A 136,990-nucleotide genomic window follows, 5' to 3' on the forward strand; every position below is an offset into this window, starting at 1 on the left:
GCGGAGACATAAGCCAGGTTGGAATCCGTCAGATTAGCCCGGGGAGCAAAAGACGGGAAGCCAAACCGGGAGCGGAGATGTAAGCTATAGGTTGCATTTCGCCAGGTTAGCCCGGGGAACTTAGACTGAAAGCCGGCCGGCGGTGTGCCGCTCCCCCGCGGAAGTGGGGAAAGTGGCAGGGGGAACCGCCCTTCCACGGAGGTGGAAGGGTCGGTAGCCAACCCGGGGAGAACCAGCAGCAAACCTGGGGAGGGCCGAGCAGACAAAAGAACAGCGCAGGGTCCTGTGTCGTTCCTCCATGAAGAGGGGGAGCGACACTATAGTAATTGTTTTCCTGCTAAAACATTTTGTGGACAAAATACATGAAACAACTAAGTTCAGGTATGTGATTCTTGAGAGAAGGTAAACAGAATACATTCACTTTGTTTGTGGAGAACTTTGCAGAATATTGATCTGTACATGTTTAAGGTAAAATCCCATAAAAGCAGTGAAAGAATCATAGGAAAGCATTGGTCTGAATAAGTAACAGGGCTCATTCCAGTCTGGGAAAAATTTATGTTACCATCTGTCAGAAGGTTCATGCCTCAGTAGTAGGAGTAAATTAAAACCAGAGTCGAGGCTGCCCTGAATACCCAAGATAATTCAGTGGGGGAAAAATAGTCTTCAAAAATCATCTTGAAGCAATTGGATATCCATATGCAAGGTGACAAAAGAATTGATTCTTGCATTGTGTTCAATTCAAAATAGATTAGACACATAAATGTAAGAGCTAGAACTGTATCACTTTTTTTTTCTTTTTAGATTTTTCTTTTCAATTTTTATTTGAGAGACAGAGATAGAATTGTCTACTGGGTCATTCCCCAAGTACCTACAATAGCCAAGGCTGGGCTGGAGCTGAAGCAGAGAATTGGGAACTGAATCTAGGTGTACCACAGGGTGGCCAGAGCCCAGCTGCTGGCATCAGGAGCCAGAGCCAGGTATCAAACCCAGGTACTCTGAGGTGGGAGGCTGGAGTCTTAACTGTTAAATTAAATGCCTGCTCTGTAGCACATTTTAAAGAAAACACTGAAGAAATTAATTCCATTATTAGTTTAGGTTAGCCCGAGTTTTTTAAAAATTTAAAAAGCACAAACTATAAAACCAAAAAGACCTAATGAGTTAATATAATTAGTTGCTTTTGCTTTTCCAAAGATGCTGTCAAGAAAATGAGATGAAACCACAGATTGGGAAAAAATATTTCCAAAATATATATTTGATAGAAGACTTTAATTCTATATATGTAAACTGCTATAACTTAATAAGGATACCAACACCACTATTTAAAAAGGGAAAAGTTAGACACTTTGCCAAAGAAGATACATGAATTGTGAGTAAGCATATGAAAAAAACTCAAGATCTTTAATCATTAGGAAAATGCAAATTGAAACCACAGTGAGGTGTCATTGTGTACCCATTAGAGTGTCTAAAATTTGAAAAGTGACAAAACCAATACCAAGGGTTGCTAAGAACATGGAACACCTAGAACTCAAAAATTACTGGCAGGAAAGTTTGGAACTTTCTTTTTTTTTTTTTTTTTTTTTTTTTCAACTTTTATTTAATAGATATAAATTTCCAAAGTACAACTTTTGAATTCTAGCGGCTTTTCCCCCATAACCTCCCTCCCACCTGCAGCCATCCCATCTCCCACTCCCTCTCCCATCCCATTCTTCATCAAAATTCATTTTCAATTATCTTTATAATACAGAAGATCAACTTAGCATATACTAAGTAAAGATTTCAACAGTTTGCACCCACACAGACACACAAAGTATAGAGTACCGTTTGAGTAGTAGTTTTACTGTTAATTTGCATAGTACAACGCATTAAGGACAGAGGTCCTACACGGGGAGTAAGTACACAGTGACTCCTGTTGTTTATTTAACAATTGACATTCTTATTTATGACGTCAGTAATCACCCAAGGCTCTTGTCATGAGCTGCCAAGGCTTTGGAAGCCTCTTGAGTTCACCAACTCCAATCTTATTTAGACAAGGCCATATTCAAAGTGGAAGTTCTCTCCTCCCTTCAGAGAAAGGTTTGGTACATTCTTATGAAGTTCGACACATATCTACCATAAAACTCAGCTGCTGGAGAGTTACACAGGAAAACATAAACATGAGTGTGCACAAATACTTGTGACTTACATGTTCATAGTAGCTTCATTTATCTTAGCCAGAAATCTAGAAACAACCCAGTCTCTGCTAGCTACTGAGTGAATTAGCATATTGTGAAATAGTCACATAATGCAGGACTGCTCATCTCCGAAAAAAGGAACGAGCTACTGATCCATACAGCAACATAGATGAATCTCATAAGCATTATGTCAGGTGAATGAAGGCAGACACGAAGGAACTCCTACTTTATGGCTTTATTTCTATGATACTCTATAAAAGATAAAGCCATAGGGACAGGAAACATATCTGGCGCCAGGGGGTAAGATCATGATAAGAAGAACCCTTGAGGGTGATAGAAATGTTCTGTCTTGACTGTGGGAATACTTACAGAATTGTATACATTGATCAAAACTTACAGAAGTATACACTTAAAATGATGATTTCTCATATATGTAAATTATCCAATAAGACTAATTATTTTAAGACATAAAATGGCATACCAAATTATGTTTAAAAGGTTTGATCTATAGAATTGTGCATTATACTTGCTGAAGGCATCCATTACACTATACTATGTGTTGCTCTTAATAAGAGCAATTTAATGGCAGCATTGGTGGATACATTGAGCCTTTGGGAAAGAGTATAAAAAAATCATAAGGGGATTTATGTAGACAGGAAAACAGGTTTTCAGTCCACTGAGATAAGTAACCCTTAAATGCTGTCATAAGCAATTAGAATATCATGAAATAGCAATGCTTATATCTTCAGATACTATGTTTTCATTTTAAAGATATATTTATTTATTTGAAAGGCAGAGTTACAGAGAGAGGGGGAGAGACAGAGATCTTCCATCCACTGGTTCATTCCCCAAATGGCCGCAATGGCTGGAGCCGGGCAGATCTGAAGCCAGGAGCCAGGAGCTTCTTTCAGGTCTCCCACATGGGTGCAGGGGCCCAACATTTGGGCCATCTTCCAGTGTTTCCCCAGGCCATAAGCATGGGGATGGATCAAAAGTGGAGAGCTGGGACTCAAACCAGCACCCATATGGGATGCCGACACTGCAGGCAGTGGCTTTACCCCTACACCACAGCACCAGCCCCAGTGTTTTCACTTTAAATGGTTAATTTAAAAAAATATATTTGAAAGGCAGGGTTACAGAGAGGGAAAGGCAGAGATCTTCCATTCACTGGTTCACTCCTCAAAAGGCCACAACATCGAGAGTTGGGCCAGTCCAAAGCCAGGACCAGAAGCTTCATCTGGGCCTCCCATGTAGGTAGCAGGGGCCCAAGCACTTGGGTCATCCTAAACTGCTTTCCCAGGCACATTAGCAGGGAGCTGGACCAGAAGTGGAACAGCCAGACTCCATCTGGTACCCAAATGGGATGCTGGCGTTGCAGGTGGCAACTTCACCTGCTGTGCCACAATACCAGCCCCATTGATAATGGCTTTGAGAAATTACTGGAAAATTCCAAGATCAGGTTGAAAAAGGCACTTTCTGGTACTGGCTCTAAGCCTTTTACTGTAGATGAGAAAATAAATACTAGTATCATTTATTTAAGTAAAGGGTGTTGGTCTTTATATACATTTCAGATGGGTGAAAATATATTTGAAAATGTTTCTGTGAAACTGCTGTAGTCTGTGAAATAGACTTTGACATGCTAGTATTTTATATTTGTATTGGTTTATTGTCTGAACATTTGTAGAAATGCAGATGTAAGTATATAACATTAGTATAAAATGCTTACTTAGGAAACCATTCACAATTATAGTGAAAACTCTATAAACTATGATTTAAACTAATTTTGAAAATCAGACACCTATTTAACCGGATATATCAAGGCTTTTGTTGCTTGCTTTAAAATAACAGATGATATGATGTGATACTTGTGGATTAAGTTCTTTGGCTTAATTTCATTTAACTCTGAGGACAGATGCTAAGAAATATTTCCCATCTAAATCTTATAAAAGTATAGCACAGCTTCAGACCTTTAGTGACAGTGTTGTAACACACCATAAAATGGCAATGCTGGTCCATAAAGATCTGTGCACCTCTATGTGCTTATCCCTGTCCTGTGTCTTTTTCTCTCTACCTCTTTTTTGCTTTGTTGAGTGATAGCAAGTGTAGACTCATAAGCTCCTGGGTTGTTTGCTTACCCCTATATTTCCAAGCACCTATCACAGAGCAATTCCCATGGCAGGTATGATGACTGAATAAGATGCTGTACTGGGCATTCAGGTACAAAAATGATGATTGAGTACTTGTTTTCAGGGAAGTCACAGTTTAGAGAAACACACAGATCAATAAATAGTTGTACAGTATGGTAAGTGTCACCAGAGTGGAGGCTTGTACAAATTACTATGACTTTCCAGAAAATGGTGGCATCTGAAAGGCTTCACAGAGAAAGTGACATCTGAGCAGAGTCTAAAATATGAAAGTGAGTTGCAAAGTGGCAAAGTGTATTCCACATGGAACCAAAGGAAAGATGTTTGGGAAATGTGGAGTGAGGAACAAGGAATAAAGTATGAGAAAATATAGCCAAAAAGATGATTGGGGCCAGTTGGTAAGACACCTCAAGAGTTTGAAATCAGTGGTTGTTTCTGAGTTGTGTTTTTTCTTTAATTTTTTTTATTTATATAAAGCAAACAAATGTTATGTAATTCATAGATTTAAGAACATAATACTTCCCAACTTACACTCCCTCCTGCCCCTGCTCCCACCCTCCCTGTTCCTTCCTTTTTGCTTTTTCTTTTAAATTTTACAATGACATACTTTCAGTTTATTTTATAATCATAGGCTTAACTACCCACTAAATAAAGAATTCAACAAGTAGTAAGTAGAAAAACCATTGTTCTGGGGCTGGCACTATGGCGTAGTAGGTTAAGCCTCTACCTGTGAAATTGGCATGCCATATGGGTGCTGATTTGAGTCCCAGCTGCTTCGTGTCGGATCCCTCTCTCTGCTAATGGCCTGGGAAAGCAATGGAAGACAGCTCAAGTGCTTGGGCCCCCGCACCCATGTGGGAGACCCAGAAGAGGCTCCTGGCTTCAGATTGGCCCAGCTCAAGCCATTGCAGCCATTTGGGGAGTGAACTAGCAGATGAAAGACTCTTTCCCTCCCTCCCTCCCTCCCTCCCTCTCCCTGTAATTCTGCCTTTCAAATGAATACATCTTTTTTTTTTTAAAAAAAGAAAAAACCATTGTTCCTCAAGAGTATAGAAAAGGGTATACTTTGAGATTTCAAATCTTGAAATGTCAGCTTAGCTCATAAGCATTACATATTTTGGGTACTCTATATTAGTCACCACAAATCAGGGAAAATATATTGTCTTTTTGGGACTGACTTATTTCACTAAGAACGGTGATTTCCAGTTATATCCATTTTGTTGTAAAAGGCAGGATTTCAATATTTTTTAAGGCTAAGTGGTATTCCATAGTGTATATATACCACATTTTCTTTATTCAGTTATCAGCTGCTGGATATCTGGGTTATTTCCATATATTAACTATTGTGAATTGAGCTATAATAAAAAGGGGGTACAGGGTCCTGCGCTGTGACGTAGCGGGTAAAGCTGCTGCCTACAGTGCTGGCGTCCCATATGGGTACCAGTTCAAGTCCCAGCAGCTCCACTTCTGATCCAGCTCTGTGCTATGGCATGGGAAAACAGTAGAAGATGGCCCCGGTCCTTAGGCCCCTGCACCCACATGAGTGACCTGGAAGAAGCTTTTGGCTCCTGGCTTTGGATTGGTGCAGCTCTGGCTGTTGCATCAATTTGGGGGTGAAGCAGTGGATGGAAGAACTCTCTCTCTCCCTCCCTCTCCCCCTCCCCCTCTCCCCCTCTCTCCCCCTCTCTCCCCCTCTCTCCCCCTCTCTCCCCCTCTCTCTTCCTCTCTCTCCCTCTCTTTCCTTCTCTTTCCTTCTCCCTCCCCCTCTCTCCCTCTCCCTCCCTCCCTCTCTCTCCTTCTCTCTCCCTCCCTCTCCCTCCCTCTCCCCCTCCCCCTCCCACTCCCTGCCTCTCTTTCTCTCTCTGTGTAACTCTTTCAAATAAAATACAATAAATCTTTAAAAAAAAAAAAGTGGGGGGAGTGATACAGATAACTTTTCATATGCTGATTTCATTTTGTTTGGTAAATTCCCAGGAATGGGATGGCTGAGTTATATGGTAGGTTTTTAGATCTTTGAAGAATCTCCACTGCTTCCCTAGGCCATAGCAGAGAACTGGATTAGAAGTAGAGCAGCTGGGACTCGAACTGCCGCCCATGTGGGATGTCGGCATTGCAGGCAGTGGCTTTACCTGCTATGCCCAAAGCTATTTTGATTACAACTGCCCTGTGGAATGTCATGAAATCTGGTATTGTGATGCCTCCAGCTTTGTTTTTGTTGTTTAAGATTGCTTCAGCTATTCATGGTCTCTTGTGTTTCCATGTGAATTTTGGCACCATTTTTTTCTAGACCATAAAAAATGTTGTTGGTATTTTGAGATCACACTGAATCTTGTAAATTGTGTTTGGTAGTATGGACATTTTGATGATATTAATTATTCCAGTGTACAAACATATAGATGATTTTTTCCATTCTTTTGTGCCTTCTATGTCTTTAATGTTTTGTAATTTTCCTCATAGAGATCTTTCACCTCCTTAGTTAAATTTATTCCAAGGTATTTTTTTGTAGCTATTGTAAATGGTCTTACAATTCTTTCAAATTCTTTCTGATCTACAAATTCTTTTTCAGCCATGTATTATCTGTGGATATACATGGCATTGATTTTTGTGTGTTGATTTTATATCCTGCCACTTAATCAACTCTTATGAATTCCAATAGTCTCTTTGTGGAGTCATTTGGTTTCCCTATATATAGGATCCTTGTATCTGCAAACAGGGATAATTTGATTTCCTCCTTTTCAATTTGTATTCCTTTGATTTCTTTTCCTTGCCTAGTGGTTTTGGCTAAAATTTCCAGCACTATTTTGATAGCCATTCTGAGAGTGGGCATCCTCATCTGGTTCCAGATCTTAGTGGAAATGCTTCCAGTTTTTCCTTTTTTTTTTCCAGATTGCAGAAATTCTCTTTTATTCCTTTTTTTAATAGAAGACTTTTATTTAATAAATGTAAATTTCATGAGTACAACTTTTGGATTATAAGGATTCTTCCCCTCATACCTGCCCTACCATCCCCAAACCATCCCACCTGCTACTCCCTCTCCCATCCCATTCTTCAATAAAATTTATTTTTAATTATCTTTATATACAGTAGATCAACTCTGTACTAAGTAAAGATTTTCAACAGTTTGCACCCACACAGACACACAGTATAAAGTACTGTTTGAGCCAGTGCCACGGCTCACTAGGCTAATCCTCTGCCTTGCGGCGCCAGCACACCGGGTTCTAGTCCTGGTTGGGGCGCCGGATTCTGTCCCGGTTGCTCCTCTTCCAGGCCAGCTCTCTGCTGTGGCCAGGGAGTGCAGTGGAGGATGGCCCAAGTGCTTGGGCCCTGCACCCACATGGGAGACCAGGAGAAGTACCTGGCTCCTGCCATTGGATCAGCGCGGTGCGCCGGCCGCGGCAGCCATTGGAGGGTGAACCAACAGCAAAGGAAGACCTTTCTCTCTGTCTCTCTCTCTCACTGTCCACTCTGCCTTTCCAAAAAAAAAAAAAAAAAAAAAGGACTGTTTGGAGACTAGTATTACTATTAATTCTCTTAGTACAGCACATTAAGGACAGAGGTCCTACGTGGGGAGCAAATGCACAGTGACTCCTGTGGTTGATTTAACAGTTGACCTCTTGTTTATGACGTCAGTGATCACCTGAGGCTCTTGTCATGAGCTGCCAAGGTTCTGGAAGCCTCTTGAGTCCACAAACTCCGACATTATTTAGACAGGGCCATAATCAAAGTGGAAGTTCTCTCCTCCTTTGAGAGAAATGTACCTCCTTCTTTGATGGCCCCTTCCTTCCACCAGGATCTCACTCACATAGATCTTTCGTGTAGGTCATTTTTGGCCACTGTGTCTCGGCTTTCCATATCTGAAATGCTCTCGTGGGATTTTTAGCAAGATCCGAATGCTTTAAGGGATGATTCTGAGGCCAGAGTGCTGTTTAGGGCATTTGTCATTCTATGAGTCTGTTGTGTGGCCTTCCAGCTTTTCCTTACTCAGTATGATGCTGGCTGTGGGTTTGTCATATATTGCATTGATTGAGTTAAGGAATGTTCCTTCTATACCCAATTTGCTTAAGGTTTTTTATCATGAAAGAGTGTTGTATTTTATCAAATGTTTTCTCTGCATCTATTGAGATAATCACATGGTTTTGATTTTTCAGTTTGTTAATGTGATGTCTTGTACTTATTGATTTGCATAGCATTGTTTTAGCAACTTATATTTTTTTTATTAAAACATACAAAAAAGTCTGAAATCATTTACATATAGCTCAAAAGTTTTTCACAGTACAAACACTCAGAATAATTTCTAGAGCCTTCCAGATGTTTAAACCAGTCATTCCTTGTCCCCTAGGATAGCCATTTTATTGGTTTCTGACACTATACATTTTGACTTTTATGTAAATGAGATTTTACTGTCATCTGTCTTGGTTCTCTTGATCAACATTATATTTGTGAGATTCATCCATGTTGGCTGGCGCCGCGGCTCACTTGGCTAATCCTCTGCCTGCGGCACCGACACCCCGGGTTCTGTCCTGGTTGCTCCTCTTCCAGTCCAGCTCTCTGCTGTGGCCCAGGAAGGCAGTGGAGGATGGTCCAAGTGCTTGGGCCCTGCACCCGCATGGGAGACCAGGAGGAAGCACCTGGCTCCTGGCTTCGGATGGGCGCAGCGCGCCAGCCATAGCAGCCATTTTGAGGGTGAACCAACGGAAAAGGAAGACCTTTCTCTTTCTCTCTCTCTCACTGTCTAACTCTGTCAAAAAAAAAAATAAAAAAAAAAGATTCATCCATGTTGTATGTATATAGCAGAAGTTTGTTTACTTTGATTGCTATAAGTTAGTTATTCCACTGGCAATGTACCACACTTTATTTATTCTTTTCTGTTGAACATTTGAGGTTATTTGCAGGTGTTTACTGTTAGAAATAGTACTGCCGTGAACATTTTTATATATGCCTTTTGGTAACATGGATATGCATTTCTGTTGAAGACCCAAACCAGTGCCCCTATGGGATGCCATCACTGCAGGTGTTGGCTTTACTTGCTACGCCATGGTGCTGGCCCCTAGAAAAGAGATATTTAACTTAAACATAATTCAACCCAATACCTTGTCTTATAGTTCATTCTCTTGTGTCCTGCTAAAAATGGTTTTTGGTTACTCTGCAGAGAATAAAACATATATACTAATGATTAAAATTTCTCAGCTACACTGGAAGTTAAAAGGCAATTACTGTCTATGTTAGGGATCTCCAAGACCATCCCAGGGTTTAGTGACCCACTATGATGACTCACAGGACTCAGCATATTCTTGTACTCATGCAGTGAAGGAATTCAAAGCTGAACCATCAGAGGGAAATCATCAGTTGGAGTCTAGAGGAAACTATGTACAAGTTCCCACGAGTCTTTTTCCAGTGGAGTCACATGGGACTTGGCTTAATTCCTGCACCAACTAGCGGAGACTACACATGGAAGATGTTAGAGACTCCATGTACGAGGCTTCCACTGGGAACTGGTCATATAGGCACTGTCAGCATAGCATATACAAAAATTCCAGACTTTAAAAGGAAAGCAGATGTTGAATCTTCCATGGAAGGACAGTATAGATTTCTGCTTATTTAGGTCTTCATTAATTTTTCTCAATAATGTTGTAATTTTCTTTTTGGGAGTCTTGGATTTGCCTATCTTTTATTGTATGTATCCCTGATATTTGATGGCTTATGCATTTGCAAACAGTACCATTTTAAATTTTCGTTTTCTATTTGTTGATAGAAATAAAATTGAAATTTTGTATATTTTCCTTTAATCCAATGATTTGTACACTCTTATTTTTTTCTCTAAAGATTCATTTCATTTATTTGAAATACAGAGTTACAGAGAGAGGTAGAGCCAGAGACAGAGGTCTTCCATCCACTGGTTCACTCCCCAAATGACTGCAATGGCCAGAGCTGAGCTGTTCCAAATCCAGGAGCCAGGAGCTTCTTCTGGGTCCCCCACACAGGTGCAGGGGCCCAAGGAGTTGGGCCATCTTCTGCTTTCCCAGGTCATAGCAGAGAGCTGGATTGGAAGTGGAGCAGCCGGGACTCGAACTGGCACCCATATGGGATACCGATTCTGCAGGCCAGGGCTTTAACTCACTGTACCACAGGGCTGGCCCCTGTACATGTTATTTTTAAAGTGAGTTATTTATAGTATGTATTACATTGAATTTTCTCTTACATAATTATTTAATGTTTTCTTGTTCCTTCCTTCATCTTTTGTCTTCTGTCTTTTTTCCCCTCTCTCCCTCATTCCTTTCCTTCCATATCATTATTAGTCTACCTTCACCCCCAGCTGCTTACGCTAACTGCCAGGTCCAGCAAAATGTTCTGTGGAAGAGATGATAGCTATATTTGTCTTATTCCTAGTCTTTGGGAAAGCTTTTATGAACATTAAAAATGGGGATGTCTATAGGTTTTCTGTGGATATTCTTTATCACTGTAAGGATGTTCCTTCTATTCATAGTTGGCTAAAAGGTTGGTTGTACTTCATTTTGAATGTTTTATACTTTATTATATATGTTTTTCCTGCATCTGTTGATGATCATGTGACTTCTACCTAATGTGATTATAATTATTAACTTTTAATCAAAGGTTTTTAATTTTGAGTCTCTTTTATGGGTATTTCTTTCTGTGTTCTAAGAAATCTGTGTGATTTTCCATCTCAAATTAATTTTTTGTGTATGTGTGAGATATATGGCTACAGGCTTTTTTTTATACCATAATATAATTGTTCCAGAACAATTGTTGAAAAGACTTTTTTCTTCCCCATTGGATTGCATTGTTGCCTTTTGTTGAAATACAAATGACCATATAGATGTGGGCCTATTTCTTGGACAGTGATTGACTTTTAAATATTGAACTAACCTTGCATTACTGAATTAAGCCCCATTTGGTCATGTTGTATTGTCTTTTTTATATATGGCTAAGTTGGATTCTAATATTTGAATAGGGATTTTGCATTGAGTTCATGGGGGAAGATTGGTTTATAATTTTTCTTGTAATTTTCATGTCAGAGTTTGCTAGCAAGGTTATGCTAGGCTTATAACAGAAGTTGTAAAGTGTTCCTTTCTTGTTTTCTGTAAGAATCTGTAAATGTATTATTCATGATTCCATCTAGATCTGAAGTTTCCTTTGTGAAGTTTTAATGTGGATTAGGTTTCTTTAATAGAAAAATGTCACCTTCATTTAAATTGTCATATTTATTTTAAAAGTTGATCATAATATGTCTTTTTTAAAGATTTATTTGAAAGGCATTGTTAGGGAGGAGGGAGGGAGGGGGAGAGAGGGAATAAGAGTGAGAATGAGAATGAGAATCTTCCATCCACTGGTTAACTCCCCAAATGGCTACAATGGCTAGGGCTGGGCCAGACCAAAGCCAAAAGCCAGGAGCTTCTTTAGGGTTTCCCATGTGGTTGCAGGGGCCCAAGTACTTATTCCATTGATTTCCCAGGCCATTAGTACAAAGCTGGATTGAAAGTTGAACAGCGGGGCCTCAAACCGGCATCCAATGTGGGATACTGGTGTTGCAAGTGGCGGCTTTACCTGCTGTGCCACAACATTACCCCTCATAATGTCTGTCTTTTTAAAAAAGATTTCTTTATTTCAAAATCAGAGTTAGAAAGAAATGGAGGAATGACAACTAACTGAGCACCAAAAAGGAAACCTGTTAAAGTGAAATGAACACTATGAGAAACGGTGACTTGATCAGCCCTTGCCCTGACTATTGATGAACAACTTAATATGTTATCCCTCTTAGTATTTTTTTTGTTTGTTCTACTTAATACTTTTGGTTGAATACTGTAATCAATACACAATTCTTCTTAAGTGCTGAAACTTAACTGAAAAGTGATCGCTGTTAAATATAAGAGTGGGAATAAGAGAGGGAAGAGATGTGCAATTCCAGACATGCTCAAGCTGACTTACCTCAAACGGTAGAGTTAGAAACATACCAGGGGATTCCAATTCAATCCCATCAAGGTGGCATGTACCAATGCCATCTCACTAGTCTAAGTGATCAATTTCTGTTCACAATTGATCATAATGATAGGACTAAGAACCAAAGGGAGCACACAAATAAGACTAGTGTCTGCAAATACTAGCTGATAGAATAAAAAAGGGAGAGAACGATCCAACATGGGAAGTGAGATACACAGCAGACCCATAGAATGGCAGATGTCCTAAACAGCACTCTGGCCTCATAATCAGCCCTTAAGGCATGCAGATCCGGCTGAAAAGCCCATGAGAGTATTTCAGGCATGGAAAGCCAAGCAACTCTGAAAAAAAAAAAAAAAAACCTTAAATGAAAGATCTCTGCGAGTGAGATCCCAGTGGAAAGAACGGGTCATCAAAGAAGGAGGTACCTTTCTCTGAAAGGAGGAGAGAACTTCCACTTTGACCATGGCCTTGTCTAAATATGTTCAGAGTCGGTGAACTCAGGGGGCTTCCATAGCCTTGGCAGCTCATGACAAGAGCCTAGGGTGATTACTGATGCCATAACTAAGAGTGTCAATTTGTTAAGTCAACAACAGGAGTCACTGTGCACTTACTCCTCATGTAGGATCTCTGTCCTTAGTGTGCTGTACATTGAAATTTAATGCTATAAGTAGTACTCAAACAGTATTTTTCACTTTATGTTTCTGTGTGGGTGCAAACTGTTGAAATCTTTACTTAATGTATGCTAAACTGATCTTCTGTATATAAAGAGAATCGAAAATGAATCTTGATGTGAATGGAAGGGGAGAGGGAGTGGGAAAGGGAAGGGTTGTGGGTGGGAGGGACGTTATGAGGGGGAAGCCATTGTAATCCATAAGCTGTACTTTGGAAATTTATATTCATTAAATAAAAGTTAAAAAAAAAAAGAAATGGAGGGACAGAGAAAGGAGAGCGAGAGAGAGAGAGAGAGAGAGATGGATGGTTATATTCCATCTGCTGGTTACTTCCCATTTATTGTAAGATATTAGTTCAGTTATGGAGGTTGAGAGATCCCACAGTTGCTGCTTAAAAGCTGGAGACTTGGTTCACCACATCAAATGTTGTTCTTGTCTAGAAATGCCCTCACAGACATACCCAGAAATAGTGTTTAATCAGGTATCTGGGCATTTCATGACCTAGTCAGGCTGACACATCACATTAACTATGACAAGTTCCTTCTTTGGGGATTATATCTGACAGAGCCTAGACTTTTTAGACAGTTATAAATGGCATGTTTTTCTGTAAGGAAAAAACTCAAGATCATTTTTTAAGATCTCATAATGAGTCATAAGAAGAGTCGGGACATGTCTGTATAGCCCTGCAGTCAACCTTGAGGCCTGCTTACCAAAATAATTGTAATTGTATCCATAGGTATAATCAGTATTCTTCTAATTGTATTAAGTAGACTTAATGAATGTTATTTTTCTATTGATCATGGAAATCATTCTGTACAAAGAGGCATCATAAAGTACATGAAAAATGCACATTATCTCTAAGTTATATTTTCCATGAACTTTTTGAAATCCTCTTGCATCATTGGGTATTCTAGGAGATTCCTGAGGGGAGGGGTAGAGGCAATATCCTGAGTTTTCATTTTGTTAGAAGTTTCTAAAGACCTGATAAAACTTCTCAAAAAAAAGGTTCCTAGGAACCTAAAGGGCAGTGATTATAGTATTGATAATGCCCTATGAATGCAAGGACCATGTCCTGTTATTGTCATCCCTGAAGTAGCTAATATATAATAGGTGCTCACTAATATTGTTTGATTGAGCCAAGGATATAGATAATTTGATGAAAATAAAGAAATTCGGTTGTTTGACATAAAGGAGACAACTCATCTTTAAAGGGTCAAAAAATTTATTGGAACTGACCAGTGTTCTTATAAGAAGTAGAAACATATTAAGTGAAATGGGTTCAGAATTGTATCAGTACACATTTCTGACACAGCTAAAGATCCAAGTCCCACTCATTGATCAACCTTTCTAGAACAGTCTTTCTTTCTTTCTTTGGACAGGCAGAGTTAGAGAGAGAGAGAGAGAAAGAGAGAAAGGTCTTCCTTCTGTTGGTTCACCCCCCCCCCCAAATGGCCGCTACAGCCAGTGCGCTGCACCAATCCGAAGCCAGGAGCCAGGTACTCTTCCTGGTCTTCCATGCAGGTGCAGGGCCCAGGGACTTGGGCCATCCTCCACTGCCCTCCCAGGCCACAGCAGAGAACTGGACTGGAAGAGGAGCAACCAGGACAGAACTGACGCCCTAACCGGGAGTAGAACCTGGGGTGCTGGCACCGCAGGTGGAGGATTAGCCTAGTGAGCTGCGGCGCCGGCCTCTAGAACAGTCTTTCTAATGATTGAACCATATGATAGGAACTTCTTTTGCTCTGTTAATCTTCTCTTCTTTGATTCCTCTAATATCTCTATCACTTCTTAGCCAAGGGAAATGTCTCACCTGTGCTCATACCATCCTTCCCTGCCTCTTCTCAGAATTAATTGCATCTCCTTCTTTCAGTTTCTTTTTTTAAAGATTTATTTATTTTATTTGAAAGATTTCATTTTATTTGAAGGGCACAGTTAACAGAGGGAGAGAGAGATCTTCCATCCACTGGTTCACTCCCCAAATGGCCACAACAGCTGGAGCTGGGCCAGGCTGAAGCCAGGAGCTAGGAGTTTCTTCCAGGTCTCCCACATGGGTGGAGGGGCCCAAGCACTTGGGCCATCTTCCTTTGCTTTTCCAGGTGCATTAGCAGTGAGCTGGATTAGAAGTGAAGCAGCCAGGACTTGAGCCAGGCCATAAGGGGTGCTGGTGTTGCAGGCAGCAGCTTAATTCACTACGCCACAGCGCCAGCCCCCCTCTTTCAGTCCTGTAGTTTTACTTTTTTGATTTAGTGGCATGTGTTCTTTTGCCACTGTTTTCAAGGCTTTCCCGCCCTTCAAAATACTGAAAAGCCTTCCCTAGACTCTTTTCAAGCTACCATCCTGACTTTGTCTTCCCCACTTTGCCATCAAAATTAGATAAGTTTTTGTTCATTTCTTCTATTTATTACCGGATGCAGCACCCTCTTCTCCATCCTTTTTCTTTTTGACTTCTGTGCAATCTTTGACATTCTCTTCCTGACTGCTTGGATAGTTTCCTGTAGTAGTAGGCAGTCAGCTGTTGCTATTGTTTAAGAAAAAAACGTCTTCTTCTGAATGAGAGAGACAAACAGTGGTAACTGGGGCCCTTAAATAGCCTTTTTTATGACTTAATTGACAACCAAATGAGGAAGTATAGTTTTTGTGTTTTGAGAAATCCAGTTGACACTTAAAAATGCCAAATCAAGAAATGGAAACCAGGGTCGGTGTTACAGTGCAGCAGTTAAGATACTGCCCTGGAATCCTGGCTTCTGATCGAGCTCCCTGCTAATGCCCTGGGAAAGCAGCAAAAGATGGCCTAAGTGTTTGGGCCCTGCCACCCACATGGGAGACCTGGATGAAACTCCTGGCTTCTACCTGGCCTAGTCCTGACATTGTAGTCATTAGGAGAGTGAACCAGCAGATGGAAGATCTCTCTCTCTCTCTGCCTTTCAAATAAATAAATTTTTAAACAATAAAAACAAATGGAAACTATAAGTAGTTAACCGTAAGGGTAGTGCTGAGGAATAATTGTGTGCTTGCACACTGCAACACTGTTGGCAAAGGCATTGTAGCTTCACTGACCTTCCAGACTAGCAAATCCAGAAGGTGGCTGTGTCATTCCCTTAAATACACCTTTCAGCATTGTGAGTGAAGTTCCAAGTTCTTCTCACCTGAGATAATTAGGATACTACTTCTACTAGAGAAAACCAATGGGCCCATTGTCTGCTTGCCTATGGAAAGGAGGAGCCTCTTAGTGCAGTGTGTGGACTGCTATGGAGGTGCAGTCATCTTTGTGGTCTGTGACCAAAAAGGCGAGAACTTGGAGTAGGATTGAAATCAGGGGCATTAAGTGGGATCGTGTCCATAAAGCACCTACAGCAGAAGAGTAAGTTCCCAAGGAGAACCAATTGCATAAAAACTTTTCTTGATTTTTCCTTCCTTTTCTTCAGCGGCACCATGGCTCTAGGTAGGGGACTGATCTTCCCTAAACTTTTCCTGATAGTAGTCATCTATTTATGCTCTGGCAACTATTATGTAAGATACTGTGTGTCCATGGAATTAGCTTGTTCAGTCTGTTTACCAGACTTAAGGATGCTGCAGAGAACCTGGAATCTTGAAGTGGGGAATTCTTTCATCTCAAAAAGTAAAATTTGAATCTTTGAGGTGTCACTCAACAATTAGCCTGAAAACTCTGTATTGCAGTTAATAAAGGAAAGGGCAGATGTACACAGCCTGTAATGACCTCTTGAATCAGCCATGTAGTCACAATCATATATGTATGTTGTAACACTGGTAATGGTGTCTTTAACTTCAAAAGGAAGTGACATAGCATTATAGCAAGAGTTGAATTGAGTCTATAATTCTTATTTTTCTTTAGATTTATTTATTTATTTGAAAGGCAGAGTTACAGAGAGGCAGAGAGAGAAGAGGGAGGGAGGGAGGCGGGGAAGGATGGAGTGAGGGAGGGAGGAAGAGAGAGAGATGGATGTCTTCCATCTGCTTCCATCTGGTGGTTCATTCCCCAAATGGCCATAATGGCCAGAGCTGTACCGATCCAAAGCCAGGAGCCAGGAGCTTCTTCTGGGTCTCCCACACAGGTGCAGGGACCCAAGAACTTGGGCCATCTTCTACTGCTTTCTCAGGCCATAGCAGAGAGCTGGATCAGAAGTGGAGCAGCCAGGACTCAAACTGGTGCCCATATGGGATGTGGGCACTGAAGGTAGTGGCTTTACCTGACATGCCACAGTGTTGGCTGCTGTAATTCTTATTTTATTAAATGTTTAGTACTATAAAAGAAAGCCTCAGAGTTTCTCTCCTTACTTTCTAGGTAAGTAAATTTATTTGTAGGTGGAGAATCTAGTTAAGATATTTCTGTATAATTATAAAATAGGGAGAGCTACTGTATTTCTGCCTCATTTTCTTTAAAATGTAAATGTCCTCTGTGAATATTAGTGGTTTAAAAGGTCTGCATTAATCTTATTGAAGTGTAATCACTGGTTGCCTAGCTGAATTGCTAATTTATGCCAGGGCTAATTATATTTTTTTTTTTATTTTTTATTTTTTATTTCTTTGACAGGCAGAGTGGACAGTGAGAGAGAGAGACAGAGAGAGAAAGGTCTTCCTTTGCCGTTGGTTCACCCTCCAATGGCCGCCGCTGCAGCCGGCGCACCGTGCTGATCCGATGGCAGGAGCCAGGATCCAGGTGCTTTTCCTGGTCTCCCATGGGGTGCAGGGCCCAAGCACCTGGGCCATCCTCCACTGCACTCCCTGGCCATAGCAGAGAGCTGGCCTGGAAGAGGGGCAACCGGGACAGAATCCGGCGCCCCGACCGGGACTAGAACCCGGCGTGCCGGCGCCGCAAGGTGGAGGATTAGCCTATTGAGCCACGGCGCCGGCCCAAGGGCTAATTATAAAGACAGATTTATTTTATTAAACCTTAAGTTATATACAGAATTTATTCCACTTATGGAATGACTGTTTTGTTTTTATAACAGAAAACTTCTGTTTGATGTTTTGACAGGCTAAGGTAAAAACTTTGAGACTTTGACATACGAAAGTGCCTTTAAGGGACATATTTTATATGATTTATATAGAAAATCAGGTGGTTTATTATGGATGATGAAGGAACTCATGGGCTAAAATCAGTAAATATTTTTCCCCAAAAGGTACTTAATAAAATGTCTCCAACATCCTTAAAGATTGCACTAAGACAACTCACGGAGGGGTCTTCAAAGACCTTGGAAGAAGTATTAACTATGGAATATCGACTAAGTCAAGCTTGTATGGTAAGAATTTTTTTTTCTTCCTGTATGGTTACATTTATTCTTCCAAATTTCCAAATAAAGTATACCTATGAAGATCATAGCATGGCTAGGATGTTTTGCAAAGCGGGTTTGTCCTCTCCACCAAAGAGTACACAAATGAAATCTAAAGAAACAAACAGCACAAGCACAACCCAAACAAATATAGCCACACTCTTACTACTCACTGTAACAGCTCGACTGGCCAGTCATTGTGTAGGTTTCTTAGTCTGTGTGATATCTGAGTTCTCCCTGCCTCGTTTATTTAACTTTTTTTCAAAGATTTATTTATTTTAAAGGCAGAGTTGTAGAGAGGCACAGGCAGAGAGAGAAAGAGAGGTCTTCCATCCACTGATTCTTTCCCCAGATGGCTGTAAGAGCTGAAGCTGTGCCGATCTAAAGCCAGGAGCCTGGAGCTTCCTCCAGGTCTCCCACGCCAGTGCAGGGGCCCAAGCAATTTGGGCATCTTCTACTGCTTTCCCAGGCCCTAGCAGAGAGCTGGGTCGAAAGTGGAGCAGTGGGGACTCAAACTGGCACCCATATGGGATGCCAGCACTGCTGGTGGTGGCTTCACGCACTACATCGCAGTGCCAGCCCCTTATTTAATTATTTTTAGAGATTTATGTATAGAGAGAATTTTCTATCTGCTGTTTACCACCACCATGACCACCCCCAATGGCCACAATGTATGGGGCTAGGCTGATCCAAAGGTAGGAGCCAGAGACTTATCTGGGTCTCTCACATGGATGCAGAGGCCCAGCTATTTGGGCCATCTTTTGCTGCTTTCCCAGGCACGCTAGCAGGGAGCTGGATTGAAAGTGGAGCAGCTGGGACTTGAATCAGTGCCCATATGGGATGCCAGTGCTGCAGGCGACAGCTTTTGCTGCTGTACCACAGAGCCAACCCCTATTTAATTTTTTTAAAAGACTTATTTATTTGAACGGCAGAGTCACAGTGAGAGAGGGAAAGACAGAGATCTTCCATCCAGTGGTTTACTCCCCAAATGGTCAAATGGCTGCAACAGCCAGAACTGGGCTGTTCCAGAGCCAGGAGCTTCTTCCAGGTCTCCCAGTGGGTGGCAGAGGCCCAAGCACTTGGCCCATCCTCTACTGCTTCCCCAGCACATTAGCAGGGACTTGGATTGGAAGTGGAACAGCTGCTACACCACCAATGCAAGCCCCCTCCATGCCTCCAGTGGCTTACATTGATTCTTTGAGGCCCAGGGCTGCTTTGCCTACCTATTTGCAAACCTTTGTCTAACTCCAACACTTTTTTTTTTTTTCGATAGGCAGAGTGGACAGAGAGAGAGACAGAAAGGTCTTCCTTTTTCCATTGGTTCATGCCCCAGTGGCTGCTGCGGCCGGCGCACCGCGCTGATCTGAAGCCAGGAGCCAGGTGCTTCTCCTGGTCTCCCATGGGGTGCAGGGCCCAAGCATTTGGGCCATCCTCCACTGCACTCCCGGGCCACAGCAGAGAGCTGGACTGGAAGAGGAGCAACTGGGACAGAATCCGGCACCCCGACCGGGACTAGAACCCAGTGTGCCAGCGCCGCAGGCGGAGGATTAGCCTAGTGAGCCGCGGTGCCAGCCTAACTCCAGCACTTTTAAGTGCACCTGAGGAGCATCTGTTCCCAACTCCCCTCCAGGCTTTTACCCATCTTTACAGTGGTCTGAATGTGACCATTCATCAAACTAGGAGCATAACAAGTTCTTTCAGACTTTTGCTCTATCATCATCCTAGTTCATTTTCCAGGAATTATCTGGAAAACAGTGAAGACTGGCCCATGTCTGAAGACTGTAATTGCAAATCAGGTCCACAGTAAGAGCATTCCATGCGCTTCTGTGGCACCCACATTTATCACCATATTATCTTAGTTTACTGGGCCAGAAGGCTCTTAACACCAATGCTTATGTTATCACCCACTGTCACTCTTTCCTCAAGAGTGGCTTAGTAAATACTGAATTACATATTGATAAAGTAGGCCAAAAAAAATCTGTGACAGCAAACTGTAGTGGTGTCGTATTGACTGTCCCTGGCCATCACTTGCATCCTTTTACAGGACACTGATCTGCTAGTCTGACTGGTGCCACTCTCCAGCCAGAGCTTAAGTGCTATCACAAACCTTTCTGAAATGGAAGAATATATTTTAAGTATTATTGTTTTCTAGTTACAAAAGTAATATGTTCATTGCAGAACATGTAAATTACAGGACATTATAATAAGAAAATTAAGACTATCTAGAGGTGTGTGGAAATATTGCTACCCAAATTGTTATTAGGAACAAGCAGTTACATTTACAAAATAGCAGTTTGATTTCCTTGTAAGTATAAAAAGGTCTCTAACCCAGTGTTCAGGCATGTGAACTTAAACACCCTGTATAGGTGCCGGTTCAGGTTCCACCTGCTCCACTTCTAATCCAGCTCCCTGCTAATGTTCCTGGTAAAGCAATGGAAGATGGCTGAAGTACCTGGGCATCTGCCATCCACATGGGCAACCTGGATAAAGTTCCCAGCTCCTGATTTCCGCCTGGCCTAACCTCGGCTGTTGTGGCTATTTGGGGAGTAAACCAGTAGATGGAAGATATCTACCCCCACTCCACCTCTCCTATTTTATTTTATTTTATTTTATTTTATTTTTTATTTATTTTTTTAATTTTTTATTTTTTTATTTTTTTATATTTTATATTTTATTTTATTTTACTTTTGACAGGCAGAGTTAGACAATGAGAGAGACAGAGAGAAAGGTCTTCCTTTGCCGTTGGTTCACCCTCCAATGGCTGCCGCGGCCAGCGCGCTGCAGCCGGCGCACCGCACTGATCCAATGGCAGGAGCCAGGTACTTATCCTGGTCTCCCATGGGGTGTAGGGCCCAAGCACTTGGGCCATCCTCCACTGCACTACCGGGCCACAGCAGAGAGCTGGCCTGGAAGAGGAGCAACCGGGACAGAATCCGGCGCCCCGACCAGGACTAGAACCCAGTGTGCCAGCGCCGCAAGGCGGAGGATTAGCCTAGTGAGCCGCGACGCCGGCCTCCTTTTTGTAACTCTTTGAAGTAAATACATAAATCTTAAAAAAGAAAATGAGGACTGTTACTTTCAAGCAGATGTATGCAAGGGAACTTTTAAAAGTATGTGGCAATTAAAATTTAAAAATTTTAGTGCAAAAAATTTTTTAAATCCTAACAGTATTAATGTGCATTTTCCATGAACTTTTTGAAGAGTTGTCTTGTAAGTGCACAAATGGAACTTATTTATTCCTTGTCTAAATTAATAGATTAGCATTGAAAGTACCATTATAAATATAATTGGTAATCACATGGAATATAGATTTTATGAAACATTGCAGAGTCACAATTTAAGGGCAGAATCATCCCCGATGTTCAGAAGGCCGTTAAGCAGCATTGTTTAGATGTATAAATTCATGGCCTTCCTAGTGGACTTTAATGTCTTGAATGGTTACCAAGATATTCAGAGTAGTTCATCTAATTGGAAATCAAACTCCATTAGCCAAATCTTAAAGTTACTCCTTGTAGAATGTAAAGGGCAGCTGGAATAAATTGAGTACATGAGTAGGTATTCTGCTAGACACCTGACATGCATGCTTTTCCATTAAATCTTACACTGTCTCTAGGATAGGTACTCATGAATCCATTTTTTTCCCAATTTATTTATTTGTTGGAAAGAGTTAAAGAGGTCTTCAGTCTTCTAAGTCTGCTAATGAGGCTCACTGCCTCATTTCTTTGAGGTTGCCATTCAAACAATATCTCAATGATATATGCATGGCATATAGCTAACATGTTTGCTGAGAGAAGGAAGGAAGGTAATATCACTTCAACCAAGGTGTGCACTACACTAGAAGTGCAATGAAAAACATGGAGGGTATGAGGTATATAGGCCAGTGGTCAAAGTCTATCTGGTTTCACTTGTCTTGTGTCTACTGCCTAACAGCTGCCCTGACTAGGCCAGGCTACTTCATCTGTAAAATGGAGACATGATGGGGTCAGCATTGTGGTCTGGCAGATGAAACCACCACACGTTATGCCAGCATCCCATATGGGCACCAGTTCGTGTCCCAGCTGCTCTGATTCTAGTCCAGCCTCCTGCTAATGGCCTGGGAAAAGCAATGGAAGATGGCCTAAGTGCTTGGGGCCCAGCTACCCACGTGGGAGACCTGGAAGAAGCTCTTAGCTCCTGGCTTTGGCCTGGTTCAGCACTGGCTGTTGTGGCCACAGTCCTTTGTTCTCTTGAAGTTTAGTCTACTCAGATTGTGAGGAAAAAGTAAGCAAAATAAGTAAAAATAATTCCATAAAATATACAGTATATGATTAAGGAGAAAAAGCAAGGAAAGAGGATATGGAATAAGGGGTGACAAGTGTTGAACTGTTGTTGTGATGACCAGAGAATACCTCATTGAGATGTTGTTTGAATGGCAACCTCAAAGAAATGAGGCAGTGAGCCAAGTGAGTATTTGGAGGAAGCACATTCCATGAAGTCAAAGTCATTACCTGAGAATACAGTGAGAGTAGAAAGTGCTCCAAGGGTGGAGGCTGAGAAGGCAGAAAACACTTCACATCGTTATCTTGGGGAATGAGGAAGAGATTGTGGGTTGTGCAGTTTTCCGTGCTTGAGATTTGTGATCATGAATTTTAAATTATATCAGTCCCAGTTGTATAATTTTTTCTGTAGCAAGATTTAGCTGTTCAGATGCAGGCACAGGTGGAGTTCAGTGCCAACACTTTGCCATAAGGTACAAAATAGAAAAAACATCTGAGGGAAGTGAGGGTTTTGTTGAGGGAAAGTGATCATATTAATTTACAGGGGAAGCTGGGCTGGGTGAAGAGCAAAGTGAAGCACAGATGGGGTGAAAGTTGCAGAATAGTGGACCTCAGCGAGGTCAAGGATGTAGCACAGATACTTCAGCAAGTACGATGGGAGGTGCTGAGCCCAGAGTGGCTGATCACAGGGCCCAGTCTCTGACTGTTGCAGTTCAGGTTGTCATGGAACTGGGAGGCCGATGTAAGAGGAGGAGATGTAAGATCACCAGGAATAAGGATGCCTAGAAATTATTCCATTTAATTGTAATTTTCTTTCAGGGAAGTCATGATTTTCATGAAGGCGTTAGAGCTGGTAAGTGACAAATGGTTGTTTCATCCCTGGTTCTTAGAGAAATTGGATTTGTGAGTATATTCTGTTAATTGAAGATAAGAGTTGTTAATGAAAATCAAACTTTATAAAGATTCCTACTTGGGGGTGTTTTTATTGTTACAATCTGGGATATAAGAGATCAGTCTTTGAAACTAATACTGTTTTAAAAATTCATAACTTTATTGCTGCTCCCTAATTTATATAAAATGCTTCAAACAGTTTCTGAAAGTGAAAGTACCAGATAAGGGTTTTGTTGATGCAAAAGTTTTGAAATTCATGGATAGTTTTTTCCTGCTACATTTCCCATGAACACTTTGAAGACCTTTATGTAAGCAGTACTCCTGCTCCTAGAGTCACGTGGACTGCCTCTAGTAAGTTCAGGATCAACTTGTAAACTCAACCTGCTGGTGAGGCCTTTGAAAGGTGCATTTGTTCCCTTACAAAAGTTCTCAAGTCCCCTACCCTTCTCCTTTTTGTACTGTCTTAGCAAAAATCGAGCAGTGTTGAGCCTTGCCTTGTACCTCTTTTTCTGTACCTGAGCAGTTAAACATTGCTGGGAAAAACCATGACACTTTCCATTTTTGCTTATCTCCAAAGTCAGCATTGTAGAAAGAGCAAGTGTTGTGGTTGATACCCCCACTCCAGGAAACAATTCCTTCATATATATAATGCTTAACTCTGTAAAGAGCTATTATTTGTGTTCTATGAAATGAGTTGCTTTTCTCTACATTTAGTTGGCATATTTAATTTTCTTATAGTTTTATTAATCATTTAATATAGTACAGACTGGATATAAGATGTTATGTACTCTGAGCTCTAAGCTGTGATAAACAATGATCACTGTGGTAGAATTCTCTTAACGTCAAAATCCTTCTAGAAGACACATGAGGTTGGCCGGCGCCGTGGCTCAATAGGCTAATCCTCCACCTGCGGTGCCGGCACACCGGGTTCTAGCCCCAGTCGGGGCGCCGGATTCTGTCCCAGTTCCCCTTCTTCCAGGCCAGCTCTCTGCTATGGCCCGGGAGTGCAGTGGAGGATGGCCCAAGTGCGTGGGCCCTGCACCTCATGGGAGACCAGGAGAAGCACCTGGCTCCTGCCATCGGATCAGCGTGGTATGCTGGCTGCGGCGGCATTTGGAGGGTGAACCAACGGCAAAAAAAGGAAGACCTTTCTCTCTGTCTCTCTCTTTCACTGTCCACTCTGCCTGTCAAAACAAAACAACAAAAAACCAAACACATGAGGTTGAATCAAAAGAGATGGCTGTATGTGTTATAGAAACCAACTGAATTGTGCATTTCCTCCACTAATTCCTTGTACATTCTTGCTCCATGTGGATCAGAGGCTAAAATTCTGGTTTTAGAAGGACCCATGTACTATCTGGGTTGTTAATATTCATTACAAGTTAGAGTAGCCCTTCTTAAAAAGAAAGGTATTACTTTTTGGTACATACTCAGTTGTTTTAAGGAAAAAGAGGTAAAGCCAAACAATATCATTAAAAAAGTGCTTATCAACTTCCTTTTTAATAGAGAGTGAGTGTATTGCTGCCTCCTGTCAGCATAGCCTCTGTTCAGAAAGCAGTGATCTAGTGTGGGTGGGACTGTTAAAATTCTTAGATATCAAATGTTTGATACAATGTGGTAATTATAAAAATGTTACCAAATTAGAGAATGGTTGTTTAAAAAAACTTACCTTTAACATACAGAATAAACTTCAGATTTTAGATGAAAATAAAGAGTACCTTTGCAGCGACAGAAATCTACCATATGGAATTTGATTGTGGATCTCTCAGAAAACCTGACAAATCTGAACTGCCTTAAGCTATATTATTCTAGGTACAAAATGTTGTTAGCTTGAAGTAACATACTGATTGGATTAATATTGCCTTTCCTTTTGCCCCTCAGTGGAATCTCAAGGAAATAGAATTGGCTAGAACACTTAGAGGGGAAGAAATTCTTGTAGAAAGAAGGTCCCAGGATTATTCTTTGTTTACACTGTCCAGGGAATACAAAACTTTTAAATTGATGGGGATCAGCACAACAGTGTTTAATATCACCACTGATCTGATACCAAATCCGGTAGCGGGTAGCCAAACCTTCAAAAAGCTCTGCTAGCCACATTTCATTGTGTATAAAATTTCCTTCCCTTTACCTGCCAACACACCCTTCTTCCTTGCTTCCTAGGCTGTTTAACTCTTTAGCCTTTTAATGCTACTTTAGATTTTTCCAGTTCATTATAGAGTGTTTTTATTTAAATATTTCCATCCTGCCCAAGAATTAAGCACATTTTAAGCATGGTTGATATTTGCTACCACATCCAAACTTTGCTTTTTTAAACCTTTTAAGGTAATTGTAGACTAATATGTAGTTTTAAGAAGGAGGTCCAGTGTACCCTCCATGCAATTTCCTAAATGGTAACATTTGTGTAAGTACAGTGTATTACCACAGCCAGGAAATGGACATGGCCCTCTGTTTTTAGAAGTTACAGATTGCCTCATACTTAAGATCCTGTGGGGATGCTGTGCGGCTACACTAAGTGATGACTGCGCTGAAATGGAAGCAGAAGGTTTTGTGATAACCTAAGTAATTGTGGTCTGACTTTCTCGTTCAGAGCTGTCTGAACTACAGGACTCAGCAGAACAGCAGTATCCACAATTAATTATGTACAAATTCCCCTTTCTTCTACCTTAAGCTTTTAATTTTCCTCCCAAAACCCAATGTGGAGGCAGTTAAAAGGCTGATCTGGGACCTCTGCCCTCCCTTGTCCTCCTTAAAACCAACTCTGGTTTATGCTTTTTGGTAACATGGAGATTTCATTTATGACTGAAGAAAAAAAAGTTCTACAGTTTTAAACACTGGATTAGTTCAGTAGAGTTTATTAATACTAGAAGCATGAGGCTTAGGAGGTTAGAAAATATCTACATTGGTCATAAAAATAAACTGCTATACATCCAGAGTCTGGAGATTTAAAAGAAAAATAGAACATGTACACAAATTTTGCAGAATAAAATGTGCTATAGGAAAAATATCCCCAAATAAGACAGTTTCTTTCAAGTAATTAAAATTTGGTAATATCAAAAAGAAATACACTAACATCTGTGTCTTCTCTTGACAGTTTTAATTGATAAAGACCAGAATCCAAAGTGGAAACCAGCTACTCTAAAAGAAGTTACCGATGAAGATTTGAATAATCATTTTAAATCTCTGGGAAGCAATGATTTAAAATTTTGAGGTGACTGGCTTCTTAAGGTACATTTTGGAGCAGGGGTTGTCAAACTATAGCAGGTAGGCCTGCTGTCTAGTTTTTTATAGCCTGCAAGCTGAAAGTGCTTTCTGCATTTTTTTAAGTGGTTGGAAAGAGAAATCAAAGACCAGTATATCATGGTGTGAAAATTACGAAATTAAAATATCAGTGTCCATAAGCAAAGCTTTATTGGAACATAGTTGTATTTATCTGTTTGCTGTCTATGGCTATTTTGCATGTCCAGCAAAGTCTAAAATGTTTATTATCTGGTCTTTGTCAGAAAAAGTTTGCCAACATCTGTTGTAGCAGATGAGAAAATTCAAAGATCTTTCATCAGATCTTATTGACATGTGAACTTAATTTGGCTTTTGGTAGTGTTTTGTATGTTCAGTAAATAAACTCATCAGGAATAGATTATAAAAAAAATAAACCCCGAATTGTTTTTTGTATTCAAATATCTCAGATTCCTTCATATGTGTGCATTTTAAAGGAACTCTTCTGCCAGTTGTAAACATTAGATATCAAACCACATAAAATGTTACTAAGGTATTTCTCTAGTATAATTAACTCAGCCTTGGCCTTCCCTGAAGTAACTGAATACCTTCCGATGGCAAAATTTCTTGTTACTTAACTATTTGCTAATCTGACAATGAGAAATTAGAAAACTCTAATCTCTGAGAGACACTCTGCTGTCTGCAGCAAAAGTTTGTGTGATAGTTTTTTCCTTCTTGATTTGAACCTTGTTTAAAGATAATTAACTGTAAAGATTTTTTCAAAATAGAAAATCTTCCAATAATTTGACAAAATAAGTGCTTAAGGTATGCAAGAAATTTCAAGGTGTTCCAGACTCAGTACTTTAAATTTCTAGGTAAGAATACTTTATTAAAAGGTTAGTTTATCTTTCATCCCCAACCCCTCAGAAACTGAGAATTTCATGTTTGTAAGAACAAGAGAGACATAAAAGATATGTGCTCTACCCTTCTCTTAAATAAGGAAATTGCAACCCAGAAGTTACTGCTTTAAGTTTTCTCAGTGCTTAATCTTTTTCTGCCAAAAATCCAAGAACATACCTGTAATAAAGATGCCATGATGGACACCTTTATATTCTGAAAGTTCTGAAAAATGGACCTGAATGTTTGAAGAAATTAGTTGTATAAATGGATTTTTTACTCACTTTACTAATGCAGAAAAAAATCCTTTATATTGTTTACCAGTTGGCAGGTACACAGTATTGGAAAGTATTTGCTTATTCCAGTTAAATAAGGATTCATAGCTAGTTAATTGCAACTGGATTTTTATTGCAGTTACAAAAAAACGCTTTCACAGAAATATTTGGAAAAAATATACCACTTCATAGCTACGTCCTACAGGGAAGGTATTCGATGCCAGCGCCTGTGGCTTTGAGGAAAACATATCCTATTTGTGAGTTCATAATCAGACTGGGCATAGCATGATTAAGCAAGTACAAAGTTATAATGTCTCTACATTTTTATTTCTAAAATTATGAAATACAAAAGTATAGTTCCTACTACCTCATAAAATGTCAACAATATCAAGGATATGAGGGGTCATGCTACTTCATTGTGTATACTTTTACAATAAGGCAGTTTGACACAAATTATTCCTTTGGAACTAAGATAATTATTTTTGTCCCTTTCAAAATTGTGCTGTTAGTGCTAATAACCATAGAGTTTGTGAAGAACTGGTAAGGCAACTAAAAGTGAAGAGTTCCAAGAGCAAAGGCAAGTAACAAAGGTAGCACTGCAGTGTGTTCACGGGGTTCTGTTACTTTGTAAATAAGGAATTGGCACACTTATTCCTCTTAAGCTACCCCTACACTGGATGTTCCAAATGGTTCCCTTTTCAATAGCTAAACTTTTTTTCATTCTTCTGTTTTCTATGTCTCCTTCCCAAACAGTCCTTCTACTCTTTACTTTTCATGAAAGACAGTCAAAATGAAGCAAAGCCAATATTTCAGTATAAAGGTTCAGAAGACATGCTATCAAAGCTATTCTCATTCATCTTGTCATCAAGGTTTTGATGAGGTAACTATCACATGTAATATAAATTTGTTGACTTAGCTCTCTCCTCCTCCCGCCTACCTCCAATCTACTAACTCACCGATTATACAAGCCTTATAGTTCCTTGTTCATGTGTTTACATGGACTATAGCATATATAAGTCTCTTGGAAGATACTGTACCCACAATACCATACACTTAAAATATGACTCGGGGTCAATGGAGTACTGCATGGTGACAAACTAAGCCATCATATTTGCAGAGAGAAAGAAAAACAAAGACTTCTAAGCTAGATGTGGATCAGGCAGGGCTCCCTATTACTCCCCTGGGAAAGAGGAAACCTCAAGTTCAAATACCTAGATATAACAAACACACATCTGTGCCCCTAAATTTTAAATTTAGTGACATTCTGCTTTATAATGGCTTGTTCTCACCCTTGTCTTTTATATACTTAATTACCTTGCTGGTAATATCTTCATATTAGATGCAAAATGAATGAAAAACATTTAGGCTTTTTATGAGAAAACCCCAAACTTCTCTTCATAAGCTTGAAGTACGTTTTGTACTTTCTGCCTTAGCTTTATGCTTTCATATCCTTGTATAAACAGGAATGGATCTTTTTCTATTGCATAAGTTGCTAGACTACAAGTATATAGTGGAGCAGTGCAAGTCCTAGGACAAGTGTCCAAAAGCAACTGAAAGGGCACATCATTCGTTTAATACTTTTTTCTTTGCTAATGTCATTTGGAGAATTCGGGTTTCAAAGTAGGAAAATCAGAGGTAGCTTTTCTGCCTGCTTACAAGGCCGAATATAGCTTCATCACATTAAAGAGACCATAGGCCTTTTTCTGCCTTTCTTTATATTTCAGTGACACTGCTGTATTCTGTCTTCAAAAAAGGAAATTGCACATATGGGCTTATTAAATAATTTTCTTTCCAGTTAAACTCAATGTATAGGAAATCTTGATTCTGAATTAGACTCAGCACTAATTTTCCTAGTCTCTTCTCCTAAATTTTGTTAGCCTTGATCTCCAAATAGTATATAATCCTTAAAAAAAAGGTGTGTGTATAAGCATGCGTGACAAAAAAAAAAAAATGAAAAAGAATTTAAGAATAGCTAGCATCCTACAAAGGCAGCCAAGTTCATGAAAATACTATATAGTGTAGGGCTAAAAATGTTCCATGGCATATGTTACATCCTTAACACACACATCCACAAACACAAGTACAGTCCTTAGAGGATTGTTCTTTCTGTTTAGTGCTATAAATCCTTATACATTATTTGGTACCACAGTAATTTGAATGGTGACTGCCCACCACTCATTTAAAAAACTGGGAGCAGGTTGCCCATATGAACATCTGCATGTGACACAGTAAAGCTGTATACACAGTTAGCACTGAACCAGGTTCTGCTTTCTGCCTTGCAGCTTAGACTGTTTAAGGTTGACTAGATAAAAGTTACCCATATGTATTTCATATAGTTATATCCCTGGGCTGCTTAATTCAAAGCAATAAACAGTAATATCATGGCTTCTGTAAATTCTGTCTTTTTGAGATGGCTTTATAGGCAAAGTCCAAGACATCCAATAATAAATGTAGTTAGTTAGGGCCCTGAGGTTCAAGGTGGTAGTTAAGCTTTCATCTACAAAAATAACATCTTAAGGACAGAGTTTGAGGTGGACCCCTTCTACACTGGTTGCTTTCTAATGCCAGGTCATCTGTGTCACACTGTTCACCAAGGCTTGAGTGCCATCCGCATGCCAAGGCATATTTGAGAAAAAGGCATATCTTTTAAAGTGGAGTGCCTTTAAAAAACCACTTGGGATGTGGGCTTGTTTAATCTTTAGCATTTTCTATGGTTATGCCATAACTGCCTCAGGAAAAGAGTGAGGCAGATAATTACTGAATCCCATGGGAACTCTGTTCAGCCCCTCACAATGACCAAACTCCAAGACCAGGCAGATGAACATTGCTGTTAACACACAACTGTTTCAAATGTGTTTCATCTTACATATTCCTAAACTGGTGACATACGTGTTTGCATATCCAGGTGGAATTATTTGTACTTACACCAAGTTTTACTTTGTTTCATGTATTTAAACTAGCACCGACTCAGTGTCGCCCTCCAGCAGCATCAAGGGCACTCGCTCTCGATGTAAGGGATGTCGTAGTACTTGATGTTATTTCTTGCCCACTGCTGCAAGGCATCATGCAAGATTTCCTGGGACAGGCGATGTGCATATTCAAAGATCACAGTATTGGTCCCCGGGGGTTCCTTCACTTCCTCTTTGACGTTAGCTGGAGAAGGCCTGGGCAGCAATCTCTCTTCTGGCATGAAGCTTTCTTCACTTTCATGCCGCTTCTCAATCTCAAATGTGGTAGGAAATGGGAAAGTTTGCTTTGATTTGATGCAACCCATGTTATGTGAAGAAGTTTGAAAGCAAGCAATAGAAAATGACTACTTCAGCATCTTTGGGAAAGCAACCAGGGCAGGTTTTGTCCACGTGATGTCGCCCAGCGTGTTCTGTCCAGAGGCCACTGCAGTAGTCAGTGCTCCCCCTCACCACTCTCCAGGTGTAGTGTTTATCTGTTAAGACAAAGGAGGTTTCATTTTGGAGGTTCTAGAAAGCAAAATAATGCACGACTTGGTACATGTGGAAATTAGTTACTTGGAGGAAATGTGCAGCAACAAGCAACTTTATCTCACTCAATAAAAATTGGTATTTGTAAAACAGAATAACATTTTTTCAAGGACTTGAACATTTTATGAATCTGAGAACATAGTTAAACTTTTGCTATCTGAGTTATCTGTACACCCAGGTCAGAAAACTATTGCTCTTTGGACCAAATTCCAGCTTCCTGTTTTTGTAAATAAAGTTTGTCGGAGCCCAACTATGCTCATTTGTTTACATGTTATGTATGGCTGCTTTTGTGCTACATCATTAGAGCTGAAGTATTGACAGAAAACTTGTGGCTGGCAAAACCTATCTGGCCCTTTATAGAAATATTTGTCACACCCTAATCTTTACTATCAAGGACAAGAAGCATATCAAACATTTGTTCCTGCCACAAACCTCAGCAGCCTACCCATCCTAGACTGCTGGTAGAGTCATACTTTGTCCCCTAGCCAGATAGTTACAACTCAGACTGACAGAAAAGACGGTCTTCACACTAATACCAATTCTAAGCAACACAGGACAGACAGAACTGAGCCACCTGTTTCTCTTTCTAACTTAAATACCCTGTGAAATGACATGAAAAGCTCAGTTGACTTGTTTCTAAAATTACTGGTCTTAAACAAATTCATTTTTTCATAGCTTATAATTAAAGAATTCTAGAAAAGGTAACTTTTGTGAGATCTGTTATACACTGAATTTTATCCGATTTTTCCCAAAATATTGTATGTGCTCCAGGGTGATAATGGGAGCAAAAAGGAAATCTAGCCTTTCACCTCTACTTCTGAATGCTCCACTTTACGGTTCACCTCAGACATATTTCAATAAAGGAAACGAGGAACGTGCGTGCTAGCATGTCTTGTTTACGAGACTGAAACCTTGGTTACTGTCTTGAATTGTGTATGGCCAACATGTAATGACCTACCAAAGCATCTGTTTATTTTTTACTGTGAGGAATTATTAAAGGACATGGACATAGTTAATTTATTATGATTAGAGAATTTGATGTCAGATAAATAAAAGGCCATGAATAGAATTGGAAGGATATTCTGTGTTTCCTAAAGGATCTCTGTTTTTGCAAAAGCAATTTTTCCTTACCATAACTATCAGCAAAAAGCAATTTTAAGCCTGGACAAAATATTTGTGGGCAGGTATTTGTAGACACTGAACGACAGCAGTTTAGAACCCCAGGATTCTCAAAATGGTACATACCAAAATTATATAATTTATATATGTAAATTATATGGCGAGTATGCATATGGAAAAAACAAAATAGAGATACTTAAAATCCATGGAAAGTAGAATTAGAAATTTATTTTGGTACAAAGACTTGAAATCCTTGCATAATTTTTTTAATACTCATCTTCTATGAACTTCTGAAGATACCTTATGTCATTAGGTAATTCCAAAATAAAACAGATACAATTACACCTTAGCATGATGGCAAAAATCCAGACCACCACCACATGCTAGTGAGTATATGAACTGTTGTTGATTGCTGGTGAGAATACAAAATGGTACAGTCACTTATGAAGACAGTTTGGCAGTTTATTATAAAACCAAACACTATCTTACCATATGATCAAGCAATTGTGCTGCTTGGTATTTACCCAAACTTATATTCACACAAAAACCTACACACAGATTATCTATAGCAGCTTGTTTTATAATTGCCAAATCTTAGAAGCAACCAAGGTGCCCTTCAGTTGGTGAATGATTAAAAACTGACAGAGGGACCGGCCCTGTGGCGTAGCAGGTAAAGCCATCCCCTGCAGTGCCGGCATACCATATGGGTGCTGATTCAAGTTTCGGGTGCTCCACTTCTGATCCAGATCTCCACAATGGCCTGGAAAACAGAAGATGGAGGAAGTTCCTGGCTCCTGGCTTTGGATCAGCACAGCTCTAGCCATTTCGGCCATCTTGGGAGTGAACCAGCTGATGGAAGATTTCTCTCTCTCTCTCTGCCTCTCCTCTGTGTAACTGACTTTCAAGTAAATAAACCTTCTAAAAAAAATGTGGTAGAATTAGAAGTGATAGAGTATTCAGCATTAAGAAGAAAAGAGTTGCCAAGCCATAAATAGAAAAGAAGGAAACTTAAATGCTTATTACTAAGTTAAAGACGCCACTCTGAAAGGGCTGCTATATGATTTCAACAGTGTGGCATTCTAGAAAAGGTAAAACTGTCAGGACAGCAAATAAGATGAGTGATTGCCAACGGTTGCAGAGGAGGGCAAGATGAATGGGTTCAGCACAAATGATTTTTATGGCACTGAAACTATAGTAAATGATACTATAATGCTGAATATACATTACATATTTTTCAAAATTCAAAAACCCTAATACAAGATACAGACTTTGGTCAGGATATGTCAGTGAAAGGTTGTTTACTGTGACATACTACTTGGGTCTGGGATGTTGAACATAGGAGAGGCTCTGTGGGCATGTGTGGTGGTGGGGGTATACGAGAACTGTACCATTTAATTTTTCTGAACTAGAACTGCTCTAAAACAGACTATTAATAAAAATGACTATGTGTTGTCCTCCCAACTTATATGTTGTAAGAGGTGTACTTTAAAAATAAATATATAGGGGCCAGCACTGTGGTGCAGGTTAATCCTCTGCCTGTGGCACTGGCATCCCATATGGGCGCTGGTTCTAGTCCCAGCTGCTCCTCTTCCAAAGCTGCTCCATACTAATGTACCTGGGAAGACAAGAGAAGATGGCCCAAGTGCTTGGGACCCTGCACCTACATGGGAGACTCAGAAGCAGCTCCTGGTTCAGATCTTCCTAGCTTTGGCAGTTGCAGCCATTTGAAGAGTGAGTCAGCAGATGGAAGACCCTGTCTCTCCCTCTCACTGTCTGTAACTCTACCTCTCAAATAAATGAGCAAAAAATCTTTTTAAAATTTTATATAATAGTGTCAAAATAATGGAGAACTAAAAACCAACAGAACTAAAGGGAGAAATAAGCCTGCCACAAGCATGACTGGAGATTTACATATTATTCTCTGTTAAAATATCCAAAGAAAAAAATCAGAAATACACATATAAAACAACATTATAATGAACTTGGCTAACACTATACCCAACAACTACTATATTTTAGAAATTTATTTATTTATTTGAAAGGCAGACAGAAAGGGAGCTTCCATCCATTGGTTCACTTCCTAAATACCCATGATAATTAGAGTTAGGCCACATTGAAGCCAGAAGCCAGAATGGCATCATTTAAAGCTTAGAAAGATTGACAGATTTAAATCAGGTCTCTCTTGCCTGAAAAGCTAAAGTAAAAGTTAGTAGAAGGAAGGAAATTATAGATAAGAGTAGAATCAATTGAAGTGAACAATAATCAAGAGATCTGATACTGATTTTTTAAAAAAATGGAATTATGTATTTCCAAGATGTGCAATGAAAAAGGAATTACTACATCTTACACTTAAGGAGACTTCAAAAGGTCAAAGGTAAATAGAATTACAAGGTAAGTCTAGGGGTGGGGGTTTAGCCTTGTGGTTAAAGCTATGGATTAAGACTAAGCCCTGGGGCTAGCGCTGTGGGGTAGAGGGTACAGCCGCTGTCTGCAGTGCCGGCATCCCATATGGTTGCTGGTTTGAGTCCAGTTCCAAGCCAGCTCTTCTGCTATGGCCTGGGAAAGCAGAAGATGGTCCAAGTCCTTGGGCCCCTGCACCCACCCAGCTCTGCCCATTGCAGCCATTTGGGGTGTGAATCAGCATATGAAATATCTCTCTGCCTCTAAATCTGCCTCTCCAACTCTGCCTTTCAAATAATAAATAAATCTTTCAAAAAAAAAATAAGTCCTACATCAGAGAACCCAACTTCAGTATCTGACTCCAGCTCCTGACTCCAGCTCTTGTGCACCCTGGAAAGCAGCAAATGATGGCCCAAGTACTTGGATCCCTGCCACGCACATGGATTGGGTTTCTGGCTCCTGGCTTTGGCCTGGCCCTGCTGTGGTTGTTGCACGCATTGGGAGAGTGAACAAAGGGATCGAATCCCTCTCTCTGCCTTTCAAATAAGTACATCCTTAAAATTCCTAGTATAATGTAACAGCAGTATGAATAGTTGTTATACCATCTTGTTTAGGGAATATGGCAATAGTGACTGTACATGTTCAGTACAGACCCAGTTTTCTCTTCCAAATATTTTCAACCTGCAGTTGATTGAATCCATGGACACAGAACCTGTGCCTGTGGAAGGCTAACAATAGCTTATACAAAAATTAAAAGGGACCATAGATCTAAATGTAAAACAAGACAACACAAGCGGGCCAGCACTGTGGTGCAGCGGGTTAAAGCCATGGCCTGAAGCGCTGGTTCTAGTCCCAGCTGCTCCTCTTCCAATCTGGCTCTCTGTTATGGCCTGGGAAACCAGTACAAGATGGCCGAAGGCTTTGGGCCCCTGCACCCAAGTGGGAGACCCAGAAGAATCTCCTGGCTCCTGGTTTTAGACTGGCACAGCTCCGGCTGTTGTAGCCATCTGGGGAGTGAACAGTGGATGGAAGACCTCTCTTTCTGTCTCTACCTCTCTCTGCCTTTCAAATAAATAAAATACATCTTTAAAAAAAAGACAACACAAAATATCTTAAATTAGGCAAAGTTCTTCAGATGCAACAGCAAAAGGATGATAACCTGAACTAAATAAAAATTGAGAACTTTTACTCTGGAAAAAAAAGCAGTAATAGAATGAAAAGACTGACAAATATAATAAATACTTGAATTCATCATCTCCCAAAATGATTTGAATCCAGAATATATCAACATCAAAACCAACAGTGGGGCCAGCATTGTGGCGTAGTGGGTAAAGCCACTACCTGTGATGCCAGCATCCCATATAGGTGTCAGTTTATGTCCCAGCTGCTCGCCCTACTTTGAATCCAGATTCCTAATAATGGCCTCGGAAAAGCTGCAGAGGATGACCCAAGTACTTGGACCCCTGCTACCCGTGTGGGAGACCTGGATGAAGCGCTTAGTTTCAGCCTGGCTCAGCCCTGGCCATTGCAGCTATCTGGGGAGTGAAGCAGTAGATGGGAGATCTATCTCTGTCTCACCTTCTAACTCTTACTTTCAAATAAATAAGTTAAAAAGTAAACAAAGAACTCAGTTTCAAAAATGGACAAAAGGGGTGTGCATTGGGCACAGTGGTTAAGACACCATTTGGGATGCACACATTCCTTATTGGAGTCTCTGGATCTGCTGGAGTCCCAACTCTGCTTCTGATCCAGCTTCCTGCACACCTTGGAAGGCAGTGGGTGAGGCTCCTGGCTTTTCCTTGTGCAGCTCCAGCTGTTGCAGGCATTTGAGAAGTGAACCAGCCTGTGAAAAATACCTCTCTTCTCTGTCTCCTCTCTCCCTCTTAAATAGATAAATTAAAAATTTTATATGGACAAAAGATTTAGACATTTCACTCAAGACTATCTACGGATGGTATATAAGTACATTAATCATTATGAAAATGCAAATTAAAACCCTGATAGGCCAGTGCCGTGGCTCACTTGGTTAATCCTCCACCTGCAGTGCCGGCATCCCATATGGGCACCAGGTTCTAGTCCCGGTTGCTCCTCTTCCAGTTCAGCTCTCTGCTGTGGCCAGGGAAGGCAGTGGAGGATGGCCCAGGTACTTGGGTCCCTGCACCTGCGTGAGAGACCAGGAGGAAGCACCTGGCTCCTGGCTTCGGATCTGCGTGGTGCGCCGGCCGTAGCGGGCATTTCGGGGGTGAACCAATGGAAGAAAGACCTTTCTCACTGTCTCTCTCTCTTTCACTAACTCTGCCTGTCAAATAGGAAAACAAAAACAAAAACAAAAACAAAACTTTGGCAAAGTACAACTATACACCTATTACAACAGGTAAATTAAAAAAAAAAAAAACACCAAGAGTACTTGGGAATGTACAGAGCAACTGGAACTCTTACGCATTGATGACAGAAATGCAAAATGGCATGGCCGATCTGGAAAATGGTGTGGCAGTTTCTTTTAAAGTTGGAACACTTATATGACCCATCAGTTCCAGTCCTAGAGAAAGCAAAATCTGTATCCACATAAAAAGTTTTATAGAAATGTCCGTCAGTTTTACTTGTATTGCCAAATGTCAGAAGCATTAATAAATATAAAACAATATAGATGGCTATTAAAGGCATGCTGATTGCAAAAAGCTAGTCTAAAAGGTTATGATATTCCGGAAAAGGCTACACTATGGGGAGAGGCAACATATTGGTGATTGATGGTGGGCAGGGATAGGTTATGACTACTCCTTTTCTGTAATGGAGCTGTTCTGTATTCTGATTGTGGTGGCAGCTATAACAAGTCCAACCACTTGTATTTAAAACATACAGAGCTGTTCACTATAATGAAGTCAGTTTTATTAAATGTAAAGTTAAAAATGATATTTTTTTAAAACCACAATGCCATTACCACTGAGATTGCAAAAATTAAAATTTTACCATTTCTTCCTGGCTAACAGATGAGATAGGCAAACAAGTCTGACTGTTTCCACTTGCAGAGGAATCTGACCTCGACAGTTCACGTGACCAGCAAGCATGAAGCTCTCACTCCCTATGCCAAGCTTCCTGTATGAAGAATTGCTCCAACAGGACTCTCTCCAGTCATAGCTTGTATTTTTACCTGTCAAACTTCCTGCCCAGGGCTAGTGTTGTGGGTTAAGACTCTGGCTGTGATCCAGCATCCCATGTGACTGCCAGTTTGAGACCCAGGTGGTCCACTTCTGATCCAGCTCCCTGCTAATGCACCTGGGAAGGGAGCAGATGACTAAAGTGTGTGGGTTCCTGCCACCCATGTGGGAGTCCCAGATGGAGTTCCAGGCCTCTGGCTTTGGCCTGTCTCAGCCCTGGCTGTTGCAACCATTTGGGGAGTGAACCAGCAGATGGACGGTCTCTCTGTCCCTCTCATAACTCTGCCTTTCAAAGAAAACTTTTTTCAAAGATTAAACAATTTAAAAACCCCAACTTCCTCCTCTTCTTAAATTTCTACCACCAGCTTTGAAGTTAATTCTTGCCAATAAAGACCAAAGTAGCTCCTTCCCAGGGTCTCTTGTTAGTCTCTTCTCACTTCTCCTTGACCCAGACTATGGACTGTCAGCAGGGACAGCTTCCTAGGCTCCCAATCAAGGACTAGCTGCCAACTCTGGCCTTCAGGTCCTTTTTTGTTAACACGCCACATATAATCATGCCACATATAATCATGTCATTCAACTGCTGCAGGGACTAGCATCTAATGGAGTTGCTCATCATGGCTGGGACAAGATGCTGCTGCCCTAACAGAATGTGATTAGTAAACTGTTGTACATATTTAAGATTTTAGCTCCGTAGTTTCCATCTCGAACAAACCTGTTGAGACTTATAAGAAAATGAGATCCTTTACGTCAGAGCTGAAGGAGAAAAAAAGCGTATCCTAGCATCTGCTGTTCATGGTGGCAGCTGTTCAGCTGCTTGATAGACATCTTAAAAGGCAGTTACAACCCAAGGTTGTGCGCCATTGAAGAACAAATAAGCTTTGTATGGTTTCAGTCTCCCCTGATGAGATAGTTGACTCATAAAGAGGAAATATAGCTTCAATGATATTAACCATTAACACAAGCCAATGGTTTAGTGGACTGTACAATCGTCTTTGACACAGCAGGTGTGATCAGCTGTCCCGAGTTCATTTTTAGACTGCATTGTTTGTCTATCAGGTTGGGAAGTTACTGTGGCCATCAGTTGTTGAAGGCACAATACATTAAATGCTATATATGAACCAGGACAGCTGTTTCGGACTTTGTCACTTCAACTGGCTGACTGCAGAAATATGAAGTGTTTAACATAATTTTCCAAAAATATTTAAAATTTACACCTTAGTATATAATCTCAAGATACCTAAAAGAGTATTGGTGAGAACATCCCTTAACCATGCAGACTGCACTGAGTGCTGTGTGTTCAGGACCAGTGTCCATCGCAGTCCAACTGCCTTTGTGATCTCCATCAAAACCAAAGGGAGGGAGAGAGCGAGCGAGATGAGAACTGAAGCAGCTTTATAAGTAGTGAGATGCCAGAGAGGGTCCTTCATTCATCTTTGCCTTATTAGCCAAATGGTGAAGCCACTGCCAGCAAAAATCAAATCTAACAGTGCCCTTCTTCCCCGCCCTCCTGCCCCTTTCCCGTAGTCCCAGTGCAGACATCAGTACACATCAGTCACACACGAGGAAAAGGCAGCCCCTTCATGCTCGCCTTCATGTCACTCTGAAGCCTCAAGGCACTAAGTTGGGAAGCGCGTCAGGCCACGACCCTGGCGTGGCCCTCAGAGGAGTGGGTCTGGCGACTCCCCGGCCTTCAGCCCGTTCTTTGCTGCTCATCTTGAAGCTGTGGTCTTCACGCTGGCTGCAGTGTCATCAGAAGGAGTAACCTCCTTGGGAATCTGCCAGTTACAAAAACGTCGTAACTTGGATGAACGCAGCTAACTTCTAAAATCTGCTCTGTATACAAACAGGCTGCTAAACCCTGAGAATCTATCTTAAATACTAGATAAAGAAAAGGTAACCTTTTACTGTTGTCCTACTTGATGTCACGCTCTAAGCCTTCATACAGGTTTTCGAGATGCCTTATACCTTAAGTTATGGCTTAACAGTGGAACCTGTGAATCAATGTGAATATCTATGTATTAAATCATGTTACAGTCTTTAAAAAAAAAGTCCTATGCATGTATGTATCCCTATATAATCTTCCAGATTTCAGTGTAGATGTGATTCATAAAAATGCCTATTAATTTAAGACAGAACTGGACTCATTGTAAACCACATAGCCGAATTCCTAAAAGCACGGCTGCCATTATTCACCTCTAATACCACGTGTGAAGAGTGTATGTTCTTGTTAGCAGGTCCACGACACGTGGGGTTTGTGTACCGGGAATGCTGCGAATCCCTGACCTGGACTATCAACTTAATAGGAGCCAACGACACTGAACAGGCAAACAGAGAAGGACTCAGGTTAAGTTTAATATTTGTTCTTTCACCAGCAAGAGAAATCTAGAGAATGTAATGAATATGGACAGTCTGCAGGTCAACAAAGGAACACTCCCGTAAAGTTCTTAGAGACTGAGTGGTCGGTCCCACCCTCAGGCACAGGGGAGGTTCAGCAAGATGACTTCACGTGGTCAGGCTCAGCACCAAAGCTTCTCAGTGCAGGGGCACAGAAAATGACACTTTGCAAAAAGGCAGTGTTTGAGATACTAATAAAGCTGGGTAGAACTGGGTAGTAGGATTTTCCCTGCAATGATCATGAAAATTAAATGAGACCCAACAGGCAAGCATCTAGGACTACCTTGGAACATAGAAGGTGGTCAGCAAGTGTCATTTCTGTTCCTTATCTCACCAGATTGTCCCCTAAACCCACCAAACCATGAATTATTCTAAGTGCTTTAATTACATCTTAATATTAGTTAAGGAATGGGAAGTAAAATTAAGCATGGCAACAGACATTTAGGATTTTAAACAATCAAGCGGTAAGAACCCTTGAGTCAGATGTGAGAGTACATCATCTCATGGAGCAGGTCGACTAGGTGGAGAGAAAAACCAAGCAGGCCTTTTCCAAGCCCTTTAGGGCTTTACTTAGGCTATCAGGTCACGTCAGCTGGCCATCCCTATGTATGACAATGAACATTCAACTTCGATCTGCAGCAGTTCCTCTAGCACTACAATATGTATCCTCACAGGAAAATGCAAAGTAGCCTCTGACCAAGTAGTTAAGAAAATAGAACTTTTTCACATCCTAACGCCCTTTGTCAAGATAGCGGTGCAAACCCAAGTTCTAACTGCCCCCTTGAGTCCCATTTCATTTGCATACTCCTATGCACACACACATAATTAAATCTACCTTTTAATCATGTTAATCTTGCAGTTTTATTTGTAGGCCCTGGTCACATAACCTATGATAGAGGAAGGGCTTTTCTCTTATAAATTGAATTTTAGCTTTTAAATAGTACAACCACTTCTTCAAGTGCTTTAGAAGGCATAAAAGTGCATTAAGTGCCTTTCACTGAATTAAATTCCAGGCAGCAGTATATGTAATTTAGAACACTGGAAAGAACCATTACTCTGACGTGGAGATACGAGAGAACACAGTCTTCCAATTCACTTGGACCCTGGATCATAAGACCAAGAATTCTGAAAGTTTCACTAAAGTTCAATAATTCTTTCCTGATACATATGCTGTGCTGTTTCTCCTAAGGAGTTATTACAGCATTTCTATTATCGGTGGCTGATGGCACAGTATTTCAAGAGGGAAGAAAGACACATGTATTTATTTTTTAAAGAGCAGTATGAATTTGCTTTTCATTTATTTTAAAGGCAGATTTAGATATGGTGGGGGCTGGGGGGCGTAGAAACAGAGACAGAAACATCTTCCATCCTGTGGTTCACTCCTCAAATCCCAACAGCCAGGTCTGGGCCAGGCCAAATCCAGGAGCCTGGATCTCAATCCAGGTCTCCCATGAGAGTGCAGGGACCCCAGACACTTGAGCCATTACTGAATCGTCCTGGAATGCATATTATCAGCAGGAAGCCAGAATCGAGAGCTGGGACACAAACCTAGACAATCTGATGTGGAATGTCAGTGTCCCAAGTGGCAGTTTAACTGCTATGCTAAATACCACCTTGAAAGGTACTTTTAAACATTTTAAAAAGCTGTTTTACCCATTAGATTTAATTTCTCACTAATCCAAAGGAAACTTTCTCTCCCATCAAGCTAGTCCCCTTGTCACAGCCAAGCTCATTTCCTCCCAGCCCTTCCCTAATTCAGATGAAACACTCCACCTCCCTGCTATCTCCACCCAGCACCCTCTCCCTTCCCGACTTAAACCCAAGGACTCTCTTCAAGGCTAGGGGAAGCCTCGTCTCCGGCGGACTCGGACTTCTGCAGCCCATACTCCAAATTCTCTTCTTGAGTTCCATCTGTTTCTTTATAAGTGCTGTCTCCACAAATGAGATTATATTCCTCAAGGGAAGGGGGCACTTTTCTTTTGCAGAACAGCTCTTTTTATCAAGACACTTAATAAATACTTATTAAAGTCTGGCCACTTACGAAATAACCATTTGCTAGCACAGTGTTAGATGTTGGGAATCAGTTTGTGAACTTCACAGTTCTACATTTCCAGGGTGCTTATATGGAAAGCCCCAAATTTGCAACAGTATTTGGGGCCGTGTTGAGTTTGACCAGTGCAAGTGTAAACTATCGTGAATAGCAGTACTTTTAAGCTTGGCATTCTCTCTGGACCACAGGTGTCTGCCATTCCTTCTCCATTACCCACCTGGCTTCACTAATTTGTTTCTATCCCTTGTGAAACACTAATTTCACAACTCTCATTTTATAAGAAGTTAGTTCTTAAAATACAAGACTCTTCCCATATCAGATATCAGAATTATTTGCTGCTGCCAGAACATTCAGCATTATAATACCATGAGTGCTTTTATTTGTCTACACTGACTTGGTGCATGGTATTCATAGGATGCTTACCATGGAAAAGCAGCTCCAGTTAAATTTCCAAACCCAAGTGCAGATGCAATACTAAGTAATTAGAAAGAAAACAGAACTGCTTGGCAACTGTTTTTGCTTCCTTAAAAGCAAAAGATCTTCAAGCTGGAAAGGCCAGGAACCACATTAACAGGGAGCTAAGATGCCAGCAGACAAAGGCCCCTCCAGAGTCCAGGTCCTCACATGCTGGCACCAAGAGGACGGCAATAGTGTGACAGCCCCCGGAAAACATGGAGCAGAGGGAGGTCCAGTGGGCCGGAGTCTCCAACACCATGTGTTTCCTCCCTGATGTTGTTCTTTGAGATATTCAAAACTGAAGAATTAGAACTCCTATGCATTACAGCCAAGTTTGACATCTGACAAAATTGGAGACTTGATCATAAACGGGGACCACCTGGTGTGGGGGGCGGCGAGGGAGGTTGAGGCTGGTAGTAGGAAGACTGGAGAGTTATGAATTAGTAAATGCACTAAGAAGCATGCTCAGGTTATCATTTGTTTTTGTGATATATCAGGGAATACGCAAGGTCTTTATCTTTAGTGCATTTGATCAGGGCTAGAATAGCTTGATAAGTAGGCTGTTAATTGAGTTCAGCTGATTCAATCATTTGAACACTATCTAGTGAAGATCAACTAGATTTTTCAGCGAGTACTGTAGGTGGCACTTTCACTACGTGTAATTTTAACCACCAGCCTGAAAGGTAAATGCTACTAACCTCATTTTTTGGATACAGCAAAGAATTTTCTCAAGGTTATAATACCAGAAGGTGTCAGGGCCACCGTCACAGCAAAAGGACTCGTCCTAAATATTATCAGTGTCTCAAATGTATGGTGGACTAACTCACTAAATGCACAGGTGCCACAAAACCAGAAACCAGAATTAACAGGAAGAGTACAACATATCTGAGATCGAAAAGAAGCTTATGGTAACACAAGCCAACGAAAACTAAAGTTCAGATTTAAGAAATAATTGCATAATTAATAAAAGCATGGCGGGGGGGTGGGGTGGGGTTGGTGGTGTGGGAGGCTGAGGTTTTCAGCCAGCTTTGGAGGACTTACTACAAAAGGCAATTAAACAGTGGAGATGGGAGCTCATTACAATCTGTACTGTTCAAATTAGACTGATTTACTGAATTCAATCTTAGGCTAACTATATTTAGCACAGTGAGAAGTCAGGAAGGAAACTAATGTTGATTGAAGACAACTTTTACTTACTTCTCGTCGCCAATACTAAGTACTTTATGAAGATTTTTAATTTAATACAATAATATTATGGGTAGAGTTAATTATTCCCATTTTACAGATGGGGCAACCAAGGTTCAGGGACCCGGAAAGCTGTCCAGATAAAGGAGACAAAAATCTTTGTGTCATTTTTAATCTCTCATTTCTTAACTAGTGTTTGGCCAAGGACCCTTTTCAGAATCTGATGAAAGTTTTGAGGTCGTTTTCGCTGTCAAGTCGGACCTGGAATTTCAGCGGCTGGAGTACTAGGGGGAAGCAGCTCAGTGTCAACGCGGCCTTCTGACAGGTGGGAGAAATGAGGGACACCTCCGAAGTGCAGCGGCCCCCTCTCTCCGGCCCCTCAAGTGCCCTCGTCAGCAGTGCTACAGAGGCAGATCCGAAAATGGACTGCAGTGGGCCCGAAGAAGTCAGTTTTTATCATTTGTTTGATGGTAAAACAAAGTGAAAAACTTATTTTCCTAGACCATCAAGCACAATACCTAGATGTTATTTCTCAGCCGTGTATGACAGCGACTTGAAAACAAAAATCTAAAGGAAAAAAAAAAGAATATCCAACTGTTGATCGTGGTTTGATTTATACGTAGCCCTAATAAAAAGAAGTCCCCTTTTCCGCTATATTATTCCCTAAGAATGTCCTTAAAATAAGTATCATGGCTATACCAGCTGCTCATAAGATGAAGCCTTGGAAGGGACCGTGCACCAGCGAGGAATCTAACCGAGCTGCACTCGGCTGGGGGCGCGGGGCAGGGCAGAGACCCGGGCGGCGGTTCTGCTCTGCTCCGCAGAGCCCCGCCCGCGCTGCCGGAGGCTCCCACCGGCCACCCCACCGTCTCTCTCCCCGAGCCGCGGCTTCCCACCCAGCGCGGGAGCCAACGCTCCGCTCCTCCTGTGCCGTGCAGAGCACAAGCCTCACCGCTGGGCGTACAATCGGAACGTTCGCGAGCGAGTCGCTTACCTGAAAATCCTCCTCCGCTCTGCAGGTAGGAAGGCGGCTGACACCGCAACTCCCAGCGAAATGCCTTGAACGCCGGGGGCTCGCTCCTTCATCAGCGGACAGCTGGCCAAGGGGCGTCCGCTGTTAATTCAAACCTCCTGGAACTCGTTGATTTGATTTCCGCCCCGGGCAATCAGCAGGGCACAGCAGCCGAGCCGAGATGGACAGACGCACGCCAGCCCGGCGCGCTCCTCCCAGATGTGCACTCGGGCCACTCACCGCCCGGCCAGCTGCGCGCCCCGCGCCCGTGCGCCCCGCTGCGGCTGCCCGGCGGGCGGCGGACCGCTCTCGGCAGCTCCGCGGCGGGCGTTGTTCCGGGTAGAGGGGGGCTCGCCGGCGTCCCGGCGGCGGAACCGAGGCCAGGCAGAGGCAGAACGCGGTCCAGCGGCGCCGCCTTCGCGCCCGCGCACGGCTCAGTCAAGTGGCAGCCGCTGGAGGACGGGGCGACCTTCGGCCGCGCTCCCGGCTCCGGCCCCTCCTCCGCCACCGCTGCTCCCGCCGCGCGCTCTTCGGTTCGCGCCCCACACCCGGCTGCCCGGGCCCCGCAGGTGGCCGCCGAGGGGTGCTTGGCTCCAGGGCACGCCTTCTGTGGGCGGCTCGCGGGCGGTGGGGGTTGCAGGCGCCGGGTCCGGGGCAGGGGAGGGCGCAGCTGGGTAATGAAGACGGGTTCCTGTTGGTCACCATCCTCAAAACACTGCTTTAGTTATCAAAACTGCCGCCTCTCCAGCAGGAACTGGACCTCATCCCACCCACCAAAGCGAGCAAGCCCCAGGCCCCTCACCCAAGACACCTGGGCTGCGTGTTCTGCTGGGCGCCGCCCTGGCGGAGCAGCACCCAGTCCACAAGGCCTCCCCCGAGCCAGGCGGGCCTTGGGAGAACAGGTGCTGGGGGCGGGCAAGTGCAGGCTAAGCAGCAAAACCTGCCTCTACTCAAACCTAAGCTTTCCATGGCAAGCCTAGGGACTCAGCCCTTCCTAACTAGTTGGCACGTGAGTATGCAGAGCCAAAGAGTGAGGCACGCGAACACTAAGGATGTTGCATTTTGCACTTTCCCATCCCCAGACGCTGGAGAACATTTTCAAAGTTTGCTTCTCCTTACAACAAAGCATCTATGACAGCTATTCTCTTCATAAAAACAATCGAGCGCCACTATGTCAGAGCAGGGCCCTGGCCAGTGAGATGTCCCTGCACCCCCATGTGACGCTGCATCTGTGCAGCAGGAGCCCAGCAGCAGTCAGAGCCCCGAGACCACTACAAAAGGACCATTCTTTCCCTTGGGTTCTACAATGGATGAGTCAAAGCCAAATTCCGTGATAACTTCGCTCGCCTGTCACATTAAATGAGGACACCAAGGCCCAGAGTCCAGCCACAGAACTATATGTGACACAGCCTGGAACCCAAAAAGCTCACCTGTGCCACATAGTAAAGTATAAATCCAGGCAGCAGAGGAACTGGGCAGTTCCACAGTCCAGCTCAGGATCCTGCAGGTTTTAAATGCGTCAAGGAATCAAGCATTCTCATCTTTCACTACGCTTACATTACCTAGACATATTTTTTGTACAAATACAGTAGCCCAGAAAGAGAACTTTACTTCATGCAATATGATTGATGGAAATGGAGTGGGTACATTCTGCACACTTAAGGACTATGAATATACTTAGGTTAATTGATTCATCTGAATATCAGTTTTCAATGTATACAAATAGATTGTACTTGGCTAAGACGGATCTTCAGTTCCGCATGTTTTAGGCATGTCCTACTAGACAGTCACGTTCAAATGCACACCTTAACCCTGAATTCCTCAGTTAGGTCATTTGCTTGCCTTCTCTCTCTCAAGGGTCTATCAGCCTAGTGCTGATAGAGACCTCTGGATTCCACAGTGAGAGATCAGGGTCAGACTTTGCCTTGTTCTAGGATGGCAGACAATCAGGAGTTTGCATTCTTTGCTTCACAGTTACCAGGGCAGAAGGAAAACAACTGTGGGTCAAGAATCGGTCCCTGGTCCCCACCAGAGGGGAAACCCATGGACATGTCCATTCCTTACTTGTGCTGAGTTCCAGAACACATTGGGTCACCTTTACTGAGTGTTAGTTCCAGCTAACCTTTGGTCTAGGCATGAAGCAGGCAAGAGTGGTGAGGGGGGCAGGTGGATCTGACCAGGATGGCCAAGGGAGGGCCTCACGGGTGTGGACTGGAGAGCGCCAAGCCGGAGGGGCAGGCCTGAGGCTGGCAGGGAGCCCACATGGCCACCCTTCCCTGATAGGCAGGGCCTCCCTCAGGACCAGGCTTCCCCCCTGGAATCCTGATGGAGCCGGTCCTTGCAGGCTGGGCTGCTCCGCAAGATCAGGAATGCACACTACCCTTCTCGAGTGGACAAAGCCTATTACCATCCAGAAGGAAAATGCCTCGGGGGATGTGGTGCCCTGTGCTGTTGGGGTTCAGAAAGGCTGGTTTTCCTCATAGCCACCCAGCCTGGAACCGCCTCTGCCATCCTTTCGCTCTAGCTTAAACAGGGTAGAGGTGGTGGGAACCCAGGACTCCTCAATGGGTGGTAGCAGACACTGTAGGACTTTAAAAGTGTGTTGAATACAACTTTTAAGAAGCTGGGGGATGAAGACAGAGAGAGGAGGGAGCCAAGAGACAGGTTAACGTCAGTGTGGTTTAGCATGGAGGGTGCCTGGACTACAGCAAACATTTAGCAAGTTTTCTTTTGACTCGAGGGCATGGAAAGTAATGCTAAAATAATGGACTTTGAGCACAAGCAACACGACCCCAGAGGCAATGCTGGGGACAGGAAAATGGGTTGCAGCTGAACTGAGGACACCATGCCAAATAGTCAACCTGCAATTATGCAACGAATTCAAGACACCTCCAAATCCTTTGTTCCGCAAAGAACCAGACTTTCACTCCTCACCCCATAAAACTCCAGCCAGGTCAGAGGGGTGGGGGGCAGACTTCCTCTCTGGTCTCCCCACGGAGCTCGCAGCCCCTCTAACTCGCGTCTCTGCTGCAGGCAGGCGGGCAGGCGGGCGGGCGGGCGGGTGGGCAGAATTTGAAGCTCTGGGTGAGGTCACGCCAGTGAGGCAAAAATAAGCTTCTCTCAGGAACCTCAGGGAGAGAAATGGTGCCGCCCAGCTGTGGCGGACGGATCGGGGCCCTGGGGACTCACCTCCTGGCCACAGGGCCTCCTACTAAGCACTCCCGAGGCCAAATGCCTTGAATCTGGTTTTCGAGAATGAAATGTGGACAGGATAGGCGGATGGAACCGTGTGCGAGTGTTCATTCACGTGGAAGCTTCAGTACATTTGTCCGTTAGGGAGAAGGAAGAAGACAAAAAGTCACGGAGAAGATTTACAAAGAACAGAAAATGACTCTCGCCACCTCCTCCAGCACCACAGAAAATCTGAGGTTATAAAAAAGAAGGCAGAGTCAATTGGACAAGCAGCAGAAAACTGAAGTGCTAACAAGATTAAACTTACGGAGGCGGCAGGAAAAACACGCCACGGACGCTGCTGGCACAATGTGATGGAAGAGCACACAGGCATGGCCCATGAGAAAACTCATTTTGAGATTCTGTTGCCTCGTTTCTCAGAGTCGCTGGTTTAAGAGGGGAAACCTTTAGTGTTTGTTGGAAAATACGGGTATTTTCTACATGTATTTCTCATAGATCTAGATTTATGTACTTTTTTTGTAATCTATGCAGGCCAAAATGGCCTCTTCCAAACCGTGATCTTCTCTTGTGTGTGCTTAGATTTTTATTTAAATTTGGCTGAGAGATCCAGATACCTCCTCTGAGTTAAGCGACAGACACATTTTCAAGGCAGGCCCTAGGCTAGGGTTTTCCGATGCAAAGCTTTAAAAACTCAGAAGCAGAAATGATGTATTGATTGTTTAACACATTCTGTAGCTCAATATGCTCCAAAGTGCTTTTTGTTTCTTTTTATCAGATTTATTTGCAAGGCAGAGTTACAGAAAGAGACAGAGAGATTGGATCTTCCATCCATTGGTTCACACTCCCCAGATAGCCACAATGGCTAGGTCTGGGCCAGCCTGACGCCAGGAGCTTCATCTGGGTCTCTCATGTGGGTGGCAAGGACTTGGGCCATATTCTACTGCTTTCCCAGGCACATTAGCAGGGAGCTGGGTCACAGGTAGAGCAGCCACTTGAACCAGGGCCCACAAGGGATGCTAGCATTGCAGCCAGCAGCTTAACCCATTATGCCACAGCGCCGGCCCTTAAAAGCGTTTTCTAATGACGATGGTGTTGTTTCCTTTGCTCCTGAACCCTTCCCTAGCCCTGTACACACTTCCAGTTGTCTCTGAGCCTGGCAAGCTCCACAACCTTGCTGCAAACCTCATTCCTACACCCATCTCTTCTTGATTTCCAGAATCAAGGAGCAAATCCTAAGATGGCCCGACCAGCCAGGCAGGTGCAAATGCGAACCCGCCAGAAGACACCGTGTCCTAGTCCTTTCCTGCTGCTGGGGGCGAATGCCTGCGGCTGGCTAGTTTTAAAACAACACGAGTTTATTTTCTCACGGTTCTGGAGGCGGAGAAGTCCCGGATGAAGCCTCCGGCAGACCTGGCTGGCTGGCAAGGGCGGGATCCTCTGGAAGGGAGGAACGCTCTGCCCTCACTTGGTGGAAGAGCAGACAGCAAGTGGGCCGAGGCTAGCTGAAGCCTACTTTAAAGGGGGCCCTCAGCTCTCTGCTGTGGCCCGGGGGTGCAGTGGAGGGTGGCCCAAGTACTTGGGCCCTGCACCCCATGGGAGATCAGGATAAGTACCTGGCTCCTGCCATCAGATCAGCGCGGTGTGCTGGCCTCAGCGGCCATTGGAGGGTGAACCAACGGCAAAAGGAAGACCTTTCTCTCTGTCTCTCTCTCACTGTCCACTCTGCCTGTCAAAAAAAATAAATAAATAAAATAAAATAAAGGGGCCCTAATCCCGCTCTCCGAGGAGCAGCTGTCATGGCCGCAACACCTGTCACAGGCCCCACTTCTGCACGCTGCCTCCTTGGCAACACCTGCACTTGGGAGGGGCCCTTCAGGCCACAGCGGTTTCTCATAATAGCATTTTAATGTAATCATGGTGTGTTTAAGAGTTGTCCATGCTTGAAACAACTTTCCAAGCTGAGCTGTAGGCTGCAGTAGTCTCTCTCATTCGTCACTGAAGGAGAACTGACTAGCGTTGTCTTCCATCATGTGGAACAATCAGATGGCCTTCGCGGGTTCTTGAGGGGAAAACGTCCCTTTACTTTGGTTTGGGTCCATTCTGGTTCTCCAAATGTGGCTACATGTCTGGCAGGGCAGACGGCCGATGCCCCATACCACAGTGGAGTGCTGGAGGCTAACGCTGGCTCCGGCTTCTAACTCTAACTTCCCACCAATGCACACCCTGGGAAGCAGTGGCAACGGCTCACGTAACTGGGTCCCTGCCACCCAGCTGGGAGACCTGAGTTCTTGCTTCATCTCCCCACCCCCACCCGTCTGGGCATTTTGGGGTGTGAACCAGCAAATGGCAGCTAGTTGCTCTCTCTCTTTCTCTCTCCAATAAATCCAAACCAGGGGAAAATTCCAGATGGAAGTTTAACTGCTGCCAAACACTGCAGAATTATGGAACAGTACCTCCTGACCACGTATGAGGGTGTTTTAAAAAGTTCATGGGAAAACGGAATTAAAAGATAGGCTTATTTTGGTCCAAAAATAATTTGAAATGCATGCATAGTTTTTTGTTCCATAATACGCACTTTCATGACCTTTTGGAAGATTACTTGTATGGTATAATCCAGTTCTGTTCACTAAATTAACAACCAAGGTGGTTAACTATAACATCAGTCTGTTCCTTATCACTTCTTTAATTTTTCCTTAAAGTTCCTCTACACTCTGTGTTTTGTTCTTTTTTTTTAAAGATTTATTTATTTAATTGAAAGTCAGAGTTACAGAGAGAGAGAGAGAGAAGGAGAGACAGAGAGAGAGAGAGAGAGAGGTCTTCCATCCGCTGGTTCACTCCCCAGTTGGTCACAACGGAGCTGCGCTGATCCGGAGTAGCCGGGACTCGAACCAGTGTCCATATGGAACAGCAGTACTGCAGGTGGCGGCTTTACCCACTATGCCACAGTGCTGGCCCCTGTGTTTTGTTCTTTATATTTACTCATGTACATTTGTCAATGAGCCTTTTTTCTCTAAATACGATCCGTCAAAAGATCCTTACAGTAAACTTAATTAAACACATTGTGAAGTCTTTAAATCACCACTAACAGACACTGTATTCTCATGTGTAGATAGATTTAGCAATCTTCAAGAGGTGGAAATACCTGGATATAAATGAGCAGCTTCGCTGTTATTATTTTTTTATGGTTACCTATATTTCTTTTTGTTTTTAGATTTATTTATTTGAAAGGCAGAATTACAGAGGGACAGAAGCAGAGGTAGGGAGAGGGAGAGAGAGAGAGAGATTGATCTTCCATCTATTGGTTCACTCCCCAAATGGTTGCAATGGCCAGGGCTGGGCTACCCTGAAGCCAGGAGCCAGGAGCTTCTTCTGGGTCTCCCATGCCGGCGCAGGGGCCCAAGCACTTGGGCCATCTTCTGTTGTTTTCCCACATGCATTAGCAGGGAGTGGGTTTGGAAGGGAGCAGCTGGGACTTGAACCAGAGCCCATATGGGGCAGGCACTGCAGGCGGTGGCTTATGGTTACTTGTATTCCTTTTCCTGCATAGATTCAGAGCCTCTTGAGGATAGGCACCATCCACTTCATGTACTTTATGCACTTAGCGCTAGCACCTGGCATGTGAAAGTCATGAAATGTTTGTTGAACTGAACATGATTTCTCGTACTGGTCCTTTATATGCTTTCATCCCAGTTTATAGAAACGCATTACTGATTAGGCCCATGGTTAGGTCGAAGCTTCTGTAAATGCCTCACCTACATTTGTTTTGATAACCATTTCTGGCATTAAGGTGGGACCTTTTTTTTTTTTTTTTGCATAGCATGTGTCTATAGACATTGTTTAGAAAGAGATAAATATTGTAATAATCACTGCTCTGAAATTTACTACTTCAAGTGTCATGCTGCATTGCATGCTGTTCACATAAGGCTCATGTGCCTTTCAATCTGACTCACTTTCCACTGCTTCCCTGCCCTGACTGTTAAACACAATCTGCCCCAATTTTATCGAAACAGTTCCAGCTTTCTCCTGGAATTCTAGGTTTTCACATATTTGTTTCTCAGATCATAATTTTTTTTAAAAAAGATTTATTTATTTACTTGAGAGGCAGAGTTACAGAGAGAGGGAGAGACAGAAAGAGAGGTCGTCCGTTTGCTGGTTCACTCCCCAAATGACCACAATGGCCGGAGTTGGGCTGATCCAAAGCCTGGAGCCAGGAGCTTCTTCTGGGTCTCCTATACAAGTGCAGGGGCCCAAGGACTTGGGCTGTCTTCCACTGCTTTCCCAGGCCATCAGCTGGAAACTGGGTCAGAAGCAGAGCAGCCAGGACTTGAACCAGAGCTTAGCGGTTAAACCACTGGTTAGAATGTCTGCATCTCATATCTGAGTGCCTGGGTTTAATTCCTAGCGCTGGAGTCTGACTCCAGCTTCCTGCTAATGTAGACCCTGGGAGGCAGCAGGTTTAGGTAATTGGGTTCCTGCCTTTTATGACCTGGATGGAGCTCCCAGCTTCCAACTTCAGCCTGGCCCTGCCCTGACCCTTGCAGGCATTTGGGGGAATTGAACCAATGGATGAGAGTATGTCTATCTGTCTGTCTGTCTGTCTGTCTGTCTCTCTTTCTCTCTCTCTTGCCCCCAAATAAATACATAAACAATTTTTAAAGTAGTAATAGCAGCATTCTTATTATTCCTAATTTTAAAGAGAGTATTCCTGTGTTTTACTCTTTAGTACTGTGTTTGCTGTAGAATTTTGGTAATTTTAAATCAGATTAAGAAGCCCTCCTATTTCTAGTTTTCTAAAGTTTTTTCATGAATGAATGATTCATTTTTTGAAATTTTTTTCCATCTGTTGAAATGATTAAATGGTTTCTCTACTTTAATGTTACTGTGATAACTTATATAAATAGATTTTCAAATGCTAAGTCATTTTTTCATTTCTATAATAAACCTAACTTGCTTTAATTCATTCAATACATTTTAAGATTGGATTTGCATATAAAATTTCTTGGTACTTCACATGATGTTCACAAGTGGTACTGGCCTATAACCACTTAAATAGTTGTCCTAAAGATAAGACTGCTTGCGATGAAGCACTTCTAGCTCAGATAACGGGTATTTCTGATGAAAAGGAAGCAAAGGAAAATGTGTGTTCTGCAAATGACTTGAGCTAGACATTCCCGAGGTGAGCAACGACAACTCATCAGGGTTGAAGAGGTTTTGGCAAATCTTTCTCAATCTACACTCTCACCTGTTGTGGATCATAGCAATTAAAAATCTTTTGAAAACTATTGTGGAAAAAAGTCAAGAACACAATATATTGCAGTAATCATCAGTGTATTTATCAGCATGGCAGGGACTATGATAAAACCACATTTATATAGAAAATGGAGCAAGAGGTAGAAAACTTCAGTTCTTCCAGATCATGATGTTATGGGATCATTCTTTATGTTGAGTTCTTATTTCATTCACTTTACATGTCCACATAACTGATACACGATGAAATCCTGCACCATAAAGGAAAAAATCAAAATAGTAAAAAGTATTTGAACTTTCCTGGTATTTATGTACATGTGTAAGATAAATTACATGTATAAGAGAACTGATAAATATTGGAAGTTTGCTTGAACAAAGCACTTAATAGTAGTTGAAATTTGGAACAATATGTTTTGCAAAAGTTTAGCAGTCTTCGCCAAACAAAAAAAAGGTAAGGGGGTTATCTGATGGATTTAAAAATTCTTTCACATATTTGAGTTCCATACTTCTGTTAATTTTAGAAATGTGTATTTTCCTGAAGATACCCCATTTTCTCTAAGTTTTGGAATTTATCAGCATTAAGATGGTCATTTTATCCTCTTCTATTTTAAACAACTGCTGTGTATGGTATTCTTTTCCATTCCTAAGATTAGTTTCTTTGTTTAGTGCTTCTTACATGATGAGCCTTTGTTCTAGATTTATGTTCCTTCTGCTATCAGAATTTCTTTGGATCATCTTCAAGTCAGGCTCTAGGTGGGAAATACAGTCTTGGGCTAAACAGGACTTTATCTTCTCTTTCTTCTTAAGTACTGTAGCTTGGTGCACCATGGCCAGCAGGAATTTTCCCATAGCCCTTTGAAGATGTCATCCCACTCCTTTAGTTCCTTTGATGGCAATCTTTTCTCTGTAGTTGCTTTATTGTTTTTCCTTACACTTGGTGCTCTCAAGTTTTGCATATAGGTACAGACTTCTCATTGTGTGGGATTTGTTGAGTCCTTTAAATCTGAAGATTAATGTCTATCTTCAAACAAGAAGAATGTTCACTGGCTGTCTCTTTGCCTCCCTCCATTCTCTCAATCCAGAACTCCTCTCAGACATGTCTTGGACCTTTTCGTCCTCTCTTCAATGTCTCTTAACTGTGCACATTTTCTCTTTTTTTTTTTGCTATAAACCGAGTCATCTCTGTAAAAGTAGAGTGCTGTCAACTGTGTTTGGCTGTGTCTAATTTCCAATTTCGTTTATGCTTTGGGTTAATGTTATCATCACTTTTTTCATTTCTTGAAATTCTATTTGGTTTAACATTTTTATTTAATTTTATACTAAAAATATGACAGGGTTCTGGTTTTTGTAGATGCAGTAAGTGCTCTCCACCCTGTCTCCCTGACACTGAAATGTAGCTATCAGCCCAGACAGAATGCAAGGAACAGCTCTCCGAGGCTCTGAAAAGTCTACAAACCAGATGGAAGAGAGAGGCCAGGATCGGAAGTGTCCCCGAACCAGCACTGACTGCTCATGTTTTTTCCCTGGAGTAGTCCTTGGATTTTGTTCAATGCAGCCCTCGACCCCGAAGTGAGCACTGGAGTGTGGACAGAGAGCACCCGAGTGCCTGCTTCTGCCACGCAGTTCAGGAGTGTCAAGAGCCTGGCACCGATTTTGAAGTATATTTCTAGGCTTAGGGTTGCTGTAGCGTGCCAGGAGTACAAATCAAACTCTACAACCACGCTGCACAGGCTTGTGGTTCCAGCTGATCAGATACCCACGTCCTCTGTCCACGCCAACCAGAGAAAAAGCAGAACAAAGCGAAACCACAGAGAGAAGGCCTCTTGCCTTCTCCCTAAGACAGCGTGCAGAATTCTCTATTTTCTCTTTCATTTAAAGAAACCGCTTTTCAAAGGAACCAGTTTTATGCGTGAATCTCAGCTCCAGCTTCCCTGTATAAGTCCAAGATCACCTCTCCTCCTCGTAGTGTGACTAAATGACAACTAAGCTTCTGGGTCCCATTTCTGGGTGTGATGGCCCCTGCCCTTCTTGCCTCATCTGGTGTCAGTCCTCTGCCTGTCACTCCTCTTTTGGGCAAGAGGGGCCTGGGAATTTCTGATTGTCTCTTGGGTGGCTACTCTGTAGTTAAATTTGTTACTGGAATTCGGCATGTCTAGGTATGTGAAGAATGATGTGAACTGCCTATTAGTTCACTTCTCATTTAGCTAACCCTGGACTCCATATTTGTTCCTTGGCACATTCCAGTCTAGCTTCCAAAGCCACCAAAGTCACTCATGTATTCTATATTGTCGAATTCAAGGTCATTTATTAGTCCATATTTTACTTTTTAGTGCATTCCCGACAGCTGAACAGTCCCCTTTCTCCTGAAACACTTTCCACTTTTAGTTTACGTGACAATGCATTCTTCTGGTTTTCTTGCTATGCTTTTAGCTGCTTTGAACTTTCTGTTTGAAATTTATTTATTCCTTTTTATCTATCTGAAAGGCAGAGAGCCAGAGAGAGAGAGAGAGCGAGAGAGAGCGCGCCTGGTATATGTTTTCTTATCTCCTTTCTCTGAACTATTTCTTCAGGGAAGCTTTTTCCATTTGCATGGCTTTCATCTTTTCTTTCTGCCAGGAGCCCCCAAACTTACATCTCTTGTCTTCACCCTTCACCCTTCTTGGAGACCCAACAGTATCTCAAACTTAACATCAAAAATGGAAGTCTCGCTACCCACTCTTCAAACATGCTCATCCTTTGGGCTTGTCCAACTCAATAAATGGTAACCAGTGGCTCAAAATAGAAACTTAGAAGTCATTTTATGTTTGTTCTGGTCCTATTTTCCACTCCTTCCATTACATGCACTTCATCGGCTGCTCCCTGTCCTCCCTTTCCAATCTCATCTCATACACTCTCGCTGAGTCCTGACCATACTTACCTCCTCTTCACCTCTCCACGTCTCCACTTTCCATTTCCTCTGTTTTTCCTAGTTTTTCTTGGAGCTGTCTCCTTCACAGCTTTCATGTCTCAGTTTCAATATCACCTCCTTAGAGAGGATTTTTCTGATTGTCTAAAAGTAGCCTTCTTATAACCAGCTACTCTTTTCAATCTTTCCCCCACCCCCAACCCCATCTATTTCCTTCATAGCCTGCATCACAACTTGAAATTGATAGGTAGCACCATAGACATTAGCCTATGTGTGTACCAGGGGCCAAAGAAGATGGGAATTGTTGAGCAGCTGAATAAGAGAAGAAATGTAGACACACACCTTGGAAGCAGACAGCCTTTTCGAATTAAACCTTGTTGGGTGGGTCCCAGTCCTCTCCTGGGAGCAGCTTAAGGAAATCTTCCCTGCCCTGTCCCAACAGGGCTATCAGGTCCAGTGACACTGTGCTGATGAAGTTCTGGGAGGAATTGCAGGAATTCCGTGTCCAAGAAGCCCCCACCCAGCAATATCACGGAGAGGAAGAGGGGGATGAGAAACGGAGCGCCTATGCCCATAACCGTAAGAAGTGCAGTCTGAATGCACACCGAGCTCTCGGTTCTTTCCTGAGCTGCCCGTCAGCTCATCCATCCCTCCCTGATCACAACTCTCCATCTCACCGCCGAATGCTTTCTTACAGCAAGACAGGAATCTCCGGTTAGCCATCCACTAACAAAATCACCTTATTTGTTTATATTTTCCATATTTGCTCCACTGTGCAAGCTCCAGTGATTAAAACTATACAACAGTTTTTTCCAGTGTTTAAAACTTGTACAACTCATGTAGGATCTCTGTCCTTAATGTGCTGTACATTGAGATTTAATGCTATAAAGAGTACTCAAACAGTATATTTCACTTTGTGTTTCTATGGGGGTGCAAACTGTTGAAATCTTTACTTAATGTATACTAAACTGATCTTCTGTAAAAAAAAAAAAAAAGAAATTATCAATTCCCAACTTGACTCTCACTGGGATTAAACATGACAATAAGTCTGATCTAGTTTCATCATCATTTAAAAAATCATCTATTATTTTTCACTTTATGTTTCTGTGTGGGAGCAAACTGTTGAAATCTTTACTTAATGTATGCTAAACTGATCTTCTGTATATAAAGAGAATCGAAAATGAAAAAAAATAATATATATCAGATGATATATATATATTTACAATAACATCTGATGCTACTCTTTCATATGTGTAGTAGGTCATATTATTTTTTATCTGCATTGTTTTAAGATGCATTTCTGTACTTTCCAAAGTATTGGCGTGAAATAAATATATTGCCATTGCTGAAAAAAAAAAACTTGTACAACTATACAACTACTAGGATAATATGTCTTGAATACAGTAGGCATTAAAAATACTTCTTGAACAAATAAACAAGATCCTTCCACCTCGGATTACAGCAGAGTAATTTGTAACACTGACTCTTTCAGTAAGAACAATAATAAAATTTGGATAGAAAGTAAAAACGTATCAGTCTAGGGTGTCCAGGACCTGTCATGGTAGTCAAGACCCAGGGAGCCACGGTCCTGATTGGAATGGAAATGCTGGGAACACTCTGTTATCAGGTGCAGCACACTGAGGCCTTTTGCTGATGGATAAGCAACAGACAAAGGCTGAGAATGTGAATGAGGCTGTTCATCCATTTTGTGGAGTTTGGGAGAAAAAAAATTAGTTCAGGGCTCATCAAAGTGGGGTGGGGGGCAAGCAAACACCCTTGGCTTTCATTTGGAACCGCTAGAATAAATCAAGAAACAACTAGAAACATACCAACTCTCACAAAGATGAAACCCAGTCTCTGATTCATTCAGTCTCAGCATGGTGAACCTTCCAAGTCTAACAGGCTACACAAATATCATCCAGAGTCTCAAATTCTTGTCCTAATTTTCAGTTCACAATGTTTGGCATTCAATTAAATATTACCACATACACGCTGAAAACAAAAGGACAAAAGAAACAATGGGAAAAAATAAACAGGTCCATAGGAGATCCACATACCTGGTGTTTCAGGCACAAACTACACAATATTGTATGTTCATGTGATCTAAGATCCATGGAGTCTATTTAAAAAAAATGGAAATTTGAGAACTGAAAACTGTAGTAACTAAACTTAATGCCTCGAGCAGATAGGCTGAATACAGATCAGACATAAACTCGAGAGGAATAGTGCAGAGGGAGACTGGACAACAGAAAAATCCAGACTAAATCTGGACATTTTAACAAAGAAAATTATTTTTAAATGTAATAAATACATGGGCTAAGATGAAAACATTTACCGTAGGTGGAATCAGCGTCCCCCAAAAGAGACAGGGCAACACAGTGTAAGTGGTGCTGGAACAGATTATGGCCAAGAACAATCCAGAGCTGATGGAGAGCACTGAGCCACAGATCCAAGAGCCACTGTGAAACCCAAGCAAGACACACTAAGTCCCACCTCCCCAAATCATGGAAAACTGCTGAAAACCACAACCAGAAAATCGCAGGGCTTCAGAGGGAAAAAGAGACAGATCATCTTTAATGGAAAAATGATAGGATTATAGCTGCCTTTGAACAGAATGAACAGAAACTAAAATGACAATGGAATGACACAAAAAATCTCCTGTCGCATGCCAGCATTGTGATATAGCGAGTAAAGCTTCGGCCTGACCCAACCTGGCACTTTAGGCCACCTGAGAAGTAAACCAGCAGTTGTAAGATCTCTCTTTCTCTCTCTCTGTAACTCTGCATTTCAAATAAATAAAAATATACCTTAAAAAAATCCCTGCCAATATATTAGTCTTTTTTCATGACTCTGGGTAGTAAAATATTTCCTAAACAGAACACAAAAATAATATATTTACAGAAAAAATTGATATATAGTGACAAATTAAAATTAAAAACTTTTTTCATTAAATGATATCATTAAGCATAAAAATGCAACCATATCACAGGAAAAGATATTTGCAATCAAGATGTCAAAGCTCATGAATTAGTTAAAAAGAACTTCTATAAGAACAGATAACTAGCTTTTGCAAAGCTGTAGTGAACACTTTATAAAAGAGGCTATTGAAATGGCTGACAAAGGTATGAAAGGGTGCTGAAACCGATTAGTCAAGTCATAAGTGCAAATAAGACCAAAATAAGATACCACTTACACTCACCAACGTGGCTGATACACCAAGTGCTTGCTAGGAGGAAGAGTGATTGCAATCCACATATACTGAGAATGGGAGAAAACTGAGGGGAACCACTTGGAAGATGCTTGATGTTATCATCTACAGCTAAATAAACATCCATGAAATGACCTGAAATGATCATTCCCAGGTATTCAGGTCGAGCATCTTTTATCTGAAATGCTCTCGACCAGAAGTGATTCCAATTTCCAATATTTTTGGGTTGCAGGATATTTGTGTATGCCTCATGAGATACCTTGCGGATGGGACTTAAGTCTAAAGATGCAATTTTGTGATTCATATTCATCTTCTACACACAGCGTGCAGGTATTTTACACAATGTTCCCAGTGCACTTGCATTTTGACTGAAACCTATCACACAGTGTCAGGTTCCCACTGTGGCATCAGTTCCGTGCTCAGAACGTTTTGGGTTTTGGAGCATTTGGGGATTTCCTATTTTCAGATTACGTTGCTCAACTTGCACACCTTACAAAAATACATATATACGTGCACCAAGAGACAAGAATGTTCACAGCATCAGAATTGATCATAGCTCCAAAACTGAAGATGCTCATTAGAACATCTAGTAAATATCATGCACTCAATGAAAGTTTGATTCTTTTTAGCAAATGAAAATCTTTCGAGATTTTGCAGCTTCCAGAAATCTACCCAGCTAAGATCTAATTATATCATCTCAAACATATCTGATTAAATATAATTAAAAATACCTACATAAAATAGTCATCACCTCAAACGCATTGTTAAAAATTTATGGTAGAGGCAGGTGTTTGGCAAAGCGTTTAAGACACAACTTAGGACACCTGTATACCATTTTGGAGTGCCTAGGTCCAAGTTCCTGCTCCACTTCCTATTCCAGCTCCCAGCTAATTTATACCTTAGAAGGCAGCGGATGATGGCTCAGGTATTTGGGTTCCTGCCACCCACCTGGGAGACCTGGATCAAGTTCTGGGTTCCCAACTTCAGCCTGGCCCAGCACCAGCTATTCCTGATGGTAGATCGCTCTGTGTCTGTCTCTATATCTCTCCCTCTCTCTGCCTTTCAAATAAAAATAAGTATTTTGAAAAATGTATGGTAGATTTAATCACTGGTTTTTTATTTATTCTTTTTTGCTTTCAAGTACCAATATTCTAAGATCAGGCATAAAGACTATACTTTCAGGGATCATTTCTATAGTTCACTAAGATCAGGCACAAATTTGATTCAACCTTATTTTTAAATAAACTTGGAATAAAGCCTCTTGCTACTGAATTGCAGAAATAACTTTTCAAACAGTTATCTTTCAAAGAGACAACACTTTTTAAAATTCATTTCCTTCTGATTCCCAATTGACATCTTTTGTCTCACAGATAAAAACTGAAACAACCTTAAGTTACTAAGTTCACTATACAATCACCACCAGTTTCACTGCTGAACCCAACTATATGGTTTCTATAGCAGTCTCAGAGAGTGCTCCCTTTCTAAATGATGGCTGAAAAAGATTTAATAGAGCTAATCCTAAAAAACTCTGGTTTAAGAAAATTACATATACACAGTGCAAACACATATGTAACTCAGTGTAATGTTATTATTTAAAATTCATGCATATTCTTTCTGAAAAAATGAGAAACATGTCATTCAGTTAGTGGCAAAGGACCCTTTTCAGTTTACTGATTGCTTTAGGAGATCTTTCCCTGGCACTCCCACTACATTTTATTTGTGTGTGCATAACAATACAAGTTTTTCATTGTAATGAATTGTTTGCATTTATGTAATTTAACTCAAGAGAGAATTCCTAATTCAAGTTAAGTGCCTGGTACTCAGTAGGAATTCAAGGTATATTTGTTAGTTAGATAAAAATTAAAGGAAGTTGTAAATACATTAGGGAGAACTATTAATTGCAGGCTAAGATTCTTATTGCATAGGACTGAGCGAGTGAGAGAGAGAGAGATCTTTCATCCGCTGATTCACTCCACCAAATGCCTGCGATAGCCAGGGCTGGAAAAGGCCAAAGCCAGAACCCAGAAACTCCACCCAGTCTCTCATGCGGGTGGCAGGGATTCAAGTGCCTGATCATCATCTGCCGCTTCCTAGGATACCCATTAGCAGGAAGCTGGATTGGAAACAGAGTAGCTGGGACTTCAGGCCCTCTGTAGGGGATGCTGACATCCCAAGCAGCAGCTTAACCCCCTGTGCCAACATGCTCAGATGATGATGTTCAACATCAGACGATCCAATCATCTGGTGAGGTCAACCCTGAAACCGGAAACAGATTTGCTCATATGTATTTTAATATACTCTTCCGCTTGCTTTGTAACAGTATTTGCTTGTATAAGAACTTTTGTTTCAGGTGGAATATGAAAAATTAATTTGCTCTCAAACATTTAGGCAAATATAAAAATAATCAAAGTTACAAATTTACCCTCATTGTTTTCTAGGCGAGGAATACTCATTAAAATATCTCCCAAAATATTACTCCTGTTTGCCCAATGTCTTAGGTAAGAGATTCCAAATGGGTGTTAGGCATTTGGCACAGCAGTCAAGTTGCTGCATGGGAGACTTGCATCCCATATTTGAGTGCTCGGGTCAAAGCCTGGCTCCGCTGCTTCCCGTCTAACGTACTGCTAATGCACACACTGGGAGGTAGCAGGTGATGGCTCAAGACTTGGGGACCTGAAACCCACATGCGAGATTCACCTGTGCTCTGGGCTCCTGGTAGTTGTGGGCATTTGGGGAATGAATCAGTGGATGGGAGATCACTCTCTGCCTTTCAAATAAAAGTGAAAACTAATTAATTAATTAAAAGAGAAAATGCCAAAGAAATCTTCTGATAGGCCTCTTAGAGCTCGAGTTCAGACTGTATTTATTATTAATAAATCTTACACAAGGCTCTAAATAGGCAGCTTCCTTTTCTTCCTGGTATTTTTTTAAGTAACCATGGGAATACTACCCCAATTTTACTGATGGAGAAAACAAACATTGAAAAGCTCAGTAATGACAGATGTAGCAGCAGAGGTTGTGGTAGACCTTGCTTCTCTCAGAGAGTGCTTCCGTGGTTCTAGTCGCAATTCTATATTCTTTCTCAAATCTTATTTTCATAGACTTTTAATTATAAGTTTCTCCTCTCTATATATCCCACATTTAGGGCTGATTTTCCTTCAGTAGCTTTTCACTGACATTTTCCCAACTACTTCTTTTTTTTTTTTTTTTTGACAGGCAGAGTGGACAGTGAGAGAGAGAGACAGAGAGAAAGGTCTTCCTTTGCTGTTGGTTCACCCTCCAATGGCTGCCGCGGCCGGCGCGCTGCAACTGGTGCACCACGCTGATCCGATAGCAGGAGCCAGGTACTTATCCTGGTCTCCCATGGGGTGCAGGGCCCAAGTACTCGGGCCATCCTCCACTGCACTCCCTGGCCACAGCAGAGAGCTGGCCTGGAAGAGGGGCAACCGGGACAGAATCCGGCTCCCTGACCGGGACTAGAACCCGGTGTGCCGGCACCGAAAGGCGGAGGATTAGCCTAGTGAGCCACGGCGCCGGCCCCAACTACTTCTATTACCTAGAGTGGTTAGGGAGAATATTCAGCTTAAACTAAGTTATCATAAAGCCAGTATGTATATAACCAATTTTCTAAAAAAATTAATGAATTTGAATAAAAATTACATTACTACTCATATTTATACAGAAAATAACTTCTCTGTTTCCCATTACCTATCCTAACTAATCATGATTATGAACTTGTATTCCACAATATAGACGCAATTGAGAAGGTGAGAGTGGGATTTGGGAAAGTAAACACGTGTGCCTCTGAGCTATCTTTACCCAGGAGTATTCTCTGGATTGAAATCTCAGGTTCTCTGCACCAGAAAAGGGGCACCCTTGGTTGCAATGAGTTTGAAGAAACTTGATAAATAGGACCGTCGACTATAAATCGGATGTCTATCAAAGTTAAAGACCTTGGTTTTGGAACAGTTGGTCTAAAGCCATTTTCTTTTATTTGGCAGTGATTAGAGAACAGAACTAACAGTTTTCTAAGGTCACTCCTGGTTCCAGAAAAATAATTCTGTATTATTTAAATGGCAGTCTTTCCTCTTGGGTGGGCGGCTAAGATTTTTTAAAATGCAATCTGTTTATCCAAAAATAAGTCCAAAACACATTCCTATTTTAATGAATTGGCAATTTCTTTTTTTATCTAAGAATAAAATAAAATACAACTTTTGCAAAAGCATCTGCACTGAGATCTATATTGACATGCTGCATTTTATCTCCTAACTAATTCCTGTCACAGGAGTCATCAGCTGATAAAAGGTCAGCAAAAATAAATAAAAACAATGTTTCTATGAAGTCCAGCAGGTTGCCAAGCCAGATGGCATGCTGATAGTTTACAAATTTCAAGGTAGAATTTTTCAGCACAGCATATAAGTTAACACAATTTCCACAAGGTCTGTATCACCAAAAGGCCAAGAAACTCCTATCTAGATCTGACATGTTGATATGGAGACTCACTAGAGAAAAACCTGGACCAATATGCCTGTCATCGTAGCGTTAAACAATGAATCCTTTTGTAGAACTGCTGCAATCCAGACAAGCAGGAATCTTGGATAGCTACTGAGCATGGAGTAACAGAACAGTGTCCTCTAGGGGTCCATAAAACGACCATTTCATCAACCCACCCTGAGGTCAGAATACGTAGTAGTCTGTAAACCAACTTAAAAAACAAACAAACTGAAATAACTAGAGATCAAAAGTCACATCAAACCCAGGTCCATAAAAAGCTCAACCGATTCCTGATTGTCCCTCTTAAATATCATCAAAAATGAATTTCCACTGCCAGCATCATTGCTGGCTCTTAACCAACGTCTCAACTCTAAACTGAAACGCTGAAAGTATTCAGTAATGTTTCATTTGCAATGAAATTCTAAACTCATAAAATAACTTCCAGTGTGGCACTGGCAAATTCTAGTTCATAAAGATATAATGTTTTCAGATACAAAGACAGCAGTTTAAAACACACACACACACACACACACACACACACACACCCCAGACAGTTAAGTGGCTCTTAGGAATGGATTGCAGTTGCTTGAACCTTGACACAGTTCCTCATTAGCTTCCTTGATCTGTTCCCCAAGCATGGATGCCAGAGTGAAGTTTTGTGAGTCACTGAATTCACCCTTTTTGCTTCAAGTGATCTCTCAGCCTGAGTTGCTGACTGTTACTGGCAAGCTCTGCTACTTCACGTCATGTTGGCCAGAACGTGGTTACAAAGGAGTCTCCAGCCAAGGGCCTTAGAGACCAGGGAGCTTGGAACACTGAGCTCCCCAAAACAAAGGGAGCTCAAAGAAATGAGCTCCGCTCACAGCCAAGTACGACAGGACCACAACACTCGAGCGGCCAGACTTCACCAGTGAATAGGGCATGTCCTGAATTCCGGGAAGAAAACCAAAGGCACCCCAGAACTGGTCTTAACAGTTTAGCTCATAACCAGAGAGTGGGTCTTTTATAGTCATGAAAATCCCACTGTTGACAGAGATTTGTACTCGAATAGAAAGAACACATCAGCTCAGCACAGCAGTGCCCATCAGCCAGGAGCTCCCACGCACCTCCTCAGAGCTCTGGCCTTCAACTCACACCAGTCACCAGGCCCAGGTACACAAACACCGGACGCAGGTCTGATGGCCTGGAACTCTTGGTCAGTCGCAGCACCAACATTATCAGTACCTAAGTTAGGGGAGACCAATCACTGCTAATCCTAATGAGTGGACAGGGAGAAAGCAAGGGTTCAGTTCCAATCCAGAACCCCACTTTCCCTTGTATGGGTCTTTTTCTACTTTCTCAGCCTTGGAGAGCCCCTAATTCTGAACTTCAGCTCCTTCCACTGCAGCCTTTGAATTCTAACCCCATTCTAACCAACACTGAAATCTTGGCTTGTCCTACAAGTCTCTCTGCCTTCAGGCTCCAAGGGACTTTGGCTCCTGTGAGGATAGCTCTCCTGCTGTGGGTTAGGTACAGGGCATGCTCCTGACCACTCTTCCTACAAACAGGGGAGGGTAGTTCCCCCCGCCTCTGTGACACTCCTGTGTTGTGGGCATCCTCGCTCTCCCTCAGCTCACTATCTGCCTGTGACACACTCTCTTGGTCAATGAGAACTTTGGAACCTGGGCCCACTCCTCTCCACCTCATTGTCTATATATTACTGTTCATGGAAGATAGAATCACAAAAACTACAAACTTACTTAATTCACACTGTGACTTCTTTTGGGAAATTATAATTTAATCAGTAACATTGTGATGGTATTATAGCTTCAGTATAGTGAAAGTCATTTAAAAGTATACAAATAATTAGGTAAGGTGGTAAAAACAACTCATTATCTGTTCAACAGGAGAAACACTTTAATTTACTTTGATTGATGGAAGAAATAGTATGTTATCATATTTTAACAGAAAACTATTTGAGGGAGTAGCATATGTACTAAAATGTATGCCAACAAATTGGGAAAGCTAGAATAAATGGATAGATTCCTGGACACATACAACCTACCAAACTTGAGTCATGAAGACACAGAAAACCTAAGCAGACCAATAATCAATATAGAGATTGAATTAGTAATAAAGACCCAACCAACCAAAAAAAGCCCAGGGCCAGACAGCTTCACTGCTGAATTCTACCAGACATTTTAAATAAGAACTAACTCCAATTCTTATCAATCTATTTGAAATAATTGAAGGGTGAGAATTCTCCTAAACTCTTTCTATGAAGTCTATATCACCTTAATTCCTGAACCAGTAAAAGATACAACAGAGAAAGAGAACTAAAGACCAATATCCTTGATGAACATAGATGCAAAAATCCTCAACAAAATACTAGCTAATCAAATCCAACAACACATCAGAAAGATAATTCACCAGGACCAAGTGGGATTTATCCCTGGCACAACCTTCACAAATCAATGTGATATATCACATTAACAAACTTAAGAGAAACCACATGATTATCTCAATAGATGCAGAGAAAGCATTTAATAAAATACAGTATTTTTCACTATAAAAGCCTTAAGTAATTTGGGTATAGAAGGAATATTCTTTAATGCAATCAAGGCAATTTATGACAAACCCATGGCCAGCATCTTATTGAATGGAGAAAAGTTGGAAGCATTCCCACTGAGATCCAGAACCAGAAAAGGATGCCCACTCTCACCATTGCTATTTAATATAGTCCTGGAAGTTTTATCCAGAGCCATTGGGCAAGCTCAAGAGCTCAACAACAACAAAACAAACAATCCAGTTAAGAAATGGACAAAGGAGTTAAATAGGCATTTTTCAAGAGAGGAAATTCAAATTGACAACAGACACATGGAAAAATGCTCAGGATCACTAGCCATCAGGGGAATGTGAATCAAAACCTCAATGAGGTTTCACCTCACCCCAGTTAGAATTGCTCTCATAAAGAAATCAATAAACAACAAGTGCTGGTGAGGATATGTGGAAAAAGGTACCCTAATCCACTGTTGGTGGGAATGTAAACTGGTACAGCCACTGTGGAAGACAGTATGGCGATACCTCAGAAATCTGAATATAGACCTGCCATATGATCCAGCCATCCCATCCCTGGGAATTTACCCAAACCAAAAGAAATCAGCATATGAAAGAGTTATCTGTACCCCCATGTTTATTGCAGCTCAATTCATAATAGCTAAGGTATGTAATCAACACAGATGTCTACCAAGTGAAGACTCAATAAAGAAATTATGGTATATATACACTATGGGGTACTACTCAGTTGTAAAAAAAAATGAAATCCTATCTTTTGCAAAAAAAAAAAATGGCTGCAACTGGAAACCATTATACATAGTGAAATAAATCAGTCATAAGAAGACAGATATCATGTTTTCCTTGATCAGGGGTAACTAATAGAGTACCTAAAATGTAATGTATTGGAATGGAATACACATTTTGAGATTCAATGATTATTTACAACCCTTGTTTTTTCTGTTGAGGAACAGTGTTTTTTTTTTTTTTTCCTTTATACTATTTGTTTAACTCTTTTACTTAGTGTAGGGTTACTTATGAGTATAAAGTAAACTCAAAGTAGATCTCTGTAAAAATTAACAGTGGGAATGGGAGAGGGAGGAGGAAGAAGGGTTGGAGCATGGGAGGGTGGGTAGGGAAGGTAGGTAGGAAGTATCACTATGTTCCTATATCTATCTGTATATATGAAATACATGAAACTTGTATAACTTAAACAAGTCATAAAGGGAGATTTTAGTGATTTTGAGGGCAGTTCTCTGTGGCCTTGGTAACTTTTAAAAAACGCCATGTCTGTTTCCTTCCATATACAATTATGCCTACCTAGCTCCTGAAGTTGCTGTGTGGATCCAATGAGGGCATAGCTCAGGGGAAGGTCTTAACAAGAACATACATCTTTAAATGGGTGCGTGATATTACATGATAGGTGTGTCATAGTATATGAAGTCATTTGCCTACTGAGGGGCACTCTGCCTTCAGTTTTCTATTAGTACAAATAATGCTGCAATAAATGTAATTGTGTGAATACATTACTTGACCTAGTAGTGACTGTATTTCCATGGGATAGACTCCTAAGAGTGGGGTCAGTTAGTGTATTTTACATTTCAATTACATTTAAAAAGGCCAAGACAATGAACATTTTCACATTTATATCTTTCCAAATGTCTTTAGCAGTAGGAATGATCACTTTTAATTGGTGCTAATCTAATGGCTACAGAATGATCTATCATTGTCACTTTGCATTTCTCTAGCTCCTAGCAAAGTTGAGCATGGTTTTGAATTTGTTGGCCACTTGGATTTGTTTCTGCAATTCTCACTTGCCTATTGTTTCTGCTTGGTTATTTATGCTTCATCCATTTGTAATCACTTTTTTATAGTTCAGATCTTTTCCATCACGTGTTGCAAGTAAATAATTTCCTCCAGTTTAAAATATTATTTCTTCCAGTTAAAAATAACTCCTCCAGTTTATCATTTTCTTTAAAATTAAAAAAATAAGCATTTTCATTTCACTTGAAAGTCAGGAAGACAGAGAGAGAGATAGAGATAGAGAAAGAGACAGATAGAAACAGAGATCTTCTATCTGCTGGTTCACTCCCCAAATGCCTTCAATAGCCAGGGCTGGGCCAGGCTGAAGCCAGGAGCCAGGAACTCCATCTGGGTCTCCCACATGGGTGGCAGGGAATCAAGAGCTTTAGCCATCATTTTCGGCCTCCCAGGTACATTAGTAGGAAGCTGCATTAGTAGCAGAATAGCTGACTTCAACCAGGTATTCCATCATGGGATGTGGGTGTCCCAAGCAGTGATTTAAGTCACTGAGTCAAAAACCGATTCCTCATTTTCTTTTCTAAGGTCAATTTTTTATTGAAGCACAACATTCACATTCTTTTAATTTACATTTAATTTTTAGCCACACAGGTTTTAAATTATGCATGTCTGCTCTTTTACAGCATCTAGGTCCCATCTTTGTTAATCAACAACTTAAGGATGTCTGTGTACATAAAACCTTTCATATCCTTCCTCCTTTCTTTAAACAACCTATAACTTATTTGATATACTTTTACCCAGATTAATAAGCTGTTGGATCAGCACCATGTTATAAATAACCCATCTTTCCCCTTTTAACTGAAATGCCAATTGTGTTATATATCAAATATCCACAGGCACTGAGATCTATTTCTGACCTCTCTATTCTGTTCTTCTACCTTGTCTTTTTCTAAAGCAAAACCAAAGTCGATAAAGAGGTCACAATATGCTTCAAAATGGGAGGCCAGTCACTCCTCCCTGTTTTTTTTACATTAATTATTCCATACAGCCTTTAAGATCACTTTGTTCAATTCTTTCCAGACCCTATGGAAAATTAAATTAGATTGGTATCATATATACTTAGTTTTGGAAGAACTCATTTTTATGGTAGTAAATCTATCTAAAACAGCCATTATTTACTGTCTTAATGCAACTTTTTTTCAGATGATCTGTTAAATTTTTCTTCCCTTTCGTAGCTTGTTGCTTGTATATGGAAAAAAAAGTAATTTATTTTGTCCATTCACTTCAGGTCAGTTTCCACATTGGGATGCCAGTGACCATCTGAAACCTCCTCAGTGTTCAAGCTGCCCTCATTCTCAGCAGACATCCCTGCTTCCTGCTTCATTAAAAAAACATCTGAGGCTAGATACACTTATCCTGATTTGAACATTACACAGTATTGAAACATGATGTGGTGCTCAATAAGTAGGTATCATTTTTATGTGTCATTGAAGTTTTAAAAAATTGGTTCCAGCTTTCCAGACTTCTGTCTCCACAATTATCTTTGTTCATGCCCATTCTTCACACTTTTTCCTGCAATCTTAGAAGATGAAATGTATGTCCTCCTGTTAAAGTCCAGGCTCCATAGACCCTAGACCTGTCAACTTCCTACAAGATCTTGCCCTCATCTATTCTAGCATGTTAGTTATTTTATAAGCTATATTTTACTATTTATAACCCCCTATTTCCTTTCCTGCATTTTCCATCTCTATTTGTTATTCTTAGTCTATAAACTGTGTTTGTTAAATCTCTCCTTGTTGTGAAAGGCTCCTTTAATATCTTGACCTCATTTTACAGTCGTTCAGTCACTTCCAGCCACTAGAAGTACATTATTCTGATTGTGAGCTCTTCTCCTACTCTCCCTTAATTTAGGCTAAATGTATGGCTTGGAGTGGAAGGGAGGGTAAGGGTCTGGTTACCAGATGCCTCCTCACCCTTTATCTAGCTCCTCTGCACTTGGCACAAAAGAGGCTACTGAAGCACCAAGAATAATTGCAGTCCTTTCCATTTCTGGCATGCCTCTGTTTCTCGTGATTCTTGGAAAAGTGATGGGATTATTGCCCTACTGCACATTTCTCCCAGGTGGGAGATCCTACAGGCATATTTCTTTTCACTCCCCAGTTAACTCTAATACAGGCAGTCCACCCCAGAGCCTCCAGGAGATTCCATTCCCTACTCAAATGGCCGGAGTATTTTCTAATTTCTCCCTAAAAGTGCAGTTTATTTTCACCCCTTTAATCTGGACTCAACCATGAACTTGCTTTATCCAGTGGAACACAATCAACGGTGACATTGTGGGTTTGTGTGCATGATACAAATCATACTTCTATCATAAAGCAGAAAAGATACACTCCTTAGACAATGCAATTCCGTAAAAAAAAAAAAAAAAAGTATGAGCAAATATGAACTAAAGGAAAGCATGGGGAGTGATCTTGGTAGCAGTAAATATAGAAATCAGAATCAAAAGCAACTTATAAAGATAATTTTTAATGCTAAGTATGAGAATTCATAAGGAAGGTAAGTTATAAACATTTGTGCAATAATACTTAGCAATAACGTTCATCAAGTAAAAACTGTAGGCTACAAGAGGAGAAATAGACAGCAACATACTAAAAATAGGACATATTAATTTACTTTACAGCCAAAATAGAACAAAAATGAAAACATCCACAGAAACAAATGGAAGCATGAAGCTACTTGGCACAACTCTATACAAATAAAATTTGAAAATCTGAAGGATGAAATGATAATCTTTCTGGAACATACAGTCAATCAAAGGTACCATATCAAGTCTAACAAAGGAATTTTTATAGAGTAATTCTAATGCTATTTAAACTGTTCCAGATTTTAGAAAAATGAAAACTTCCAGGTCATTTTATGTTATAAAATTTATGCTAAAACTGCTAAACCCTGACACACTACAACAAAGGATGGTCAATGTTGGTCATGATGTCAATTTAAAAAGGGTTAATCAAATATTAACAAACAGCATATTAAGAGAACATTATATCAAACTCAAGGGGGCCTTCCCCCACATTTGTACAATAATAGTTTAATAATACAAATTTATTAATGTAAGTTAATATATAAATAAATTCATACAATTATGTTTATACCCATAGTTTCTGAGGAGGAACTTGATAAAAATAAAATTTTTCTTGATTTCTTAAAAACTTCTCAACCTAAGAGTTGATGAAAGCTTCCTTTATATGATAATATACAATTTATCTAAGACACAGGCTAGTGTATTTCCTAAGGGATGAAATACTGAAGATACACCTCAGAAAGTCTAGCACTCTAGAAAGGCACCCCAAATCACTGCTACTACTTCACATTGCCTAATAGCTCATTCTACAGAAAATTTGAAAAGATAAAACAGAACTCTATATTTGCAGACATTATGATCATACACCTGAAAAACCCAAGATATAGCAAATGAAAGTGATTATAAATAGGAGACCTCAGCAAGGTAGCAGAATATAAAATTATTAATATCCAGGAAGTAAAGTCCTCATATACATAAACAATGACTTAGAAATAATGGACAGGGAGACCCTATTTTGATAACAACAGAGACAAAATGCCCAGAACTTAAGAAAAATGCACACCCTAAAAAGGAGCAGCTAATTCTCACCAAGGATATAAAAGTAAACTGGGACAAATGTCAAAAAGCATTATGTTCTCTGATAGAAAAGCTCATTATCATAAGGCAGTTGTGTTACACTTAAAAATTATGAAGGAATAAACACAATTAAGTACAGATTTTTTTTCTGGAATCCTTTAAACATTTTTAAAGTTTTTATGCGGAAAAATGTGAGCAGAAAAGAACAGCCTGGAAAATTCTGTTAAAGAACAGCAATAAAGGTACAATCATAACTCTAAGTATGCATACTATAATGCATCAGAATTAAAAGTGCAGGATTGACTTATGAAAAGGCAGACTACTGGAACAGAGCAGAAAGTCCAGAGTTAGACTTGAATACATACAGGGATTCAGTGGGCATGAAGACTGCAGGCCAATCAGTTGTGGTAGACATTTGACTAAGCACTGTTGGCAAAACTGAGTAGCTAGCTGGAAAAAAGAAAACAGGTTCTATACTACTGTAGTGTATTCCGATAAGCAATCAGACCCAAATGGATCAAGGATTTAAATGTAAAAAAAAGATACCACAGAAGGATTAGTATGCAACACACATGATATTTATTATAACCATGACTCAAAATCTAGGAAGGCTACCAGTTAAAAGACAAACACATCCTCAAGTCAAAAATATGCCATTAGCAAAATCAAAACATAAGTGACAAATTAGGAAAGACATTTAAATCAAAGAATTGTAATGAACAAAGTTAGAATGTTTTCTTAGAATTTGTTAATTTTTAGAACAAAGATATCTGGATACATTTTAGCAAAGGAACATGGTTTAGATGATTACATAGGAGTTGCTCATCTTTTACCTCCAATTTGTCAATCTTTTATTAGAGCACTTTATTTTCTGGCAGAACTTGAGAACTCAAAAAAAAAAAAAAAAAAAGATGATGAAATCCTTTATGTCAGGTACTGAGAAAACAATAAATGTACCAGTGCTTGCTCTCAGAGTTTAGACTTATAGGAAAGATCAAAACAATCAAACAAAAAGCATGAGGCAGGTGTGCTGGCACAGCAGGTTAAGTCACTACTCGAAATGTTGGCATCCATATCAGAGTGCTGGTTGGAGTTCCAGCTACTCTGTTTCTGACCCAGCTCCCTGCTAATGCACCTGCTAAGGCAATGGATGGTGGCCCAAGTTCTTGGATCCCTGCCACCCATGTGAGAAACCTGGAAGAAGCTCCTGGCTCCTGATTTTGGCCTTGTTCAAACCTGGGTGTTGCAGACATTTGGGGAGTAACCCCTCTGCCACTCTGCCTTTCAAACAAATAAATCTTTTTTTTTTTTTTTTTAAAGAAAGCATGCGATTGCACATCAGGAGAACACCAAGAGCTATGCACAATATGTAATGTGAGGAATTGCCTTCCACAGCCAAGGCAGGCTTCCAAGAGGAGATGAGAGCCAAGCTAGATTCTGAAGGTCGACTAGGAGCTTGCAAGGAACCCTAGAAGGAGGAGCATTTCACACTCAGAGACAACATGTGCCATGGTGTATTTCGAGAACTATAAAGTTCAGAGCTGCTTTCTTTTTCTACAGGATGAAGTCCAAGTTCCTTTGCCTCAAAGCAACTCTTCACAACCTGGCTCCCGGCTATCCTTCTGTCCTCATTTCTTACTACCCTGGAGGCCTAGACATACGTGGGAGTGGTTGGAAGTAGGATCAAAATTGCTGTCAGAGCAGTTTATTGGCATGCAATATTTTATAGGCCCTGGGGATGGCCTGGAGAAGCTCAAAGGGCAGCCCCTGGACTTGTGGATGCCAAGGTGCTGAGAAGTAGGCGTTTGCTGAGCTAATCAGTGGAGGGGTGGCGGCAAGAGTTTAGGGTAGCGGGTAAAACTATCACCCAGGTGCAGTGTACTCAATACACAGTGGAAAGCAAGGGCCCCATGAACTTAACACTTCATTTACCAAATAAGCACTATCTTCCAGGCACTGCGCTCAGAAAGATCTTTTAAAAGCATAAATGTTGTATCCTTGCTTAAAGTCATTGCTTCTTGCTGCATTTAAAACAGCAGTGAAACTCCTAAATATGGCCCTCATGTTCAGGTCCACCCTTCTGTCCCCAGCCCACATCTCTAGCTGCACTGTGACACATTCTCCCTCTCCCAAGGCTTCTTTCAGTCTCTGGGAGGTGCTAAGCTGCCCCCATGTCTGCCAGTGCCCTTCTTATCCCTTGATCCTTTGCCTAATCCCTACTCATTCTTCTCTTATCACTTTGCTTTTTAAACAAAAGATTTTTTATTTGAAAGGCAGAGTGACTTAGGGAGGGAGGTAACGAGGGAGAGAGAGACTGCTCATCTGTGGGCTCACTCTCCAGATGGCCACAGCAGCCAGGCCAAAGCCAGGAGCCAGGCTTCTCCCATATGTATGACAGGAACCCAAGTAACCGGGTCCCGTGCTGCTGCCTTCCCGGGAGCACCAGCAGGAAGCAGAATCAGAAGCAGAGCAGCAGGGACTTGAACGGACACTCTGAGAATGGAATATTGGTGTCGCAAGAGGCAGCTTCACTTTCTGTGCCGCAAGGCACCCTCCCTCCCCAAACCTCGTCACTGTACGGCCACCTCCCCAGGCCTTTCCTCCCAACCATCTCCCCATCGTGTTGTAAATTACACCTGCGAGTAAACCTTTGTTATCCGATTTCATAACTGTGTTTATATATTTACTCAAGGACTTTATTCCTCCATGAGACTTCAGCTTCACGAAGATAGAATTTTGTATTTTGTAGAGTATTTTAAACACGTCTGGCACATAGAGATCGTAAAGTCTTATGAAAAGAATGAGTAAGTTGAATCTTCATAACTAGCAAAATGAAACTGAGGCTCAAAAGGTTTGGTGATCTATCCAACATCCCCAAACACGGGTGCAAATCTCCCTCTCCATGCTTGTAAATGCTGTGTGGGCCCTCCCAACAAAGAGGCCTCAATGTAAAGGTCTGGAAGTGGCACAGGAGCTAAAGGGAACGCAACCTATCTCTGGCTGTGGGTTATGATGTGTGACCAAGAGCAGCTCTGCCTGAGGGGACAGAAAATGCAACCAGGGCCTTGGGGTTTCAGTTAAAGATGTGATGAAACAGTCTGTAAAACAAAACAAAACAAAGCAGTAAAGAGGAAGGCTATAGTGTGTAGAGTGCAGAGGGTGTGGTTTTTCAAAGGAACAGGAATTTCAGAAAATCCAGTGCAATGGGTTAAAAGACTGGATAGTAGTTAAAAACAAAACAAAACAAAAACAAAAACAAGGAAAGGGGCGAGACGTCCCAGCAGCCACAAGGGATACAAGGATGAATGGAGAGTTGGCTGAATGAAGCGTACGCACTGAGGGGTGTCTGTGGACAGGCGCGTGGGCAGAGGCAGAGGGCTTGTCCCGCTCATGGGACCCCGAAGTACTCAGCCAGTAGAAGACTAGAGCACGCGCGACATCCCTCCAGGGTTCCTGAGCACTGCGCTCCCTGGAGAGAGCTCCACTCCAGCAGTGTGGCCTGTCTGCTCCCATCAAGCTCTGGCCTATCCTGCCCCCTACCTCCACCCGGCCCTGCCCCAGTCCTGACCAATAGTGGGAGCAGAAGTGGTGACCACACCGAGAAAGCTAGGCAGAGACGTTTCAAGAAGGGTGTTCCAAGGGTGCGGAGTATGTTAAGTTCACATCTTAATTCAGGTGTGGGTGAACCTGGGTACAGTCCTCGAGAACTGACCAATGTGGTGGGTTTAGACCAGAAAGAAAAGCACGTGAGTGGTTTTTAAAAACAGTAAAGCTTCTGCCTTCAGATATTATATTCCATTACAGTTAAAAATCTATATAGTATATTTAATCTAAATAGTGTATTTAAACTATATTCAGGGATGGATAAAAAGCATATAAAATTATTGCCTCTATCACCAAAAAAGCAAAATATTCCATACTAAGAATTGCTAAGAAACACTGTACCTTAAGACTGCAACTCGAATAATCCAAACCAGACACCCTACCAAGTGTGTAGAAACAGGCTGATGGCTCCTGAGAGGCGGGAACAGCTGGCTCCCAGCCGCCCTTTGCCTAGAAACAGTTGCCAGGCAGTGCTGGATTTGCTCACAAATGCACTTTTCACCTAGGCATCAGCATTATGATAACACGCAAGCCACCTCCCGATCCATCTCTCTGCTCCTGTCTCATGAAAAGGCAACTGACTGGTGAAAATTATTTATGATGGCTAATAGCTGCCTGGTCTGTGAACTGTAGAATGTGATTTCCCAGGCAGAAAGAGGAGAATATTTGCCGTTAGATCTAACAGTACAGTAGAAAAATTTGAAAGGTACCTATTTCATTTTGTTCTTAATTTCTTTCAGGCTGACTGTAAAGGACCAGGGACCAGAACAATGGAACCAAAACACATTCTCTTTCAAGTTCTTGTGTTGATTCACAAAAACGCATACTGAAATTTAAATCCACTTTAAAAATATTTGAAAGACAGATTCTGACTATTCAAAATACAAAATGACAGCCAAGATATTTTAAGAATTTTAAGATTTTCCTTTTTGTTAACTGTTTATTATAAATTTGAGGCTCAAATTTTTATAGGCTCATCCATTTTCTTCACTAAATTGACATTATTAAGACAAAGCAACGTTGGGTGGCCTAACCCATTGATAATGTGGATGACACATAATGCCAATTTTAAAAAGTCTGATGCTATTAATAGGCTCAGTAACACAAAGAATGAAAGATAAAAGTGCAATTGAGCCTTTTCTGAATGGAATGCTTCGTGTTACCTCTGCGAATGCTTTATTGGATGCACTGCACAGAAGTTCTCCTCAAAGCAGTCGTGCTCCAGGCTCCCATCTACACCAAAACACTACTACATTCCTGGCCTGCAGACCTACAATCCAGGAGCCATAGTTGCTTCCTCCTCTACATATTCTCCAACATCCAACTATCAAATTTGCTTCTTATTCATTCATTTGCTGGTTCTTCTACTAAACCATCCTGCCTACTAATGTTTTCCTATATGGATTTATTTTATTTTCCAGCCCCCCAAAAATCACTATTTCTCATAGTGAAAGCTAAAATTTTTAGTATGGAATTAAGAGGAGCGATCTTAATTCCTGAACTGCCTAAGAAGTCTTCTGGCTCTAGTCACCTTTCCCTCCTCAAAATGGTCCCACACAATGGATTCCCAAATATCTATTTATTCCTGTCTCCAAGTCTGTTTCAGCTTGAATGCCCTACTATCATTTCTAATCACTTCCAAATTTAGTTATCACATAAAACTGTTAATTCCCACTTCCTCCATGGACATATCCCCAATTCTGCATATCCACTTTAATAACAGAATGCCCTTACTCATGTCTTTTAAGTCAATCAGTTGGCATCTCCACATGTTCTAAAAGGCAACTCAATCAAGAATCTTAAATCATGGGGCCAGCACAGTGGCTCACTTGGTTAATCCTCCGCCTGCGGTGCTGGCATCCCATATGGGTTCCAGTTCTAGTCCCGGCTGCTCCACTTCCAGTCCAGCTCTCTGCTATGGCCTGGGAAAGCAGCAGAAGATGGCCCAAGTATTTGAGCCCCTATGCCTGCACGGGAGACCTGGAAGAAGCTCCTGGCTCCTGGCTTCAGATCAGTGCAGTTCTGGCTGTTGCGGCCATTTGGGGAGTGAACCAGAGGATGGAAGACCTTTATCTCTGTCTCTCCCTCTCACTGTCTATAACTCTACCTCTCCAACAAAAAAAATAGTCTTAAAAAAAAAAGAATCTTAAATCATAAGAGTTGGTACTGGCTTGGTGCTTCTTCTGTCCCAAGCACTAATGTAAATATATGTTAAACTTAATTATCACACCAACTTCATGAAGTACATACAATTACAACCCTTATTTCTCAAATGAGGAAACTTGGGCACCAGGAGGCTATACATAGTCTGCTGAGGGTCATGCCCTAAGAGGCAGAGTTTGCATCCACACCCAGACACACTGGTTCTAGAATAATCCATATTCTAAACCAATAGTCCTTATTATGGGTCCTTCCAGTTTGAAAATTCTTATATGTTATCTAGGCCAACCTCAGCACTTGACTGAAGAGAAATCAAGGAGAGGGGAGACTCAGTGACTTGCACTACAATTAAATAAAGCATTGCTTCTCAAAATTTATTGTACACATAAATCACCTAGGGATCTTTTAAAATGTGGATTCTAACTCAGTAGGTATTAGATGAAGGCTGAGGTCATACATTTATTTTTCTTACATTTAAAAAAATTATTTACTTAACATCAGAGTTAGAGAGAGAGAGAGAGAGAGAGAGAGAGAGAGAGATACAGAGAAAAAGAGAGATTTTCCACCTGCTGGTTCATTTCTCAGATGGCTGCAATGACCAGCAGTGGGCCAGACCAAAGCCAGGAGCCGGGAGCCAGGAGCTTCATCTGGGTCTACCACAAGAGTGGCAGGGGCCCAAGCTCTTGGACCATCCTCTGCTGATTTTCCCAGGCCATTAGTAGGAGCTGGATCAGAAGTAGAGCAGCCAGCACATGAATTGGCACCCATTTGGGATGCCAGCAGTGGCTTAACCTGCTGTGCCACAACACTGGCCCCGTTTTTCTTCCATTTCTAACAAGCTCCCGCATGATACTGATTTGCACTGGTTCATGCACTGCATCTTGAATAGCTAGAGCAAAAGGAAACTGAGGCTGGAACTCACTTCTGACTTCCTGCCTCTGGTGCCTCAGGATAGCAGCTAGGAGGGACAGAGTGTGACCGAGAGAAGTTCCCCAGGGAAACAAATCTGCCTTGTTTCCGATCACCCTAAATGTGTCCCTATTGAGGCACACAAAGATTTTCAATCAGCTCCTAGGAATTCAAATAGTAAACATAAGAAACTTGTTTAAAATGTTTTTCATGATCAAGGAAGTGACAAATGAATGGCAAATAAATAAGCTGTTTTCTATGTAGATCCTGTTAACATTTCAAATCCTGAATGTTGCTGAAATTGAAAACTCTCCTGGAGCTTTGAAGGATGTTAAAGATATCTTCGGAGTATATCTTAAATAAATACACTGAAATAAGAAAAACAGTTCTGCACACTATGCTTGCCGTTGTTCACAATCACAGAGAACTGGGAGCAGCTTCAATATTTAATGACATAAAATAGTTCATATAGAAACAGTCAAATGTGCCCTTGGCTAATTGGAAGATTAAGAAAATAGATCGTATTCATTTTAACCAGAGGAGGAATTAAAACATAAAGTACATTTAGATGCAACTTCCTGAAGAGACTTAATTAAGCACGGGTGAGCTGAAAATAGAAATAAACTTGTTTTTAAATCCATCCTACTTCAATCATTTAATACTTAATCACTATCAATTTAAGGATTTTCTAAAAATGTAAGTTAAAGGTTTTATCACTGAGTTCCTTGTAAATAATTATAAAATGTAAAATTCAATGGTTATAATAACTTCATATTATGTAAATTTTTATGTAACTAAAAGGTACTCATGTTCTGAATACATTTTATGAGCATTTAATAAAATACCCATGATAATAATAAACCAACTAGCTCTATATTAACCCTTTCCTAATTTGTACAGTTTATTTTTATTTCTTATTTTTTAAAGATTTTATATATTTATTTGAGAGGTAGAGTCACAGACAGTAAGAGAGATGGAGAGAAAGGTCTTCCTTCCATTGGTTCACTCCCCAAATGGCCGCAAAGGCTAGAGCTGCGCTGATCCGAAGCTAGGAGCCAGGTGCTTCTTCCAGGTCTCCCACATGGGTGCAGGGGCCCAAGCACTTGGGCCATCTTCTACTGCTTTCTCAGGCCACAGCAGAGAGCTGGATTGGAAGAGGGGCAGCCAGGACTAGAACCGGCACCCATATGGGACGCCAACGCCATAGGTGGAGGATCAACTTACTGTGCCACAGCGCCGGCTCCTGTATTGTTTATTTTCAAGCTGTATCCCATAAAGCATCATTTAATAAAATTTGGCCTGCCTGGTCCTAGGAGTTAAAGCAGTTTTTTACAGATAGCATCTTTAATTGTAGTAACTTTATGGTTTTCAAAGAACAAGATCTAAAATACACTGTTGGGGGGCACTCTTTTCCTATTTACAATGTCATTTAGTCAGTTGTCAACTAACAGATTTCAGTTTTTATACACTCACTCTTCATTCCTCATGCTACTTTTTAAAAATTGTTCAATAAATATCATCTATATTTACTGAGTCCAACATGATGTTTCACAACATGTATATACTGCGGAATGGCTAAATCATGCTCATTTACATGTGCATTGCCCACATATTTGTGATGAGAATGCCTAAAATTTATTCTCTTAGTGATTTGTATCCTCTTAGTGATTTGGTATTATTAGCTGTTAACAATTACATAATTTATAATAATAATGTAAATAATTATATATCAATAATTATATTATGCAATTATCTGTAGTCACTATGATATGCAGTTAATCTCCTGAACATTGTCTCCCTAATTGAAATTTTGCATTCTCTGACAAACATTTCCCAAATCCTCATTCCACTCCTCTAACCACAACCCCTGGCAGCCACGATTCTACTTTCTGTTTCTTTGGGTTTGACTCTGACAGATTCCACAAATAGGGGAGATCATGTGGTATTTGCCTTTCTGTGCTTGGCTAATTTTACTTAACATGATGTTCTCAAAACCCACCCATTTGTTTGCAAATAGAAAGATTTCCTTCTTTTATTTATTTATTCATTAAGGTTTATTTGATTTATTTGAAAGGAATTACAGAGAGAGAGTGTGCTCTTCCACCTGCTGGCTCACTCCTCGCATGGCCGTAATGGCTGGGGCTGGGCCAAGCTGAAGCCAGGAGCACCTCGTCTGCTGCTTTCCCAGGAACATTAGCAGGGAGCTGGACTGAGAGTGGAACAGCTGGGACTCAAATCAGTGCCCAGCCAGCACTGCAGGTGGCAGCTTAATCTCTTATGCCACAAGCTGGCCCCAATTTCCTTCTTTTTAAAGGCTGAATAGTATTTTATTCTATTATAAACCTAGTTTTCTTTATCCATTTATGTATTGATGGGCATTCTGAAGAGTGATGCAAAGAACATAGAACTGCAAAGATGTCTTTCAACATACTTCATTTCCATTGGATGTATACCCAGGAGCAGAACTGTTCTATCATACTGTAATTCTAGTTTCAATAATTTTAGGACCCTCAATGTTGTTTTCCATCATGGCTGTGCTAATTTACATCCCACCACCGGTACACAAGGATCACCTTTTCTTGTCTTTTTTTTTTTTAACTTTTATTTAATGAATATAAATTTCCAAAGTACAGAATATTGATTACAATGGCTTCCCCCCCATAACGTCCCTCCAACCCGCAACCCTCCCCTTATCCACTCCCTCTCCCCTTCCATTCACATCAACATTCATTTTCAATTCTCTTTATATACAGAAGATCAGTTTAGCATACATTAAGTAAAGATTTCAACAGTTTGCTCACACACAGAAACATAAAGTGAAAAATACTGTTTGAGTACTAGTTATAGCATTAGATCTCAATGTACAGCACACTAAGGACAAAGATCCTACATGAGGAGTAAGTGCACAGTGACTCCTGTTGTTGACTTAACAAATTGACACTCTTGTTTATGGCATCAGTAATCACCCTAGGCTCTTGTCATGAGTTGCCAAGGCTATGGAAGCCCCCTGAGTTCACTGACTCTGATCATTTTTAGACAAGGCCTAGGTCAAAGTGGAAGTTCTCTCCTCCCTTCAGAGAAAGGTACCTCCTTCTTTGATGACCCATTCTATCCACTGGGATCTCACTCGTGGAGATCTTTCATTTAGGTTTCTTTTTTCCCCCAGAGTGTCTTGGCTTTCCATGCCTGAAATACTCTCATGGGTGTTGCTCCCCCTCTTCGTGGAGGAACGACACAGGACCCTGCGCTGTTCTTTTGTCTGCTCGGCCCTCCCCGGGTTTGCTGCTGGTTCTTCCCGGGTTGGCTACCATCCCTCCACCTCCGTGGAAGGGCGGTTCCCCCTGCCACATTCCCCACTTCCGTGGGGGAGCGGCACACCGCCGGCCGGCTCTCTCGGGGGCTGCACAGGTGTTCCTTCAGATAGATGTTCCCTTTAGATGTTCCTGGTGCATGTTGTCTCTCTCCTCCTTTATAGTCCTCTTCCATCAATCCCAACTCTGCTACCCACACGCCAAGTACACTGCTCTCCTCCAATCAGGAGCAGGATCAGCTCCTGCAGGTCATCACTCAAGTTGGCGAGAGGCAGCTGCATAGAAGTTGTTACTCCCTTCTCAGCGCCATATTGTGGGAGAGCAGATGCATAGAATAAGTCTTAATTCCAGTAACAGTCTAGTCCGAGTTGCTCCCCACAATGGGCATTTCAGCCGGATCTGCATGCCTTAAGGGCTGATTATGAGGCCAGAGTGCTATTAGGACATTTGCCATTCTATGGGTCTGCTGTGTATCTCACTTCCCATGTTGGATCATTCTCTCCCTTTTTGATTCTATCAGCTAGTATTTGCAGACACTATTCTTGTTTATGTGATCCCTTTGGTTCTTAGTCCTATCATTACGATCAATTGTGAACAGAAATTGATCACTGGGACTAGTGAGATGGCATTGGTACATGCCACCTCGATGGGATTGAATTCGAATCCCCTGGTATATTTCTAACTCTACCGTTTGAGGTAAGTCAGCTTGAGCATGTCCCAAATTGCACATCTCTTCCCTCTCTTATTCCCACTCTTATATTTTTTTTTTAATCTTTTATTTAATGAATATAAATTTCCAAAGTACGACTCATGTGTTACAATGGCTTCCCCCCCATACCGTCCCTCCCACCCACAACCCTCCCCTTTCCCACCCCCTCTCCCCTTCCATTCACATCAAGATTCATTTTCGATTATCTTAATATACAGAAGATCAGCTTAGTATACCTTAAGTAAGTATTTCAACAGTTTGCTCCCACACAGAAACATAAAGTGAAAAATAATAGATGATTTTTTTTAAATGATGATGAAATCAGATCTGACCTATTGTCATGTTTAATCCCAGTGAGAGTCAAGTTGGGAATTGATAATTTCTTTCTTTCTTTTTTTTTTTTTTTTTTTACAGAAGATCAGTTTAGTGTACATTAAGTAAAGATTTCAGTCGTTTGCACCCCCATAGAAACACAAAGTGAAATATACTGTTTGAGTACTCGTTATAGCATTAAGCCTCAGTGTACAGCACGTTAAGGACAGAGATCCTACATGAGGAGTAAGTGCACAGTGACTCCTGTTGTTGACTTTACCAATTGACACTCCTGTTTATGGCATCAGTAATCTCCCTATGCACCAGTTATGAGTTCCCACTCTTATATTTAACAGCGATCACTTTTCAGTTAAGTTTCAGCACTTAAGAAGAATTGTGTATTGATTACAGTATTCAACCAAAAGTATTAAGTAGAACAAACAAACAAAAATACTAAGAGGGATAACATATCAAGCTGCTCATCAACAGTCAGGGTGAGGGCTGATCAAGTCACCGTTTCTCATAATATTCATTTCACTTTAACAGGTTTCCTTTTTGGTGCTCAGTTAGTTGTCACCTATCAAGGAGAACAAGTGGTATTTGTCCCTTTGGGATTGGCTTATTTCACTCAACATGATGTTTTCCAAATTCCTAACAGGGATCACTTTTCAGTTAAAATTTAAATACCAAAGAATAATTGTGTGTTAATTACAGAGTTCAACCAATGGTACTAGAACAAAAAAAATACTAAAATGGATAAAGTATTACATTGTACATCAACCGTCAGGAAAAGAGCTGATCAAGTCACTGTTTCTCATAGTGTCCATTTCACTTCAACAAGTTTCCCCTTTGGTGCTCAATTAGTTGTCGCCAATCAGGGAGAACATATGATATTTGTCCCTTTGGGACTGGCTTAATTCACTCAGCATGATGTTTTCCAAATTCCTCCATCTTGTTGCAAATGACTGGGTTTTGTTGTTTTTGACTGCTGTATTCTATAGAGTACATGTTCCATAATTTCTTTATCCAGTCTACTGTTGATGGGCACTTGGGTTGATTCCAGGTCTTAGCTATTATGAATTGAGCTGCAATAAACATTAATGTGCAGACTGCTTTTTTGTTTGCCAATTTAATTTCCTTTGGGTAAATTCCAAGGAGTGGGATGGCTGAGTGGAATGGTAGGGTTATATTCAGGTTTCTGAGGAATCTCCAGACTGACTTCCATAGTGGCTTAACCAGTTTGCATTCCCACCAGCAGTAGGTTAGTGTTCCTTTTTCCTCACATCCTCTCCAGCATCTATTGTTGGTAGATTTCTGAATGTGAGCCATTCTAACTGGTGTGAGGTGAAACCTCATTGTGGTTTTGATTTGCATTTCCCTGATTGCTAGTGATCTTGAACATTTTTTCATGTGTCTGTTAGCCATTTGGATTTCCTCTTTTGAAAAATATCTATTGAGGTCCTTGGCCCATCTCTTAAGTGGATTGTTTGTTTTGATCTTGTGGAGTTTCTTGATCTCTTTGTAGATTCTGGTTATCAACCCTTTATCTGTTGCATAGTTCGCAAATATATTTTCCCATTCTGTCGGTTGTCTCTTCACTTTCCTGACTGTTTCTTTTGCAGTACAGAAATTTCTCAATTTGATGTAATCCCAAATGTTAATTTTGGCTTTGACTTCCTGTGCTTCTGGGGTGTTTTCCAAGTAGTCATTGCCGGTACCTATATCTTGCAGGGTTTTTCCAATGCTCTCTAATAATTTGATGGTGTCAGGTCGTAGATTTAAGTCTTTAATCCATGTTGAGTGGATTTTTGTGTAAGGTGTAAGGTAGGGGTCTTGCTTCATGCTTCTGCACGTGGTAATCCAATTTTCCCAGCACCATTTATTGAATAGACTGTCCTTACTCCAGGGATTGGTTTTGGACCCTTGATCAAATATGAGTTGGCTGTAGATGTTTGGATTGATTTCTGGTGTTTCAATTCTGTTCCATTGGTCTATCCATCTGTTTCTATACCAGTACCATGCTGTTTCGATTACAACTGCCCTGTAGTATGTCCTGAAATCTGGTATTGTGATGCCTCCAGCTTCGTTTTTGTTGTACAAGATTGCTTTAGCTATTCGAGGTCTCCTGTGTCTCCATATAAATTTCAGCATCATTTTTTCTAGATCTGAGAAGAAGGTCTTCGGTATCTTGATTGGGATTGCATTGAATCTATAAATTGCTTTTGGGAGAATGGACATTTTGATGATGTTGATTCTTCCAATCCATGAGCATGGAAGATTTTTCCATTTTTTGGTATCCTCTTCTATTTCTTTCTTTAAGGTTTTGTAATTTTCATCATAGAGATCTTTAACGTCCTTGGTGAAGTTTATTCCAAGGTATTTGATTGTTTTTGTAGCTATTGTGAATGGGATTGATCTTAGAAGTTCTTCCTCAGCCATGGCATTGTCTGTGTATACAAAGGCTGTTGATTTTTGTGCATTGATTTTATACCCTGCTACTTTGCCAAAATCTTCTATGAGTTCCAATAGTCTCTTAGTAGAGTTCTTTGGGTCCCCTAAATAAAGAATCATATCATCTGCAAAGAGGGATAGTTTGAGTTCTTCCTTCCCAATTTGTATCCCTTTAATTTCTTTTTCTTGCCTAATAGCTCTGGCTAGAACCTCCAGAACTATATTGAATAGCAGTGGTGATAGTGGGCATCCCTGCCTGGTACCAGATCTCAGTGGAAATGCTTCCAACTTTTCCCCATTCAATAGGATGTTGGCTGTGGGTTTTTCATAGATTGCTTTGATTGTATTGAGGAATGTTCCTTCTAAACCCAGTTTGCTTAGAGTTTTCATCATGAATGGGTATTGTATTTTATCAAATGCTTTCTCGGCGTCTATTGAGATAATCATATGGTTTTTCTTCTGCAGTGTGTTAATGTGGTGTATCACATTGATTGTCTTGCACACATTAAACCATCCCTGCACACCAGGGATAAATCCCACTTGATCTGGTTGGATGATCTTTCTGATGTGTTGTTGCATTCTATTGGCGAGAATTTTATTGAGGATTTTTGCATCTATGTTCATCAGGGATATTGGTCTGTAATTCTCTTTCAATGCTGCATCTTTTTCCGGCTTAGGAATTAAGGTGATGCTGGCTTCATAGAAAGAATTTGGGAGGATTCCCTCTTCTTCGATTGTTCTGAATAGTTTGAGAAGAATTGGAGTTAGTTCTTCTTTAAATGTCTGGTAGAATTCAGCAGTGAATCCATCTGGTCCTGGGCTTTTCTTTGTTGGGAGGGCCTTTATTACTGTTTCAATTTCTGTCTCAGTTATGGGTCTGTTTAGGTTTTCGATGTCTTCCTGGTTCAATTTAGGTAGGTTGCATGTGTCCAGGAATCTATCCATTTCTGATAGGTTTCCCTGTTTGCTGGCATACAAGTCCTTGTAGTAATTTCTGATGATTCTTTTTATTTCTGTGGTGTCTGTTGTTACGTTTCCTTTTTCATCTCTGATTTTATTGATTTGGGTCTTTTCTCTTCTTTTTTTAGTTAGTTGGCCCAATGGGGTGTCAATTTTGTTTATTTTTTCAAAAAACCAGCTCCTCGTTTGGCTGATTTTTTGGAATGTTTTCTTGGATTCAATCCTGTTGATTTCTTCTCTGATTTTAATTATTTCTCTTCTCCTACTAGATTTGGGTCTGGTTTGCTGTAGGCTTTCTAGATCCTTGAGGTGAATTGAAAGCTCATCTATTTGGTGCCTTTCCAATTTCTTGATGTAGGCACCTATTGATATAAACTTTCCTCTTAACACTGCTTTTGCTGTATCCCATAAATTTTGGTATGTTGTGCTGTTATCCTCATTTACTTCCAGAAAGTTTTTGATTTCTCTTTTGATTTCTTCTATGACCCATTGTTCATTCAGGAGCATGTTGTTCAATCTCCATGTGTTTGCGTATGCTCTAGGGATTCCTGAGTTGCTAATTTCCAACGTCATTCCTTTATGGTCTGAGAAGCTGCATCGTATGATTCTAATTCTTTTGAATTTGCTGAGACTTGCTTTATGGCCTAGTATGTGGTCAATCCTAGAGAAGGTTCCACTTACTGCTGAGAAGAATGTAAAATCTTTAGCTGTAGGATTGAAAGTTCTGTATATATCTGTTAGATCCATTTGGGCTATAGTGTCGCTTAAATCTACTGTATCCTTGTTGATCTTCTGTCCTATTGATCTGTCTATTTCTGAGAGTGGAGTATTGAAGTCCCCCAGTACTATTGTATTGGGGTCTAAGTCTCCCTTTAAGTCCGTTAACAAATCTTTTAGATAAACCGGTGCCCTGTAGTTAGGTGCATATACATTGATAATTGTTATATCTTCCTGTTGAATTGATCCCTTAATCATTATGTAGTGTCCTTCTTTGTCTCTCTTAACGGTTTTTGTGGTAAAGTTTATGTTGTCTGATATTAAGATGGCTACGCCCGCTCTTTTTTCATTTCTGTTGGCATGGTATATCTTTTTCCAGCCTTTCACTTTCAGTCTGTATGGATCTTTGTTGGAAAGATGTGTTTCTTGTAAGCAGCAAATAGATGGGTTTTGTTCCTTAACCCAATCAGCCAATTGGTGTCTTTTAACTGGACAGTTCAGGCCATTAATGTTCAATGTGACTAATGATAAGTGGTAACTTTGCCCTGCCATTTGCCAAAGATAAGTTCTAATATATGCTTTGAATTCCCTGTGATCTTTTGCTGTGAGGTTTCCTTCCTTGGTTTCCTTCCTTTACCTTCTTTCATATTGATGACCGTGTTTCTGTGTTTCTGTGTGTAACACATCTTTAAGCATCTTTTGCAGGGCTGGACGAGTGGCAACAAATTCTTTCCATTTCTGTTTGCTATGAAAAGTCTTTATTTCACCTTCATTCACAAATGATAGCTTTGCAGGATATAATATTCTGGGCTGGCAGTTTTTCTCTCTTAGTACCTGGGCTATATCTCGCCATTCCCTCCTAGCTTGTAGAGTTTCTGATGAGAAGTCAGCTGTGAGTCTGATTGGAGATCCTCTGAGAGTAATCTGACGTTTCTCTCTTGCACATTTTAGGATCTTTTCTTTATGTTTCACTGTGGAGAGTTTAATTACAACGTGTCGTGGTGAGGATCTCTTTTGGTCATGTTTATTAGGGGTTCTGTGAGCTTCCTGTACTAGGATTTCTCTGTCCTTCTCCAAACCTGGGAAATTTTCTGCTAATATCTCACTAAAAAGGCCTTCTAATCCTTTCTCCCTCTCCATGCCTTCAGGAACTCCTAGAACCCGAATGTTGGGTTTTTTAATAGTATCCTGAAGATTCCCGACAATATGTTTTAGATTTCTAGTTTCCTCTTCTTTTCTTTGGTCTGACTGTATCCTTTCCTGTTCTCTGTCTTCTAAGTCCGATATTCTCTCTTCTGCTTCACCCATTCTGTTTCTAAGGCTCTCTATTGTGTTTTTCATTTGATCTATTGAATTCTTCACTTCAGTCACTATCACAGTTTCCTGTTGTACTAGTTGTTTCGTTTCATTTTGATTCCTCCTTAATATTTCATTTTCATGAGAGAGATTTTCTATCTTGTCCATTAAGGATTTCTGTAGTTCAAGAATTTGTTTTTGAGAACTTCTTAATGTTCTTATCAATTTTTTGAGATCTGCTTCTTGCATTTCTTCTATGTCATCATCTTCATAATCTTGAATTGGGGTGTCTTTTTCATTTGAGGGTGTCATGGTGACTTCCTTGTTTTTATTACCTTGGTTTTTGCGTTTGTTATTTGGCATATTGGAGATATTTGGTTTCTTCACTGTGGTGCTTTTTCTTGTTATACTATGACTCTAGATTAAGTGGACTATCTGTTTTTGATGGAGCCTTAGGGCTTGAGATGGGTGTGACCTGAGAGCTCTGTTTGGTGTGCCAAAGGTGACACTCCCAGGTTAGGCGTGGTAAGCCTCTCTCTCTCTCTCTCTTTCTTTTTTTTTTTTTTTTTTTTGATTCAAAAGGGAAGTTATTCTGCACAGCTGAACGAAGTTGGAGGTAGTTAGCAGGCAAATGATATACCCACAGGAGCCAGAGATTAGAAGCTCTTTCCCAAGGACCACACAGGGAATCTGTTCTGCCCTCAGAGTGGGCTCAAATTCTCCTTCAGTCTCCCACTGGGTTGCCAAAGTTACGGAATTGTAGCGTCTCTGGAGAGTGCTCACGTGAATTCCGTGAGTTCTCTCCCCCACCGTCTCTTTTTTCACAGTCTCAGTTCAGTAGCACCACAAATTTACTAGGTCCTAATCTCCTGTTAATTCGCCCCGCCCAGAGTCAGGTTTTTCTGTTAGGCTCAGGGCCGGTGCAGACCTGAGGTCGCTCTGCTTATGATGTATGTCCAAGATGGCGCCTGCTCTTTGTCTTGCTCGCCCTTGAGAGGTGAGCGGAGAGAGAGAAACCCGTGTCCGTACCAGTCACCTTTTTTTTTTTCTCTCTCTCTCTCTTCCAGTTAGCCTGGTGAACTTTTCCCCCCCGGGGGTCGTTCCCTCTAGTCTCCTCTCTCCGCTTGCCTGCCGGTGTCTCGGGCTATTGAGGTTCAGCTCACCTGATGTTCCAGCGCTGGTGTGTTGAGTCTGCCGCTGGTGTCCCGAACTGTGGGCTCCCACGCTCTCCACGCAGGTCCACTGTGAATCACGCGTTCTGGAAGAGTTTCTTCTGTTGTTTCCTCCCCTACTCTTCCTTGAATCTGCAGTATCTCCACTTTTATTAAACTGTCTCTCCCCGGACTATCAGTGTGCTCCCTTCCTATTCCGCCATCTTGCCTCCTCTGTCTTTTTCTTTTTTTTAAGATTTATTTATTTATTTGAAAGGCAGAGTGGCAGAGCAAGAGGGAGAGACAGAGACAGAGAGAGACCTTGTATTTGCTAGTTCACTCTCCAAATGACCACAGGAGCCAGAGCTGGGCCAGGCTGAAGCCAGGAGCAGAGAACTCCACCCTGGTCCCCCACATGGGTAGCAGTGGCCATCTTCCACTGTCTTCCCAGGGTTTCTGGCAGGAAGATGGATCAGAAGGGGACTAGAACTGGCAGTGTGGCTTAACCAGCTGTGTCACAAAATCAGCCTCCTCTTTTATTGCACATGTTATCTCTCATAACTTTTTCAATTTTTATCATTTATATTTGACAGGTAGAACAACAGAGAGAGAGAGAGAGAGAGAGAGAGAGAGAGAGAGAGACTTTATCCATTGGCTCACTCTCCAAATACCTATAAAAGCTGGGGCTGGGTCAGGCAAAAACTGGGACCCCAATCTTCTTGAGCCCTCACTGCTGTCTCTGGCTACACACCAGCAGGAAGTTGGCATCAGGATCAGTCTGGGCACTCTGATATGGGATGTGGGTGTCCAAAGCAGCATCTGAACCATTGCACAAATGCTCCCCCTCAGCTTTTTGCTAATAGCCCTTCTGACAAGTGTGAGGTGACGTCTCCTTGTGGTTTTAGTTTGTATTTCTTGATTATTAGTAATGTCTGGTGTTATTTCATATATCTGTTGGCCATTTATATGTCTTCATTTGAGAAATGTCTATTCAGGTCTTTTGCCCGTTTTTAAATTGGGTCATTTGTTTTCATGCTATTGAGTTGTTGGAGTTCCTTATGTATTTTGAACATTAACTCCGTATCAGCTGAATGGTTTGCAATTATTTTCTTCCAGTCTGAGGTCATCTCTTCACTCTGTTGATTGTTTCCTTTGCTATGCAGAAGATTTTCAGTTTGATACTATCCCATTTGTCTATTTTTGCCTGTGCTTTTATGATCATATTCCAAAAATTTATGGCCCATATTTCAAAACTCATGGAACTTTATGCCTATATTCTTCCAGTAGCTTTACATTTTCAAATCTTATGTCCAAGCCATTAATTCATTTTGAGTTGATTTTTGTATGTGGTGGGATATTTCATTCTCCTGCATGAGACTATCTAGTTTTCCATTTTGTTGAAGAAACTGTTCTTTTCCCATTCTTGGCTTCTTTGTCAATAATCTACCATAAATGCACTTCTGGGTTCTCTACTCTGCTCCATTGCCCTGTGTGTTTGTTTCTTATGCTAGTATTACATGGTTTAACTATAGCTTTAAGTGCATTTTGAAATTAGGTACTGTGATGTCTCCAACTTTGTTGTTTCAGTCAAGACTGCTTTGGTTATTTGGGTCTTCTGTGGTTGCACATGAATTTTAGGATTTTTTCTAAATAAAATTCTGTGAAAAATGCTGGGATTTTGATAAGGATTGCATTGAATCTGTAGACCACTCGGGTAGATGGACATTTTAACAATATGAATTCCTTCAACTCATGAATGTAGGATACATTTTTTATTTGTATCTTCTTTAATTTCTTTCATTAATGTTTTATAGTTTTCAATGCACAATTTTTTACCTCCTGGTTGAATTTATTTTCAGTTTCTTAATTTTAAAAAGATTTATTTATTTATTTGAGAGAGAGCGAGGAACGGAGAGGAGAGATGGAAGGAGACACAGACAGGAAGACAGACAGACAGACAGACAGAAAGCACTCTGATCTACAAGTTCACTCCCCAAACAGCCAAAGTCTAGGGCTGAGCTGGGGATGAAGCCAGGAGCCAGGAACACAATCCTGATCTCATCCCAGCAGGTGGCTGAGATCCAATTACTTGAGCTACAACCAGGCCACCCAGGGTCTGCATCAGCTGGAAGCTGGAATCAGGATCTAGACCTGGAATTGAACCCAGATCCTCTGATGTGGGACTAGGCTAAATGCCTGATCACCCCCTGACTTTTTTTTTTTAGTAGCTATTATAAACAATCTTATTTTCTTGATTTCTTTTTTGGTAGTTTGTTATTAGTGTATGAAAACACTACAACTGACTTTTATATGTTGATTTTGTATCCTCCCACTTCACTGAATTTGTTTATTAATCCAAACAGTTTTTGGTAGTCTTCAGGGTTTTCTATACATAAAGCTGCGGTGATATAGGAATAAGCAAAATGTTTTCCTTACTCTCTTCTCTCAACACTTCTGACATCAGATTTGTGGGGTTCTCCTCCCACATTTCAAATAATTCTCTGGCAGATTCTCCGGTGGATGCCAGCTGGGTGCCCTCAAATTCAATTCAGTTCTGACACTGCTTATGTGGAGATCGACCCTAACCCCACAGATTGAGGGTTCAGTCCCACAACCACCCCTCACTTCATATGCCAATCACAAGCCTCAAGTCGTGGCCTGGGCTTTGTCTAACTGATTACAACAGCTCCCTCCTTGGGTTCCATTCATTTGCTAGATCACAGAACTCAGAGAAATGCTCTGCTTACATTTAAAGATTATGAAGAATGTTGCAAGGGATATAGAGGAACAGCCAGACAGAAGAGATGCATAGGGCAGGGTTGGGTGGGAAAGGGTGGGGATCTTCCATGCCTTCTCAAGACATTCCTCCCCCAGGAACTTCCATGTGTTCCGTTCTCTGGAAACTCTCCAAACCCCACAGCTCAGGAATTTGTGTGGAGGCTTCAGTACGAAGGTGTGATTGGTTATTAACTCTCTCCTCTCTGAAGAATGGAAGATGGATCTGAAAGCCAATCTTCTAATCACCAAGAGTTGCCTCATTAAAACAAAAGATGCCCCTAGCACCCAAGAAATCCCAAGGGATATAGGAGCAAAGGCCAAAGATTAGAATGAAAGATTCTCCTAGTATCCCTATGGCTTAGGAAATTACAAGGCTTTTAGGAGCTCTGTGAATGATATGGGGAAAGAGACCAATAAGTATATTTTTAAAAATTTCATAGTCTATGCCTTGGTCTTTAGCCATGTATCCCCTATAGCAAAATGATTATCTCAGCATTTACTTTAGTGTAGCACTTATAGGCTAGAGATAGTACCAACACAAATATGTTTAATATCTGGGGATGCTAGTGCTTTTATTTGGAAACAACTAATTTGCCCTATAAAGCCATTAGCTTTTCATATTCTTATACTAATTTCATTATTCTCTTTTCCCTTTGATTTACTTCTGTTTGTATCTTATCATAAATGTATGCAAAATTATTTAGCACAGAAATCAGCTAGATGCAGTTCTTTTACTCACAAGTCAGTTTTCATTCATCTCATGTTCTGAAGAGTCTTCACCTCAATGTCCCAATGCACTTAATCACTGGGATCCCTGCTATCATTAGTCTTATTTACACGATGTAGTGCATCTTAACACCACCAATGTTACACCACATCATATTAAAGTCAGATCATATTAAAGCTTAGTTTCATTACAGAACAAGTAAGAAAGAATTACAGAGTATTTGCTTTGTCTTTCCTATAGAATACCCTTGTTACCGTACTGGATATTATCAAGGAGAGGTGGCATTACGAATAGCCATGATTCCATTATTTCTAGGTTCCAAGTTACCTGGGGACAAAGTCAATCACCCTATCTCATTCCACAGCCTTGTACTAAGACTGGTTTCCACTGTGTGTTATCTTACAGCAGGGCTCACCTCACTCCTCTCCTAAAGGTAGAACGTGAACAGTATTTAGAACAGTTCCTACCCCTACTAACAGTACTGCAGGATGCATATTGTTTTGAACTATTCTGGAAATGCAGCAGTCTTAGTACATTAGTTTAAATTGTAACTGCCCCCAGAGACCTTCCCTGAGCGTTGAGGGCTATCAGATTCCCACAGATGTGCCAACTGCACCTCTGGAACTGGGATAGAGGGCTGGCCCGAAGGCCACTTCAGCTTTCATTTATATTAAAATAGTTGAGCAGCCCTGTTGTGTCAGGGTATAGGTTCTTCCCATCACTGGCTTATTGCATTATCCCCTGTTATTTGTTGAGCCTGCCTGGCCCACTTTGATAAAGCCGGATTATCTTTCCAGGCTGACTCCCGTTCTTTGCAATCCCCTCTAAGATGTCAATCCCAGCTAGTCAGTCACTTCCCCCTGAATGCTGCTTCTGATGAAAAGCGAATTCAGCATGGCCCGGGATACCTAGACCAGCACGTAGCTCTCCTAAGGTCCTTTTTCGGTTTTGTGAGCCAGTGTTCTTTCATCTCCTGTGCATGTTGTTGCCACTGAGTAAAAAGTGTTCAACAGCTGTTAGGATACATGCTTTGCTCCCAAAAGTGTTGGGGGCATCATACTAGGTTTGGATGTATTACCTACTAGGTGTAATTTGGTATGCATGAGCCCTAAAACCTCTCATAGCCTTCCTAGCTTCAGGGTGGGACCACTCCCTGGACAATCTTCCATCTACCCGTGATGTCCACTCTTTAGTCCCATCAGGAATTCATCATTTCCCCTATCTTCCTTAGTATCTTTCCATTCACAAAGACAAGAGTGATATGTATTTGTGAACTTCATGCTGTGGAATGTCGGGCATGTGACTATGATATCTGTCTATTAGAACTAGGGATCCCTCTAAGTATTTCATCATCAAGGTTTATAGTTAAACAAGTGATGGGTTTTGGGGGGAGGGGCATGTACCACATGGTTTGTAGTCCAAGTAGGAAACAGTTATAACCTTTGTAAAGTAGATGCAAGCCAAAAAAAATAGGAGTCAGACGGTGACATATTAGTAGTTATCTTTAGTCATTAACAGTCACTTCAATTCTCATCATATCATCTGAGCATAATGTCCTCAGAGCAATACTACTTACATTTGCAGGCTGCCGCTTGGATGTGTCAGCTTCCAAAAGCAGGGCTAGCCCAGCAAATGTGTAATTTATTCATTCTGGGCATCTGGTGTGACTGTGCTAAGAGCATTTTCTTGCTCTGAGCCTCTTTCAAGGTATTATTGCCATGTTGGATTTCATTCCTTTACCCTCAGTTATTATCTCTCCTTTCCATTTTACATTACTTTTTACCATTTTTGGAAGGGATGATAGGTTCAGCCACTGTGCCAGTCCATTTTCTTATAGCAATACTGACCTAGTAAGTGTTTTTCCTTGGATTCACTCCCATTCATACAGGGTAGAGCTATACAGGTGCAGAACTTATGGGCTATCCCAACCACTTGCTAACTCTGAAGCATTCACTGTGTACCCCAACTTTGCCAGATGGAATGAAGGCACAAGCCTGTCAAGCCATTAGGGATTCTGGCATACATGTTTATGGTTACCGTTTTTTGCTTAGGAATCAATCACTTCTGCTTCTGGCAGTCCCAGGTGCATCCCTGGGACCACGGCATTAGGTAAGGGGAAAAATTGAGCTAACCTGGAGAAGAATTGCCTAGTTGGACCAGACCTCTCTCTTTCCCCCCAAATCCTTCAGAAAAGTGGAAGATTCTCCCCAGGGAGCACCCTACACTCTCCTGTTGAGTGTGCATGCGTGATCATGAAGGTATGTAAGCCAGTCCCTTATGCCTTTATCTCTGTTTTTTCAGTCACCCATTCCAATTCTCTATCAAACAGCTACTCTGAGGATGATAAAAATAAGATAAGTCCATTTGATATGGTATTTCTTTGCCCACTGTTGGACACTGTGGCCTGTAAAATATATCCCTTGTTTTTTTCTTCTAATGCTTTAAAAGTATTTTAGGCATTTGCATCTGGGTATGCAGAGCCCAATCCAGAGTGTCTATTCCATTAGGAACCATTCTGAGCCCCCCAACTCCTGACTCTGGGTCAAGGCTACTGGCATTGGTCCCGTACACTCCACTAGGTAAATCAGTAAATTAATTTTTTGGCATTTTTTTGGCACTCTGAGAGTGTGAGAGGAAAACTTCTAGATGCAGCCCATCTTTGCATAGCTGATTATACCAGACTTGAGCTCCCTGAATCAGGTCCACATTCCATGAATCTAAGGTATCTACCTCAGGGCAGTGCTCCAAAAGATCCACTTGGTGGTTCCACACACCTTCTGAATGTGGAATAGGGTTCTCCTGATAAGCATTGATATGTCCTACTTTAATTCACCCCTTAAGTTCCCAGAGTGCTTTCCCTAAGGATGTACCCCATATGGGTATCCCTTTAACAGTTCATTTTCATATTGTTTGTCTACCAGACCATACGGCCAGATGATCAGCCCATGAATCTATACTCAAACACAGAGGATTTTACCATCGTCCAATTCTTCCATCACTGCTAGGAAAATAGCACACAATTGAGTCCACTGAACTGATATATTCTTACCTTTTTCAGTCAGCGTCTTTCCCTTCACTGGTCTTAGAGCAGCAGCTTTCCAAACAGAATGCTGTCCATGCATCTTGGAATCACCATTCATAAATCAAGCAGTTCTCTGTTTATCAATCCAGAGCTGTGCTCTTCAAATGGCTTCCAACTTGGTCCTGGGGGAAAGAGTATATCTGATCATGATTATTGTGGGTGCTTCCTCACATCCCCTGCTAGGTTGCTCTGTATAAATTATGTCCAGTATGAAATGCTTCTGGGCACTGCCTTTTTTTTTTAGATTTGAAAGGCATAAAAACAGAGAGAGAGACAGAGAGACACACAGAAGTGGAGAAAGAGAGACAGACAGACAGACGACACAGAAGGGGAGAGAGAGAGAGAGAGACAGACAGACAGACAGACAAAAACACACAGAAAGAGAAAGAGAGAGAGACTTCCATTTGCAGGTTCACTTTCCATATGCCCACAACAGCCAAGGCTGGGCCAGGCTAAAGCCAGGAGCCCAAAGTCAATACAGGTTTCACACGTGGATGACAGGAACCCAACTACTTGGGCCATCACCTGCTGCCTCCAAGGGTGGGCATTAGCAGGAAGCTGGGATTGGGAGTGGGGCTGGAACTTGAACCCAATCACTCTGATATGGGATGAACGCATTCCAAATGGCGTCTTAACCACTGTGCCAAATGCCTGTCCCCGCCTTCTTTAGTTGAGTGCCTCACTGACATCAATGCAAGATATTATCTTCAGTTTCATGATTATTCTGTGTCTTTCAGTTATAGAGGCAGTCTCAGCTAATGCCTGTAATTGGCAGGCCAATAACTCTCAAATGGTGTGCCCCAGATTGTAGTGTCTGGGCACTCTCCCGCCCCAAATCCCAAGTCACTGCCTGGAGGTGCTTACAGCCATCTGCCGTAAGCTCCAGTTGGAATGAGTATGAATGGCAGGCACTTCCCAAATCATACCTCTGAGTGGGGACTGCAGGGGCCTAAAGGCAATGAGAGAGCTAGCATTTTTTTGTAATTAAACATGGACATCTTTTGCTTAAGTTTTCCCTCATATACAGCTTTTTCAGGTTGTGGTGGTAATCTTACAGGTAGGAACTAGCAATATTCCTAGAAAATATAAATAAACCAACCAAATGCTGGGCTTCGTGTTTGGTCCTAGGGGTAGGTAGCCACAGCACTGCTTTTTTTTTTTTTTAATCATTTGTGGGAGTAGAGAATAGACAGGAGGAAAACACTCTGGTTTTCCCTTATAGCACAACCTTTGGTGTTGGAAGTAGAATCAAAGATCAAACTTAGACCAGAAGATGCTCCTGGCACCTCAACACTCAGGAAATTCAAAGGTTTCAAGATCTCTGTGCCAGAGTTGGGGACAAACATCAATATATTTTCCTCATTTTTTTCATAAATATATCCCATCATTCACAGTCAGAAACAATTTAACTTTTTCCTTTCCAATTTGAACGCACTTTTTTCTTTATTTCTCTAGCCTAATGACTCTCGCTAGGACTTCTACTACTCTGTTGATAGAAGCAGTGACAGGGGGCCTCCTTGTCTTGTTCTTGGTCTTAGAGGAAAAAACTTTTCAGCTTTTCAACATAATGGAAATGATGTCAGCTGTGAGCATGACATTCACAGCTTTATTGTGCTGAGGTACATTCCTTCTAGATGCAATTTGCGAATTTTTTTTAGCATGAAAGGATGCTGAATTTCATGAAAGGCTTTTTCTGTATCTACTGAGATGATCATTTGGGTTTTGTCCTTCATTCTGTTAATGTAGTCTATCACATTTACAGATTTGTGCGTGTTGACCCATCCTTGCATCTCTGAGAGAAATCTCACCTGATCATGGTGAATGATTATTTTACTGTGCTGTCAAATTTTGTTTGCTACTAATTTGTTGAGGATTTTTATATCTTTGTGTAAGAGGAACATAAGCATGTAATTTTCTTTTTCTGTAGTATCCTTATCTGACTTTGTTATCAGGGTAATTTTGCCCTTATAAAATTAGTTTGGAAGTATTCCCTCCTCTTTAGGTTTTGTGTATGTGTATGTGTGTGTGTGTGTAAGAATTTCAGAAGGATTGGTATTAGTTTCTAAAATATTTAGTAGAATTCAGCAGTGAAGCCATCAGGTCCTGGGCTTTTCATTGATGAGAGACTTTTTATCACCAAATTCAATTTTCTTACTTGTTACGGATCTGTTCAGATTTTCTATTTCTTCATGATTTAGTCTTGGAAGGTTGTATGTTTTTATAGATTTTTCCATTTATTCCAGGTAAAGCACTTTTTTGGCATATAATTGTTCCTAGTATCTTATGATTAGTTTTTCTATGATATCAGTTCCAATGTCTGCTCTTGCATTTTTGATTTATTATTTATCTTTTTGTCCTCAGTCCAGTTAAAGGCTTGTCAGTTTCATTCTTTCAAAAACAACTTCTAGCTTCAAATGCCTGCAACAGTCGGAACTGGGCCAGGCTGAAGCCCGGAGCCCTGAACTCCATCTAAGTCTCCCCGTAGGTGGTGAGTACTTGATCCATCACTTGCTGCTTCCCACTGTGCACATTAGCAGGAAGCTGGGACCAGAAGCAGAAGCTGAATTCCAACTGAGGCACTCTGACATGGGGTGGGGGCTTAGCTGCTGTACCACAATGCCCACCCTAGGATTTCCCTTTTGATTTCTCCTTTGACCCACTAGTTGTTCAGGAGCATGTAGTTTAATTTCCACATTATGTGTGAACTTTCCAATTTTCATCCTGTTACTGATTTCTAGTTTCATACCATTGTGGTTGGAAAATATACTTGATACAATTTCGATCTTCTTAAATTGGTTATGACTTGCTTTGGAGCCTAACATTTGATCTATCATGAAGAATGTCCCACAAACTTTTTAAACAACATTCATGATGGCCTGAGCAATCCTAACAAGAAGACAACTTACAAAGCCATACTTAAAAACCAAAAAGGAAATCTTGGTAAGCAAAAAACTGCAAAGAATTCTTGAGTGGCTGAAAACAAGTTTGTATCCAAGAGGAAAATGGCAGCCCCTAGGACAAAAGCAAGAGCTTTTAGAAAACTATTACCAACAGAGATGATAGCAACAACAAAACCAAGGATGCTCTGTGTCCAATGGGCTGCAACGGGAGCATGCATCTGTAGGTGAGCACGCACCCAGGAAAGAGGACAAGGTTTAACCACGGGTGTTACACGGGCAGAGAGCAGCCCAGCCCTCACGGACGGTCAGGGTCACATCGTACCAGCTTTCTCACTGACATCTGAACTGAGCGCCGTCCTGGCAGCTCTCCTGCTCCCTCAGTCACACAGGCGGAACAGACAGAGGCACCAGAAAGTCTAGCAGGGATCAGTCACACAGAGGAGCTCAGCGGCCAGAATCACCAAATACTGCAGGAAGCCACCACCAGGTCAGGAAAGTCAAGGGAAACACATTTTGAACACTCAGAACAAAATTGTATTTCAAAGTACAGTCTCTTTGTGCAATAAGGGAGGGCACAAAATTCATGTAAAAGAATCAAACACAATAAATCAGAGATATTAAATCAGAAACTAACTGATGGAAGTGATAGAAACTTGGATAAATGGGCCAAAAGTTGAATGGACACACTAAAGGAACAAATGTGTGAAACAGAAAATTTGGCTCAGGAATTTGCCCAACACAAAAGAATAAAGGGAAAAAATATAAAAGAAGATTTTATAGAGCAGAATACCAAGTTCAGTAGAGCCAAAGTCCTCTTAAGAAAAATCTTAGAATTAAAAAATAGAATGGAGGGGAACAATGCCGCTTTCATCTGCAACTTGCAAGAATTTTGAATACAGACTCCCAAGAGGGTTAGCGTCTGTGAAAATCTAGCTCAGTGCTTGTACTAAATATTTTTACGGCTTTTTTTCCTCTCAAAAGCATATATTTTATATATGAATATTCAAAAATAACTATAGTTTGTGTTAATATATCAAATTCCAAACTTCTTGTCCCTTTGATACAAATTTAAAATGGCTTCCTAAGTAAATACTTTCTTCCTTACATCTTATTTTCAGATTTGGCTTTTAACTTTTAATATTTTTATGATAACAGGATGGAAGTCCATATTTTAAATAAAAGGCTAAGAGATATGCTTCCATTTTTTCTTATTAATATTTTCAGTTAAATTAATATGTTCCATATCACTAAGAAAAACTATGCATAATGAAGAATAAGGGCCAGCATTGTGGCTTAGCAGGTAGAGCCCCACCTGCAGTGCTGGCCTCCCATATGGGCACTGGTTGGAGTCCTGGGTGTTTCACTTCCAATCCAGCTCTCTGCTAATGTGCCTGGGAAGGTAGCAGAAGATGACCCAAGTTCTTGGGCCCCTGCACCCTCGTGAAAGGCCTGGAAGAACATCCTGGCTCCTGGCTTAGGTTTGGCACAGTCCCGGCCATTGTAACCATCTGGGGAAGTGAACCAGCAGATGGAAGATATTTCTCTCTTTGTCTTTTCTCCTCTCTCTGTAACACTTTCAAATAAATAAATATTTTTTAAAGAGAAGAAAAACAGAAAAAATAAAGGCAGAATAATTACCAAAAGCTTAACATTACTTGACTCACTTGATGTGCTGAAGTATGAATTCTTTCTCCTTTCTCTAGTTTTAATTTTCCATAAACATGAAACATTTAAAAATAATTATGTATTTAAACTTAATTATACAAATGTAATTAAGATAATTATACTGTTTTTAAAAATAATTTTTTAGAATCCTAGGGGAAAGTATTGATACTTTAGGAGCTTTAAAATCTCTTTACTATTTAAGAAGTTCTTTCTTTCATTCTTTTCAAAATGCTACCAAAACAGTTAAGTATCAATGAAAACAATTTTGCATTTTTGGTTTCCATTTCAGTACTAGGATCTCAGATAATCATGACATAATTTCTGTCCTGTTCCCCCTTCTTGCTCCCATACATGTATCACCTTTTGGAAATGTCTTGCTTTGTGCTTTAGGAGGAGAGGAAAGAGGGAGGAGAGACAATAATGAATTAGGAGGAACTGAGAAAAAAGAAGACAGAATCGGCATTAAACATGAGCACTCCATTTTTCTGCAGAAGTCACAGCACAAGCCTTGGTTTCAATGCACAGTTTTGGGGATAAAAGAAAGCGTGGGTCGAACCAATAAATCAAAAGGGACCACTCAAGATTTCAGGCGAGTTGTGCACCTAGTGTTCTTGCTAAGCCTCGTCTAGCATGGGCTTAATAATAATGTAGGTTTCAGGGGTCAGATTTGAGGCAACCTACCTGGAGGGTTGTGATCCACCCTAAGGTTTTCAGGAAGGTCAACTGAGGTCAGGTCAATTTCAAAATGGATACAAATTCTCTGGTGGTCACCTTTTACATAATTTGAATAAGCCATGGAGCTGAGTAAGTTACCTAATAGTTTGTTACCAGGAGACCATGCCAAGGTCATGTGGCCCACTTGACACTTAGGGTTTCAGCAGAATACAAACAAGGTGTTAACAGGAACAGAAGAGAAGCAGCAGGATCCATCTCTTGTTCTTTTCATTGTGACTGCTCTATTCTACTCCTAGACGACTAGAAACCAATTAGAGACCGGATATCACCAGAATGGTATGCTTGAGTATGGCTGGTCCGTGAATGAAAGGATTCAGGATTCAATGACTTCTGTCAAAGTTGTCTTCTTTCTTGTTTGTTCCCAACATCTAAATTCAACTGCACTACTGGAAAATTTTCAGGTTCGAGTATTTTCCCAGTTAAAATTCAAATGGCTTAAAGAGACACAAAGCATTATTCTACCAGCCTACAAATCAACAGTTCTGTTATCAGCCTTAAAATCTAGTCATCAGTTGTTCCATTCTCTCTTGGAGAAGCTAAAAATTTCAGTGCAGGGTGACAGAAAAATATCTAAAATGGATGATAGAGTACTAGTTAAAAGAGTTTGAAAATTCTCTCTGTGTGACTTGGGATGGGTCATTTAATCTGCCATGGTTTCAGTTCTTGTATCTATAAAGCTGTATCCCGAGGCCCCAAGCCCAACCCTGACTGAAAGAACAAATCCAGACAGAAAGGGATCAAGATGGCTTAAGGGCCGGCGCCGTGGCTCACTAGGCTAATCCTCCGCCTGTGGCACCGGCACCCCAGGTTCTTGTCCCAGTTGGGGCGCCGGATTCTGTCCTGGTTTCTCCTCTTCCAGTCCAGCTCTCTGCTGTGGCCCAGGAAGGCAATGGAGGATGGCCCAAGTCCTTGGGCCCTGCACCCACATGGGAGACCAGGAGGAAGTACCTGGCTCCTGGCTTCGGATCGGTGCAGTGCACTGGCTGTATCGGCCATTTGGGGGGTGAACCAGTGGAAAAAGGGAGACCTTTCTCTCTGTCACTCTGTCTCTCTCTAACTCTCCTGTCAAAAAAAAAAAAGATGGCTTAATAAGAGAGGAGTGTCACTAGTGTCAGCCACTGAAAAAGCAGGTTTGCAGGAGACAGGCTGAGGGCAAACTTCTGTAAAGCAGTGATGAAAACTGCAAACAGCACACAGACTCCGAGAGCCTGCAGCATGTGAGGAACAAGGCCCGTTGCCACTGTGGCTCCTACTTTGGAGCTCCACCCAGGGGAGGCCATCTTGCTGGAGAAGGTAAGCAGAAGGGCTGGGACCCCGCTACACACTGCAGCTGGCCTAACGACAGGAGAGCTTCCCTGCCCTCCCTTTCAGTTCAGTCTAGAAAGCTAACTGGGGTCTGAGCAACTCTTAGCCTCTCTCTACCTTCACAAGCACCAGACCCAAGCTGTTGTGGGACAGCGCCTACTGTCTTAGGGGACATTCTGACTTAGGGGACAGCAAGCAGCCCCATCACCCCCAGAAGCTCCTAGAATCTGAGCCAGAGCACTTTCCATGGCAGAGAACATGTCCCAGCATCCCACAGTGGGATTTCGGGGCACCGGCTCCGGAGTCACACTAGCTCACTTTGCATCATCTAGAGAGGTTGCCCTTGGCATCTCGGGGCTTGGCACCAGCAAGCAGCCCATAAGAAATCCTACAGGACTAGCCCTGAGGAAGTCCCCGCTGCACTTCTTCACACAAACCTCAGTGTCATCCTTACATTCCCTGTGGGATACAGGAGCAGTTCCCTCTGTGCTCTAGAGCTCTGGGACTGTTGCTGTTGGTGCCACAACCTACAGAGTAACTCACTCTCATCTCTCATCTGTGAGATCTAGAGGGCTGTATCTGTATTCCTCTGCTTCAGGCTGGTGGCTGCCAGTCCACAATCCCCAGCATAACTGGCCTGTAGCCTGTGCTGTTCAACCTGAGTCAGGACTCCCCTGTAGCTCTAGGACTGTGACTGTTAGCTCTAGATTCCTCAGAGTCACCAGAATCTACCCTCTGGAACCCAGGGAGGGCCTTCTTGTATCCCATCACTCCAGGCCCACACCTGCCAGTGTACGATCCTCAGCATAAGCTGTATTCATCCCATAGGACTGGGGCAAGTTCCCCTTCTTATCCCCAAGTGCTGGGACTAGGACCTTTTGTGCTACAAGCCCTAGCATAAATTGCACTCATGCAGCAGGATCTGGGGAAGGCCCTGTTCATATCATACAGTCCAAGAGCCACAGTTACTGGTAACACAAGGCCCAACATCACTTGGGCTTCCAGGGCAGAACAAAGGAATAGCCCGTCTTTGTCCCACAGCACCATGTATGTGACTATAGTCTTCACAAACTCTAGTGTGATTAACATCCAACTCTCAGGGGACTGAAGAGAAATGAGAGGAAGCCCACATCTACTTCAAAGTCATAACACAACCTTCAAGAACTGCTGCAGACTAGACAACTCCTGACATTGACACAGATACTACTGACATTGACCACAGCTGAAGAAATCACTCAGGTTACACTTTTAGGCTCACAGAAAATCAAAGCCAACGCAACAATCCAAGAGATATCCCACAATCCACTGAAACAAAATTCTTTTCCAACAAAACCTACTCCATAAAGAAGAAGGAACTATTATACCAGATGCACAAACGTTAACATGGGGACACAGGAAACATGAAGGAGCCGGGAAGCATGACACCTCCAAAGGAACACAATAGTTCTCCAGAAACAGAACTGGATTTAAGAGAAATGTATGAAATACCAGAAAAGATAATTATAAATAACAATCCTAAGGAGACTCAATGAGATACAAGAGAATACAGATATACAGTTTAAAGAAATTAGGAGGAGCCAGAGGTTAAGCCATTGCACTGTTGCAATACCAGTATCATACTGGAGTGCTTATTGAAATCCAGCTTCCTGCTAATGCAACTGGGATGTCAATGGAAGACAGACTAACCGCTTCAGTTCCTGCCACCCACGTGGAAGAGCAGAATGGAGTTTCTGGCTCTTGGCTTCATCCTGGCCCAGATGTGGCTATTATGGCCATTTGGGGGAGTGAACCAGCAGATGAAGGGTTTCTTTCTCTGTCTCTGTTTCTCTCTCTGTCACTCTTTCAAATAAATAAATAAATCATAAAAAATAAATGAAGAAAACAATATATGAATGAAAAATAAACAAAGAAACAGAAATCATTTAAAAATTATAAACTTGGGGGCTAAAGCTTCAATAATTTAAATGAAAGTACAACTGAGAGTTTCAACAGAATAAACCAAATGGAATAAAGAATTTTTGGACTAGACTGTTGAAAAAACCTAGACAAAAATACAGAGAAGAGAATTTAAAAGAATGAAGAAAGCCTATCAGACATAAGGGATATCATTAAGCAAACACATATTTCTATTACAGGGATACCTGAAGGAGGAGAGAAGGAAAAGGTATAAAGAAAACTACTAAATGAAATAATAGTTTAAAACTTCTGAAGTCGTAAAAGTGATAAGACCATCCCAATACAGGAAGCTCAGAGAACTCCAGCAAACTCAACCAAAAAAGATCTTCTCCAGCATGTTATAGTCAAATTGTCAAGAATTAAGGACAAAAAGAGAATACAAAAAACACCGAGAGAAAAAGTCAAATTACATACAAAAGAATAACTGCTAGACTAACAGCAGACTTCTCAGCAGAAATCCTACAGGCCAGAAGAGAGTGGGATGATATATTTAAGGTGTTGAAGGAACAAGACTTCCAGCCAAGGGTGTCATATTCAATGAAGCTATCCTTTAGAAGTGAGAGAAAAAAAAGTATTTCCAAGACAGGCAAAAACTGACAGAATTCATCACCAACATACCAGCATTATAAAAAAATCCTAAAGGGAGTCCTACATTAGAAGCAATGATCCTGAAAACATATGGCAGTACAAAATTCACTAACAGAGCAGATATAGAAAATAACCCATTGACAAAATGACAGGAGTTAGTTACTATCTATCAATATTATCCCTAAATGTAAATGGATTAAATTCTCTATAAAGATAAAGGTCGACTGAATGGATAAAAGAACAAGACCCAGGGCTGGTATTATGGCACAGTGGATGAAGCCATGGTCTGTGATGTTGGCATTCCATATGGGCAATGCTGACTGCTCCACTTCTGAGCCAGCTCCCTGCAAATGTGCCTAGGAAGGCAGCAAAAGATGGCCCTAAGAGTTTGGGCCCCTGCACCCAGGTGCAGAATTGAATGGAGTTCATGGTTCCTGGCCTCGGTTTGGCCCAGCTCTGGCCACTGTTACCATCTGGGGAGTGAATGAGTGGATGGAAGTTCTCTGTAACTGCCTTTCAAGTAAATAAACAAATCTTAACAACAACAACAAAAACTTAATACCCAACTATATGCTGCCTACAAGAAATTTACTTCACAGCAAAGATACACATGGGGCCAGCGCCGCAGCTCACTTGGCTAATCTTCCGCCTGTGGCACTGGCACCCCAGGTTCTAGAACCGGTTGGGGTGCTGGATTCTTTCCTGGTTGCTCCTCTTCCAGGCCAGCTCTCTGCTGTGGCCCGGGAAGGCAGTGGAGGATGGCCCAAGTGCTTGGGCCCTGCACCCGCATAGGAGACCAGGAGGAAGCACCTGGCTCCTGGCTTCGGATTGGCACAGCATGCTGGCCGTAGCAGCCATTTGTGGGGTGAATAAATGAAAGGAAGACCTTTCTCTCTGTCTGTCTCTCTCACTTTTTAACTATGCCTGTCAAAAAAAAAAAAAAAAAAAAAAACCTCACTTCACACAGACAAAGATAGACATGGGCAGAAAGAGAATGGTTAAAAAAAAATAGACCATGCAAACAGGAAGAAAAACAAGCTGAAGTAGGGATACTCATTTAAGGTAAAATAGACTTTAAATAAAAAATCATAAAAAGAGACAAAGGAGAACACTATGTATTAATTAAATCATTAATTCAGCAAGAAGATAGAGCAATAACAAATATATTTGCACCCAAAACATGATCACCCAGATATGTAAAGCATATGTTATTAGATGTAAAGGGAGAGAGAGAGAGACTCCAACACAATAGTGGAGAACTTCAACACCCCACTGTCATCAATGGACAGATCATGCAGACAGAAAATCAACAAAGATACAATCAAGTTGAATCATATTTTAGAGCACATGGACCTAACAGACATTCATAGAACATTTCACCTAACAGCTACAGACTACATATTCTTTTCATCAGCACATGGGCCATTTTCTAGGCTACATCTTATGTTAGGCTACAAATCAAGTCTCAGTAAATTAAAAAAAAAACAGAAATACCATGTATTTTTGCAGACCACAAATTAATAAAACTAGAAATTAACAACAAGAAGAATAATAGAAATTTTAAAAATATATGGAAATTAAATAAGCTACTGAATAACCAATGGAACACTGAAGAAATTAAAAAGGAAATGAAAAATATTTCCTGAAACAAATGAAAATGAAAACAAAACATACCAAAATTTGTAGAATACAACAAAAGCAGTAGTAAGACATTATAGCAATAAGTGCTATAAACAAGCTAGTAAACAATTTAATCATGCATCTCAAGGAAATAGAAAACAAGAACAAACCAAACCCTAAACTAGCAGGAAGAGAGAAATAGTAAGAATCAAAGCAGAAATAAATGAAATTGAAATGAAAAAAATATACATACACACAAAAGATCAACAAAATGAAAAGCTAGCTCTTTTAAAAAAAGATTTATTTATTTATTTGAAAGAGTTACACAGAGAAAGAGAGGCAGAGAGAGAGAGAGAGAGAGAGAGAGGTTTTCCACTGGCCACAATGGCAGGAGTTGGGCCGATCCGAAGCTAGGAGCCAGGAACTTCTTCTGGGTCTCCCACATGGATCCAAGGACTTGGGCCATCTTCTACAGCCTTCCTAGGCCATAGCAGAGAGCTGGGTTAGAAGTGCAGCAGCCAAACTCAAACCAGTGCCTATATGGGATGCTGACACTGCAGGTGGCAGCTTTTACCCTCTATGCCACAGCGCTGGCCTTGAAAAGCTAGCTTTTTAAAAAGATACACAAATTTTTACTTAGTCTAATACATAAAAAGTAAGAAAAAAAATAGAGATGAAGCATGAGACATTACAATTGATATTACAGAAATACAAAGAAGCCCAAGAAATTACTGTGAACAAACTATATGCTAACAAGTTGGAAAATTTCAAAGAAACTGATTCCTGGATACATATAACCTGCCAAATCTAGATCAAGATGATATAGAAAATCTAAACAGATACATAATAAGACTGAAGCAGTAATTACAAGTCTCCCATCACAGAAATTTCTAGGACCGGATGGCTTTACTCCTGAATTCCGCAAAACATTCAAAGAGGAACCAAAACAATAGTTTTCAAACTACTCCAACATATTAAAAAGGATGGAACTCTTTCAAATTCTTTTTATGAGGCCAGCATTACTCCAATACAAAAACCAAAGAAAACTATAGACCAATATTCTTGATGATTATAGATGCAAAAATTTTCAACAAAATATCACCAAGCCAAATCTAATACTACATCAAAAGGTCATACATCATGATTAAGTGGAATTTATCCCAGAGGTATAAAGGTGGTTCAACATTTACAAGTAATCATCAAATCACACCAACAGAATGAAAAAACAAAAACCATATGATCACAATGGAAGTGGAGTAAGTATTTGATAAAATTCAACAACCCTTCATGATAAAAGCTGTCAACAAATTAGGTATACAAGGAACAAAGCTCAAATTATAAAGGCTATATATGACAAACCTGCAACCTATAATATCATACTGAATAGGGAAATCTGAAAGCATTTCCCCTCAGATTTGGAAAGAGACAAGGATGCTCATTTTCACCACTCTTATTCAATACAGTTTTGGAAGTATTAGCAAGAGCAATTAGGGAAGAAAGAAATGAAAGGCATCAAAATTGGGAAGGGGGAAATCAAAATGGCTGTGCTTGCAGATGCCATGATTTTATACGTGGAAAAAACTAAAAACTCCACAAAAGCTGTTAGAACTTAGAAACTCATTCAGTAAAGTTGAAGAATACAAAATCAACATACAAAAATCAGCATTTTAAAACATTTATAGTAATAATGTTATTGAAGGAGAAATCAAGTAAGAAATTCCAAATCCACAATAACTACAAAAATACAAATATTTAGGAATAAATTTAAGCAAAGAAGTGAAGAGCTCTACAATGAAAATATGAAACACTGATGAAAGAAGTCAGCAAGGAAACAAAACAATGGAAACATATGCCTGTTTACAGACTGGATGAATTAAAATTAAAATGTCCATACTAGCTAAAGCAGACTCAGTGCAACCCCTATCAAAGTACCAATAACATTTCTTACGAAAAAAAAAAACCTCCTAAAATTTATATGGAACCACCAAAGACCAAGAATAGCCAAAGTGATCCCAAGGGGGAAAAAGAACTTGAGTTGTAGGCATAACAATATCTGATTTTAAAGCACACAACAAAGCTATAGTATAAAACAGCATGGTATTAGCACAAAAACTGACACACAGATCAATTAAACAGACTAGACAGCCCAGAAATTAACCTATACACATTCAGTCAAACGATTTTTAACAAAGGCTTCAAGAATATGAACTGGAGAAAATAGAATCTTTTCAACAAATGGTGCTGGCAAAACTGGACAAACATGAAATCGGACTCCTATCTCTCATCATCTACAAAAATCAACTCAAGGTGAATCAAAAACCTAATGAAAGACCTGAAACCATGAAATTGCTAGAAGAAAAATAGGGGAATCACTTCAAGACCTTGGTGTAAACAATGATTTCTTGGATAAGACTTTAAAACACAGGCAACGAGGCCGGCGCTGCGGCTCACTAGGCTAATCCTCTGCCTTGTGGCGCCGGCATACCAGGTTCTAGTCCCGGTCGGGGCGCCGGATTCTGTCCCGGTTGCCCCTCTTCCAGGCCAGCTCTCTGCTGTGGCCAGGGAGTGCAGTGGAGGATGGCCCCAGTGCTTGGGCCCTGCACCCCATGGGAGACCAGGAAAAGCACCTGGCTCCTGCCATCGGATCAGTGCGGTGCGCCGGCCACAGTGCGCCGGCCGCGGCGGCCATTGGAGGGTGAACCAACGGCAAAGGAAGACCTTTCTCTGTCTCTCTCTCTCACTGTCCACTCTGCCTGTCAAAAAGAAAAAAAAAAAACAAACAGGCAACGAAAGCAAAACTAGAGAAATGAGATTAATTCAAACTCAGAAGCTCCTGCACAGCAAAGAAAATAATCAATACCATGAAGAGACATCTGACAGAATGGGAGAAAATATATGCCAGATACTTATAGACAAAAGATGAATATTCAGAATACATCAGGAACTCCAAAAGCTCAACATTAAAATAACCAATCTTAGCAAGAAGTGGTGAAAGAATAGATAGTTGTTAAAAGAAGAAATACAAATGACCAAAAAATGTAAGAAAAACTGCATAGTAACACTAGTTATCAGAGAAAGGTAATCAAAACCACAATGAGGTATTATTTTACTCCTCTTGGACTAGAAGTTATAAAAAAGACAGAGGGTATGGAGAATATGGAACTTTTACACACTGTTGGTGGGAATGTAAATTAGTACAGCCACCTGTGGAAAACAGTCTGGAGATTTTTTACAAAAATACAACTTCCATATGATGCACCAACTGCACTACTGGGTATATACCCCAAATACATGAAATCCTTGAGTCAGAGATGCCTCCTCTACCACGTTTATTGCAGCACTGTTCACAATAGCCAAGGTACATAATCAGCCAAGGTGTCCACCATCAGATGAGTGAAATTTAAAAAAAAAAGTGCCTTATATACACAATGGAATACTATTCAGACACAAAAAATGAAATCCTGTTATTTGTGGTTCACAGACTGAGGCATATATATCAGAGTAACATAACATATTAACAATGGGGAAGCTGGGTGTGGGGTGCAAGGGAACAAGATGTACTATACAATTTTTGTTTTGTATATTTAAATCTCTTCTGAAATAATTTTTTAAAAAAAGCAAGTGGAAAAGGACTACAGAAACCAAGTAACAGCCAGAGAGAGGACATGTCCTGGACTGGCTGGGAAGTGATATCTCACAAAGGAGGGGTGAGTCACAAAGAAGGGGCAGGAAGGACGTGGGACCCGTCTCACCAACTGTGTGCCTGACTTAGAGCCGGCTCTCTGAGGAGGCTTAGCTTTATGGCACTACTGTGGAGGCACTCTGATGGGACTGCTGGCTGTAGGCTCTTCTGAATATGGTGACTCACACAAGACTCACCTCATCCTACCTCTTTAGTCTTATTTGGTTACTTGTTAACATCATTGCCTCTATTTTGTTCTCTGACAGACCCTTCACTCCATCAAGAACTAGAATTAGAACATACTACGCATAGATGAATTATTTTCTCCCTCATCACCTGAGAAAACCTTATGTTTTTCAGTATTGTGTTGACATCTGTTGAGTTTGGACTGGTTGTTTCGAGAAAAGAGAAAAGCAACAAACTATGATGGGTTAATATATTTAAAGTACATAATCATGACATATAGCTAATATTTACTTGTTTCTAAAAAATGAGTATGTTGTTTTATAAGATACACAGGTAATCATTTACGTTTTGTCTGTGAATACATTTTAATTACACAATTAATTTATGGGTCCAATTTTCTAATGGAAATGTTCCAGCATGAAAAAGGGAAACATTGCAACATTAGCTTTTCATGTTGCAACCACTTTATCATAGCAGAAATTTAGAGGTAGTTCAAAGTCCATAAATAAAGCATTGGTTAAATTATGAGGCATCATAAAATAGAGTGCTCTGGAGCTGTTAAAAAATGAGATTGATGTACAGGCTCTCATTTGTACTGCAGCCAAATCTAAGTCAGATGAGACATGCATGTACTGATTTCTATATAAAACAACATACATGATGATTGTACATATCATGTAACAACTTGATTCTAATTGTGAAAAATGTAGAGATACACACTTACATATTCGAGTTATATCATTAAAAAAGAACTCCACACTATGAAACAGAGCAACCATCTAAGGGTACTTCAAACACTTTGTGGAAAAATAGAATCAAAAGATAAGCTGATTTTACTGCAAAAAATTTTGTAATACATACCTAGTTTTCCCATAATATGAACTTTATACGAGAATTTTAAAGACCTCTCACATGTGGTAGGCTGTTTCTTGCACAATTCAAGGAGACAGTATTCACAGTTTACAATGATAAAGTATTGAATGGCGTATGTGCTTGTACAAGGATGGCAGATTAGCTGAGAAGATGTTGCAATAGACTTTTGATTAGTCCAGCTTTAGTCAACCACTATTACGATGCCCAGTTTCTCTGTGAACACAATCTTTCTAAAGCATTTTTAGTTTCCTTAGACTGACTGGTTTATTTTTAAACTTTCAGTGGATTTTAAAAACCAATTTGACTTGAAAAGGATTATAAGAAGCCCTAAATAATTTTCTCTGAAACTCCAATGAAAATTGGAATTCCATTTCTCTTCTTAAAGAAACATTGGTTCCACTGGAAAAAAGTTACAAATACTTATTTCACACTAAGAATCAGACTTTCTTTCCTTATATTATAAAACAGTTTTTTTCACTAGAAATCAATCCAAACATCTACACCCAACTTATATTTGATCAAGGATCTAAAACCAATTCCTGGAGTAAGGACAGTCTATTCAACAAATGGTAATGGGAAAACTGGATTTCCACGTGCAGAAGCATGAAGCAAGACCCCCTAACTTACACCTTACACAAAAATCCACTCAACATGGATTAAAGATCTGAATCTATGACCCAACACCATCAAATTATTAGAGAACATTGGAGAAACCCTGCAAGATATAGGCACAGGCAAAGACTTCTTGGAAAAGACCCCAGAAGCACAGCCAATCAAAGCCAAAATTGACAAATGGGATTACATCAATTGAGAAGCTTCTGCACTGAGAAACAAACACTTGGCAAAGTTAACAGGCAACCAACAGAATGGGAGAAATTATTTGCAAACTATGCAACTGATAAATGATTAATAACCAGAATATATAATGAGCTCAAGAAACTTAAAAAAAAAACAAAACAAACAATCCAGTTAAAAATTGTGCAAAGGATTTAAACAGGCATTCTTCAAGAGAGGAAATCCAAATGGCCAACAGATACATGAAAAAATGCTCAGGATCACTAGCCATCAGGGGAAAGTAAATCAAAATCACAATGAGGTTTCACATCATCCACTTTAGAATGGCTTTCATATAGAAATCAACAAATAGCAAATGTTGGCGAGGATGTGGGGAAAAAGGTACCTTAATCCGCTGTTGGTGGGAATGTAAACTGGTATAGCCACTGTGGAAGACAGTATGGAGATACCTCAGAAATTTGAACATAGACCTCCCATATGATCCAACCATCATACTCCTGGGAAGTTACCCAAGGGAAATAAAATAAGTATGTGAAAGAGTTATCTGTACCCCCATGTTTATTTCAGCTCAATTCACAATAGCTAAGATATGGAATCAACCCAGATGTCTGTCAACTGAAGACTGGATAAAGAAATTATGGGATATGTACATTATGGAATACTACACAGTGGAAAAAAATCTTATCATTTGCAACAACATGATTTAAACAGCAAAACATCATACTTAGTGAAGTAAGTCAGTCCCCAAATGAAAAATACCATATGTTCTCCCTGATATGAGCACCTAAAAGGTAATCTACAGAAGTGAAATTGACACTATGAGATTTGATGAACAGATTTCATACTATTTGTTGACCTCTTTTCTTAGTATAAATCAATCTTATAAGTATAAAGTTAATTGAATATAGATTTTAGTAAAAAATAAGAATGAGAATAGAAGAGGGAGGAAGAAGAATGATGGGAGTGTGGATGGGAGGGAGAGTTCATAGAAGAATCACTATGTTCCTGTAGTTGTATTTATGAAATGTGTAATGTTTATTGTATACCTTAAATAAAATTTTCTGTTGAAAAAAACCCAAAAATGGTATTTTCACATTCTTATCCGACTGCCATCCTACTGTTAGTTCCTTAATATTTTATTAAATTGACTTTATTTACTATATATAAATGCATGTATTTGAATTTTATATCTATGAAGTCACTGGGTTGGTTTCATTATATTGTATCTAACTCACTTACAGTAATTGACTATAAAGATATATAAAGCCTCCTTGTACCACACAAAAACTATGGGCCCTCAGCTGCATGCATGCCAGGTTTCAGGAAGCCCTGCTTAAGGCCATTTGTGCCTGCTGGTGGGGAACAGAGGAATAAGAAAGCATATGAAATCAAAGTTATACTGATATAAGTTCACAAAATAGATAACTCATTTGTAAAAATAACTCCAATGATCATAAGCTTCTTATCCTTGGTAAGGTTTGACATAGATTTAGATTCACAAATTATTCATGTTCTCATATAATATTTGAAAGTTTCTTCTCACTGATCTGGAGTGACTAATCAACTTTGTTTTTTTTTCATATATTTTTATTTTATAATGGTATAAGAACCATATTTAGAAAGCTCTAAGATTTGCTTCCATCTCAAATATGTGTAAGTATTGAGGTTGTCCAAATTTCTCATCCATAAATTCATTATTCACTTCTCTGGGTCCATTGACTCATTGCTGTGGGCTGTGATCTGGGGATAATGGGCTGGACAAGGAAGGAGTATGTGGGTGCCAGTGGGATTTGTGAGACCTTAGAAAGCTAGAGATTTTGAACCAAGCCCCTAAATAGTACCTTGAATGCAGATGCCAGTTACTATCAGGCCCAAGTTCCCTAGCCTCCCTCCTGCAGCTTAACTCACAGGAGTCACAGCTGGCCCCACAAGAGTCTAAGCACTGGACACTAGAGGTCATTTGAGACTCTAAAAGATAATACTTCAGGGGCCAGTGTTGTCTCAAGAGGTTCTGCTTAGGGGAGCCCCAGATTTGGAAGGGGAATCCCAGGCATAGGGCAGAAAGTAACTTCCGCCTGCATGTAGGGCCCAGGATGGCTGAAGCCCACTTGTCCATCATACCAACCAGGAACTTGGACACAAGCTGATGTAACCAGACCAGAAGACCAACCATTGTGACTCCAAGCAGTCCTTTATCACCCCACCAGAGGCAAACATATAGCTGTCTATCCTTTTCCCCTTCTTCCTGACTTCCCCCTTCTTTATAGCCTCTTTAAAACTCCCCAAATACCCTCATCCAGGAGGGTGGTAATTCCTAAGACTTTGGTCTGCTACCCCTTCATCTGACAACAGATTAAAATTTTCTTTCCACAACCCTCAATCCTCCTCCTTGTTATTTTATTTTGCCACAAGGGACAGAGACCAAGCTTTTGGTAACATCTGACACCACTTGTATCTGGACATTCATCCCGATTTTCTGTGAAGGAGTTGCTGCCGAGTTTGGCTTGAAAACCAGAGTCTCAGATGTCTTATTTATTTTTCCCCAATAAGGGGACATATTGCTTAAGTTCTTTATAAATAGTGATATACATCCCTGATATAAAAAGTACAGGACAGAATTAAGCTTCCTGGCTCTGGAGAACATTGTCTGTGTATCCCTCCTGGGGGCTCTGACAGCCAAGGGAAGCTGTGCTGAGATAGACCGAGATGCCTGGCCAGCTGGCTCCACCAAGCCTGCATGTACTTGGCCCAATACTTCAGAAACTGGAGGAGGATGTGTATATTTTCTTTCCAATGAACTATAGTCTATTTAAATTTATAAAGTTAAAAAAAGAGAGAGCATGACAATTCTTTCGATGTCTTTTATCTATGTCTACCATTCAAGTAAATATCACCTACAGTTTGTTTGTTTTTTTTGTTTTGTTTTTTTTTTTTGTTTTTGTTTTTTTTTTTTTTTTTTTTTTTTTTGGACAGGCAGAGTGGATAGTGAGAGAGAGAGTGAGAGAGAGAGAGACAGAGAGAAAGGTCTTCCTTTGCCGTTGGTTCACCCTCCAATGGCTGCCACGGCTGGTGCGCTGTGGTCGGCGCACCGCACTGATCCAAAGGCAGGAGCCAGGTGCTTCTCCTGGTCTCCCATGGGGTGCAGGGCCCAAGCACCTGGGCCATCCTCCACTGCACTCCCTGGCCACAGCAGAGAGCTGGCCTGGAAGAGGGGCAACCGGGACAGAATCTGGCGCCCCGACCAGGACTAGAACCCGGTGTGCCGGCGCCGCTAGGTGGAGGATTAGCCTAGTGAGCCGCGGTGCCGGCCTCACCTACAGTTTTTAAACTTTTCCTTATTACTCTTACTTTCTCCAAATCTGCGATTCTTGTAGACCAAAATGTATTTGCTTTATCCTCCCATAACTAAAGTCCTAATTCTATCACTTACAACTTTTCTGCTGGTTCACTCCCCAAATAGCTGCAACAGCCAGGATGGGGCCAAACAGAAGCCAGGAGTCTAGAACTCCATCTAGGTTTCCCATATAGAGACAGGGTAGCAGGGACCCAAGCAGTTGAACCATCTTCCATTGCTTTCCTAGGCACATTAGCAGGGAGCTGGATTGGAAGTGGATTCAAACAACTGCTCATATGGGATGCCAGCACCACATGCAGTGGCTTAACCTACTGTGCTCCAATGCTGGCCCCCTACTCTTTCAAAGAAACAAACTTATAAATAATAAACCTGAATTGTTACATACATACATACATAATTGTTCTAAGAAGATTTTAAGGATCATTACAAATATTTTATCATATATTTTCATAGCTTTATACAGATAATTTTTGCATATTTGTATCTCTGAGACTTGCCACACTGTTTAAATAATTTTACTCCTCTCTCCAAAATGTAATTAAGTGTGTGTGTGTGTGTGTGTGTGTGTAGTTGGGGGGACATTTTTTTGTTTTAATTATTTATTTTATTTATTTGAGTTTTATGCTCATGGAGTTACAGAAAGGCATTTCACTGCATTAACTGCTACTTTTGTAGGAACTGCTTAAAGGGGTCAGCACCGTGAAGTAGTAGGTTAAGCCTCTGCCTGTGTCACTGGGCATTTCATATGGGTACCAGTTTGGGTCCCGGCTGCTCCACTTCTGATCCAGCTCACTGCTAATGGCCCAGGAAAGCAGTAGAAGATGGCTTAAGTATTTGGGCCCCTGCACCCACATGGGAGACCTGAAAGAAGTTTCTGGCTCCTGGCTTTGGATCGGCCCACCTCCAGCCATTGTGGCCATTTGGGGAGTGAAACAGTGGTTGGAAGATTCTCTCTCTCTCTTTCTCTATCTCTGTCTCTTTCTCTCTCTCTCTCTCTCTCTCTCTCTCTTTCTCTTCTTCTCTCTGTTACTCTACCTCTCAAATCTTAGTGCAATGCATCAATGCATTTCTCAACAAACATCCCAAACTTTTTCATAGAAAAGTAGTAGGAAAAAAAACAAAGCTCTTCAGATAGTCTATTATTTCAGCATTAAGTTTTGCATGATTACATCACAAAATGTGTGATCCTTGGCAATTGTACCAAATCAAAAAAAAAAAAAAGGGAAAAAAATAACATGGACAAGTTTGAGGATAAAGGAGAGAGAAAGTCTAACCAATCAATAGATGAGGAGGTTGCAGATACTACAGAACTACCATTCTCATGAATGAGGTGCTTTGGGAGTTTCTAAGGAGGCCACCAGGAATGAGGAACTCATCTGATGAAATCGTGAAGGAGCTGCAAGCTTCTGACGTAGCTATGTCAAAAACAGAAATTCACGTGCCAAGGCCTGTCACTAGATCAATGGCAATATATTCTTTCTCTTGTTCTGTCATGGTGAACTTGAGGTCCACAGGTGGTGAGATTAGACCTGGCCTGACCAGGTTGAGATAAGGACAAGGCAATGTGCATCTTAGGCCACGGGAGAGCAGGAAGCAGACAATCCAGCTCCGACAGATGCTCCATATGGGACACCTGACAGTACCACCTAGATGGAAATTTGACCAGAGACCTTTATCAGTGTTTGTGTAAGTTTGGATAATTGCAGATTATTTATCAGAGCGATTCCCAAGGAAAAGAAAAGAGAAGAAAATTTTTATGAAATGAAGAAAGTTACAGAAGGAGTTGTAGATGTCATTGTATATCCAAGTGCAGACCAAAAATTGTGGCTTTGCATTTGTTGAATAAGAACCTCACAGAGCTGCTGCTACAGCTAGAAGAAAACTAATTCAGGGAACATTCCAACTGTTGGGCAACACCATTCAGGTAGATTGGGCTGACCCAGTGAAAGAGGTTGACAAGGAACTCATGCAGAGTTAAAATTATCTATGTAAGAAATTTAATGATCTCAACTAGAGAGATCATTAAAGCAAAATTCAATAAATTCAAGCTTGGTGCCCTTGACCGAGAAAGGAATCTTAGAGAATTTCACTTTTTCAACAGAGAACACGCAGTGGCTGTTACATCTGTTATGAATAGCAAATGCATTGATGGAGCAGTATTGCAGTAACACTAGCAAAACAAGTAAATAAGGAAAACACTTGGAGACAGCATCTTAATGGTCAGCTTAGCCCCAATTCTGAAAATCTGCTTGTGTTTTCTAACACAGAAGAGTCACCCCAAAACTTTAGGCAAACTACCAACTTTTCCTGCTAGTCTTAACGGTCAGCATAGGCCAAACACACCTGGAATTGAAATTTGTCCTTTTTTTCCTGGAACAAAGCGTACTCCAATTGGTATGTATTTTTTATTATTCAATCATTTTTATTCTGCAGTCATGCATTTAGATTACTGCAACAAAAGTTATTTGGTACTATCAGAATATTATTTATATTCAACAACAAGTCAAGAGGGGAAAGTATTCTTATTAAATAGTTATTCCTGCTACTGCAGTTGAATCTCAAGGTAACTTCATGCCAGACAAAGTGTGTATGGCATTAGAAGATGCAAAGGAACTGACAGCCCCGTTTACACTACTTCATTTGGACAAGGCACACAATCTTTTCAGCCTGGACCTGTGTAGAAGAATTTGGAGAAAACGAGCAGGTCCTTTCTGATGTTGCTTGAGCTTATTCTCCTACACTTGATCTCATTTTTGTTGGCTGAACATTAAGTCCCATGACAATATTACGTTAATGCTCATATGTTTTAGGCCTCATTTATAGCAGCAGGGCAATGCTACAGAAGAAAAAAACTCTACCTATATATTAGATGACCCAATTTCTTTTCTTCTATTACTAAAAACACCTTAGCTTTTATAAATAATCATTTTACAGTCATTGTTATACCCTGGGCTTATTCTAGACTAAAGAACATAGTTGAGTTTTTGGAAAGTATAGGATTTACAGATTTGGTCTTTACACCAACATATATAAAATTTTAATTAAGGAAGCAGAAAATTATTGTTGCATTAGGTGAATGTCTATTTTGGAACATTAATATTTGAAATATAATTGATTTTTAATAATTTGCTTTAATGTTGGATATTTTTCTACACTGTAAGTTGATAAGCCTTTCTTGAAGTTTAGTATATGTGCAGCCGAAGCGAGCACGCGTTTCTTGAAGTTTAATTTATGGAGATGATTCATTTTAGTGTTTTGTGGTACCAATAGGAAGTTAATGTTAAATTGGTGTGTTGTTACAAAAATATGTTTATGTTAGTATTTAAATAATAAAATATTAGGCAGTTAGTTTGCACCAAATGTTTTCTGCAGTCTGCTGTATATCCCGCTTTCCATGTTGGATCGTTCTTTCCTTTTTAATTCTATCAGTTAGTATTAGCAGACACAAGTCTTGTTCATGTGATCCCTTTGACTCTTAATCTTATCGTTATGAGCAATTATGAAATGAAACCGATCACTTTGACTAGTGAGATGGCATTGGTACATGCCACCTTGATGGGATTGAATTGGAATCCCCTGGCACGTTTCTAACTCTATTGATCATATGCTGAACTGTACATCTCCTCCCTCTCTTATTCCCACCCTTATATTTAACAGAAATCACTTTTCAGTTAAATTTAAACACCTAATAATAATTGTGTGTTAATTACAGAGTTCAACCAATAGTATTAAGTAGGACATCAAAAAAATACTAAAAGGGATAAAATATTACATTGTACATCAACAGTCAGGACAAGGGCTGATCAAGTCATTCTTTCTCACAGTGTCCATTTCACTTCAACAGGTTTCCTTTTTGGTGTTCAGTCAGTTGTCACCAATCAGGGAGAACACATATTTATCCCTTTGGATCTGGCTTATTTCACTCAGCATGATGTTTTCCAGATTCCTCCATTTTGTTGCAAATAACTGGATTTCATTGTTTTTTACTGCTGTATAGCATTCTATAGAGTACATATCCCATAATTTCTTTATCCAGACTACTGCTGATGGGCATTTAGGCTGATTCCAGGCCTTAGCTATTGTGAATTGAGCTGCAATAAACATTGAGATGCAGACTGCTTTTTTTTGTTGTTTTTTTTTTGTTGTTGTTGTTGTTGTTGCCAATTTAACTTCCTTTGAGTAAATTCCAAGGAGTGGGATGTCTGGGTTGTATGGTAGGGTTATATTCAGGTTTCTGAGGAATCTCCAGACTGACTTCCATAGTGGCTTAACCAGTTTGCATTCCCACCAACAGTGGGTTAGTGTCCCTTTTTCCCCACATCCTCTCCAGCATCTGTTGTTCATAGATTTCTGTATGTAAGCCATTCTAACTGGGGCGAGGTGAAACATCATTGTGGTTTTGATTTGCATTTCCCTGATTGCTAGTGTTCTTGAACATTTTTTCATGTGTCTGTTGGCCATTTGTATTTCCTCTTTTGAAGAATGTCTATTTAGGTAAATCTTGGCCCATCTCTTAAATGGGTTGTTTGTTTTATTGTTGTGGAGTTTCTTGATCTCTTTGTAGATTCTGGTTATTAATCCTTTATCTGTTGCATAGTTTGCAAATATTTTTTCCCATTCTGTCAGTTGCCTCTTCACTTTCCTTACTGTTTCTTTTGCTGTACAGAAACTTCTCAATTTGATGTAATCCCATTTGTCAATTTTGGCTTTGACTGCCTGTGCCTCCGGGTCTTTTCCAAGAAGTCTTTGCCTGTACCTATATCTTGCAGGGTTTCTCCAATGTTCTCTAATAATCTGATTGTATCAGGTCATAGATTTAGATCTTTAATCCATGTTGAGTGGATTTTTGTGTAAGGTGTAAGTTAGGGGTCTTGCTTCATGATTCTGCACGTGGAAATCCAATTTTCCCAGCACCATTTATTGAATAGACTGTCCTTACTCCAGGGATTGGTTTTAGATCCCTGATCAAATATAAGTTGGCTGTAGATGTTTGGATTGATTTCTGGTGTTTCTTTTCTGTTCCATTGGTCCATCCATCTGTTTCTGTACCAGTACCATGCTGTTTTGATTATAACTGTCCTGTAGTATATCCTGAAATCTGATTTTGTGTTGCCTCCGGCTTTGTTTTTGTTGTACAAGATTGCTTTAGCTATTCGAGGTCTCCTGTGTCTCCATATGAATTTCAGCATCATTTTCTCCATATCTGAGAATAATGTCTTTGGTATTTTGATTGGTATTGCATTGAATCTATAAATTGCTTTCAGGAGAATGGACATTTTGATGATATTGATTCTTCCAATCCATGAGCATGGAAGATTTTTCCATTTTTTGGTATCCTCTTCTATTTCTTTCTTTTCTTTTTTTTTATTTAGTAAATATAAATTTCCAAAGTACAGTTTATGGATTACAATGGCTTACCCCCCCAATTTCCCTCCCACTCGCACCCCTCCCATCTCCCGCTCCCTCTCCCATTCCATTCTCATCAAAATTCATTTTCAATTATCTTCATATACAGAAGATCAATTCAGTATATATTAAGTAAAGATTTCATCAGTTTGCACCCACACAGAAACACAAAGTGTAAAATACTGTTTCAGTACTAGTTATAGCATTACTTCACATTGGACAACACATTAAGGACAGATCCCACATGAGAAGTAAGTACACAGTGACTCCTGTTGTTGACTTAACAATTTGACACTCTTGTTTATGGTGTTAGCAATCTCCCTAGGCTCTAGACATGAGTTCCCAAGGCTATGGAAGCCTTTTGAGTTTGCTGACTTCAATCTTATTCCGACAGGGTCATAGTCAAAGTGGAAAAGTCAGAGAAAGGTACCTCCTTCTTTGATGGCCCATTCTTTCCACTGGGATCTCACTCACAGAGATCTTTCATTTAGGTCTTCTTTTTTTTTTTTTCCAGAGTTTCTTGGCTTTCCATGCCTAAAATACTCTCATGGGCTCTTCAGCCAGATCCGAATGCCTTAAGGGCTGATTCTGAGGCCAGAGTGCTATTTAGGACATCTGCCATTCTATGAGTCTGCTGTGTATCTTGCTTCCCATGTTGGATTGTTCTCTCCCTTTTTGATTCTATCAGTTAGTATTAGAAGACACTAGTCTTGTTTGTGTGATCCCTTTGACTCTTAGACCTATCAGTGTGATCAATTGTGAACTGAAATTGATCACTTGGACTAGTGAGATGGCATTGGTACATGCCACCTTGTTTCTTTAAGATTTTGTATTTCTTATCGTAGAGATCTTTAGCGTCCTTGGTTAAGTTTATTCCAAGGTATTTGATTGTTTTTGTAGCTATTGTGAATGGGATTGATCTTAGCAATTCTTTCTCAGCCATGGCATTGCCTGTGTATACAAAGGCTGTTGATTTTTGTGCATTGGTTTTATATCCTGTTACTTTGCCAAACTCTTCTATGAGTTCCAATAGTCTCTTAGAGTTCTTTGGATCAGCGGTAAATGTTTTTTGCTTGTTTGATTCCTAACAGTTTCAAAACAACAGAGAAGCAAATATGAATTCACTGATTTCTATCGTATCTTCATTCTTTTTATCATCTCTTTATTCTTTCATCCCCGTAGTGTCAGCACCATTTAGAAAATTTGAAAGAAGCTTTTTTGAAAAGCAAGAGGAATCAGAGGTCCTCTGCTTCAATGATCAAAATAATAATATCCCAGAATTCATTCCAGTAAGATCTCTGAAGCATTGTATGAGTGAAAGAAACAAAACTGACAAAACTATCAGGATTTGCCATGCAGTGGAGGCTGAAGTTATCTTACCACCAGTATACATCACTAGTATTTTGAAAGCTTGGACATTATGTTAAAACATGGTTATAATTTTAATGCTTTGTATCTTTGAATTAAATTTCTGGCAATAAAGATGTGCACCATAATTGCTTATCTATTTGTCTGCAGACTAAAATTTCCATCACAGATCAATAAATAGTCTTTCCCCTGTTAGGGCCACCCTCTCTTCTGGGACTCCCAGCATGCTTCCTCATACTTCAAGGCCTTATTCTTATCCAAGCTGTGTCTTGTCACCAACAATAGCACTTGTTAATATCAGCTTTACACTTAATCATGACAAAAACCGTTCATTTCCCTTAATTCTATGAGTAGTTAAAATTGTTTATGCTATTTTATACCTGGTCATAATTACAGAGTGGCTGATTTCTTTGTTCATCATCCCATTTAGATCAGGTCCAAAATTAAATCCAAAAATTTGTACTTTGGGGCCAGCATTTTGGCACAGAGAGCTAAGCTGCCACCTGCGATGCTGACATCCCATAGGGTCACTGGTTCTGGTCCCCAGCTGCTCCACTTTCTATCAAGCTCCCTGTTAATGTACCTGGGAAAGCAGAGGAAGACAGCCCAGTGCTGGGGACCCTGCATTCACATGGGAGACCCACATGTAGTTCCTGGCTCCTAACTTCAGCCTGGATGAAGCTTCTGGCTCCTGGCTTCCACCTGGCCCAGCAGATGGAAAATTCTCTCTCTGTCTCTCTCTCTCTAGCTCTGCCTTTCAATAACTAAACGAAAAAAGAGAATCCAAAGGAGTTTCATTAGCTTGACAGTGGGGACAATCCTAGGAAGTATGAAGAAGGCATCTTTTCTCTGGTGGAGCTGGGCTTCCTGCAGTCAGTTTGTAACAGAGAGACTTGCAATCGTGAGCCATCTGCTCCTGACTGGCAGTCCCGTTTATGCACACTGAAAAAACTCAGACACATAGAAAGAATTAAGACACATAGGAAAGAATTAAGACATTTTTCTGAAAATGAACTTGAATTAAAAGTGGAAAATCTGGGGGTGGAGAAAATTTAAAAGCTTAACTATTATATTTTGATGATCCTTATGAAAGCATAGGATTGATTGTACTGCATGCAGAAAAGTGACTGAACTTCACATCTGGTTACCAAGCTTTGCTATGGAAAAGACTAGGGAGAAGCAAACAAAAAAGCAAAATCACAGGTTTGTAGGTGATGAGTACATCTTCCCCTCCCTTGTCACATTCTCACCTTATGAGTAACCAAAAATCTGCAATTGTAAAGAAAACACATCTTTCTTTCCCTTTTCACACTCCTAACAGGTGCAAACTGCTGATCTTGTGACTGATCAGAACGTCTGGCACGAGAATGTTGTGTGCCTGAGAGTTTGGGGGCTAATGACAGGGAAGTGACTAGAATGGCAGACATCAGACAAGGAAGGAATTTATGACCACTGACTACAAACATTTGAAATTCATATCAAAGAAGCCTCCAGCTAAACAGTGTCAGGATGACTGTGCAGCAGACCCAGGAACCTGCCTGACAATCAATCAGCTGGACCATTGTCTTCCCTAACATCTCCCAACTCCCCTTCTGCTTTCAGAGTCCTCCTGCTAACTTGCAAGTGGGAAAATGTGCTCTTGAGACTGAAGATACCTGCTTTCCCACTAAGAGGCTTATCTCTTGAATCTGTCTGTCCCCTTGCAGCAACTCTCCTCTCTGGTGAATTGGCTGTCCAGGGATGAGTAGCCAGAGATTATGGTATCCCAGGTAGTTTTGCAGCTAAAATAAAACTGTATAAGAGGAAAGTCACCAGGTGGCACAGTGGAGCCCATGAAGAAGCAGGTGGGCCTCAAGTGTAAACCCACATTTTCCTACAGTCTCTCAAAGTGCCGTGGCCAGTGACCGGGGAGACAAAGCACCCAGGAAACTGCCCTCCAGAGCCATCAGTCTGGATCTGAGTTCCTCCGACTGGAACCAAGCCCCTCTGGTGCAGATTCTAGAGTCTGTTAGGTCTTCATCTCACGCAGTCTCCCAGCTGCTTTTCCTTAGCTTAAATTTTTCTTGCCCTGCTTTTACTATTGCAAATCCACCCCTTACTAAAATTGACTCACTGGATTGAGGGAGTTGTACAGATGGTACAGTGGTACAAGGTCCCTGAACACAAGAGTCAGGAGGTCATTTATCTCTCCTACAGATAACATCTTGATGTTTGTTTTGAGAGAATTCCAGGAATCCCAGCCCGAAGCAAAGAGTAATTACTGTTAGGAAATTTTTATCTATGGCTCGATCTACACCCTGACACCATCCTAGGCTCTAGCCCCCACCGCCATTGCTGGAAGCCAGGTGGCCACAGGGCCCAACCACTGTGTCAGCCCCACCCCCATCCTCATGGGATTCGCTGCTCCTGCTTCCCTGCCTGCCCTCCAGGAAAGTTTTAAAAGGACCTGTTCCTGAACATGTGGCTCTCTTGGCTTCTCTCATGTGCTCTCCTCTCCTCCTGTCCTCTCTCTATCTCTCTGTCTCTGTCTCTGTCTCTCTCTCTCTCTCTCTCTCTCTCTTATACTCTCCTTCTCTCTCTTTTTCCCTCTTTGCCCCTTCCCTCCGGTCTGCTGGGTTTTCCCCAATAAACCCTTTCCCTTACTCCGGTGTTTGGTGTGTTTTGTGATGGGCTAACAATTACCACCTGAGTGACTGTGTTTTGGGGATTGGGACCCCTCCAGCCTATATTGTGGGGCTCAGGAAGCCAGCTGGGCTCGGAGATGTCCCTAGTGCCGAATCAAAATAACAAGGACAAGGTCTGAGGGTTACAGAAACAGGAGCTTGATCTGTTGACAGATAAGAGGGTAGCAGACCTCTGAGGTTCAAGAACTTCCACACTCCTCAGTGTGGGTGTTTTGGGATTTTTAAAGAAGCTGTTAGGAAGTGGGAGTCAGGAAGAAGGAGGACAAAGGCCAGGGACAGCTGTTTGTTTGCCTCTGGTCAAGTGATAAGGGGCTGGTTGGAGTCACAATGGTTATCTGATCTGGTTCCATCAGCTTATGTCCAAGTTCCTGGTTGGTATGATGGACAAGTGAACTTCAGTCATCTTGGGCCCTACATGTAGGTGGAAGTTACTTTCTGCCCCAGACTTGGAATTCTCCCAAACAGAACCTCTCGAGACAACACTGGACACCAAAGTACTATCTCTGGGAAACTCAAATGACCTCATGAGTCCAATGCTCAGACTCTTCTAGGACCAGCTCTACCACCCCTTCAACTCAGTGAGTTCAGCTAAGGAGGGTGTCTGGGATACTGGGGCCTGATGGTATCTTGCATCTGTAGTCAAAGCACTATTTGGGGGCTCAGTTTCAGAGAGGTTCTGGCTAGACTTAGTCCAGGTCTTGTCCTGCTGCACATAGCAATGTAACTGAGAGATGTAGATAGAAGTGGGCAAATTACAGGATTTGTTGCAAGGCAAATGGATAATATACAGTCAGAAGTGAGTACAGGCTACCTCATGCTAAGGGATGAGGCCTGAGGCAGGCCTGATTGAAAGTTCAGAGGAGGAGGGCTTTGGGTGGAGTTTCAGCACATGTAGTGATCCCCAGGAAGATGTCATGGCGGAACGTGAGGCTTAGCTGCATGATGGGGAGTGGGTATGCCAACGCTCCAGCCGTGCTGAACTGACACAGAAGAAGATGCTGTTGGATGATGCACATGACTTCAGTATTGGCAATCCTTAGGTCTTCACCATGTTTTTTTACAGCCAGACCGAATTTATTCAGAGAAAATAAATTCGTAGAGGTGGGCGACCAACTGCCGGTGTGCACATGATGGAACATGTAGCAGAAGGCCCCGACCCCAGGGCTGGGGCTGGGGCTGGGGGTGGGGGTGGGGGATGGCAGGTGGAGGGGAATTCCTGGAACTGGTCTTTCAGGTGTTCCAGCAACTGGTCATTCAGTGACCCTGAGGGCTGGGGTATGAAGACAACGGGGTGTGAGACCTAATTGAGATTCAAGGGCAAGGAATACATTCCAATGTTTATCTATCTGTTGGGCAATGAGCAAGGATGGCTTAGGCTTATGTCTGTTCATTCAATCCTGACTCTGAGTATAGAAAAGGAGAAGGGGCACCAGTATCAACAGGAGCCCACTTTGCCATCATCAAAAGAACACAACACTGTTGACCAATCAAAGGCCGGCCATGAGCACTGTGTGTTGACACATGAGCTGAACACACACCTCTTAACCTCAGCTCAATCTTTAAGATCTTTTGCCCCGGCCCCTGGAGGAGCCCAGGAATTAAGCAATAGCTGCAAGGCCCCTTGCTCTGTGCTTTGCAATGAATACCTACTTTCTTCCATGAACCTGATGTCGATGTCAGTGACTAGCTTGCTGTACATTGGACAAGCAGACTCAAGTTTTGTGGTTTCTACAACACTACATTTTTAAAAGATTTTAAAAAATGGTAGGAGGTGAATGCTTCAATCAGAAAGATAAAAGCAAACAAAAATCTGCCCTAAAGTGGAACTGATTATCAAGTAGATTAGTGCAAGTAGTGTGAGATGATAGACCACAGTGGTCTTGTTGTTAGAAACTGGCACAGTTTTAGCCGGGTGGCCGCATGGCCCAGCTACCTGAGCCAGACTCCACCCCCATCCTAATGGGATTCGCTGCTCCTGCTTCCCTGCCCGCCCTCGGGCAAAGTTTAAAAGGGCCTGTTCCTGCTCTCTTGGTCCTTCTCTCCTGCGCTCTCTTGGCCTCTCTTGGCTTCTCTCCTCCCCTCATCTCTCTTCTCCCTCCTCTCTCTCTCTCTCTTACAGTCTCCTTCTCTTTTTCCTTCACCGCCCCTTCACTCCGGTCTGTAGGGTGTTCCCCAATAAACCCTTTCCCTTACTCCGGTGTTCGGTGTGTTTTGTGACGGCTAACATTAATATATAACACTTGTTAACAAGGGTTTCATCTCTAGAGACAAAGAAAATGAGAGAAATGAAAAGATCAGATAAAGCAGGAAACAGGACATAACACTGCCAGCTTCAAGGATCCAGGTTAGCCACCCTTTTGCTGCTGCTTAGCTCACATCCACTGTGATTTGCAGATCAGTTTTCAGAAGAAGGGCAAACACACTTCCCTTGAGGGGTCACTCTCACTTTGAATTCAAATGCCCCTTTTATCAAAGGCCTGGAATGCAAGCAGCCACTGGTTTCAACAGCAAGCTCACCACTAGGGTGCAGTCTTAGCTCAGTGCTTCTTTGAGAACATCTATCTATTCACAAGCAGTTTGCTGTTCTTAGTGATCAAACACATTTCACTTCTGCTTCAAGACAAAAGCTGAGGGGAGTCATGCTCCTTTTATCAACCGATTCCATAGCCTGAGAGATCATGGCAGGGAAAAAAAACACCCGTTTTTCAAGAGCATCAAAACACACAAATCGCCCCTTCAAGAAATTCTCACTCATCAGCAGGCAGTCTCTCAAGGGCTTCCTTCCCTCCCCCTCGCTCTCTTCCTTTCCTCCTTTCTTTTTAAAGATTTTACTTATTTATTTGAGAGAAGGAGAGACAGAGAGAGAGAGGGAGAAACAGAAAGAGAGAGGGAGAGACAGAAAGAGAGAGGGAGAGACAGAAAGAGAGAGAAAGAGACAGAGAGAGAGGAGAGAGAGAAAGAGGGAGAGAGAGAGAGAGAGACAGAGAGAGAGGTCTTTGGAGCCTTCCTCCAGGGCTCGTGGTCATGTGGAGAGGAGAAAACCACTCCCCGGCTACTTCAGTAGGACTGACAACCAAGGAGCAAGTCAGTCACGACCACTGTCTTTGTTCCCATTCCTTTCCTGAATCCTAACCCCCTCAAGTCGGACTCAGTCCCGCTGTACGGATTCTTTGCAAAGTTCTCCTCTCGGCACTCATGGTGGGCACTTCCACCAGCATTTCCCCAAATGAGCTGCATGCACTATTTACTCTTTAACCCCTAAAGACATATTTTAAACTTAACAAAATTCTATGTATTTATTAATTTGAGATGCAAAAAGAGCACTCCCATCTGCTGGCTCACTCCCCAAACGCCCAAATGGCCTGGGCTGGGCTGGGGTCAGAGCCAGGAGCCAAGCAGCCAGTGCAGCTCTCCCGCCGGAGTGGCAGGAGGCCAGCTACTTGAGCCGTCACCGCTGCCTCCAGGGGTCTGCATCAAGGAAGCTAGAGTCGGGAGCCAGAGCACAGAAGCAAAGCCAGGTACTTTGATATAGGACAACCTTGCCAACCCCAAAGGAACTTGATACTTTTTGTTTTTAAAGAGAAAACTCAGAGATGAAAAAGAAAACAAGGAAATGAAACAATGCCTTATTTACAATGCATTTGAATACTTTTGAATACTTTCCAAATGTTAAATGCCCAAAAACGTTGTCATATTTGTCTTCCTGGGATGATCTACAAATTTTGTGGATGTTTTAGAAGGAGGAGTGATAACCATCATAATGTTTTCTGGAGGAAATATTAGATTTTTAGTTTGGAATATACATATTGTTAATAATTTCTAGCAATTAAAAAAGTAACAAATTACAACTTTTAAATAAGTCACACAAAATCACAACTCCCTAAAACAGAAAGCAAGTGGTAATAATCATGTAAAATAGAGAACAAACATCAGGAGTCTATTACAAGCCAGATCTCATAGTTGGTGTTGCCCTGCACTGTTTCGGATCCAGAAAGGTACATTCTTTTATCATACAAACAATCCACTTTGCATGGTGGGACAGGACTTTGAAAACCATTGAGGAAGCTGAAAGTGTACAAAAACTTCTAAATAATCAATAGGGAAAACTGGAATTGTTCCATGACTTGAAACCTTTTTGCCAGAGGTTTAGAAGTTCTTCTACTGTTGTTTATACATGTATATGGAAATTCAAAAATGTGTAAAACCAGCAAGTTCACATATTGAGACTTAAAACATTGAAAGCATAAAGTGTTTTATTTACTTATTTAAAAACCCAATCAAGGGTAGTTTGATGGGTTCCACCTTCCTGTCATATAACTTACAATACATCTTTTCTATGCAGTGTGGGTCAACTTTATAATATTTCATCCTTTGTGCTTTCAATATCATGAAATATCCTTAAGACTTGCTTTATAAGGCTTTTGTTTTGGCTTGGTCTTTGCCAGCATCACTTCCTCTAAGACATCTTCATCTTTTTCATGACCATGACTCCCTCCTGTGTCAGTAAGTCTGCCTCACTGAGTTCCTCCAGTTACCTACACGGGGTCTCTCAACAGGCAGCAGTGACGTCATTCTTACGCTCAGCTAGTTCTCCTGTGACTCCATTTTCAGTCTACATAATCTGCAATTCCACCATTACTGCTTTTCATTTTTTGATGTACTTTGTCTTTTTTAGCCAATATCTTCTTTAGATTAGCTGTTTTAAAAAAATCTGTCACCTGAAGGGCAGGCAAGTGGCACAATGGCTTAAGTTGGAATGGTGGAGTGAACATGGGAACAACTAGAAATGTAGCATCCGAGGGACCAGGCAGCTGGGTCATGCAGGATTTCCTCCCCTCCCCTCCCCTCCCCTCCCCTCCCCTCCCCTCCCCTCCCCTTCCCTTATTTCTTAAGATTTATTCGTTCAAAAGGCAGAGTGACAGAGAGAGAGGGAGAGGACACAGAGAGATCTTCTGTCTGCTGGTTCACTTCCCAGATGGCTGCAACAACAAGGCCTGGGCCAGGAACTCCACTCAGGTCTCCCATATGGATGGCAGGGGCCCAAGCACTTGAGTTGTCACCTGCTGCCTTCCCAGCAGGCGTAGGAAGAAGCTGGATCAGAAGTGGAGTAGCTGGGACTCAAGCCAGCACTCCAACAAGGATACTGGAATCAAGGTGTCAGCTTGAACGGACGTGCCACAATGCCAGCCTGCGCAGGGTTGTGTATTTTGGCTTTTATTCTCAGGGAGATGGGCAACTACTAGAGGATTTTGAACAGAGGATTATGGTGTAGGAGATGCAAGACCCTACTTTCTCTTTCTCAGGCGTGGAAGTGAGTGGAAAGGAGACACAAGGAAGAGGGGTGGAGACTGATGACAGCACCCATGGGAATCAAGTTCTGCCTGGCTTTGGCCTGGAGACAGGCAGGTGCATCAGCTAAGTGAGGGAAAGAACAAAGGCAGAGGAACTGCTTTTGCCCTACTCCCTGGAAGGAGGCTCCCTCAGGCTGCTCTCCACCCTACCTCCCCACCCAGCCAACAAGGAACAGGGGCATCCAGAGGGCAGGTTGATGCAGCTTAGTCAGAGAGAGGACAAGATGGTTACCTTTCCCAAGCTACCGCCAATCCTGAGCTCCTGAGTGGCACAGACTGGACCTGTACGTACCCAGGGCCTGGCTGAGACCTTTTTCAAGTGATGGCCATGGCAGGGAAGGTGGCCATGGCCAGAAGGTAGCTACTGGGTGGACTTCCCAGGCAGGCCTACTGAAAGCAGTCACAGTGTGGCCTCTGGGTGGCCAAAGTGAGCATCCCTATCACCCAGAAGCTTGTTAGAAATGGAAATTTTCACGCCTCACCTCAAACTTGCTTACTCAGAACTTCCAGAGTGGGGCCAAAGGATTTGTGTTTTATTTATTTAGTTTTTTAAAAATTGATTTATTTATTTGAAAGTCAGAGTTAGACACAGAGAGGAGAGGCAGAGAGAGAGAGAGAGAGAGAGAGAGAATTTCTTGAAGGGGCGATTTGTGTGTTTTGATGCTCTTGAAAAACAGGTGTTTTTTTTTTGTTGTTGTTGTTGTTGTTGTTTTTTCCTGCCATGATCTCTCAAGCTGGTTTACTTCTTAATTAGCATCAATGGCCGGAGCTGCTCCGATCCAAAGCTAGGAGCCAGGAGCTTCCTTTGGGTCTCTCACTCGTGTGCAGGGGCCCAAGGACTGGGGCAATCTTCTACTGCTTTCCCAGGCCATAGCAGAGAGCTGGATCAGAAGTGGAGCAGCCGGGCCTTGAACTGGCACCCATATGGGATGCCGCCACTGCAGGCGGTGGCTTTACTCACTATGCCACAGTGCCGGCCCCGGGATTTGTATTTTAATAAGCTCTCTAGATGGTTCTTACGTTACAGTTTGAGAAGCACTAGTGCAAAGTGCCTGCAAGAGCTAAAAGTCAGGCTAAGCCATGAGTACAACAGGAACCTTCATCTGAGCCAGAAGGTACCAATGTCCCACTTCAGTCCCCAAGCACAGCTGAGGTCTTGCCCAGCACGAACAGCAGCCAGCGAATGCAGCACACTCGGGGACCCAAGGAGCCCGTCTTCCCGCTCTGCCCTCAAGCCGCACAAGCCACACACCTCTCTCCTCACATAACCGCACCTGCCCTCTGTAGGGAGGGAGAGGTTCACTAAGAGTCTGGGTCTTATGTAGAAGAACTCCACCACTACCTAAAAGAACTGTTTCAAATACTGGATAGAACTTCAAATTGGATTGTTCTGCTTTCCTAAGCAGTGGATGGTGAACACCGGAGAAGACCAAATCAGCTAAGAAGCTACAAGTTACCTGCACATTTAGATTACTGTGATACTATACCTTCACATGTTTTGTGAATCTCCAAGACTGAAAGAGTGTGTATAACATTTCCATATTTAGTCCAGCACAGAAGTCTACCTTTTACATCTCCAAGAATAAGAACCGCCAACTCTGACTTTGTACTTGCTGTCTGCCAGGGACTGTGTTGAGTTAAAGTACCTCACAGTGACACTGCAGAATGGCATTGAAGTAGTTTCTATTCTCATTCCCATTGTCACAGAGGTGAGTTTCAGTGAAGCCCACGAAGTGCAAGTCTCGGGGCTCCTCACTTGCACAGTCCCCTTCTAAGGCCCTGTATCTGATTTGTGTGTATTATTTTGTATGTTTGTTTTAATTTCAGCCCCACCCTGCCTGGCCGCTTCACTGCCACCCACATGACTGGAAGGTCCATGGAATAGGGCCTGTCTGGTAAACACACCATTTGCATTTGCCACTTGCATTTTGGACACAGGGAAATTCATTCAAAGTCAAGTCTTACCACTACTGAGCTGCAGGAGCTGGGATTTGAGCTCCGGCCATCTGACAATGCACCCCTATATCCTTAATCACTAGGTAATAGTCCCTCACTCCAGCTTGATGCGTTATTTCCTTAATATGCTCATTTTGGAACTCATTTAGTAGACAATGTAAGGAGTTTTGAGGAAAAGGATGACTCTACCTAAATAGACTCATAGAAAGTTAAATAACTATGGAGGAGTTTACAAATAAAGCAAAAGCCATTCTGGACCAGATGGGAAACTAAGCCCAGGCTACTGGCTCCTACAGCACGCCCAACTCTGGGCTGCCCAACAGACACACATGGAAATGTAGGAAACCCAAGTCAGGGTTCTGCAATGGGAATGAGCCCTGTGAGTGGTCTTTAGGAGTCAGGAGGCAACTCAAGTCTCAATGGAGACCGAATACGGGGGTGGAGGAGAGGGAGAGGGCCACAGCTTGGGATATGACTGCTTGATAATGGCACATTTTGCTCATTCTCCTGTGGGAACCTGAAACTGGAGTTGTGAGCACGGATAGTCAACCTGAGAGCAGAGTGGGAATGTACTTGTATTTAATGCTGTCAGTCTGACTGGGGCTTGCAGGCTTGTGTAGAAATTAGAGCTGTGCAAAATAAGGCATTTGGTGTGCAACGCGCGCACACACACACACACACACACACTGCACGAGCACGGAGCTCCCCTGGCCAGAATGCTGCCCGTGATGTTGATCTCCCGGGGCAGGAAGGCAAGAGCACCCCATCTGGGGGAGCTGCATGAAGACAGCTGGAGCTGGAGGTGAGAGCACAGTGCCCGGCAGGCTCCGGAGCCCCGCGGTCCTCATTCTCTCACTAGGAGAGGCCACTGTAAAGGAGGGCATTTACTCTGAGGCACGGACACGGCCTCCTGCGGAGGGAACTGAGAGTATCCCATGCGGGAAGTGGATACCTTGAAAGGAAAAATAAGCAATGGAACCCAAACTAAGGCTGGTGTACTCCCCTCCTTCTCTCTCTTTTTTATAATCCACACCCACACCAGTTCTCCATGGGACATGGAAGCCAAGGCTTTGGCTTCCGTGTTCCAGGGCAATGTCACTAACCCAGGCAGCTGAACATGAAAAATCATTAGATTTTGGAGGACTGACTTCAGGCATTTTGAAATAAGGATAAATTGAAACAAATTATGACAGCCCTGAACCATATCAAAGACTGACAACATTCTGAAAGCTTTCTGTGGCAAAACAAAGAAAGAGGGGCTGGTGTGGTGGCACAGTGGGTAAAGGTGCCTACTGCAGTGCTGGGATCCCATATGAGTGTCCGTTTGAGTCACGGCCGCTCCACTTCTAATCCAGTCCCTGCTAATACTCCTGGGAAAGCAGCAGCGGGTGGCTTAAGTATTTGGGCCCCTGCTTCCCACGTGGGAGACCAGGATGGAGTTCTCGGTTTCCGGCTTCAGCCTGGCCTAGTCTCAGCTGTTGCAGTCATTTGGGGAGTTAACCAGCAGATGGAAGCACTGTCTCTCTTTTTCTCTCTGTCCCTCCTCCATTGTCTCCCTCTCTTCCACCATCTCTCCCTGTCGCTCTGTAGCTCTTCCTTTCAAATAAATAAATAAATAAATAAATAAATCTTAAAAAAAAAAAAAGGAGGATGGAAAATAGGAAGGAAATGCGTGAAAGAGAGGGAGAGGAAAGAAAGAGGAAGAGGAAAAAGGGAAAAGAATAAAGAAAGGAAATTTTAAACAAAAATCACACTAAACAAGAATCAGACAGACATTAGACTTTTAGTAGCAATACTAGTTAGAAGAAAATGGAGTTTTAAAGTTTGTAAGGAGCCGGCGCCGTGGCTCAATAGGCTAATCCTCCACCTTGCGGCGCCGGCACACCGGGTTCTAGTCCCGGTTGGGGCGCCGGATTCTGTCCCGGTTGCCCCTCTTCCAGGCCAGCTCTCTGCTATGGCCAGGGAGTGCAGTGGAGGATGGCCCAGGTGCTTGGGCCCTGCACCCCATGGGAGACCAGGAAAAGCACCTGGCTCCTGGCTCCTGCCAGGATCAGCGCGGTGCGCCGGCTGCAGCGGTGGCCATTGGAGGGTGAACCAGCGGCAAAGGAAGACCTTTCTCTCTCTGTCTCTCTCTCACTGTCCACTCTGCCTGTCAAAAAAAAAAAAAAAAAAAAAAAAAAAAAAAAAAAAAGTTTGTAAGGAAAACTTAGAATCTTCTTTTTCCAGCTAAATTATAATTCAAACGTGAGGAGAAACAGATATTTCAGAAATTTTCTCATATATCCCTTTTGAGATGTTTATATGCCATACTTTAGGAAAAGAGATGAATCTAGGAGCAGGTAGCGAGATATGTTAAGTATGAATAAGCTGGGGCTGGCGATGTGGCGCAGTAGTCTCAGCTTCTGGCTGTGATGCTGGCATCCCATATGGGTGCTGGTTTGAGTCCCGGCTCCTCCATTTCTGATCTTGCTCCCTGCTGAAGGTCTGGGAAAGCAGTAGAAGATGGCCCAAGTCCTTGGGCCCCTGTACCGATGTGGGAGACCTGAAGGAGCTCCTGGATCCTGGCTTCGGATGGGCCCAGCTCCAGCCATTGTGGCCATTTGGGGAGTGAACTAGCGGAAAGAAGAACTCTCTCTCTCTCTCTGTCTCTCCCTCTCTGTAACTCTGCCTCTCAATTAAATAAATAAATCTTTTTTAAAAAAGTATGGATAAGCAAAGAATTGTGGACTTTATTATTGTCTAGATGAAAAATTACTACAAATAAATCCATTTAGTCTATATGAATCTGGAATTAAAATGATAAATGAATTACAAGAGCTAGTGGTGTACTGCATGTAGATCAAAATGTGCTAAGAATAAGTTAAGATTATTGATTTGTTTGGGGAAAAGACTGAGATATTGATAAACTTGGGATATTATCCTGGCGCAGTAACTTAAGGGTGAACACTAGAAGAATAAACGAGTAGCTTTCAAAACAGCAGAAACAAATTTGCTTGTCCAATAGAAGACAGGAAAGGAGAAAAAGAAACACAAAGAAGAAAACATGGGTTTTATATAATTTCCTTGAAACAGGGTCTTAATGGCTGACAATTTATTTTGGACAGAATCCCAAAGCACAGGAGCAGGGGACTGGGAAGAGTGACAGAAGGAAGAAAGAAAAACTCATGTAGGGGTGCGCTGGCAACTTGATCACCATACTCATAGTGACACTTGGGACTCAATCCACCAGGGACTTCGGAGGAGTCAGGTAGAATGCGCTTCAGGATTTATTTATGCTCCAGCTCCTACGCTGCATCAACTCACGCTTCTTCGTTGACATTAATTAGTCTGTACTCCTTGGTTTTCCCGTATGTCACAATGATGGGAGGTTTTGCAGGTGTGCCAGGCAGGGGCAGTGGAGAAAGCAAGAGACCCCCAGTGCAACTGAGACGGTGCATGGTCAGATTATGTCTGCATGTGCATGGTGGCTTTAGCAAAGCCTGAAGCAAAAAGATGACCCAACAGGTGCAGCCATATCCACAATGATAATCACAGGAAATGCACTTACACTCATTAGGTTAAATAAATGCAGCGCTGTGTTACTAAAACTTCAAAGGAGGTACACAGAAATATTCACACACACACACCCAAACACACACAAACATGTATGCTGAGGGCCTTTTCTGAGACTCTAGCCATTTTTTGGGTTATCTTCTCAGTAAGCACACAAACTAACTAAGGGGAACATGAGGAAAATTTCAATGCACTTAGGAATGAATGAAAAGGCGTATTAAGAGAAAAAGAAAGAAGTTGTGGATAATCAACATACTGAATGAAACATGAAAGTAGTTGAAGGAAAGCAGGTTTTTTTTTTTTAAATGATGAAAGAATATGATGAATTATTGCTAGTTATTAAATTAGAAATACATTGAAAGAAGTTTTGGAAAAAGATATAATTTCAAAACTTCCCAAGATGGAACAAGACTTGTGTATAGACTAATAGGAACTAAGGATATCTAGACAGTTATTTTTCATTTTTAAACATTTTTATTTGAAAGGCATGAAGATCTCCCATCTGCTGGTTCATTCCCCAAATGCCTACAATAGCCAGGGCTGGACCAGGACAAAGCCAGGAGCTAGAAACTCAATCCAGGGCTCCCACATGGGTGGCAGTGCCTCAAGTTCTTGAGCCATCATCACCTGCTGCTTTCATGGTGTACGTTAGCAGGAAGTTGGTAGCTGGAGCTGGGACCAGGGCTTAAACGCAGACACTTCAATATGGGATGTGGGCCACACAAAATGCCTGCCTCTAACCCATTATTTAAAACCAGAAAAAATATTTTTTTAAAAATTTGGCTAAGTTGGCCGGCACTGTGGCTTACTT

General features: G+C 41.4%; 2 protein-coding genes, 1 long non-coding RNA gene and 1 pseudogene across 6 annotated transcripts in view; 3 read left to right on the top strand and 1 right to left on the bottom strand.

Annotated features, from left to right (window-relative positions):
• HIBCH (3-hydroxyisobutyryl-CoA hydrolase) overlaps positions 1 to 27,030 on the top strand; it is a 104,626-nt gene extending 77,596 nt beyond the window's left edge. For all 4 annotated transcript variants that reach the window (XM_002712340.6, XM_089330189.1, XM_089330190.1 and 1 more), the window contains 3 exons: positions 18,084 to 18,203; positions 23,309 to 23,342; positions 26,472 to 27,030. In XM_002712340.6, the coding sequence (XP_002712386.2) occupies positions 18,084 to 18,203; positions 23,309 to 23,342; positions 26,472 to 26,587 (270 nt within the window). In that variant the 3' untranslated portion in view covers positions 26,588 to 27,030. The remainder of the gene's footprint in view (positions 1 to 18,083; positions 18,204 to 23,308; positions 23,343 to 26,471) is intronic.
• A 1,486-nt stretch (positions 27,031 to 28,516) lies between these two features.
• On the top strand, positions 28,517 to 38,348 carry LOC149127335 (uncharacterized). The gene is made up of 2 exons (XR_016232026.1): positions 28,517 to 28,645; positions 37,769 to 38,348. It is a non-coding gene; the product is annotated as an uncharacterized LOC149127335 (long non-coding RNA).
• Positions 30,680 to 31,179, bottom strand: AKAP19 (A-kinase anchoring protein 19). The gene has a single exon (XM_089330192.1). It carries the CDS (start codon positions 31,037 to 31,039, stop codon positions 30,755 to 30,757), a length of 285 nt encoding a protein of 94 aa, XP_089186318.1. The 5' UTR covers positions 31,040 to 31,179; the 3' UTR covers positions 30,680 to 30,754.
• Positions 38,349 to 75,341: 36,993 nt separating the features above from the next.
• On the top strand, positions 75,342 to 118,577 carry LOC100357063 (putative RNA-binding protein 46 pseudogene; annotated as a pseudogene).
• The last annotated feature ends 18,413 nt before the right edge of the window (positions 118,578 to 136,990 follow it).

Source organism: Oryctolagus cuniculus, chromosome 3 (genome assembly GCF_051225735.1).
Source record: "Oryctolagus cuniculus isolate XC-2025 breed Fujian yellow rabbit chromosome 3, ASM5122573v1, whole genome shotgun sequence".
In the NCBI taxonomy this organism is placed as follows: Eukaryota; Metazoa; Chordata; class Mammalia; order Lagomorpha; family Leporidae; genus Oryctolagus; species Oryctolagus cuniculus.

Bases quoted from the DNA above. Each gene is read 5' to 3' on its own strand.
- AKAP19 (XM_089330192.1), bottom strand. From the start codon at position 31,039: ATGGGTTGCATCAAATCAAAGCAAACTTTCCCATTTCCTACCACATTT.